General features: G+C 45.5%; 3 protein-coding genes across 5 annotated transcripts; 2 read left to right on the top strand and 1 right to left on the bottom strand.

Annotated features, from left to right (window-relative positions):
- Positions 1-21,294: 21,294 nt before the first annotated feature.
- Positions 21,295-23,818, bottom strand: LOC141133835 (E3 ubiquitin-protein ligase TRIM11-like). The gene has a single exon (XM_073623406.1). It carries the CDS (start codon positions 23,767-23,769, stop codon positions 22,201-22,203), a length of 1,569 nt encoding a protein of 522 aa, XP_073479507.1. The 5' UTR covers positions 23,770-23,818; the 3' UTR covers positions 21,295-22,200.
- Positions 23,819-76,981: 53,163 nt separating this feature from the next.
- TMEM95 (transmembrane protein 95) lies at positions 76,982-102,682 on the top strand. The gene is made up of 5 exons (XM_073623405.1): positions 76,982-77,057; positions 78,192-78,212; positions 80,054-80,134; positions 80,604-80,691; positions 102,508-102,682. Exons 2-5 carry the CDS (start codon positions 78,194-78,196, stop codon positions 102,563-102,565), a joined length of 246 nt encoding a protein of 81 aa, XP_073479506.1. The 5' UTR covers positions 76,982-77,057; positions 78,192-78,193; the 3' UTR covers positions 102,566-102,682.
- A 1,694-nt stretch (positions 102,683-104,376) lies between these two features.
- Positions 104,377-135,232, top strand: LOC141133833 (activated CDC42 kinase 1-like). 3 transcript variants are annotated; one of them, XM_073623404.1, is made up of 14 exons: positions 104,377-104,597; positions 119,587-119,757; positions 125,004-125,074; positions 125,228-125,449; positions 125,556-125,708; positions 125,919-126,196; positions 126,342-126,468; positions 126,560-126,706; positions 127,671-127,765; positions 128,388-128,546; positions 128,633-128,724; positions 130,653-131,062; positions 132,222-132,317; positions 133,022-135,232. In XM_073623404.1, the coding sequence occupies exons 2-14, from the start codon at positions 119,595-119,597 to the stop codon at positions 133,142-133,144; spliced, it is 2,136 nt and encodes a 711-aa protein (XP_073479505.1). In that variant the 5' UTR covers positions 104,377-104,597; positions 119,587-119,594; the 3' UTR covers positions 133,145-135,232. The 3 variants fall into 3 exon arrangements, with proteins under 3 accessions (XP_073479505.1, XP_073479503.1, XP_073479502.1); XM_073623402.1 differs by lacking the exon at positions 104,377-104,597 and adding an exon at positions 104,612-104,786; XM_073623401.1 differs by lacking the exon at positions 104,377-104,597 and adding an exon at positions 107,272-107,422.
- Positions 135,233-144,179: the final 8,947 nt, after the last annotated feature.

The following is a 144,179-nucleotide window of genomic DNA, read 5'->3' as shown; positions in this document are numbered from 1 at the left end:
AAAAAAAAAAAAAAAGAGCAAAATATTATCAAGGTTAGTGCAATGATGTGTCCCAAATGTTAAATTATTTGGAGGAAACTGAAACAAATACATATGAAAAAAAAGTCCATCATAGTCATAGATGTACATATGTTTAGAGTCCACTATCTTAAGTATAGGGTTGCTAAATAACGATCATGGTGCAAAAAATCAACAGGCAGTGGTAAACCGGGACTGTTGGACGTATCTGTATTCACAAATATGGTTCTTCCCTTGGAGTGGTGACTTTGGCCCAAAAGAAAACAGGTATATAATGCCCTTACCGGATCAGGTGGACTCACAGGCCCTCGGCGGTGAGTCTAACGAGCTTTGTACCGTCAAACGGTATGGAGCTGTAAAGCTGTGTGTTGTTCCCGGGTAGAATATCCCTAGAAGGCACGCCAGTCGGTTATCCCAGAAGTCATCTGATGGTACGTCCTTGGTAGGAAGCAGCTGGGAGCCGGGGTCACCCGGAGTCTTCAAGTAAAGGAAGCCTGTTTCTCAGTAGCCAGCACCATTTGGGTAGGTGGAACCAGAAAAAAAGAGAAACTTCCACATGGTGTAAATCTTTCACAAACGTGACGACATTTATTTAGATAAAAAAATTCTTTTCAACAGAATACAAAAAAAATTTTTTTGGGCAGTAAAAACTAGGCTCAAAAAATTAATAAAAAAGTCACAAGGATTAAAAGTATGCGCAGTAGGTGATGGTGAGGGTAAAATCCACAGGAACCCGACGCGTTTCGCCTCCAAAGGCTTCTGCTGGGGTATGGAGGCGAAACGCGTCGGGTTCCTGTGGATTTTACCCTCACCATCACCTACTGCGCATACTTTTAATCCTTGTGACTTTTTTATTAATTTTTTGAGCCTAGTTTTTACTGCCCAAAAAAATTTTTTTTGTATTCTGTTGAAAAGAATTTTTTTATCTAAATAAATGTCGTCACGTTTGTGAAAGATTTACACCATGTGGAAGTTTCTCTTTTTTTCTGGTTCCACCTACCCAAATGGTGCTGGCTACTGAGAAACAGGCTTCCTTTACTTGAAGACTCCGGGTGACCCCGGCTCCCAGCTGCTTCCTACCAAGGACGTACCATCAGATGACTTCTGGGATAACCGACTGGCGTGCCTTCTAGGGATATTCTACCCGGGAACAACACACAGCTTTACAGCTCCATACCGTTTGACGGTACAAAGCTCGTTAGACTCACCGCCGAGGGCCTGTGAGTCCACCTGATCCGGTAAGGGCATTATATACCTGTTTTCTTTTGGGCCAAAGTCACCACTCCAAGGGAAGAACCATATTTGTGAATACAGATACGTCCAACAGTCCCGGTTTACCACTGCCTGTTGATTTTTTGCACCATGATCGTTATTTAGCAACCCTATACTTAAGATAGTGGACTCTAAACATATGTACATCTATGACTATGATGGACTTTTTTTCATATGTATTTGTTTCAGTTTCCTCCAAATAATTTAACATTTGGGACACATCATTGCACTAACCTTGATAATATTTTGCTCTTTTTTTTTTTTTTTTGTTGATGTATAATTAGAATCCGGAGCTTTACCTCCAGAGACCAGCCTGATAGATGCTTCCCATTTTTTCACGTTATACAACATTTACTCCTTATATTTGTTATTTAGTACACATACACAGATATATTGTTGTACTTGTTTCTTTTCAGGTTACATCCACTTATGGGGAAGTGTGAGTAGGGAAAGTGATATCTCCCCCTCTCCGAACCCCTCTATTTTTTCCTTATGTTTATGCACCCTAAAGGGTTATTATTACTTTCTATGGAATATCACTTCTAGCGCCACACTATATATTTTTATATTTTCTCACATTTACACAGGTCAAGTTGTTGTGTTGGCTGCTTTTTCTTTTGAGAGTTGGCGCAAATCTTTTTTGTATATAAAAGGAGATCCGCCCGGCCTCATAATCCAGATCTATCCTGACTCTGTTACTGGAGAGATTGGTGGGTAAGGGGATATCTTCCCAGTCATGTATCACAGAATACTGATCACCACCCCAGTACAATCCCCAGGACTTCTTATTCCATCCAATCAATGACTGAAATTCTCCCCTCTCTATACTGGGGTAACACATCCCAACTCTCCAGTTATCAGATCCCCCGACATCCACATCCCAGTAATGTCTCCCTGAGGAGAAACTCTGACTGCTCAACACCTGAAGAGTCCAATCCTGAAATCTCTCTGGTGATTCTGGTTCCTATCTGACCTGGATACAGTTTTCCCATCATCTGATATCTGTAGATTATTACTAGCTGTGTTTCCATCCAGTAATATGTCTGCAGCTCCCTGTATATAGAATACATTTACCTCTGTTATTATATCAGATAAACCTGTGTGTAAGACCCCCGCCACATCCAGACCCCCATCATGGAGGAGTTCCTCATGTCTCTCTCTGTCCTCATTATCTCCATCCTCAGTATCACACAAGTCACCTGTGTCTGATTCCTGTAAGACAGTCAGTGGATCCGTCACGTTACACAGCTCCTCAATGTGACGCAACTTCCTGGACAGCTCCTCCTTCTTTATTTCCAGATCCCGGATGAAGATGGAGATCCGCTCTGCCCTCCCAGAGATGTCCCTCAGGGCTCTCTTCTCCATGTCTTCCAGACGTCTCCTGAGATCTCTAAACAGGACAGTGACTCTCTCGGTATCACCAGCTGCTTCTTCTTCTACTTTCCTCCTGTGTTCCTGCAGACTCTGGACTCTTTCCTCCATCTCCTCTCTCTTTGTCAGAAGTTTCTGCAGAACATTCCTCAGTGTCTCCTTCTTCTTCTCAGAAGCCTCATCCAGTGACTCCATCTCATGTCCTGTGTGTTCTCCCATCACACAAAACTTACAGATACAGGTATCATCCTCAGTGCAGTAATACTCCAGGATCTTCTTATGGACGGAGCATTTCCTGCTCTTCATGGACAAGGTGGGGTCACATAAGATGTGTTCTGGGGACTTTTTGTGGACTCTCAGGTGTTCATCACACAGAGAAACCTCACAGAGCAGACAGGATCTAACAGCAGGTACAGGAGAGTCCCCACAGTAAGTACAGAAGACCCCGGAATCCTCCTGATCTGGCTGAGCAGACAGGAAAGTCTCTGCTATGTTACGTAGTTTCATGTTCTTCTGCAGTGCAGGATGATACGGAGACTCCTCTCTGCATTCAGGACAGGAATATCCTGGAGACCCTTCCTGTGTATCCAGCACACGATCAATACAGACCCGGCAGAAGTTGTCACCACATCTCAGCATTACAGGATCTGTATAAATGTTCAGACAGATGGAACATTCCAGCTCAGCTCTCAGATCAGCAGACGCCATCGCTGACAGCAGAACAAGGAAATTGAATGAAAATTTCTGACACTGGAGAAGAATGCATTGGGAGGGAGGAGGGGTGACATCTTCCTACACATCACAAACAAACAGAAGATTTCCCAGAACACCGATCAGCCAGCCCGCAAAACAACCAGCTTGTCCATCTAACAATTCACATTAAAAGCAGAGGGTTTAGTTGCACACATTTGTAAATCTATGTTGACGTCACAGTGCCCATGCCAAGGCTCCTCTGTGTACTGCGGTCCTAACTCTATAATTTCCAACTCTCCCAAGTTGGGGCATATATAGCAGTGGATAGATTAAGGGCAGGTATGCCTGGAGGGAGCCCCACCCCTCCTTAAAGGCACAGGGACTCACTTGACACCCAGCAAGAGCACAATAGTAGTTGAGGGCATCCAGTGCGTCCCCACATCCAATTCAACCGACAGTACAAAAAAAGTGGGAACCACCCCAACCTATAACTGGTCTTTGCAGTAAGGTGCACATGGAAGGACAACAAAATCCTTTGCTTTTAATGTGAATTATTTGAATTCGGTTGTTTTGCAGGTAAGTGTGCTGATCTGCAGCTTTACCCGTGTTCCCGTGTTCCCGTGCCCTGTATTTGATTCCTGTGTTTGACCCGGCTTATCCTGACCACGCTTGCATTCCACCTGTCCTGAACTCAGCTTGCATTAAGACTTTGTTTATATCTTCTCATTCGCCTGTTTTCCTGTTGCCAACCTCTGCTTGCACCTTGACCATTCTGCCTGCCATTTATTCTTATATCTGATCATTTGTTGCTGACCTGGCTTGTCTGACCCTGCATCCAGTCATCTGTCTGTCCTGCTCTGCATAGTGCCTGGTGACGCTGGTCCATCTTCTGTGTGCCTGCATCTGCTGTTCCTGCTGCCATCCGCTGCTTCAGCCATCCAGTCCAACTCTAGTAATGCACCTGCACCACACCTCTGTGACCAACGGAAGATCTTGCAGGCACTCTTACCTCACCACGCTCTCACAGTCAATGACACAACACCAGTAGCCCTTGAGCCGGGGCATGTACGAGAGATCTCCCTCTACACATCAGGCTCTGTCACAAGGTACGTGACAGCACCTTGCTGCAAAGGCCAGTTATAGGTTGGGATGGTGGCCACTTTTTTGTATCCTCTAAGCTGATCTGTTAATAAACCTTTTGATGTCAGATTAAAACAAGCCCCATGAGACCTCTAGATGACAATGCTGCCCAGGATTCTCTATTTGATGCAGGCTCTCCCTATCCGCTTCCCCCCCTCTTTCTTCAAAAGCATTAACTCCCTTTTTTGAGAGTTTATATGGTCTCATCGGAAACCGTACCTTCATTTTCAGCTTCTTCATCTACCTAAAATTTGGGGACCTTTTAGGGATGGGCCTTCCGGATGTGTGGGCTTATTATAGAGCACCTCAAATCAATAGGCTGGTTGACTGCCAATGTCATGCTGAGGTGAAGCACTGGGTGGCCATGGAGATGGAGGACTCAGGTGGTATGGTGAGGAGCTGGCCATGGATTGCCTCCCCGCTGCCAAAGGTTCTAAGTGATCATTCTACCTTGGGAAGTACTTTGTCAGTGTCTAGGGATGCCTTCCATTGCTCCTCGATTTCCCCGCTGCCTTCCCCCATGGTCCCTATTTTGAGTAATCTGGAATTTGAGCCCAGTTTCCGGAACCACCAGTTTCTCCGCTTGGTGTCGGGCGGCCCTCTTCATCTCTGAGACATCTTGCGGTCGGATGGCAAACTATCATCCACTGAACTTGCCTCCGCTGTATACTCCTCCTTAGGCTTTTGGAGTGGTCTGCAGCTTCAGCACTTTCTCGCTGCTCCCATTCCCCGGGTATCTCTCGTCAGCTAACAGAGGATAGGAGGGAAATTAGTTGCCACAGCCTTTCTACCTTCTATGCTGCCCTGATTCGACCAGCGACAGGTTTTACCCCCTTTTCCATCTCGCGGTGGAAATCCGACCTTGCTATGCAGTTCACTGACTCACAAAAATGGAAAATCCTCCACTTTACCCAGAAATTCTCCATAGCCACTAAGGTCCAAGAGACCAGTTATAAGATCCTAAGGACGTGGTATAGGGTGCCCACGAGCCTACACAGTATTTTTCTGCAGGTACCTGACATGTGTTGGCAGTGCAATGTCGGACGAGGCACAATGTTACACATTTTCTAGGAGTGCCAGAAACTGAAACCATTTTGGCAAGAGTTGGCTAGTGCTATCAATCACTTGACTAATGTCGATCTAGCAAACAACCCTGCGGCATGCTTGCTGCACCTCATGCAACGGCCCATTAAAAAATACAAGACCTCCCTTACCATTCAGCAACTATTAAACGCGGCTAAGGTGTACCCTCTATAACTTGTAGGAGTCCTTTCGAGACACTTGGAGGCCATGGCAATATTATGTTTACACAGATGCCTATTTATGGGTGGTCTTGCAACCTGGCTGATTTTTGCATGGCCTTGTTACGAGGCTTTGGGTGAGAGAATTTTCTGGTTCTTAATGTCTCTCTATGGTTTTTCTCATAACTCATTTTCTTTTGCTTTGGGCTGTGCCCCTGTCTCTTCCTTCTGTGTGTGTCTCCCTTCTCCTTTTCTCGTCATTTCCTTCCCATTCCCCTCCCATCTTCTGTTGTTCCCCCTTTATACATCTTCCCATTCAGCTTTTAAATTTTTTCCCTGCAGTTCCTTTGCTGTTTTTATGTGCAAAATCATGTCTTTTAGACCTTACACCCTTTTAGGGTTATGCTGGTCACTGATGATCTCTCCTGACCCCGGTATTTTTTCACTCTATATCCCACAAGGTTGCATTACTAAGTTGGGGCTCTTATTTATATGTTGTAAATCTTGGAGATGTCTTCCATTGCCCCCTCTCAGTTATAATTTTATACCTTCCCAACTTAGAGCTCGTTGTCTTGGGTATGTTCCGTTTAGTTGAGCTGCCTGTATATCTCTGATGTTGTTTGTTACCAGCATTTCTACGCAATTGTATCTTGCATTGGATCGGTTGGATTGTCCATAAACTCAATGAATAAAATAAGTGCTAAAATAGAAGTAAAAGGTAAAAAAAATAGCAGCTACTGTAGTCAATCACAAATTGACTTGTGGGGTCTTCTATGTGGGATACCACACCCATGCTGCATTTTTAGATGAGTGGGGGTGCCATACAGAATGAATGGCAGCCTCATGTGTTTTCTTACAGCAGCACATTTGGGGAATCACTGCAATTCCGGCACCCAAAACCACCTGCATAGATTTGAACCGAGCCTGAGATTTGTAGCGTGGTTAGAAAATCATTTTGAACAGGCCATAATTTCTGAAAGATTTAGCAGGCATTTAGCACCCATCAAAATATATATACTGTACATATCAGTGTCATTTTTTTGGACTATGAGGTTGAAAAATAGCATACAGGTTTGCACCACTGCCAAAAATCTTTTTAACCACCTCAATACAGGGCACATTCATCTCCTTCCTGCCATTCTTCAGCTTTCAGCGCTGCCATACTTTGAATGACAATTACGAAGTCATGCAACACTGTACCCAAATGAAATTGTGATAATTTTTTTTGCCCACAAATAGAGCTTTCTTTTGGTGGTATTTGATCACCTCTGTGGTTTTTATTTTTTGCGCTATACATAAAAGAAGAGTGACAAGTTAGAAAAAAAACACAATATTTTTTACTTTTTGCTATAATAAATATCCAATTTTTTTTTTTTAAACAAATTTTTTTCTCAGTTTAGGCCGATATGTATTCTACATATTTTTGGTAAAAAGAATCAGAATCGCAATAAGCGTATATTGATTGGTTCACACAAAAGTTATAGCGTCTACAAAATAGGGGATAGATTTATATCATTTTTATTTTTTTTTTTTTGTTACTAGTAATGGCGTCGATCTGCGATTTTTATTGTGATTGCGGCGGACATATCGGACACTTTTGACACATTTTTGGGACCATTCACATTTATACAGCGATCCGTGCTATAAAAATGCATTGATTACTGTATAAATGTGATTGAAAGGTAATGGGTTAACACTAGGGAGTGATCAAGGGGTTAACTGTGTTCCCTAGGGCGTGATTCTAACTGTGGGGGGAGGGGACTCACAAGGGGTGGAGACCGATCAGTGTTCCTCTGTACTGAGAACACACCATCGGTCTCCTCTCCCATGACAGGACGTGGATCTGTGTGTTTACACACACAGATCCACGGTCCTGCTGTGTTACCAGGCAATTGCGGGTGCCTGGCGGACATTGCGGCCGCCGGGCACGCGCATCGGGTCCCCAGTGAGACGGTGGGCATGTGCGATTGCCGTCGGCAGCACGCGCACCCCCTGGGGCGTCGGGAAGGCGAGGTCGTCATATGACGCCCTCCCAGAACGAGAGCCACGCCACCTGGCCTTCATATGACAGCCGTCGGGCGGCAAGCGGTTAAACAGGCAACATTTTCTGACGACTAGAGTAGACCTTTACCATCTGAAATAAAATTGTGTCTTTTTTAGACACTGATGATGGGAATAGCATACAGGTTTGCACCAGAGCTAGAAAATTGTTACCAATACTTACTGTAATTTTCCTTTCCTTTCCTGGCCTGTGCTCACATCAGCACACTTGTGTTAACTCCTCTCTCCATCTCTCAGGATCACCTTTTCCTAGCCAGATAAAATGAGGTCCTCCCCTCTTTGTTCTATAATTGTATGGAACCATGAACCAGGCAGAGACAGAAAATGCAGTAAAAACCACACCTTTAATGTAATGGTAAAAATAGTACAGACCAGGAACGTAATCAAAAAACAGAAACCAGGGTCGGGAAACCAAAATTGGAAATCAGGTGAGCCGGAAATCAGCATAGTCGGAAGTCAAAAATCAGGCACACAGCAGAGACACTCAGGCTATGTTGACCAAGACAAAGACAACAAAGGCATGAACAAGGCAGTTTAAATAGCCACAAGGGGCTGGCTGTAGGCTGGAATAATGAGGCAGGTAATGATAACCAGGTGAGTCACTGAGGAAACAATGAGTGGTTAGTAATTAACTGACAGGTGAGCAGCCTGAGCACTGAGAAGAGAGCTGCTAAAAGCCAAGTCCTGACAGTACCTCCTCCTCAATGACCTCTCTCCCTTGGAGGGGCACCAGGTTTGAGGGGAAAATGTCTATGGAAAGCAGAGAGGGGGGAAGGAGCATGTATGTCTGAGAATGAGAGAATAAGAGAGTGTTGGGAGAAGATTTGGCTAAAACTCCCCTAAAGTTGGATTCAGTTGTAACCCGCTCGATGGTCACCATGTTGGCCTCATGGTTTTGGTGAACACGTCATTTATTAACACGTGGTGGAGCACATTTAATTGAAGATTTGGGCACATTGCAGAGTTTCTGAGTAGCATGGTGATTGGCAACATTTCATCACTGATATGGACTTTTTATAGCTACATATGTTATGCTTTTTAATTGCTTTATTTAATTAATTAAATTGTGAATTGTTCACAGTAAGATTGGGAGTTTTCTCCTTCTTGGCAAAAAGGGGGTGGTGCCAATTTAAAGGGTCAATTGCTTAATTACTGTAACCCACTAACCATCGCTCTCAGGCTGCTGGCACCTAGATTGTGGTCCCACAAGCTGAAAAATCTTTGTGCAGGGTTCAGTTAAGAGTGGCATTGGTATGCAAGTGAGATGAGATCGGTCAGTCCTTTGTCACAAGTTGGTGAGAAGGACTTTCGTCATACCCCCCCAACCCCTTCTAGCAGAAATCCTTCTCCTCCCAACGTAAATCCTTTCTCCACTTCTAGCACAAATCCTCTCCCTGGGAGTGGCCGGAGCGAGACGTACACCAGGAGGAAAAGTTAGAGGGCGCGGAGAACACCACATTGTCACTGCCTTATTCCATTTGCTTTTAATCTTTTGTTACAATGTAAGAGTCCATTGTAGACACTCAATAAATATTCCTTTACTGTTTTAATATACTACCAGTGGAGCCCCCTTTTTTTTCTCCTTTTTCTTCCCCCTACCACTGCGGTAGCAATACCAGAGCCTTTTAGGAACTTCGGCAAAGGATTTTTAAGGAGAAATTTATAACCAACATTTTGTTGTTTTTTTTTTTTTTTGTTTGTTTTTTGTGTGCTCACCAGGGTGTTGGTATATCTGTATGTCCATGCTAAACATCTGACAATACTACACTATGGCCAGTCTTTTGTGTTGTCTTTTTTCCTGTATCCATTGAGGGAACTACATCTTGAAACTGGACGGTGCAGATTGGTTTTCATCCCAAAGGCCCTGGCTGGGTTTAATGCCATCCGTTCAATTTTATTGATGTTCTGGTAAGGGTAATTTTAGCTCATAATCCTTGGACTGGTACCTACATTAAATTGAATTATTCTGGTGATTTGGTGACTGATCCTATCTCAAGAAATACCTGGACTTTCTTTTGTTCATTAGTTTTTTTATTTTTGTTTTTTTTAAAGATTTTTCAATATATAATTTTTGTGTGTGGCAGTGAAAACCTCCACCGTATCAACCGTATACAATATTTTTTACTTAGCGCGGTTTATTTTTCTTCTATGTTTATTTAATGTTGTCGCACTGTTTACTGCTGCTTATATTTTTATATGTTGTCCTAGCGCGGAATTTTTTACTATATAATTTATAACCAGTCTCACTGACTACATTCAACAGTGGCAACACCTACAAACCCGAACTCACAGATGCAATTATTAATCAGCTTTAAGGTGAGAGTTCTGGGAGACTACATCTAGCAAATTGTATGGAGTTTTATATGGGCAACATCACTGTATTTTATTATTAAGAAGCCACCTATTGGATCAACTTTACACTCCACATCTGTGACTTTTTAGCAAAGTCCAGCCTACCATGTGGACCTAGCTTTTTCATCTATCTTGTTTTGGACTATTAACCCTTGATTGCACTTTTTCACTGTTATTGGTGCATTATTTATCACTATTATTTTGGTATTATTCATTAGACACTATATGCTATTTGTGATTATTTATTTAGCCCTACCAGTCATGAGTTTATGAGATATTTTTATTTATTTCAACTTGTTACATTATTTCTATGCACTTATTGCACTTTAGTATTCCTGCTATGATTGTTTTCACAACACTATACCTAGAGGAGCTCGCCTCAGGTAATTAGGCTATTGCGCAAAATCATTTTTCTTTTTAGTTTTCTTTTTGTGTTGCCGTGAACACTTTAGATTTTGCTGCAATATCCTATTTATTTGCTACACATTATTGATAGCGCGAAGGACACCTATCACCTCTTTCTCCAATGGTTTTTTTCTTCGGCTGTTTTGCAGGAGCCGAAGCCCTGAACACAAGCCCTCAGCCAAACATATACCTAAGGGTCTCATATAAATTTTGCGGGGGACCCCATGCCATTTTTTTTTTAAATTTTTGGCATGGGGTTCCCCTTCAAATCCATCCCAGACCCAAAGGGCCTGGTATGGATTGGGGGGACCCCCACGGCATTTGTTTCTAGTTCAGGCAAATTCAACAAAGTTTTTGTCATTGGAAGCCCACTGACAGTTAATGACTCATAAGTAGGGATTAGCCCGATGTTCGAGTCGAACGTAAGATTGACTCGAACATTGGGTGTTCGCCGAACAGCGAACATTATCGGGCGTTCACAGCAAATTTGAGCACCGCAAAATGCCTCATAATGCACTGCATTGATGTATGATAATTAGCCAGAGCATGAACCTGACCTGTATGCTTTGCCCAATCACAGCGTGCTCTGCTCAGAGAGACATAATTGGCCATTCATGGCTCAGGGGGACTAAGTCCATGCCCCACACTATATAAGGCTGCTTACATAGCGGCCCTGGGTAGTGTTGTTGGAGTGGACAGATATTCAGTGTAGATGCTATATTCAGTCAGTGCAGGCAGTGTAGTATATATACCATAGTGTATTGAAGTGGTTAAGGGGAACCTTGCGCCCAAATTTTTTAAAAAATGGAGTGGGGGTCCCCCCCCCAAAATTCGTACCAGGCCCTTCATGTCTGGTATTGATTTTAAGGGGAACCCTGTGCCAAAATGTAAAAAATAAATGGTGTGGGGTGCCCCCAAATCCATACCAGACCCTTATCTAAGCAAGCCGCCATGGCAGGCCAGGAAAGGATGGATGAGCGAGCGCCCCCCCTCCTGAACCATACCAGGCCGCTTGGCCTCAACATGGGGAGGGTGCTTTGGGGTCCTCCCGAAGCACCTTGTCCCCATGTTGATGGGGACAAGGGCCTCATCCCCACAACCCTTGCCCGGTGGTTGTGGGGGTCTGCGGGCGGCGGGGCTTATCAGAAACTGGAATCCCCCTTTAACAAGGGGGCCCCCAGATCCCAGCCCCCCCTATGTGAATGAGTATTGGGTACATTGTACCCCTACCCATTCACCATAAGAGCCCTTTCACACTGAGGCGGTTTGCAGGCACTTTTGGGCTAAAAATAGCGCCCACAAACCGACCTGAAAGTGCCGCTGCTGTGTCTCCAGTGTGAAAGCCCCGAGGGCTTTCACACTGGAGTGGTGCGCTAGCAGGACAGTAAAAAGAAGTCCTGCTTGCAGCATCTTTGGAACGGTGAAGGAGCGGTGTGTATACCGTTCCTTCACCGCTCCTGCCCATTGAAATCAATGGAGCACCGTGGCTATACCACCGGCAAAGCGCCTCGGCCACTAGCGGGGGGTAAAACCCTTTCTCGGCCACTAGCGGGGGGTAAAACGGCCCCGCTAGCGGCCGAATACCGACGGTAAAGCGCCACTAACAATAGCGGCGTTTTACCGCCGACGCCGCCCCCGCCCCAGTGTGAGAGGGGCCTAAAAGTGTCAAAAAAGAAAAAAACAACAGGAGACAGTTTTTGACAATTCCTTTATTAAGAAAAAAAGTGTCCGGCGATGTAAATCCATCTTCAATCACGGCGCCGACGGACACGAAAAATATAAAAAAAAAAGCTCCGTCTCGAGACAGCAGTCACCGGGAGGCCTCCCCTCGAGGCGGAGCTTTTTTTTTTTCTATTTTCCGGGTCCGTCGGGTGCCGTGATTGAAGATGGATGGACATCCCGGGACACTTTATTTTTTTTTAAATAAAGGAATTGTCAAAAACTGTCTCCTGTCATTTTTGACACTTTTTTGGTGAATGGGTAGGGGTACAACGTAACCCGATACACATTCACATGGGGGGGTGAACTGGGGGCCCCCTTGTTAAAGGAGAATTTAGATTCCGATAAGCCCTCTGCCCGCAGACCCCCACAACCACCGATCAAGCGTTGTGGGGATGAGGCCCTTGTCCCAATCAACATGGGGACAATGTGCTTAGGGGGACCCCAAAGCACCCTCCCCATGTTGAGGGCAAGCAGCCTAGTATGGTTCAGGAGGGAGGAGTGCTCGCTCGTCCCCCCCTTTCCTGGCCTGCCAAGGCTGCTTGCTTGGTTAATGGTCTGATATGGACTTTGGGGGGACCCCCACGCCAATTTGTTTTTAAATTTTGGTGTGGGGTTGCCCTTAAAAGCCATACCAGACCTGAAGGGCCTGGTATCCCCACGCCATTTAAAAAAAAAAAATTGGTGCAGAACTCCCCTTAATATCCATACCAGACCCGAAGGACCTGGTCTTGACTGGGGGGGGGGGGCACACGCCGTTTTCTTCAATGGTTTTTTATGAATATTGCCGGGGGCAGGCAATGCATTACAGCCGCGAGCAATTTTTTATGACATTTTTTCCTTTAGAAATGTAATTTTGCTGTGGTACTGTTATAAACATCGCAAAGATACGCTACTTTACAGGTAAGGGTCCCCCCAGTCACGATATTTAAAGGAATAATTAATTTTTATTGTTTCATTCTAAGCATTATTAAAATCACTGCTCCCGAAAAAAATAGAAGTTTTTAAAACTTTTTTTGCATTGATACATGTCCTCTGGGGCAGTACTTGCATATAAGCCTTTAAAATGAGCACTTTTGATTTTTCATGTTCATGTCCCATAGACTTTAACGGTGTTCGCGTGTTTGCACTAATTTCTGGTGTGGTTCATCTCGCCCCACATTGCTTCATCGGGACTGTCAAAAATGTCACTATTCTGGGACCAAGTGGTTAATTTCACTTTTGGAATGACATCTGTACATATTGCCAAGACCCCTATGCTTTGCTTCTTTGGTTATGTGGATAAACTCGACTCCACTCCAGCACCTGACCAACATATCATCTCTAAGTGGTCTCTACCATGTCCGCTTACAGCCCGTAAAGTGATACTTACATTTTGGACAACACCCACTCCTCCACCGCATACAATGATCAAATGGGATTGAAAACCACTTGCTAACCAGTCATGTACCTGGTACATCGCTGGACTTCAAGTGATTATACCGGGATGATATGCAGCTGCAGGCATCGTCACAGTATTGTTTTTTAGATCCGACAGTTGTCTCTCTTGTAAAACCTAACTAGGTGCTGGATTGGTTTTACAAGCAGTGGGAGGAGACTAACTCCCCCCCCCCCCCCACGGCTTTCTCTGGCTTTGCCGTCCCACCCTTTTTTTGTATTGTAGTGTTGTGCATTGTGACTTACTATGGCATTGTGAAGTATGTGTGTGCCTTTATTGTTCTTTTATTATTACTTAGTTATTGTTTTATTATAACCTATGAAAATTCATATACAATTATTGGCTCATTCACACGGGTTCTCTGGCACACACATTGTGAATGAGAGGTTTGTGCAGCTGGGGCCACCTGGTTCTCTATGGGGATGAAGCGCTGTATGAACACAGCCTCCGGTCCTAATTTGACAGGTGTGGGTGAGTGGCCCATGAATGTACACTATGTACGGGGTCATAGATGTGCATCCACACACCTGTCAAATTAGGACCTGCGGCTGTGTTCATACAGTTGCTGCATCCCCATACAGTAACATAGCTGCGAATGGACCCTCTAACCTCACACATAGCTGTGAATGGGTTCTCTATCCTCCACACATAGCTGTGAATGGGTTCTCTATCCTCACACATAGCTGTGAATGGGTTCTCTATCCTCACACATAGCTGCGAATGGACCCTCTAACCTCACACATAGCTGTGAATGGGTTCTCTATCCTCCACACATAGCTGTGAATGGGTTCTCTATCCTCACACATAGCTGTGAATGGGTTCTCTATCCTCACACATAGCTGTGAATGGGTTCTCTATCCTCACACATAGCTGTGAATGGGTTCTCTATCCTCACACATAGCTGTGAATGGGTTCTCTATCCTCACACATAGCTGTGAATGGGTTCTCTATCCTCACACATAGCTGTGAATGGGTTCTCTATCCTCCACACATAACTGTGAATGGGTTCTCTATCCTCACACATAGCTGTGAATGGGTTCTCTATCCTCACACATAGCTGTGAATGGGTTCTCTATCCTCCACACATAGCTGTGAATGGGTTCTCTATCCTCACACATAGCTGTGAATGGGTTCTCTATCCTCACACATAGCTGTGAATGGGTTCTCTAAATTTACATATAGCTGTGAATGGGCCCTCTGACCTCACACATAGCTGTGAATAGGTCCTCTCAATTCACATATTATTAATATTATTATTTTTATTTTTATTTTTATTTTATTCTATTTTTTATTTTTTTATTTTTTTATTTTTTCTATTTTTTTTTTTCTATTTTTTTCTATTTTTTATGTATTTTTTATGTATTTTTATTTTTATTTTTATTTCAATTTCCCAGTTTAGTTTAATCTATATTGTTTATTTCCATATTTAGTATTTTTATACAATTTTTTTGGAAGTAGCAAGGATTTGCTGTTCCATATTACACATTGTGTGGCAATTAGCCACGGAATAAAAATGTGCATAAGATGTTCATAATGCCAAAGCATCTAAGGGCCAATAAGGGCCATTAACTTACTAATATGTGAAAGCCTCTCCAGCAGATACAGATGGGTTAGTTTAAAATCATTTATATAATTTTAGCATATTAATGGGCAAATCGGAATAAGAACGAATAATGGTGGAGTGGGGGAAACGGCGTGTACACTGGACAACCATGAAATGGGCTAATTGCCCATAGTTAAAATGGCGCCAAGAGGGAGGAAGTCCCAATAGAATAGAACTAAGGGAATACCCACACCCAAGATGGCGGCAGAGTCATTTCCGCCCGTGCTCAACATAAATAGAACGAGAACCAATCAAACGGCAGCTTCCTGATGACGCACATTGGAATGCGAAACGCGTAGAGGCTGCTGGGAGATTTTTGTACCCACGTGACCGGGAACGAGCATGGTTGGTGAGGACGCGAACGGACACAAGGGGGGAACGCAAGCGGCACACGGAGGCAGCACAGCACACACTAGGCGAACCGGGCTGTAGCGCCCACCCGTCCCTAACTGCTGGAAAAGCTCTGTGCCGGCTTAATGGCACTTGGAAATGTGAGTGCATAGTTTTTCTGTGTTTTATAAAATAAAGGTTTTAAACGTTATTGTGCGATGATTGTCTTCATCCATTTTTATGAGGAACACTAAGGTCCTAGTATAGCTATTGGAGAAGTTCCCTTTGAGTGGAGTGGTTATCCCTATGAATGAACCAAAGGTGCAGTTTTAAAGAAATATCTGGTGAGTGGCCAATCTCACAGGTGGTGGTGAAGCACTAAGTCACTTTAAATTGATTAAACACAAGAGCACGCCGATCACGGCAAACTAACGGAAGATTTGCAAGCATATATGAAGGGACTTTATTATCATGTGATACATGTCACCGGATTTTTATATGATTTATATAATTTGCATATGGTTGTTGCTTAATGTGATGTATTTATATAGGTGGATGGTGAATAAGATTATGTCTAACAAATAGGATACACATAGATAGGAAAGAGAGTACAAATGAGAGCAGCGCATCCACACACATAGCACTTTTAATTTTTTTCTCTCGAGAATTTTTTGGATGCAGCAGCTACAGATATCACTTTTATATTGATTGATAGAACAGGTTTTGCGCCAGTGACACACACATTTAAATTCACATATAGCTGTAAATGGGCCCTCTGACCTCACATATAGCTGTGAATGGATCCTCTAACCAGTGCTGTCTTTTGGCCTAGGCCGACAAGGCCCAGGCCTAGGGCGGCAGGAAAGCTTCCCCCCCCCCCCACAAGAAAAGCTCCCCCGACCTGTACTACCGAGTTTCGGCTCCCGCGGCCTCCCCCCGTGACTGCCTCCCCCCTCCCGTCTTTATGTAGTGCAGCACTAATATGGGCAGCAGTCGTGTGGGCGTGCTTGTCCGAGGGGGGTGGAGTGACTAGCGTCCCCATAAGCGGCCGGTGACTGGCTGCTTTCCATCTGACTGGCGGAGGCGGAGCCTAATGCTCCGCCTACCCTCCTCTGTGCGGCTTTCGCTTCCTGGCTGTATCTTCTCCTCGACCCGGGTGTGTCTGTGATGATAGGAGCCGGAGGAGGAGTAGAGAGAGAGGAGCATGAGGGGAACCCCAGGCAGCGGCCAGGACAGCAGGTGAATCTAATTTCTATTGCTATGCTATAGCAGAAATGAGCAGTGCTGAACTTTTTAGCAGCTACCTATAGACTGGATGGTTGATTCTCACTCACTTGATACGTTTAATCCTCATTATTTCCACTATTTCCTAAAGCATTTTGTTCACATCTATTTCACCAAATTTATATTACTATTGTAATGTGCATGTGCCAAGCAGCCAATCACTTAGTGCTCAATCTGTAAATATACAGATCATGATATTGCAAAGTGCTCCATGCTACAAACTCATTAAACCGTCCACATTCCGTGAAAGTTCATGTACTGCAAACTTTGCAGTGCATGAACTTTCACGGAATGTGGACGGTTTAATGAGTTTGCATTGATTTCAGCATGTGCAAAGTGCCCCATGCATGCTGAAATCAATGCAAACTCATTAAAGAGGAGTTCCGCACAAACCCCCCCCGTGATAAAATTAAAAGGTCTCTTTCACAAAGGTGGTCCTCCCGATGGACTCAGCTTTGCTCAGCGGGTGATCGCTCTGTTGATCCCCGCTGAGCAGGCAGATGACAGGTCCGTCTCCGCTCACTGTGCAGGGACAGACCTGTCAGAGCCCCGCTGTCCTGTATGGGGAGATCCGATGAAAACGGATCTGCCTCTCCATTTTCATCCGATCCGCCAGACGGATGGAAAATCAGGTCTCCATCCATCTGGATTTTGCAGACAGGATCGGATCAGGTAGCAGCGGGTGTCAGCAGACATGTCACCGCTCCATAGGAGTGAATAAAGCGTCCGATCAGGTCCGCCTGAAAAAGTGACAGACTGACCTGATCAGACAGCCTATGTGAAAGGGCCCAAAGTCAGCAGCTACAAATACTGTAGCTGCTGACTTTCAATATTAGGACACTTACCTATCCAGGGTTCCCGCGATGTCGACACCCCAGCCAATTTGTGGATTGGCTCTCGAGCCCTGCTGCCACCATTATGTCCCATTCCTTAATGCACATGTGCGAAGCGCGCTGCGCTTTCCGAATGTTGTGGCGGAGGAGGGGGTGTGGTTTACAGATTTTAAGGTGGGTCTTAAACAGGAAGGGGTGTGGCCTTGACAGGGAGGGGTGGGTCATATTTGAATTAGGGGGTGCACGAGTTCAGTCAGGCGTAGGGCAGCACAAAACCTAAATACACAACTGCCTCTAACCTCACACATAGCTGTGAATGGGCCCTCTAACCTCACACATAGCTTTGAAGGGACCCTCTAATCTTACACATAGCTGTGAATGGATCCTCTAACCTCACACATGGCTGTGAATGGGTCCTCTAACCTCACTCATAGCTGTGAATGGGTCCTCTAACATCACACATGGCTGTGAATGGATCCTCTAACCTCACACGTAGCTGTGAATGGGTCCTCTAACCTCACACATAGCTGTGAATGGATCCTCTAACCTCACACATGGCTGCGAAGGGGTCCTCTAACCTCACACATAGCTGTGAATGAGTCCTCTATCCTCACACATAGCTGTGAATGGGCCCCTCTAACCTCACATGTAGCTTTAAATGGATCCTCTAACCTCACACATAGCTGTGAATGGGTCCTCTAACATCACACATGGCTGTGAATGGATCCTCTAACCTCACACGTAGCTGTGAATGGGTCCTCTAACCTCACACATAGCTGTGAATGGGTCCTCTAACCTCACTCATGGCTGTGAATGGGTCCTCTAACCTCACACATAGCTGTGAATGGGTCCTCTAACCTCACTCATGGCTGTGAATGGGTCCTCTAACCTCACACATAGCTGTGAATGGATCCTCTAACCTCACTCATGGCTGTGAATGGGTCCTCTAACCTCACACATAGCTGTGAATGGATCCTCTAACCTCACTCATGGCTGTGAATGGGTCCTCTAACCTCACTCATGGCTGTGAATGGATCCTCTAACCTCACTCATGGCTGTGAATGGGTCCTCTAACCTCACTCATGGCTGTGAATGGATCCTCTAACCTCACTCATGGCAGTGAATGGGTCCTCTAACCTCACACATAGATGTTAATGGTTCCTCTAACCTCACACATAGCTGTGAATGGATCCTCTAACCTCACACATAGCTGTGAATGGGCTCTCTAACCTCACACAGCTGTGAATGGGCCTGTAGTTACATAATTGGTAAGGTTAAATAAACCTGAATAACCTCTGTGTGTGTTTATGTCAATAGTACATTGTATATCCCTGTATGTTGCAATTGTTAAGATGCCCATCTAATAGTTTTTTTGAAACTATCAACACTCCCTGCTGACACCCCTGCTTGTGGAAGTGAATTCCACGTTCTTACCGCCCCATACCTGAGGTCCTCGAATCCCTTTATTATCTTTGTTGTCCTTCTGTAGACTCTCTCCTGTTCCAGTACATCTTTCCTGAGGACTGGAGCCCAGAACTGGACGGCATACTCCAGGTGCGGCCCGACCAGAGTCTTGTAGAGTGGGAGAATTATTGTTTTATCTCTGGAGTGAATCCCCTTTTTAATGCATGCCAATATTCTGTTGGCTTTGCTTACAGCAACCTGACATTGCATGCCGTTGCTGAGCCTGTCATTTACTCGCACCCCCAGATCTTTCTCCCTTCCAGGATTCCCCCAGAGGTTCTACCCCTAGTAAGTAACTTGCTTTCATGTTTTTAGCACCCAAATGCATTACTTTACATTTTTCAACATTAAATCTCATTTGCCATGTAGTGGCCCAACCTATTGTTTTATTGAGTTCTTCTTGTAAGGTTTCCACATCCAGCGCAGTAGTTATTGCCCTGCTTAGCTTTGTATCATCAGCAAACACTGAGATTGAACTATTTTTACCAACTGCTATATTTTTTATGAATAGATTAAACAGAATTGGTTCCAGGACAGATCCTTGGGGGACCCCACTTACCATACCAGACCATTCTGAGTGCTCACTATTTATCACCACCCTTTGGACATGCCCCATGTAGCCAGTTTTCTATTCAGGTACATACCCTATGGTCCATGCCGACAGACCTCAGTTTGTAAATGTTTATGGGGGACTGTCACAAATGCCTTTACAAAATCCAGACACACCACATCCACAGGCCTTCCTTCATCTAGATGTCAGCTTACCTCCTCATAGAATGTTAACAGATTGATCTGGCAAGGACAATCCTTCATAAATCCATGCTGATTACTGCTAATGATACCGTTTTCATCAGAAAATTCTTGGGTATAATCCCTTATCATCCCTCCAATAGTTTACATACTATCGATGTTAGACTGACTGGCCTGTAGTTTCCAGGGATATATCTCTTGTGCCCTTTTTTAAATATTGATACCATACCACGTTGGCTTTTTCCAATCAGCCTGTACTATTCCAGTCAGTAAACTGTCCATAAAAATTAGGAACAAAGGTCTAGCTATCACCTGACTGAGTTTTTTAAGGATCCCCGGGTGTAAGACATCTGGTCCCGGAGACTTGTTTGTGTCAAGTTTTTCAAGTCTATTTCTGATACTGGCTTCTGTTAGCCATGAGGGCACGTTCTGTAATGTGTTATTAACATTACGGTCTTGGTTACTATATCCCCCCGTTTCCTTTGTGAAAACTGAGAAGAAGAATTAATTTAAAACCTTTGACTTCTCTTTATCTTTTGTAACCAAATTCTCTTCATCATTCTTTATGGGGCCAATATGCTGTGGCCTCACTTTCTTACTGTTAATATATTTAAAACATTTCTTGGGATTTTTTTTAACTCTCCTCCTCTATGTGGCTTTTGTGGTCTATTTTAGCTGCCCTGACTGCGCTCTTATACTTCTTATTGCACTCCTTGTAATGTTCGAATGCTGACAATGACCCCTTAGCCTTAAATTTTTTGAAGGCCATTTTTTTCCTTTTTATATGAATTTTTACATTAGAGTTTAGCCCCCCAGGTTTAATATTAGCTCTTTTATATTTATTTCCCCTTGGAATACACTGGCCAATACCTTTATTTAATATGCTCTTAAAGCACTCCCATTTTTCCTTCCTTTGTTTCTAGGATTTTATCCCATTTAATATCATCTAGTAAAAAGCGCAGTTTAGGGTAGTTGGCTCTTTTGAAATCTGGTTTACTTGTACTCGTGCTTCTTTTTCCTGTGATTTATACTGAATGTAATTACTCTGTGATCGCTGTTTCCTAAGTTGCTCCGTATTTCCACATCCAAGATCAGATCCGTGTTATGTAATCAGTAGCTCTAGTAATGGATTATCTCCTGTTGGTGCATTCACAAACTGACCCATGGAATTGTCCTGCAAGACATTTAAGAAATGATCAGCCTTAGATGATTGAGCGGTTCCTTCTGCCCAGTCTATATCTGGATGATTTATACCCAGATAGAGAATCTTCTGCCAAACAATGCATCCAAAAACAAAAATCCCAGGCACTGATTTGCAGATATATTTCTGGAGTTTTACTGATTTTTATTTTATATCAAAAGAAAGATTTAATGAAGACGTGTATTTCCAGGACTGAAAACTGCCGACATTGATAGAAACAGGCAAATGAGGAATAAAATACCTGTCACCGATTTATTATTACCATGAAGGTGAACTGGCTCTGTAATATAATTTATAATGTGAGAATCTACATAAAATATGATTAAAATCAGAAACATTTCCAGGGATAAACCTCCAAATCCTGGGACTGTCCCTGGAATCAAGACACGCCTATCAGTTATCATCGTAAATCACATTTATTATATTTATAGGTCCCCTGTCATGAGAGAATCATGGTGGCCGCCATTGCTATCATTACTCTCCTTGTGAGAATGCTAGTTCCCTGGCTGTCATGTTGATGCTTTGCCTTCAATACTGTCCCACTCTCTGACCCGGAATAAGTATAGAGATAAGAAATTCTGACACTTTTCTGGTTCTTATTCCCAGCATGCTTGTTCTGGGGCAAAGACTTAAAGTGGTAATAAACCCCAAATGAAAATAATATATATTGGACCTTAACAATCCTTAGATGTGGTGGCTGCATTAAGTTCCCCCTGGTGATCCTGCCAGTAATCCTGCCATCATATCTGTCATTTTTAAAAAAGAACAAAGTTACAGGGGGACTCCGAAAAATAAAGATTGCTGTGTTCATGTCAGTGACAGGTGCCATCATATCTGTCATTTTATATTTTGTCTTTACTACCACTCTATAAGTTCTTACATTACACACAGCCAGACAACTAGCATTTTCAGAAGGAGGCCCTCATACTTTTCCCAGGAGTCACCACTTCCTCCAGTCATTGGCTGATCAGGGGACCAATCCCACCAACCGTCACTGTGATGTCACCAGACTCTTGGCAGAGTTCTCACATCTCCTGCCTCCCCCCACATATCTTTATACAACTACCCCCTACCCATAACCCAGCATGGAGGGGCTCAGTGAAGGTAGTGGTGAAGGTGTGGAGATGTCGGATTGGGTCACACAGATCATAAAAGGAGATCCGCCCAGCCTCATAATCCAGATCTATCCTGACTCTGTTACTGGAGAGATTGGTGGGTAAGAGGATCTTTTTACTGCCATGTATCACTGAATACTGATTACCATCCCAATACAATCCCCAGGACTTCTTATTCCATCCAATCTCTGATTGGAATCCTCTCCTGTCTATACTGGGGTAACACATCCCGACTATCCAGCTCTCTGACCCCCCGACATCCACATCCCAGTAATGTCTCCCTGAGGAGAATCTCTGACTGCTCAACACCTGAGAACACTGAAATCTCTCTGATGTTTTGGGGTAATTCTGGTCTATATGTGACCTAGATACAGTTTTCCTGTCATCTGATATCTTTAGATATTTATTAGCTGTGTTTCCATCCAGTAATATGTCTGCAGCTCCCTGTATATAGAAGTATACATTTACCTCTGTTATTATATCAGATAAACCTGTGTGTAAGACCCTCGCCACACCCAGACCCCCTCCATCATGGAGGAGTTTCTCATGTCTCTCTCTGTCCTCATTATCCCCATCCTCAGTATCACACAAGTCACCTGTGTCTGATTCCTGTAAGACAGTCAGTGGATCCGTCACGTTACACAGCTCCTCAATGTGACGCATCTTCCTGGACAGCTCCTCCTTCTTTATTTCCAGATCCCGGATGGAGATGGAGATCCGCTCTGCCCTCCCAGAGATGTCCCTTAGGGCTCTCTTCTCCAGGTCTTCCAGACGTCTCCTGAGATCTCTAAACAGGGCAGTGACTCTCTCGGTGTCACCAGCTGCTTCTTCTTCTACTTTCCTCCTGTGTTCCTGAAGACTCTGGACTCTTTCCTCTGTTTCCTCTCTCTTTGTTAGAAGTTTCTGCAGAACATTCCTCAGTGTCTTCTTCTTCTTCTCAAAAGCCTTATCAAACATCTCCACCTGGTGTCCCCGATGTTCTCCAGCCAAACTGCAGGAAACGCAGATACAAATCTCGTCTTCAGTGCAGAAATACTTCAAAACTTCCTTGTGGATGGAGCACTTCCTGCTCTCCATGGACAAGGTGGGGTCACATAAGATGTGTTCTGGGGACTTTTTGTGGACTCTCAAGTGTTTATTACACAGAGAAACCTCACAGTGCAGACAAGATCTAACAGCAGGTACAGGAGAGTCCACACAGTGAGTACAGAAGACCCCGGACTCCTCCCGATCTGGATGAGCAGACAGGAAAGTCTCTGCTATGTTACGTAGTTTCATGTTCTTCTGCAGTTCAGGCCGATCCAGAAACTTCTCTCTGCATTCAGGACAGGAATATCCTGGAGACCCCTCCTGTGTATCCAGCACACGATCAATACAGACCCGGCAGAAGTTGTGACCACATTTCAACATTACAGGATCGGTATAAATGTTCAGACAGACGGAACATTCCAGGTCATCTCTCAGATCAGCAGACGCCATCGCTGACAGGGGAGGAGAAATGAAACCGAAAGTCCCTGACACCGGAGAGGAATGTGGATGGGGGAGGGGTCATATCCTCCTACACATCAAAAACAAACAGAAGATTTCCCAACACACTGATCAGCCAGCCTGCAAAACATTGAGATTGACCATTTAACAATTCACAAGAAAAGCAGAAGGTTTAGTTGCACACGTTTGCAAATCTATGTAAAAGCCGCAGTGCCTCACCAAGGCTCCGCTGTATACTGCGGTCCTAACTCTATAATTTCCAGACTCTCCCAAGTTGGGGCACATATAGCAGTGAATAGATTAGGGGCAGGTATGCCTGGAGGGAGTCCCACCCCTCCTTAAAGGCACAGGGATGCACTTGACGCCCAGCAAAAGCACAATGGTAGTTGAGGGCATTCAGTGCGTCCCTGCACCCAATTCAACCAACTGTACAAAGAAACTGGCAACCACCCCAACCTATAACTGGTCTTTGCAGTAAGGTACACATGGAAGGGCAACACAATCTTTTGCTTTTAATGTGAATTATTGGAATTTGGTTGTTTTGCAGGCTGGCTGGTAAGTGTGCTGGGAAATGTTCTGTTTGTTTGTGTTGTGCATCTCCCTTCTATGTGCACCTGTCAGGAACCTGCTGGCCATAACACAGCCAAGGTTCCAAGGCAAAGGCAGATACACATGCGCGGCCCTGCAAGTGCCTTATTATGCGCACGTTCACAAATATTTGCTCACATATGCGAACGCCTATGCACATGCACGCACATGTTAGCCATTAATGGTGGTGTCAAATGGGCTATATAAGGGCAGCAGCTGGACTAGTGCATTACTGTCTAAACGGCAGCTTTACCCATGTTTCTGTGCCCTGTATTTTTATTCCCGTGTTTGACCCGGCTTATCCTGACCATGCTTGCATTCTACCTGTCCTGATCTCGGCTTGCCTTAAGACTTTGTTTATATCTTCTCATCTGCCTGTTTTTCTGTTGCCAACCTCTGCCTGCACCTTGACTATTCTATGCCTGCCGTTTATGCCTTTGTAGCACCCTCTACTTAGGTAGCTGCTAGAAGTAAGTGTAGGTAAATTTAAGCAGGCCTAGCTGGAAGCTAGGCCTGTTTGTTTTGGTTGTGTGGGCTGGGAGTGGCTCAGAGTAGGCAGCTGGTGACCCACAGACAGCATCACTAGACTTCTTTCTAGAATGTGCCAGTGGTTTCTAGAAAGAGAGGCTGGAGGGGAGGTGGAGCTGTCTGGGGTGTTCTAAGGAACCCTGACCAATCGCCAATTTGGACTGGCAGGGGGCAGGCCTCCTTAAATACCCAGGGTCAGCCCAGCTGGGGAGGCATTGATGGGTGGAAGAACTTGAGATGGAGCACTAGGTTTTTGGGGCCTTTGAGGGCGCTCCCCAGTCTGGAGGGGTGACCTTGGGCCTGGGGGTTGGGTGCAGGAAGGAGTCCTTCTAAAAAACAAAAGAAGGATCTGGACAGGAGCCACAGAGTGGAACCAGAGAGGACAACAGGAGCTAGTGTTGCCAGGCAAGTCTTCAGGAGGAAACCACTGGTCGTAGCCAGGAGGGCTGGTGAGTGACAGGCACAGTCTGGAGGACAGGGGAGGCACGCCTTAGAGGACTTGGAGTGTGCAGTCTGGGATGGGTGCAGAGCCAACAGTAAGGACTGTGATGTCACGGGCAGTGGAATCAGGCAGCTGCAACCAGGATGGCTGGCAGGGCCTGAGGAGGACAGACTGGGAGCAGTAGTCTCCCATATGGTAGCTAGCACAAGACACTTCCTATTTTTGCTACATTATAGGGGCTGTGGTCCTTGTCTGCAAAGGGCATTTTTTTGCTAAGGCCTGAGTCAGTGTTGGGCCTAAACATGTGCTAGCTGTGCCTGGAGTAAAGTGTTGTGCTGGAGGAAGTGAGGGTGTAATAGTCTTCAAGCAAGTGTTGTGCTGGAGGAGACTGGAGCTATAAAGTGTATATAGCAATTCTAATTGATCGCAAATCAATCTACCAATTTATCTCTGGGCATCCCATATACCCCCTTTACTCATCCAAGTTCAAATCCCCTCAATAAATCAACAAAAACAAGCACATGGACTATTCCTTGTCTCAAGAGTGACTGAGGAGTGGATGTCGGGCTGGGCATGGTGATAGGTGGAACACAACATTCAGCAGCCTTCAAGGGGGTACCGCTACATTTGGGGGCTTGTTCCGAGACCACCTGATCACATGTAACCTGCCAGCCATTGCCCCTAGCAACCGAGGTTGAACGAGACGGGGAACTGTGTTTGTTCCACCACCATTGAGGAATTGAACCCTGGGAAGGACTTGTGTGTTTGCCTGCTTTTCAGTTCTAAAATAGATAGTGCCGTTGCCCATAGCAACCAGCGGGAGCAGTTACTGATTGTTGCTACCTGCTTAACTAGCTGCCCCAACCAGTGCTGGGGTGGATACTTACACCAATCTTGCAATTCAGTGACTTTTCAACATGTGCTGTCACCCGTGGCAACCACGGCAGTAAACGCAATAATAATCCCCAGCATTGGTGTCAGTGGACACAATAATAACCTCCAGCATTGGTGTCAGTGGACACAATAATAACCCCCAGCATTGGTGTCTCCTAAGGAGGAGCTTCACCTCAGAGATCACCCCAGAATCTCCTCCATTCGAAACAAGGCGGTCAAGTTTCCTCTGCAAATGCTGGTAGGTGATATATTTATCTTGCTGCTTCTTTCTTCCTATGGTCTTGAAAAGCCCAACAGTCCGCTGTTTTAGAAGCTCCCACCATTCTGACTTACTGTTGCAAAAGTCTAGGATAGTTACCTGTGCTTGAAAAAAATCCTCAAAGGATTGTCTTACTCTCTCGTCTTCCAGGAGGGCCATATTCAATCTCCAGATACCCCCCCCCCCCTAGGTGGCATATCTGAGGCATTCAGAGTCACAGATAGAATACAGTGATTGGAAAACTCCACTGCCCGACACAAATGTGCCTAAAAAAGCAGAGTCTCCCTTAAAAAAAACAAACTATCTATCCTACTCTAATACCTCGCTGAAAAGTGAACCCCGTGCTGTCTGCGCAGCGCTTAATGTGCACATCTACCAGACCTGCTTCCCTAACTATCGCATTGAGAAAAAGGCTGTCATAGCCCAGATTATCTCTGAAACCTCTCCTGTCTTTAGACCTAGTAATGGTGTTGAAATCACCTACAAAGATAACCTGTTGGGCCGTAAAAAGAAAAGGCTTAATCTTTGTAAAGAGGCATTTCCTGTCCCATTTCATCTGGGGACCATAGATGTTAATCAGGCACAGGTCCTGCCCCCTCACAGAGACGTCCAAGACCATGAATTTCCCAATCTCTACCTCAATCACCCGCTGGCACGTTACCATACCAGCAAAAAGGACCGCAACCCCGCTGTAAGGCTCGACCGTAAGAGACCAAAATGAGGGACCACGTCTCCACTCCTTCTTTGTCAGATGTATATCAGCCAGACTACTCAGATGGGTCTCTTGGCAGCATCAAAATCGCTGAGCAAAAATAAGGCCATATGACGAGCACTTACTGATCTAAAGTAGAGATGAGCTTGATGTTCGGGTCAAACATAAGTTTGACTCAAACATTGGGTGTTCGCCCATTCGCAGAACAGCGAACATTATGGGGCGTTCGCGACAAATTTGAGTGCCGGGGAACGCCCCATAATGCACTGCGAGATCGCTGTGCATTGCTGTATGATGATACCCTGATACACCTGACTTGCATGCTTTGGCCAATCACAGCGCCCTCTGCTAAGAGAGCCATAATTGGCCAAAGGCAGGGTGCCGTTGGCCAATCATGGCTCAGGGGGACTTAGTCCACGCCCCACACTATATAAGGCAGCTTACACGGCGGCCCTGTGTTGTGTTGTTGGCGTGAACAGAGAGATAGCTTGAGTTAGATTAAGTGGGCAGGTTATTCAGATAGTGGCAGTGTATTTGATTATATATATATATATATATATATATAGTCAGTTAAATAAATAAATATATATATATATATATACTCTGCATTTAACATAGACTCTGTCTTCACCAGAGGATGGAGGATGGTGAAGACAGACCTGTGTCTGCCCTGTGGGAGACTGCAGCCTATGTAAAGGGGATTCTTTGCCCAGGGACTGGGAAAGGCTGGCCAGCCTTGAAAGTCGGAGAGACTGAGGAAGCCAAATGGGAAATATCCCGGTACCTTGGAGTTGCATATATATTTTTCCATGGTGTGACTGATCCCTCTGTGTGGCTTGGTGGACTATTGCTTTCCAACCATTTCTCCTGGATAAAGGCCCCGACCGGGCTAAGGTCGCAAGCTTCTTTTGGCTTGCCTTGCGGTAAGCGCGCATTTTTATTGGTGTTATCACAGTGGTGCGGTGGAGGAACCATTCACCTATTTAGTGCATCTAATACCACTATGAAGATCGGGATCTGGGCCTAAGGCTTCTTCACATATATGCATATGGACTATTCTTTATTCATTTAATGCTGTTTTCCATTTTTTAGTTTTATTTGCAAGTTTCACGGTTATACATTATTTATATGTTCAAATCACATATTTATGATCAGAAATTTTTTTTGTGTTACTAGCACTGCTACTACTTTATGGCAGAGTGGCCCGACGGAAGCCTCTCCTCAGTGCAAGACACATGAAAGCCCACATGAAGTTTGCTAAAAAACACCCGAAGGACTCCAAGATGGTGAGAAATAAGATTATCTGGTCCGATGAGACCAAGATAGAACTTTTTGGCCTTAATTCTAAGCGGTATGTGTGGAGAAAACCAGGCACTGCTCATCACCTATCCAATACAGTCCCAACAGTGAAGCATGGTGGTGGCAGCATCATGCTGTGGGGGTGTTTTTCAGCTGCAGGGACAGGGCGACTGGTTGCAATCGAAGGAAAGATGAATGCAGCCACGTACAGGGATATCCTGGCCGAAAACCTTCTCCAGAGTGCTCAGGACCTCAGACTGGGCCAAAGGTTTACCTTCCAACAAGACAATGACCCTAAGCACACAGCTACAATAACGAAGGAGTGGCTCCTGGAGGCGAGCATGGGAGGAGGTGACAAGGGAGCTAGAGAGCAAGAGGTCTTGGGAGGACCGAAGAGAGCGGTTTGGTTGGTATTTTGGGACTAGGTCAGTGATGGATGGCTTTGTAAATTATTGTTAGTACTTTGAAAGTTATTCGTTGGGTGAGTGGAAGCCAGTGGAGGGATTGGCAGAGAGGGGTGGAGGACACTGAATGGTTGGTAAGGTGGATGAGTCTTGCAGTGGCATTCATTATGGACTGAAGGGGGGGATAGTCTATGTAAAGGTAATCCAATGAGGAGTGAGTTGCAGTAATCGAGGCGAGAGATGACCAGGGAGTGAATTAGAAGCTTAGTGGTGTCATTAGATAAAAAGGGGTGTATTCTGGAAATGTTGCGGAGGCTAAGGCGGCATGATTTGGACAGGGATTGTATGTGGGCCTGAAAGGACAGTTCAGAGTCTAAGGTTACCCCTAGCACCCTGCCATGTGGGGACGAACTGATAGACGTGCCATTGATCTTGATAGAGAAGTCAGGGGAAGGGGCACGTGGGCAAGGAAATATTAAGAGCTCCGTTTTAGATAGATTCAGTTTGAGGAAGTGGTTTGACATCCAGGCTGTTATGTCTGTTAGGAAACCAGTGATGCGTGAGGAGATTGATGGGGTGAGCTGAGGGGCAGAGAGATAGATTTGGGTGTCATCAGCATATAAATGGTAGTGGAAGCCATGGGAGGCTATCAGCTGACCCAGGGAGGACGTGTAGATCGAGAATAGTAGAGGTCCAAGGACAGAACCTTGGGGGACCCCAACGGTAAGACGAGTTGGAGAGGAGGAAGTGGAGTTGTATGTGACACTGAAGGTGCGATGAGATAGGTAAGATTCGAACCAACGGATAGTGCAGCCATGGAGACCAAGCAAATTGAGTTTTTTGAGGAGGAGGGGGTGGTCAACTAAATCAAAAGCAGCGGAAAGGTCCAAGAGTAAGAGTACAGAATATTGACCGTTGGTTTTGGCTATCAGTATGTCGTTTGTGAGTTATATATATATATATATATATATATATATATATATATATATATATACTCTGCATCCAGTGTAGCCTATATCTACAGTGCATTTGGTGGTGTACTGTTTCTAATACACTTCAGGCAGGGTAGACAGTATCTAATACAGAGTGTACAGTGTCTACTACACTTCTGGTGGTATACACAGTACACAATATAGTGCAGCCGTAGTACAGTTTCTACTACTTTTCTGGTGGTGTACACAGAATCTAATACAGTGTAGTGCGGTGTTGCAAAACAAAATATACAACATGTCCAGAAGGCCACCAAGGAGAAGCAGATGCTCACAGGCCACTAAAAGAGTGCAAGCAGCCTCTGTGTCTTCAGTCAACAGTGCTGGTCGTGGACATGATGCATCCTCTGCAGGTGGCCGTGGGGCACGCTTGTCCTTTTTTTCTTCTGCTGGCCATGTTATTGAGCCAGAACATGCAGAAGAGTTGGTGGAGTGGATAACAAAGCCGTCCTCATCCTCCTCATCCTCTGTCACCCAGGCTCAGAGTAGTTTGCCTTCCAACGCAGCTGCCAAAGCAGCCTATTCCACTGGCACCTTGTCCACAGCCACTCCTTCCGTAGCCCCACCATCATGCATGGAGGAGTCCCCAGAATTATTCAACCACAGTGTCAGGTACATGCTGCAGGAGGATGCGCAGCGATTTGAAGGCTCCGATGTTGGTTCCCAGGTTGAGGAAGGGAGTAACGTGAGCCTAGAGAGAGGGGGTGACCAAGAAAGACAAGAAACTGGCAGTTATGTTCCCCCAGGTGCAGCATAATGCCAAGATTGCTCCAATGACGAGAAGGGAGGGGATGATGAGGTCACGGACTGTACTTGGGTGCCTGAGAGAAGAGAGGAGGAGGAGGCACATCTCCAACAAGGCAGGATGTCCTCTAGGGGGCATCTTAAGGGCAGCCACCCAATTGCATCACACCGCAGAGCTTCGCAGGTGCAGGGCACTGCTGACTCCCTGCTGACTTTTAAAAGTTCTTTGGTGTGGGCCTTTTTTGACATGTGTGCAGCAGATCGCACCGTTGCTGTTTGCAACCTATGTCTGAAGCGGATCAAGCGTGGCCAGAACAGCAGCCGCTTGGGCACCACATGCTTGACCAGACATATGACAACCTGCCATGCAGTGCTTTTGCAACAGAACTTGAAAGACCCACATCAAAGAAAAAGGTGGACTTATCTATGCTCCTCATCTGGGATCTCCAACCCCACTATACCACCAGTCCTCTCAAAAATCTGCACTGAGAGGAATGAAGGTATAGAAATAGGTGTCCCAAGTACTTGCAGCCAATCTGCTATCAGTACATCTCCATCTGATTTTAGCAGATTTCCCTACCCCAGTTTCTGAACCATAAAAAGAGCATGCGTTTGGTGCATGCGTGCTCCTTCATCTGATGAAGGAGCACGCATGCTTTGAAAGCATGCACGTTACAGCATCCTCTGAGACCAGGGACCTTCTGAGTGATGTCTTCCTCCTGCGCCCTGTATGTTCAAGCCCGGGACACCGGAAACCACTGGCGCCGCTGAACAAGACACAACAGCGCTGCCTGGATGTTCGTTTTGGATCCCTGCCGTCCATTTGATATTTACAAAGATGTGCCTGCTTTTATCTTACTCTGAGTGAGTGCATTACTATTTAATTAAACGTGTTATAATTACTGCGGCACTTAGATTGGCGTTGCTTGTCTTTCTTGTACTGATCAAGGATGGATGCACTGTCCTGTCACAATTTGAGGAGGCCACAAGGATGGTGAGCAGTGACAATGCATGCATCAGTGACACTGTCCCTCTAGTCTTCCTGTTGGAGCAAACGCTTCGTGGAATAATGTATACATATGTTCATGTGCACTCTGTCAGCGCAAATAGAGAGAAATGGGCGATTAATCTACTCTCTATAGTGGGGAGTCCATGCATGAAAGTTCAAATGCAGCAAGAGGTGTGTAGATGGTCACAGATGGGCTGACTCTGAATGGCTGCCAGCTCATAACAAGGTAGAAGGGGCTCTGTAGGCAGTAGAAAACAAAGAAGAGAGCAGCGCCATCTAAGTGCAGCGTGATAAAAACATTTTAATATAGGACAGACGATTTTAAACTCACAAGATTGTAGAGATTACAGCGCTTGTGAAATGGTATAGGAAGTTCATCCACTCCTGGGGGAAGGCGGTTGGCTCGCAGGTGGAGAGGCAGCTGATGTTCCCGGCTGTGCTGGTGGCTCCCAATGCTTTCTGGTTCTCAGATTCGGTTCAGGGGTGGCTGGACACGTCACTTCCGGATGGTGAGAGAGTGAGGAGGAGCGCGCGTTCGGAGCATGCGTGCTTCTTCATGAGGCAATCTTAATTGCCTCACCATCCGGAAGTGATGTGTCCAGCTGCCCCTGAGCTGAATCTGAGAACCAGGAAGCGTTGGGAGCCACCAGCGCAGCCGGGAACATCAGCTGCCTCTCCACCTGCGAGCCGACCGCCTTACCCCAAAAGTGGATGAACCTCCTATACCATTTCACATGCGCTGTAATCTCTACAATCTTGTGAGTTTAAAATAGTCTGTCCTATATTAAAATGTTTTTATCACGCTGCACTTAGATGGCGCTGCTCTCTTCTTATATTTTTTTGTGGAATAATTGACAGGGCACTTGAGGCAGAACAGCGGGAGGAAGAGAAGGACTTCCTTACCTCTCAAGTCCTCCTTTATGCAGATAGCAATCCTGCAGGCCCCCCAAACACAAAGGAAGAAGAGGAGGAGGATTGTGTCAGCATGAATGTAGAGGATAACACTCAGCAGCAGTCTTCAAGGGATGGTTTTCAGTCCCCAGAAACCCAAGGAGTTGTACGTGGCTGGGAGGAGGTAGTTACGGATCATGTGATCCTTAGTGACCCAGAGGACTCTGAATCAAATGCCTCTGCAAACCTACGCTGCATGGCCTCCCTGATTCTGCAAAGCCTGCGAAAGGACCCTCGGATTTGTGGTATCAAGGAGAGGGATCATTACTGGCTGGCAACCCATCTTGATCCACGTTACAAGAGTAAGGTTGCAGAACTCATCCTGCCTTCGCAGAGGGAGCAGAGGATGAAACATCTTCAGGAGGCCTTGAAAAAAGGTTTGTGCAATGCATTTCCAGACCCTGGGAGGTTACAATTTCCTGGTGCTGGGCAACGTGTTGCTAAGGATTCGTTTAGTCAGAGGAAGAGCGGTGGAGAATTTTGCCGGCTGACCGATGCCTTTAAACAATTTTTCAGTCGTCAGCGCCAAGGTCTGATCGGTTCAAGCAACCATTGCCAGTGTCTGCATTACATGGTGCAGAGCATCCACAGGGTTTCTGGGTCTTGGGGATAGTCCACTGGCCAGAACTTGCTCGATATGCAATTGAGCTACTGGCCTGTCCTGCATCCAGCGTGCTTTCTGAATGCACATTGAGTGCTGCTGGAGGGTTTGTAACGGATCATAGAGTGCGCCAGTCCACAGAATCTGTTGTTAGGCTCACATTCTTGAAGACTGCCTATGCTGACTATCCTATTCCTCCTCAATCTTGATGATGCTAGCTTCCAACAATATTTTTGGTTTAGGGCACCACTACCCAAGGCCCAATTTTTCTGCCCCTGTTTAACGGGCATGTAATTACAATTATTGATATAATATTTCACAGCAGGGCCCGTTCCTGCGCACCAACAAGCGTAACTGTGAGGGCTTACAGTTTTGTGGCACCACCACCACCAAAGGCCCAATTTTTCTGCCCCTGTTCAACAGGGACATGTAATTACAATTCTTGATATAATATTTCACAGCAGGGCCCGTTCCTGTGCCCACCAAGAGTAACTGTGAGTGTTCTGGTACCACCTACACCTGAGGCCAAATTTTCTGCAGAGTATATAGGGCAGGCCGTATAGTATATATACTGCTGTTCAGAGTATATAGGGCCTGGGGGACTCCCACGCCATTTTTTTTTTAAATTTGGGTGCGGGGTTCCCCTTTATATTAATACCATACCCAAAGGGCCTGGTAATGGACTGGGGGGGGGATCCATGCCCTTTTTTTTTTAATGATTTTCATCTATATTGCCAGGACCCGACAATACATTACTGCTGCGAGCAGTTTTTAATAAAACATTTTCCTTTAGAAATTTCATTTTGCTGTGGTATTTTTCTAAAGACGGGAAAAATGCACTACTTTACAAGCATACTAGCATACTAAGGACACCCCCCAGGCACGATATTTAACCACTTCAGCCCCGGAAGGATTTACCCCCTTCCTGACCAGAGCACTTTTTACAATTTGGCACTGCGTCGCTTTAACTGCTAATTGCGCGGTCATGCAATGCTGTACCCAAACAAAATTTGCGTCCTTTTCTTCCCACAAAGAGAGCTTTCTTTTGATGGTATTTGATCACCTCTGCGGTTTTTATTTTCTACTTTTTGTTAAATAAACTCAATAAACTCAATTTTAGTCATACATTTAGGCCAAAATGTATTCGGCTACATGTATTTGGTAAAAAAAAATGTCAATAAGCGTATATTTATTGGTTTGCGCAAAAGTTATATACAAACTAGAGTACATTTTCTGGAATTTACACAGATTTTAGTTTATGACTGCCTATGTCATTTCTTGAGGTGCTAAAATGGCAGGGCAGTACAAAACCCCCCCAAATGACCCCATTTTGGAAAGTAGACACCCCAAGGAAATTGCTGAGAGGCATGTTGAGCCCATTGAATATTAATTTTTTTTGTCCCAAGTGATTGAATAATGACTAAAAAATTACAAAAAGTTGTCACTAAATGATATATTGCTCACACAGGCCATGAGCATATGTGGAATTACACCCCAAAATATATTCAGCTGCTTCTCCTGAGTACGGGGATACCACATGTGTGGGACTTTTTGGGAGTCTAGCCGCGTACGGGACCCCGAAAACCAATCACCGCCTTCAGGATTTCTAAGGGAGTAAATTTTTTAATTTACTCCTCACTACCTATCACAGTTTTGAAGGCCATAAAATGCCCAGATGGCACAACCCCCCCCCCAAATGACCCCATTTTGGAAAGTAGACACCCCAAGCTATTTGCTGAGAGGCATGTTGAGTCCATGGAATATTTTATATTTTGCCACAAGTTGCAGGAAAATGTCAAACTTTTTTTTTTTGCACAAAGTTGTCACTAAATGATATATTGCTCACACAGGCCATGGGCATATGTGGAATTGCACCCCAAAATACATTTAGCTGCTTCTCCTGAGTACGGGGATACCACATGTGTGGGACTTTTTGGGAACCTAGCCGCATACGGGGCCCCGAAAACCAATCACCGCCTTCAGGATTTCTAAGGGTGTAAATTTTTGATTTCACTCTTCACTGCCTATCACAGTTTCGGAGACCATGGAATGCCCAGGTGGCACAACCCCCCCCCCCCCAAATGACCCAATTTTGGAAAGTAGACACCCCAAACTATTTGCTGAGAGGCATGGTGAGTATTTTGCAGCTCTCATTTGTTTTTAAAAAAATGAAGAAAAACAAGAAAAAACATTTTTTTTTTCTTTTTTTCAATTTTCAAAACTTTGTGACAAAAAGTGAGGTCTGCAAAATGCTCACTATACCTCTCAGCAAATAGCTTGGGGTGTCTACTTTCCAAAATGGGGTCATTTGGGGGGTGGGGGTTGTGCCACCTGGGCATTCCATGGCCTCCAAAACTGTGATAGGCAGTGAAGAGTGAAATCAAAAATTTAACGTAAAAACGTATTTTCCAAAGGTAAAACCTTAGGACTTAAGGTAACTGTACCTTTTTTTTCTTTCTTTTGCCTCTCCTTTTATTCTCCAACCACTCCATATCATCCTTGGACAAACCGGAAACAACAGCCTCCCCACTCCTATCCTCCCCTTCACACCCCCCCCCCCCCCACTCTCCCTTCCCTTATCTACCACCAGGCCAGTCTCTTCACCAACTTCCCCACTCCTCTGCACCCCACGATCCTCAATAGAAACCCTGCAGCATCGAGGGAGGGGGACTGGCACTGCACTTGCACTAAATAAAATGGTCACCTTACAGGCCTGGTCACAAGTTGTGGTTGCTTGCTTAAAAAATTATCCCCCGTGTAACTTTTTTGGTGCTTCAAAGTGTCTCGGAAGCCTCCATAGAAGTCCATGACAACGCTTGCTTGAAGCACCTGCAGATTCTGAAGGGCTTTTATTCAGCGTTAGCTTGGTTTTGTTTTGGAGATATGGTAGGTATGAGATATCCCAGGATGCACCGGGAAACCAACAAGCCTACCTTTCCATTCAGATTTAAAGCTAATAGAGCCACCGATGGACTTTTAATTTCAAAACCTGTGTACTAGTGAAGAATATAATACAATATTTCCATATATGATATAAAAGGCTCTTCTGTGTATTCTGTCTCCCTTTTCATTGGATAACAGATTCTGCTTTCAGAAACAACATAATATAAATTTCAAACTCATATATTATATTGGGAAAGGTTTGTGAAAGGTTTGTGGACACCTGAACATAATATCTAGATGAGCTTCTTAGACATCCCATTCCAAATCATAGGCATGTTGCCACTAACTCCCTCCCCCCTGCTTAGTGGCCATAATAACCTCCATTCTTCTGGAAAGGCTTTGCATTAGATTTCAGAGTGTTTCTGATATTATACGACGACAGCCAGCTCTCAGAAAGATGTCATCAGTGGTCACTTCCGGTTCATGTGTGCATATTCTGGGAGTGTCTGGTGCAGACGTCACATCTGGTGGTGGAGCATTAGAGAGGTGCATATAGCAGATGGCACATATGGTGAACAACATGGGAACGCTATATCAGAAGGTGAGTGGAGACCGGGAGAGAGGACTGAGTGGCAGAGGATCAGCTGAACTGGGGGACCAGAGCAGGAGAAACTAGCAATGTCACATGTGGTGCGCAGTGTGGGAGAAACATAGTGGGAGGTGAGTGGGGACCAGAGAGAAAGGAAGAATGGCACACCAGAAATCAGCAGAGCTGGGGGTTACTACTGAGTGGGGGATCAGCAGAGCTGGGGGTTACTACTGAGTGGGGGATCAGCAGAGCTGGGGGTTACTACTGAGTGGGGGATCAGCAGAGGTGGAGGTTACTACTGAACAGGGGATCAGCAGAGCTGGAGGTTACTACTGAGTGGAGGATCAGCAGAGCTGGAGGTAGGTTTCTATTGAACAGCAGTTTTGCAGAGCTGGGGTTACCACTGATCAGGGGATCAGCAGAGCTGTGGGTTACTATGGAGTGGGGAATCAGCAGAGCTGTGGGTAACCACTGAGCTGGGGATCAGCAGAGCTGGGAGTACTAATAAGCAGGTGATCAGCAGAGCTGGAGGTAAGTTACTATTAAACAGGGGTTTAGCATAACTGGGGGTTACCACTGAGCAGGGGATCAGCAGAGCTGTGGGTTATTACTGAGTGGGGGATCAGCAGAGTTGAGGGTTACCACTGATCAGGGGATCAGCAGAGTTGTGGGTTACCACTGAGTGGGGGATCAGCAGAGTTGTGGGTTACCACTGAGTGGGGGATCAGCAGAGTTGGGTGGTTACCACTGAGCAGGGGATCAGCAGAGCTGGGAGTTATCACTGAGTGGAGGATCAGCAGAGATGGAGGTAGGTTTCTATTGAACGGCGGTTTAGCAGAGCTGGGGGTTACCACTGAGCAGGGGATCAGCATAGCTGGGGGGTACTAATGAACAGGGGATCAGCAGAGCTGGGGGTTACTACTGAACAGCGGATCAGCATTGCTGGGGGTTACTACTGAACAGGGGATCAGCAGATCTGGGGGTTACTACTGAACAGGGGATCAGCAGATCTGGGGGTTACTGCTGAACAGGGGATCAGCAGAGCTGGGGGTTACTACTGAACAGGGGATTAGCAAAACTGGGGGTTACTACTGAACAGAGGATCAGCAGAACTGGGGGTTACTACTGAACAGGGGTTCAGCAGAGCTGGGGGTTACCACTGAGCAGGGGATCAGCAGAGCTGGGGGTTACCACTGAGCAGGGGATCAGCAGAGCTGGGAGTACTAATGAGCAGGTGATCTGCTAAGTGGGGGTACTACTGAGCCAGGGTTCTACTGAGCCCCTTTAAAACAAACAGAAAATGAACACACACAAGGCATTTGCCAAGCTTCATTAAAGCTTTGAAAAAGCATCACAGAAGGAACAAAAACATAAAAAAATGCATGTAGAAGCGGTAGGAACTTTAATGTGTGTTGAAGTTGAAGCAAAGTGTAAATAAGTCCTAACCACGGGGCTCAATGTGGGGGGTTGGAGGTATAGAGATCTATGTGGTGCACTTCAGAAAAATGCCCACAAGGTGGCAGTACATGTAAAGTACACTGAGTGGTGGTGTGCTGATTACAAAAGTCTGTTATTACGGCGTAAAAAATATATAAGGAAAATGACTGCGCTACTAAAACAAAATAACTGTGAATAACATAGTAAAAGCTGCCAGCACCAAACAATAAGACTAATTATATACAAAGATTTTATGAAGGGAAGTGCAGACTACATACACTATCTGTAAATAGAGTGAGTGACAAATAAACACACACAATAATCAGTTGTGCTAAAAAAATAATCTAGTGCTAGTACATGGAACATCAAGTGATTAGGTACCAATCAAGTTTAGAAAAAGAAGAAATGTGTATATAAACAATAAGTCAGTGGATAACTTGCCACTTGAATGCACATTATCACAATACAGAGTCCATCAAGCGTTGAATGTCATAATAAGCTCTTCCACATGCGTGCCAGATGAATCATCAAAAGTTGTGATGTTCCCGTGCTTTTCAAACACCCAGGACTCTTCTTCCACCACCGGGGGAGAGGGGTAGGTACTCTTACCATAGGGCATGGACAGACACGCCAGCGGCGGTGGGTCAATCAGGCATGTAAGGACACCCAAGTCCCAGATCACGACCTCCGATGGTGGAAAGATGCAGGCACACCAACTCGGGAATGGGAGAGACAAAGCGTATCACTGGCAGGGAGGCAACCACAATCTCCTGTCCTGGTGTGGTGTCTTTAAAGATTATTCTCCAACAGTGGGTAATGGATAATCATAGAAAACTAAAAGGAAGGCTTCCACATGGTGTAGATCAAAAATAACGTATGGATTTATTGATTTAAAAAAAAATACAGACATCATTTAAGATGTATGCTTTAAAAATGTGTTCACAAAGACATTCATAAATTTTGGCGCAATGTGCATGGTTTAGCAGACAGAGACCAGACGCGTTTTGTCCTATTGGACTTCTACTGGGGCTAGTAGAAGTTCCATAGGACGAAACGCATCGGGTCTTTGTCTGCTAAACCATGCACATTGCGCCAAATTGTATGAATGTCTTTGTGAACACATTTTTAAAGCATACATCTTAAATGATGTCTGTATTTTTTTTTAATCAATAAATCCATCCTTTTTTTTTATCTACACCATGTGGAAGTCTTCCTTTTTGTTATTACGGCACACTTCTGACCAATAAAAATATAAAATATAAGTGCAGCGCAATCACAAATGTAATCCTAATCCCATACCTAGAATAGCGAGTGTAGGACACACAGTGTGACAGTCCCACATATCAGGATTCCACCGTAGTGAAACAAACAATGTGACAGTCCTTAAAGAACATCCAATGTGTTCGGTGCCCACCACCTCCTCATAAAGTGCCTGCTCACCTCCAAGGTGTGACCCCTGCCCACTGAGTGGGAGGAGCCGTTACCCATGACATCACTATTTATCTTAGTATCAGTGCGGTGAGCAGAATACATACTTGTGTGACACATATTTATGTGAGTGTTTTTATTCCCTTGATCCAATTTTTAATACATTTTGTAGCAGAGAGCACTATGGTTTCTCCATTTCTTAGATCTCAATCAAATGTATGTTATACAAAAAAATGAAATAGAGAAACCATAGTGCTCTCTGCTACACATGTATTAAAAATTGGATCAAGGGGCGTGGCCAGGCAGCGCATGTAGAAGGACACACTTCTCCTCAGCTCCGCCGAAAATCCTGGTAATCATCCTCCAGATCACTCATCCAACCCGCTGACACCTCCGATCGGAACCGCAGCTATCCGGGCCACAGCAGACCCAACCACCCGACCGATCAGCAGCAGAAAAACATGCCAAAACGGGAAAAGAACGGTGGCGGCCAGCCCGCAGCACAGGCCCAAGATGGCGCTCTGCCACAGCGATCTCAAAAGGAAAAATATAAGGAAGCAGCCCAGAAACTCCTGTTTGGTAATAAATCATCAAAAGAAATACCATCACCCACATCTGACCTCAGTGAGGAAGAAGCAAACCAGCTGGAGATGGATAACACTATGCCACTGGAGGATGGCGCTGGATCCCCATCTGACTGGGCCACAGTGAGTACAGTATCACATCCCTATCAAGGCACTCAGACACCAAGTACCCCCCTGGATGGCCCTGAACCCACTCTCAGAGATATCCTCTCCGCAGTGACTATATGCAACAGATCTATCTCAACCCTGACTGATGAAGTGAAGGGTGTTAAAGCTGAAATATCCTATGTGAGACAGGACATGCAAAAGCTGAGAGAGCGCACAGCTGCAGTGGAGAGTAGGGTCAGTGTTATTGAAGATGACTTAGTACCCATGCAGAGAGATTTAAAGTATAACTGCCATCTTGCTGATCAGCATGCTGCGAGTTTAGATGATTTGGAAAATCGCATGCGCCGCAACAATGTCCGCGCCTTAGGATTCCCAGAAAGGATAGAGGGTAAAGACCCTGTCGCTTTCATCGAACAATGGCTCCTCACTACATTTGGTAAAGAAGCATTCTCTCCGCTATTTGCGGTGGAGAGAGCGCATAGAGTGCCATCTCGCCCACTACCCCCTGGCAATCACCCGCGTGCTTTTCTGTTTAAGCTTTTAAACTACAAGGACAGAGATGTCATCCTTGCTAAAGCCAGAACCATGGGCAGTAAGTTATCCATTGAAAACTCCAAAATCTCCCTGTTTCCGGACTTTTCAGCTGAACTCCAGAAGCAGCGAGCAAAGTTTATGGATGTCAAACGAAGATTAAGGGACCTTAACTTGCCATATGCGATGCTATATCCTGCCCGCCTTAGGGTAGTCGCACTCGGAGAAACCCGCTTCTTTGAACGCCCGGACATGGCGGCCCAATGGCTAGATCGTGAGGATAGGGCCCTTAAAGCTGCCAGACCACAAAGAGATGTCCCTGCTTAAGAGATAAGTCCTGGATATGCAATGACCTGGCAAGACCAGGTCTATTTTTGTTGGGATAAACCCCTGGGCCATGAAGAGGCCTTAAGATTCAAAATAATTGTTGTCTATGGAGGACAGTTTTTACTCTCACATCCGATGTTCAGGCGGCCGAGGAGAACTGTTTGTTTGTATCACCCTCCTCCCCACAGGATTTTCTTTTCCCCCTTCTTTTTCTATTTTTTATCCTTTTGCTCCCTTTTCTGTCCGCATTTTTGCCTGCAAATAATGAAGCAATACATGCCTACCGTAACTGTGAAACCCCTATGGAAACTAACCTACTGGTTGTCTAGGAGTTTTCAAGGCTTTTACCCCCCCCACACCTGTTGTGTGGGAAAAGTTAACGCTGCAGCCAAGTGGCTGTGTAAACTGTTGACCTTTAGATTCTTGCCATGCAGAGTAACATGCATTAACCCAATGATTTACTGTCTTCTGTACCTATGTACTAACCTAATAATGTATTTCTCCCTGCCTTGCAACATGATTTCATGTCTACAAATGCCTACATGTTCTCTGAAAGGAGAAAACAAGCATAATTTGGAGAAAAGGGGCCTATCCCCCCTTCCAGATAGCATGTCACGGTATAACCCGGGAGTCTTGTTGAGAATTATGCCGGCCTGGTCAATAATCCTGAAACAAAATGGGGATGACTAAATTGTCCATTGTGACTTGGAATGTCAGAGGACTGGGAAATCCAGTTAAAAGGGGGGCGGTCCTTAGACATCTCAAGTCGCTGAATGCGGGGGTAGTCTGCCTGCAGGAGACCCATTTCTCTGCAGACCCTCCTCCAAGCCTCTGTCCACGACTGTATACTAACCAATTTCATGCAACCCACTCCACTTACTCAAGGGGAGCAAGTATACTGTTCAGAAAAGATATTCAGTTCGACTGCATTAGAAAACGCATTGACCCGGCTGGCAGATATGTCTTTCTTTTATGCTCAATTACAGGCCTCAAATGTATTCTTGCTAGTATCTATATACCCCCACCGTATAACTCAGAGGTTATCCGACACCTAACAGGTTTTATGGCCCAATACCCAGAAGTACCCTTACTGGCAATGGGGGACTACAATAATCTCTTAAATCCTCTCAAAGATAGATTTCCTGTGCCTACCGCTGGCACATCTCAGATGAAAAGTAGTACCCCCTTTGCCAGACTACTTGAAGAAACAGGGCTGATAGATGTCTGGAGATCCAAACACCCAAATGATAAAAAATACTCCTGCCACTCAGCTTCACATGACGGGTTATCCAGAATAGATTTGGGCCTTGGGAATGACAAGATGCTACATTTAATAGTGGAATCTGACTATGCAGACAGGCACATATCTGATCACTCGGCACTTTGTGTAACCATTTCATTACCAAGTAGGTACAAACGGCCAATGTGGAAACTTAATCCCTTTTGGCTCTCGTTGTTTGCCGAGCCAGATCCTATAGCCAGAGCACTTACATTGTTTCTGAGAGATAACATTGGTACGGCTGGGCTGGGGCTGGTTTGGGATACAGCGAAGGCCTTTTTGAGAGGACAACTTATCAAAACAATATCACAGATTAAAACTGACACCAAGGCTTGGGAACTATTGATAAGAAATAGAGTCACCGAGACTGAAAACGATTATATTAACAATCCCACAGGAGACAATAAGAGAGCATGGTTGAGTGCACAGACAATGTCTGGACAACTGGCGTTGCAGCTGGCGGAGAACAAACGTTTTTTTCTCCAACAGTCATATTTTGAGGAGGGGGAGACGACTGGCCATATGCTTGCAGTACTGGCGCGGTCTCAACAGTCGACCTCTCTCATCTCCGCCATATGTGACGCACAGGGTGCTCTGAAATGCTCTACTCCTGATATTCTGAAGGTCTTTGGTGACTTCTATGCTGATCTATATACATCTAAAGTTACGCCCACTGATAGTGCAATAACACACTTCTTAGATAGCTGTGAACTCCCCAGTCTCTCACTAGAGGATAGGGTCATGCTCAATGCCCCTTTAACTGCAGAAGAACTGGATGTTGCCCTATCTCAAACTAAAAACAATAAAGCACCAGGTATAGATGGCCTCCCTGCAGAGATATACAAACGCTATGCAGACCCCATGCTCCCCACACTGCTGAAGGTATACAATGAGGCATTTAAGGAGGGTTCATTGCCAAGCTCAATGAATGAGGCAATCATTATTGTTATATTAAAACCGGGTAAAGATGTGAATTCCCCAGGATCTTACAGACCCATCTCACTGCTCACATCCGATATCAAGTTGCTGGCCCGGATGTTAGCAAACAGATTGGCCAAGGTAATTCATAAAATAGTGCATAGAGACCAATCCGGGTTTATCCCCACGAGATCCACGGCCCAAAATATAAGAAGACTATTCCTGAACTTACAGCTCCCAGTGGACAACACAGGCAATAGAGCAATTTTTTCGCTGGACGCAGCTAAGGCTTTCGACAGTGTCGAGTGGCCTTATCTGTGGAAAACATTACAAAATATGGGATTGGGAGATACCTTTATTCGATGGATACAGCTTTTGTATGCTGCGCCCACGGCCAGAATACGGATTAATGGGGAACTTTCAGAACCCTTTCCTTTGTTTAGAGGCACCAGACAGGGGTGCCCACTGTCGCCCCTGCTGTTTGCCTTGGCCCTGGAACCTCTGGGAGCAAAAATCAGAGGAGACTCTAGAATAGCGGGATTTCAAAGAGGTATGAATAAAGATGTAGTGTCCATGTACGCAGATGATACCCTGCTCTACCTAGGAGACACAAAAGACTCATTAGAAACGGTTATGTCCCTCATCAAGGACTTCGGGGAGTTATCGGGCTTCTCCATTAACTGGGACAAGTCAGTGCTGATGCCGCTTGACCCCCTGAACATTCCATTACCACTGGGTGCAGAGATGATACAACAGGTAGGCTCATTCCGCTATCTAGGGATCCAGGTGACCCCTAACCCAGCCACTTATGTTGAACAGAACCTAACACCCTTATTAACCAAATTCCGCGAAAAAAGCAGGGCCTGGTGTAAACTGCCCCTGTCTGTTGTTGGTAGAATTAACCTTATTAAAATGGTCTGGGCACCACAACTACTTTATATTTTTAACAATTCCCCAGTTTGGATACCAAAAAAATGGTTCGATAAATTAGAGACCCAATTCAGAGAGCTCATATGGAGAAAAAAAATAGCGAGGATAAAATTATCAACGTTACAATACGGCAAAGAGGAGGGAGGACTTGCAGTCCCTCATCCTAGGATGTATTATCTCGCCTCCCAACTACAACAACTAGGAGGATGGGGCCTGCTGGACCCGAAAGACCCGATCCGTAAACTTGTGGTGCTGGAAGACAATAACTATTCAGCACTGACAGGTTTGGAGGCGGGATTCTTACATTTAGACCCGGAAGCTCCTACAGTTAAATTATTAAACTCACTTTGGGCCTATGTCAAAAAACTAATGGGCATCACGGGCTTTCTGTCCAGCACGCCTCTCTGGCGAAATAGACAACTGAAAGAAATACAAAAACTAAAAGACTTCAAGGGTTGGGAGGACGCAGGCATCAAATATATCTCACAGTTATACCAGGGCAACACTCTCAAATCATTTTAACAGATCCACACAGAGTTTGGAATCCCACATAATAATTTTTATAAATACCTCCAATTGCGACATGCCTTACAAACCCAGAATAGAAATGCTAGAATCCAACCGACAGAACATCCGATTATACAAGATGTATTTATGGATGAAGTTAAAAAGGGCATGATATCTAGATGTTATAATACACTTATAGCACGAATACAAGACCCCTCTAGATTACCATCCAGACAGAGGTGGGAGGAAGATATAGGAGCAATAGATGGAGACACCTGGGAGATATGCCTTATGAATGCCCCCTTGGTATCACTTTCTGCATCACAGAAACTTTCACATCTTTACCTTCTACATAGGGCGTACAGAACCCCTCTTCAACTCTATAAGTGGGGAATTAGAGATTCACCCCTGTGCCCAAAATGTGAACGGGATCATGGAAACCTACTCCACATGATCTGGAAATGCCCCAAGCTATTCAGATATTGGAAGGAAGTACTGGACACAATTTCAGAAGTATATATGGTATCTCTTGAGAGAACTCCGGTGGTCTGTATACTGGGGGGAATAGACGAAGAGTTTGCACCTCCACCTACACGTATAGCGCTTCTTCGTCTACTATACATAGCAAAGAAATTAATTGCCCAGTGGTGGATTACCCCGCGAGTTCCCACCAGGGGGCAATGGATAGACAGCGTGAATAGGATCCTAATAAGAGAAAAAATAACCTACCAACGTAGAAAGGCTCCACAAAAATTCCTCTCCATATGGCAGGCGTGGTTGGATGTTCCTGGTTTGGCCCCGCATCAACTAGTTAGGGATAGGTTACTCTTGGGTTGATGTAGACTTGACTACTGTATAGTAACTATGCGCATGCAAGGAAACGTGAAAATTAAAAAAAAAAAAAAAAAAAAAAAAAAAAAATAAAGACAGCCCTTGGGGAATATGAAACAGTATGTATGATGAGGTACTGCATGGCAAGGCTTTACTCTGTTTTGTTTCTATCCCTTTTTTTTCTGTTTTTCCCTTCCTTTTTATTTCCTTACTTTAAAGATGAATATAATATTGAACTAAACATAACGAATCAAGTTAAGGTTGTCGGAATTATAATACAGTAAGAGTTGATTCTGATATTGCTGTTGAATGAACAACAGGTTCACTATTTTTATACTCTAATATGATTGGAAATCATTAAGCGCTCAGCATATAAGGGTACTATTATTATAGCTGGTATTTGCTTAAATCTGTACCTTGTATGGAGTCATACTCCCTGCGAAATATATTGTGTGTTAGACCTATTATAATTAAAAGACATAAGTAAGACAGGTGATGCTCCTGGTAGCATTTCATTGGAACAGTCTACAATAATCTAAGGTAGTTGGTAACTGCTCCTGTGACATGCTTTATGAGAATCCCGAAATTTGTACATGCCATATACGAGTATCTGTATGCTATCTGTATTTGTTTCTTTATGCAAAATAAAAACCTTTCTGACTAAAAAAAAAAAATTGGATCAAGGGACTAAAAAAATTGGATCAAGGGTGGGGGCCTCTGGCATGAAGGGGGCACATTATGGTGGGGGGTAGGGCCTCAGCAGGAGGGCCAATGTTCTAGCAGAACATGAGCGGGGGTGGGGACTTGTGCTCTTGGTGCCATTACTAGACAATTGCAAAGCCTCTTACAAGTGCACTGCCCATCAATGACACCAATGTTGGGGGTTATTATAGCTGTCACTGACACCAATGTTGGGGGTTATTATTGTGATCACTGACACCAATGTTGGGGGTTATTATTGTGTCCACTGACACCAGTGCTAGGGGTTATTATTGTGATCACTGACACCAATGCTGGGGGTTATTATTGTGTCCACTGACACCAATGCTGGAGGTTATTATTGTGATCACTGACACCAATGCTGGGGGTTATTATTGCGTCCACTGACACCAATGCTGGAGGTTATTATTGTGATCACTGACACCAATGCTGGGGGTTATTATTGTGATCACTGACACCAATGCTGGAGGTTATTATTGTATCCACTGACACCAATGCTGGGGGTTATTATTGTGATCACTGACACCAATGCTGGAGGTTATTATTGTATCCACTGACACCAATGCTGGGGGTTATTATTATGTCCACTGACACCAATGCTGGAGGTTATTATTGTGATCACTGACACCAATGCTGGGGTTTATTATTGTGATCACTGACACCAATGTTGGGGGTTATTATTGTGATCACTGACACCAGTGCTAGGGGTTATTATTGTGATCACTGACACCAATGCTGGGGGTTATTATTGTGTCCACTGACACCAGTGCTAGGGGTTATTATTGTGATCACTGACACCAATGCTGGGGGTTATTATTGTGATCACTGACACCAATGCTGGGGGTTATTATTGTGTCCACTGACACCAGTGCTAGGGGTTATTATTGTGATCACTGACACCAGTGCTAGGGGTTATTATTGTGATCACTGACACCAATGCTGGGGGTTATTATTGTGTCCACTGACACCAGTGCTAGGGGTTATTATTGTGATCACTGACACCAATGCTGGGGGTTATTATTGTGATCACTGACACCAATGCTGGGGTTTATTATTGTGATCACTGACACCAATGCTGGAGGTTATTATTGTATCCACTGACACCAATGCTGGGGGTTATTATTGTGATCACTGACACCAATGCTGGAGGTTATTATTGTATCCACTGACACCAATGCTGGGGGTTATTATTATGTCCACTGACACCAATGCTGGAGGTTATTATTGTGATCACTGACACCAATGCTGGAGGTTATTATTGTATCCACTGACACCAATGCTGGGGGTTATTATTGTGATCACTGACACCAATGTTGGGGGCATAGGTGTGCACAGCCTATTGCATTAGGGTGTGCACCTCAAAGCTCAAACCCGTGTGCATTTGTATATACTGTATACTGATGGTGTCAGTAGAGCAGTGGACAGTGTCAGTAGGGCAGTGCATGGTGTCAGTAATTTTTATTTTTATTATTTTATGTTTTTATTATATTTTACATACATTTTTTATTGTTTTTTTTATTTACAATTTTTTTGTGGGAGCACTGCTAGGGGGTTTTGGTGAAATATCAGGGGTTTAAATAGGGGGAATTTGCACCACACAGGGTGATTAGGGTGTGCCCAAGCACACCTGGCACACCCTGTGCGCACGCCTATGGTTGGGGGGGTTATTATTGTGTCCACTGACACCAATGTAGGGGGTTATTATTTCGTCCTCTGAGGTCATTGCACCAGTTCTGGTGGTTATTATTGTTCCCAGTTACACCAATGTTGGGGTTATTATTACATCCAATGACACCAATGTTGGGGGTTATTATGTAATGTCAGATGTGCGTTGGGTATATTCTTCCCCTCAGCGGTAGGACTTTATGAGGGGACATCTTGTGTGTCAGCCATATGTTCTCATTATTATTGATGGGTGTCTCTGCCCCCCCCCCCCCAGTGGAGACGAAGATCCTCTATAACTGTACGGCTGAGGAGGACGAAGTGTCTGAGTGATGAGATCTGCTACCCAGGTGAGAGCCCATGTAATCAGGAGGAAAGTTGGGGGTGGGGGTGGGGGGGACATTAATAAGTAAATGTGTGTTAGAGAACCTGTGGCATCTCTAGTCCAACTTCCGACAAAATAGTTTTGTTTTTTTAATTCTAGTTAGCGTTAGGAAGTGTTGTCCCCTCTGCCGGGTTTTTACTACTCTCTGTGTCCCCGATAGGAAAACTCACCCTACTTCCTGTAGGATCTCACCTACTCTATAGGTAGAGGGTTATTATTACAGCATCTGTGTGTCCTGGCTTTGTACAGCGATACAGAAGATGTTGGTGCTATATAAGCCAGAATTATGATTATATCATGGTGTGTGGGGTAGAAGCTTTGGAAGGAAATGGAAGTGGATCCCGCCATGTTGGGAGTGGGTGTGGCAGAGGTGATGGGCGGCTCCTGTGACCAATGTGTTAGAGCCCCCCATAGAACAGAAGTGTGGTGGAAGACCCCTGACCCCCCTCCCCCTCTCTGTGCAGTGACTCCGCCTCTGTACAAGGCCATGTGGACCGTCGTCTTCTTTGTCATCATCTCCATCGCTCTGAGGATCATCGTATTCACCGTGGAGTAAGTCCTATATCTTTTATTATTATGTAATGAGGCTCCTCCCTCCATGTTACACTGTATATATATTCACCGTTGTGCAAATAATGAGGCTCCACCCCCAACATAAAAAAAAAATAGGATATTTCCTATTTTGGGGGTATTTATAAAAAATAAAAAATCATCATAATACATTCGTTTTGAGTGAATAGGGACAAAAACAAATGTTATTAGGCAATTTTTTTTCCAGGTCAGATTCATTCATATTCATTATTCATTCAGACAAATTAGAGTGAAAAAAGAAAATACCCCTTTATGGCCACTAGATGGAGCTGATGATAATACAAAAATAAATACTTATTTATTATGGCTGGGATCACTTAGTGTGGCTGAGCTCAGGCCTGTGTGGGGCCATGCTGCTGGAAATGGGAAAACCAGAGCCAACCACATCTAGCTGAGAGATACATCTGGCTGAAGGTGACCATGGCACAGTTTACTGTCATGTCCATGATAGTCCCACCACTGTGAGGTATGAGTCATTATCTTAGCAGTCCCATAAGAACTGTCTGGGCGGTCTGCCTGTAGTGGCTTTCTAGCAGACAGGAACCCTTGAAAAAACTCTTTGGGTCCCAGGAAATAATTATTATATCTACAGGTCACTGTGCATTGGTATGGTGATCAGTGTGTAGGCAGGTGCAGTTAGCTAGTCTGCCACTAGGTAGCGGCATTGATTCTGGTTACAGCAGACAGTGTCATCAGGTGCTAGGCCCCTTTTAGTTAGAGCCCTCCTGCTGTGATGTCATGGGTGAGTCAGTGCTCAGTTATAAGCCAGGTTGGGAGGAGCCCTAGTACATTTGTAGCATGGGAGCCGAGCATTCTACACTAGTACAGATGCAACCAGCACATGGAGGCCCCGGACAGGGCAGACGGCCAGGAAGGAGTAGACCTGCAACCAGTCAGAGCTGGCTGTAGATTCTGTGACCCTTTATGAATCTGGGGGACTAAGCTGGATTGCAAAAGGTCTTTTAGGCCAGGTCAAGAGTTCCCTAAGTGAGGTCATTGCCCTGGAGGGAGAGGTGTAGCTATGGAGGAGGTGACTACAGAGAGCCCAGTCCTGTGAGTACTAATGACCCCGGGTGGAAGGAGAGGCTCTTAGAGAGAGATGGCTGCCTAAAGTGCTGCACATGCTTTCATGTGTGCCTGCTGTGGACCATCCAGTAAACGTGATTGACTGTGTGATGTCAAGTGACTCCGGAATGTATGTCCTTGTGATGTGACTGTTATGTCAATCCCTGAGTTCCATCAGTAAAGTGCAGCGATTCCGCTCAAATCTGTGGACATTCCTTCCTTGGGATACAAAGGTCAATGGCAGAGAATGTCATGTGGAGGCCTCTGGCATGAAGGGGGCACAATATGGTGGCGGGTAGGGCCTCAGCAGGAGGGCCAATGTTCTAGCAGAACATGAGCGGGGGTGGGGACTTGTGCTCTTGGTGCCATTACTAGACAATTGCAAAGCCTCTTACAAGTGCACTGCCCATCAATGACACCAATGCTGGGGGTTATTATTGCAGTCAGTGACACCAATGCTGGGGGTTATTATAGCAGTCAATGACACCAATGTGGAGAAATTAATTAAAAATTAATTAATTGGAACCGCGCTGTCTAAAAAAGTGCAAGTACAAAAAATACTGAAATTGCATAGACCAGTGACAACAAACACAACAAAATATAGATGATATGAATATATGTGTCATCCAAATGTATCCAGTTGAGGTGTCCAAGATACCGAATCAATGTTCAGAATTTACCAAAATTCAAAAGATCAAAAAAACACACAATGAAAAAAGTCAAAAACCACACAACGATGTGCAATATAAAGTGTCCAAATGAACAATTTTGTATATAGAAATCTTCCAATACTCGGCAGACAGCAAAGGAATAGATCTTCCACCACCATCACCAGCCACACATCCTACTCACCAGAATCCAATGACCCCCATTACAGGTAGTCATAAGCGCTTTCAGAAGATGCCACTGAAGAATCTCACGGCCACGGCTTCAATGCGAACGATTGGATAACCAGGATTTCGGTGGACCTTTTCAGGTACTTGTGGATGTATTATGGGGAAACTCAATGTGGAAATGATCATATCAAAGCATCGGTGCCATGGGTTAAAAGAAGAAAAAAGCTCCCATAGTGAAGTAGGTCAAAAATGTATTCAAAAATCGAAGTAGAAAACAGGTAAAATCTTCATAGCAGCTAAGCAATAGAACACAACCATGTGTTTGGAGACGCCGTTGGCATTCCAGCTGCGTTTTCAAACGGCGGAAGTGATGTACCACACTCAAGCTACCCTGCGTGTTTCGTCAGCACGCTCTGACATCATCAGGGGTCATGTGAACGGATGCGTTGCTTCCATATATATATATATACAGGTTCGCCAATTAAGGATATCCAATCTGGTTCAATCCCTACACAATATACTACAAAAAAACTCTTTTAACTAACTAAAGTTATAAAAGACATCACAAACTACTTAAATTATCTTGTATTAATTGAATTTGAATTATTTAAAAATGTTTAAAATTAAAATATAATTAAAAATTACAATATAATTAAAAATGACTATGGATACTGCCATCTTGTGGCCAAAAAGCCAAATTAGAGTACCATAAAGAGGAATGGAATTGTGGAGCCATCTTGTGGCAAAAAAGTAGATAGGATTTAAATAGAATGGATTAACCTTTTACAATGTAAACATATGTTTCTAATAATTAGACAAATAGCAATGCAGGTCTATATCAACATTCCCTGTAGGATACATTATAATAAGGATCCTAGTGTAGCTAAATTCTTTGGGGTTGATGAAATAGATGCGTGCAGCGCTTTGTGAATGGAGCGCGCTGTGTTCTGGGACACACACATGTCCCAGAACACAACGCGCCCCATTCCCCAGAAGACAACTCGAGGAGGAGAAGACTGAAGATCACCGCAGTGTAGGAAGTGGCAGATTAGGACGATCTGCCTAGCAACAGCCATTTCTGGTATGTTAAAAATTTATTTATTTTTTTCATTGTTTTTTCTCCAGATTTTTAGGAACATTTTGATGTAATTTTTTTTTTAATGTGGCCCTTCACTTTAATCCATTCCATATAAATCCTATCTACTTTTTTGCCACAAGATGGCTCCACAATTCCATTCCTCTTTCTGGTACTCTAATTTGGCTTTTTGGCCACAAGATGGCAGTATCCATAGTCATTTTTAATTATATTTTAATTTTTAATTATATTTTAATTTTAAACATTTTTAAATAATTCAAATTCAATTAATACAAGATCATTTAAGTAGTTTATGATGTCTTTTATAACCTTAGTTAGTTAAAAGAGTTTTTTGTCATATATTGTGTAGGGATTGAAGCAGAGCTGTTTATATATGGAAGCGATGTATCCGTTCACATGACGTCAGAGCATGCTGACGAAACGTGTAGGGTGGCCTGAGCATGGTACGTCACATCCGCCGTTTGAAAAGCAGCTGGAACGCCCACGGCGTCTCCAAACACATGGTTATGTTCTATTGCTTAGCTGCTATGAAGATTTTACCTGTTTTTTACTTCGATTTCTGAATACATTTTTGACCTACTTCACTATGGGAGCTTTTTTCTTCTTTTAACCCATGTCACCGATGCTTTGATATGATCATTTCCACATCGAGTTTCCCCATAATACATCCACAAGTACCTGAATAGGTCCACTGAAATCCTGGTTATCCAATCGTTCGGATTGAAGCCGTGGCCGTGAGATTCTTCATTGGCATCTTCTGAAAGCGCTTATGACTACCTGTAATGGGGGTCATTGGATTCTGGTGAGTAGGATGTGTGGCTGGTGATGGTGGGAGAAGATCTATTCCTTTGCTGTCTGCCGAGTATTGGAAGATTTCTATATACAAAATTGTTCATTTGGACACTTTATATTGCACATCGTTGTGTGGTTTTTGACTTTTTTCATTGTGTGTTTTTTTGATCTTTTTAATTTTGGTACATTCTGAACATTGATTCGGTATCTTGGACACCTCAACTGGATACATTTGGATGATACATATATTCATATATTTATATCATCTATAATTGTTGTCACTGGTCTATGCAATTTCAGTATTTTTTGCACTTGCACTTTTTTAGAGAGCGCGGTTCCAATTAATTCATTTTTAATTCATTTCTCCACATTGGTGTCATTGACTGCTATAATAACCCCCAGCATTGGTGTCATTGATGGGCAGTGCACTTGTAAGAGGCTTTGCAAATGTCTAGTAATGGCACCAAGAGCACAAGTCCCCACCCCCGCTCATGTTTCATACATATATTCATATCATCTATATTTTGTTGTGTTTGTTGTCACTGGTCTATGCAATTTCAGTATTTTTCGTACTTTTTTAGAGAGCGCGGTTCCAATTAATTGATTTTTAATTAATTTTTTCCACATTTACATTTATTTACAACGAGCTGCTCCTATTGTTATTTACACTTAGTTTTACACAATTTATTTGTCATTTGCGCAGGTTGGTGGTAGTTCCACTCACTTTTACTATCACTGACGCCAATGTTGGGGGTTATTATTGCGTCCACTCACACCAATACTGGGGGTTATTATTGTGTCCACTGACACCAATGCTGGGGGTTATTATTGTGTCCACTGACACCAATGCTGGGGGTTATTATTGTGTCCACTGACACCAATGCTGGGGGTTATTATTGTGTCCACTGACACCAATGCTGGGGGTTATTATTGTGTCCACTGACACCAATGCTGGGGGTTATTATTGCGTCCTCTGAGGTCATTATAGCACTCACTGGCACCAGTTCTGGTGGTTATTATTGTTCCCAGTTACACCAGTGTTGGGGTTATTATTACATCCAATGACACCAATCTTGGGGGTTATTATGTAATGTCAGATGTGCGTTGGGTATAATCTTCCCCTCAGCGGTAGGACTTTATGACGGGTCTTCTTGTGTCTCAGCCACATGTTCTCATTATTATTGATGGGTGTCTCTGCCCCCCCCCCCCCTTGCAGTGGAGACGAAGATCCTCTATAACTGTACGGTGTGCCGGCTGAGGAGGACGAAGTGTCTGAGTGATGAGATCTGCTACCCAGGTGAGAGTCCATGTAATCAGGAGGAAAGTTGGAGGTGGGGGGGGGGCATTAATAAGTACCTGTGTGTTAGAGAACATGTGGCATCTCTAGTCCAACTTCTGACAAAATATTTTAGTTTTTTTAATTCTAGTTAGCATTAGGAAGTGTTGTCCCCTCTGCCGGGTTTTTACTGCGCTCTGTGTTCCCGATAGGAAAACTCACCCTACTTCCTGTAGGATCTCACCTGCGTTATAGGTAGAAGGTTATTATTACAGCACCTGTGTGTCCTGGCTTTGTACAACGCTACAGAATATGTCGGCGCTATATAAGCCAGAATTATTATTATATCATGGTGTGTGGGGTAGAAGCTTTGGAAGGAAATGGAAGTGGATCCCGCCATGTTGGGAGTGGGTGTGACAGAAGTGATGGTGGTTCCTGTGACCAATGTGTTAGAGCCCCCCATAGAACAGAAGAGTGGTGGAAGACCCCTGACCCCCCCCTCCCCCTCTCTATGCAGTGACTCCACCTCTGTACAAGGCCATGTGGACCGTCGTCTTCTGTGTCATCTTCTCCATCGCTCTGGGGATCATCGTATTCACAGTGGAGTAAGTCCTATATCTTTTATTATTATTATATATGTAATGAGGCTCCTTCCTCCATGTTACACTGTATATATAATCATGATTGTACAAATAATGAGGCTCCGCCCCCAATATTATAAATAAAATAGGATATTTCCTATTTTGGGGGGTATTTATAAAACATAAAAATAATAGTAATACATTCGTTCTGAGTGAATGGGGACAAAAATGAATGTTATTAGGCTATTCTTTTTTTTCCAGGTCAGATGTTATTCATCCATACAAATTAGAGTGAAAAAAAGAAAATACCCCTTTATGGCCACTAGATGGAGCTGATGATCATACAAAATAAATACTTATTTATTATGATTGTCAGCTCCATCTAGTGGCCATAATGCAGTATTTTCCCTAACCACTCTGTTTTTAATTAATGAATAACATTTGGCCTGGAGAGACGATGGCCTAATAACATTCGATTGTGCCCCAATTCGCCTAGATCAATTGTAGACATTGTTTCACTGGACTTTTTTTCTTATAAATACACCCCTTGGTATCCTTGTTTTGTACGTATTAAATTTAAGCAAAAATCGCTCCACACAGAATACTTCTTATAGAACTCTTCAGGCCCAGATGGGCATTTATCTTCCAGTGCCCTTTGACTTCTGCAACAGGACAGTTGTAGGACTCTTTATGCCTCTATCACAGCCAGATTTTGTAGGCCAAGACGGGTGGCTACCTTTCACTTTCTTTGGCCTGTGCCATAGACCAGGTTAGGACACTTTAGGTCCAGAGAGGCCACCAGGAGAGAAAAACTCTTTCTTGGGTCTGGCTTCTTCCTCCAGGAAAACTGCACCTCTATGGAGTTTCACCGCAGGCCTGGAAGGGAAGGAACCACTACATCCTCTATAGGCAAAGACTTGGATGGAAGGATCTTCCACCACCACATCTTCTCAAGTCAAAGACTCGGTGAGAAGGACCTTCCACCACTACATCCTCTCAATTCAAAGACTCGGAGGGAAGAGCCTTCCACCACTACATCCTCTCCAGGCAAAACACGGAGGGAAGGAACCTTCTGCCCCTACATCCTCACCAGAGAAAGATTCGGAGGGAAGGATCTTCCACCACTACATCCTCTCAAATCAAAGACTCGGAGGGAAAGAACCTTCCACCTCTACATCCTCTCCAGGCAAACACTCAGAGGGAAGGGCCTTCCTCCACTACATCCTTTCCAGGCAAAGTCTTGGATTGAAGGACCTTCCACCACTACTACCTCTCCAGGAAAAGACTCTGAGGGAAGGATCTTTCACCACTACAGCCTCTCCAAGCAAAGCCTAGGAGGGAAGGATCTTCCACCACTACATCCTCTCCAGGCAAAGAGTCAGAGGGAAGGATCTTCCACCACTACATCCTCTCAAATTAAAGACTCTGAGAAAAGGACCTTCCACCACTACATCCTCTCCGGTCAAAGACTCGGAGGGAAGGAACCTTCCACCACTACATCCTCTCCAGGCAAAGACTCAGATGGAAGGGCCTTTTGCCACTACATCCTTTCCAGGCAAAGTTTTGAATGGAAGGACCTTCCACCACTACATCCTCTCCAGGAAAAGACGGGAGGGAAGGATCTTTCACCACTACAGCCTCTCCAGAAAAAGACTCAGAGGGAAGGACCTTTCACCACTAAAGCCCCTCCAGACAAAGATTCGGAGGGAAGGACCTTCCACCACTGCATCCTCTCCAGGCAAAGCCTGGGAGGATAAGGATACTTCTCAAATCTCTCTAAAAATATTTATCTCTTACCCCATGCCCACATCTCAGGAATTAACCTCTCAATGATTGGCCGAGGTGGAATAAATATTCATAACCCCATAGATTGTATCTTCTCTCTCTATCTACTGAAGGGCACCGAACAGCTGTAGGCACAAGCAATGTCCTTGGACTTAACAATCACAGATAACACAAACAAAGCTGAAAGCACTAAGGCTGCATTCAAACCTGAGCGACACTTGAGCAATCATGCCGCTTTACTGGGTTTTTTTGCACATTTTTGTGGCGCATGTTTGAAGAGGCATCATTCAATTTGAATGGGCCTCCCTCCGCTCCAAAAACACGGCACAGAAGCTCATGTACCAAATTTGGGCACTGAGCCAGGCACGCTTAGCATTGTGTGTTTTGGCTCAATTTTTGTGCATTTTGTCGTGCAACGATTAAGGCAAAATCGCACTGCATTTGGGGTGTCATTAAGAAATAATGGCATCACAAGCGTACCACATATTTTGTTGCGATTCTGCCTGCGATTCCAATAAGCTAAGGTGTGAACGGGGCCTTAATTTAGACTAAAGATACTCCATTTCTAGGTCAGGTCCCTGCACTCATAATGTTCCAGAGAGTCACAATGTACAATTAAGAGTTCAGACACAACTGATTGAACCTCCAATAATAGAAAAAAAAAGTTCTTTCCAAATTCCAGAGCTCTGCCTCATGTCTGAGGATGAACACAATTGTGCAACGTCTGTTGGTGAAGGGTAAGCTCCTCCAAGTAGAGACGATTCCAAAACACACGGAAACATTGTAAACCTTCTTTCCTTAGATGAAAACCTTTCCACATCGTGTTGCACAACCGAGAATTATATCTGTACAAATGAATTAGAAGATCAGAATGTCTTATAGATGGAGATCATCCACATAGAAAAAAATTATCCCGCACTAACACTAACTACTGTAGGTGTTGAAGTCTAACAGCCTGACATCCAACATAGACATGGCTGCCATCATCCTATAGCAGTGATGGTGAACCTTGGCACCCCAGATGTTTTGGAACTACATTTCCTATGATGCTCAACTACACTGCAGAAATATTCCTTCAAATATCGTGCCTGGGGGGTTCTATAGTATGCCTGTAAAGTGGCACATTTGTTACGTGTTTAGAACAATACCACAGCAAAATGGCATTTCTAAATGAAAAAAAGTCATTTAAAACTGATTGCGGCTGTAATGAATTGTCAGGTCTCGGCAATATAGATAAAAATCATTGAAAAAACGGCATGGGTTCCCCCCCTCAATCCATTAACAGGCCCTTTGGCTCTGGTGTGGATATTAAGGGGAACCCCGCACCAAAATAAAAAAAAATTGCATGGGGGTCCCCTCAAAATCCATACCAGGCCCTTCAGGTCTGGTATGGATATTAAGGGGAACCCTGCGGCAATTTTCTTTTTTAAAATGGCATAGGGGTCCCCCCACAATCCATACCAGACCTTTATCCGAGAATGCAACCTGGTAGGCCGCAGGAAAAAGGGGGGGGCGACGAAATAGCGGCATCAGAGAGTGGTGGGGTCATCCATTTACATCACCGGGTGGCCCCGCCTTCAGCTATATAACAGCTGTTAATGCAGAAAGCCTGCAGTCAGCAGGAGCCTCCCATGGAGGCGGAGTTTTTTCAGTTTTTTTTTTCTTGGTCCGTCGGACGTTGTGATCGAAGATGAATGGACATCGCGGGACTTTTTTTTTTTTAATAAAGGACTTGTCCCAAATTGTCTACTGTAATTTTTAAAATTTTTTACACTTTTTTTGGTGAATGAGTAGGGTTACAATGTACCCGATACCCATTCACATAGGGAGGCTGGATCTGGGGGTTCCCTTGTTAAAGGGGGCTTCCAGATTCCAATAAGCCCCTTGCCCGCAGACTCCCACAACCACCGGGCAAGAGCTGTGGGAATGAGGCCCTTGTCTCCATCAACATGGGGACAAGGTGTTTTGGGGGGGACCCCAAAGCATCCTCCCCATGTTGAGGGCATGTGGCCTGGTATGGTTCAGGAGGGGGGGGCGCTCTCTTGTCCCCCTCCTTTTCCTGCGGCCTGCAAGGTTGCGTGCTCAGATTGGGGGCTGGTATGGATTTTGGTGGGGGGCCCTACACCATTTTTTTTTTTTAATTGGCTTGGGGTTCCCCTTAAAATCCATACCAGACCTGGAGGGCCTGGTATGGATTTTGGGGTGGACCCTTAGGCCATTTTTTTTTGGTGCGGGGTTCCCCTTAATATCATACCAGACCTGAAGGGCCTGGTATAGATTTTGGGGGGACCCCCATGCAATTTTTTTTCTTTAATTTTGGTGCGGAGTTCCCCTTATAATCCATACCAGACCCAAAGGGCCTGGTAATGGACTGGGGGGTGCGGGGGGGTTTCAAATATTTTTATGTATATTGCAGGGATCCGACAATACATAACAGCCTGACATTTTTTCCTTTAGAAATTTCATTTTGCTGTGGTATTATTCTAAACACGGGAAAGATGCGCTACTTTACAGGCAGACTAAGGACACCCCCAGGCACGACATTTAAAGGAATATTTCATTTTCATTGTTTCACTTTAAGCATTATTAAAATCACTGCTCCTGAAAAAACGTCAGTTTTTGAAACTTTTTTTTTGCATTGATACATGTCCCCTGGGGCAGGACCCGGGTCCCCAAACACTTTTTATGGCAATAACTTTCATATAAGACTTTAAAATTAGCATTTTTGATTTTTCATGTTCGTGTCCCATAGACTTTAACGGCGTTCCACGGCTGATGGGGTTCAGTAGACCTTTGTCATACCTGATGGGGTTCAGTGGACCTTTGTCATACCTGAGGGGGTTCAGTGGACCTTTGTCATACCTGATGGAGGTCAGTGGACCTTTTTCATACCTGATGGAGCTCAGTGGACCTTTTTCATACCTGATGGTGCTCAGTGGACCTTTGTTACACCTTATGTGGTTCAGTGGAACTTTGTCATACCTGATGGGGTTCAGTGGTCATTTGTCATACCTGATGGAGGTCAGTGGATCTTTGTCAAAGAAGTGCTCTGATGGGTTTGGCAGTTTCATTATTCTCAGCTTTATAGGAATTAAAGACTAAAAAAGGAATTGGACATTTTGGGTGTTTGTTCTGTCAGGAAGGAACCAATGGATACAACATATTTATAAAACCATTTCATTTATTGGATGTTATACCTAAAAATCTTTCTCTAAAAACATTTCCCATGTGTTAATAAGACTTACCTCATTTATCACCCCCCCCCCCGTATTCATACGTGTTACTAATGGAACTGTCAGCCTGTGATAAATACCGTCCTAATAGGTACATGGATAGTTGGTACAAATCCAATGAGGCCGTGATTAAAATGCAATGTTGACAGACTGTAGGGAGTGTTCTCAACGCGTTTCGTAGTAATGCTTCTTCGGAGGTACAGAGGTGCCATTAATCAAAAGAAGGTTATTAGAATATTTGACACCAATATTAATACAGAATACGAGGAAGAAATTAACTGTGCTACCATAATAGAAGAACAATGTTTACTCATAAATAATACATCAACTCCCAGATATTCATGTGGAGGGAATGTCGTAACCGAGGGAGGAATGGAAGACCCAGGGCTGCTTCAGCACAGGAATGGATAACAGACATGCAGGAGACCAGGATCATGGATCAGCAATCTCATGTATCTATATACAAAGAATGAGAATGCAATGCTATGGGGGCATCATGCTCAACATAATACTGCCCCACTTAACCCATTGGGGTATAAGCTAAGTGGTGTGGTTGGGAGCGCCTTCGACACATGTCCCCCGGGCATGCGCAGCACAATCACTCATTGCCAGGGAGACCAGCACCCCTACCTGCACCACACATGAGAGGTGGGGGTGAGCCTCCCCATCCCACTAAGGACCAATCAGCCATGCATAAAGATTCTGCAAACAAACACTAATGCCTTGATAAACCATAGCAATAGCAGCACAACAGACCAATCACATTGTAAACCAATCACAATATAAGTACCAATCCCTAAATACCTGTCGTTTACCTTGGTTGGAGGCCGAGTTGACGAGAGGGCTTCCCTTGTGGCTCTGGACCGAGCACCCCTGAATGTGGTGACAGAGGTACAAGGCTCAAAGAAGCATGGGTTCCGGTAGCTTGATAGCAAGTGACGGCCGCGGTCAGGGAACATAGCCAAGGTGATCCAGTCATACACCAAAAGACAGCATTGGGCTCAGGAGCCAGGCTGGGGCCTGTACCAGGGAAGCAGGCAGAGCAAGGTCCAGTAGCAAGCCGAGGTCAGCACCAGGAGATCAGGCAGAGAATAGTCAGGCAAGCAGAGGTCAGCACCAGGAGATCAAGCAGAGAATAGTCTGAGGCAAGCCGAGGTCAGGACCAGGAGATCGGGCAGAGGATAGTCAGAGGCAAGCAGAGGTAAGCACCAGAAGATCAGGCAGAGAATAGTCAGAGGCAAGCCAAGGTCAGAATCCAGAATCAAGAGTGAGGCTATGAACAAGCCAGGTCAACATGGAAGATCAGTCAGCACAAGTAGGAACACAGGAACATGGATCAGAGGAAAGTGAAGAACATCCAGCAGTTAGCATCCAGCAGGGTCTTCTTTAAATAGGCCGATTGGCACCAATGCATGAAAACGTGCACGCTGGTGCGCTCTGGCTCACAGGAATACGTCTATGTGTCAGTGCATGCTGGACATTAGCCTGAGCTCGTCTGTTTGCTTGTACATGTGCACGAGCATTAGCTGCACGAGAATGAGCATTAGCTGCATAACAATCAGCATTAGCTGTATGAAAATTAGCATTAGCTGAATTAGCTTCCTGACAACACCAAACAGGGATTCCCTGAGTTCATCTGTAGCCCCCTCCTAGATGGGTGCTAGGTTAGGTATATCCGTTTATCTGCTTGTGATTATTTTGGTCTGCTCTCTGTCTCACTGCTTGCAGGATTGGTTGCTTCCTCCTGCCTTCTGGAGGATTCTGGAATGTAGTGGGTTGGGAGAGTCTAATCCAGGGATCCTCAAACTATGGCCCTCCAGCTGTTGCGGAACTACACATCCCATGAGGCATTGTAAAACTCTGACATTCACAGACATGACTAAACATGATGGGAATTGTAGTTCCTAAACAACTGGAGGGCCGTAGTTTGAAGACCCTTGGTCTAATCAGCAGATGAATATTTATGCAGTTCCAGCCAATCCCTGGGGGAGGATGCCTAGATGGTGGTTGGGAAGGAGCATAAATAATAAGGGACCTGAAATAGAGGGGTTTCCTCTTGTCCAGGAGAAGGAGATCCCATCCTAAAGGGCTGCTGCCCCCTGAGCAGTCCAGCTGTGCTTTCTACTGCTCATTGAGGTCCCAACTATGCTAGCTGGGGGGGGGGTCCACTCTATTTAACCCTGCTGGAGCTGACTGAGGGACTCCTTTTGGGATTTGGGAAGGAAATCACAGGAGATTGGTCTGGAAGGTATTGGAAGGAGTCATCCAATTATCCAAGGACATTAGTGAGTGCAGACCGATGTGTGAGATCCCAGTGACTATGTGCTGCTCTTGTCCCTCTTGCATCAGAGTCAGCCTGTATTTAAAGTGGACCTTGTTCATGGTATCCCTGTGTAGCTCAGTCCATTGTTTGCTGCTGCAAGGACTGTGCTCAATCCTAAGAGGAAGATAGATGTCCTCAAGTTACAACTTAACATTGCCATAACATCCCATGATTACCTTGCACCCATCCAAGCTCAAGTTTCTTCGAATAAAGCAAGAGAAAGAATACCCCTAGAGCAATTATTGAGCCGGAGGAATGACTGATGTATCAGGCTGCTAGAGCACCTATTGGAGGAAGAGCCTTGGGAACAAATCAGCAACTCCTTTATGGGGTGACTTTACCACGTCTCTAACTGTACCATCAGCACTTTAACCCTCCTGGACGCCCCAGAGTTTCGGGCATTTTTTGTATTCCTGAAAATGGAAGCACATTAATTGATGACTACCTTAGACCGTTCGCTGTATCACTTCCCTCTTATGTACAGGATACGAGGCACTTACTACAAATCCCAGATTCCCCGTGATGCGTGACTGGTAACCATTGACATGGAGGACCTTTACAGTTCCATCCACCAACATGGAAGAGCAGTGGTTGCTGAATTTCTCAGGAAAATAAAATGATCTGCTCTTCCCTACAATCAATTTGTACTGGAAATGTTGGAGTACATCAATTTCAATGGCTCTCACTTCGCCCAGGTGCAGGAGCTGACAATGGGGACCCCGTGTGCCCACCATGTCCCTTGTCCTTTCCTGTGCTTACATGACCCCACATCCTCCATTCCTCCCTTGGTTATGACGTTCCCTCCACATGAATATCTAGTAGTTGATGCATGATTTCTGAGTATACGTTGTTCTATTATGGTCTATTAGGACACTTAATATGTTCTTTGTATTCTGCATTAATATTGATGTCCAATTTTCTAAGAACCTTCTTCCTATTAATAGCATCTCTGTACCTCCTGAAGCGGCTTTTCTGTGAAACGCGCTGAGATACGCTCCCCACCCTCTGCCAACATGGCAGTTGGATTTGTGCCATCTACGTACTGACTAGGATGATATTCATCACAGGTATTATCCATACAGTCTCCTTCCTTCACCCTCTTGTACGCTCTATAATGAATCCAGGTTGGCTCGTTTACTAAGTTCCTAGAATTCTCTACTGAAATCACTATGTACAGAGGACCTTTGTCATACCTCATTGGGTTCAATGGACCTTTGTCATGCCTGACGCAGTTCAGTGGACCTTTGTCATACCTGATGGGGTTCAGTGAACCTTTGTCATACCTGATGGGGTTCAGTGAACCTTTGTCATACCTGATGGGGTTCAGTGGACTTTTGTCATGCCTGATGCGGTTCAGTGGACCTTTGTCATGCCTAATGGGGATCAGTGGACTTTTGTCATGCCTAATCGGGTTCAGTGGACCTTTGTCATGCCTGATGGCGTTCAGTGGACCTTTGTCATGTCTGATGGGGTTCAGTGGACCTTTGTGATGCCTGATGGGGTTCAGTGAACTTTGGTCATACTGGATGGAGGTCAGTAGACCTTGCTGCTACCTAAAGGAGGTCAGTAGACCTTTGTCAAACCTGATGGAGGTCAGTGGACCTGTGTCACACCTGATGGGGTTCAGAGAACCTTTCATATAGCTGATGGGGTTCAGTGGACCTTTGTCATGCCTGATGGGGTTCAGTGAACTTTGGTCATACTGGATGGAGGTCAGTAGACCTTGGTCCTACCTGATAGAGGTCAGTAGACCTTTGTCGTACCTGATGGAGGTCAGTGGACCTGTGTCACACCTGATGGGGTTCAGAGAACCTTTCATATAGCTGATGGGGTTCAGTGGACCTCTGTCAGGTATGGCAATTTGATTATTTATAGATTCCATGCTATCGTTGTGGGGTGGGTTGAGGTTTTGGTGGGATTATGTATACATATGTATGAGAAAAGAAAGATCTGCCAAGGGGTTCAGCTCAGTTTTTGGACATTTTTAAACGTTGAACATTTTTTGTATTTTGCTCTGACGAGTCGGTGGTGGTGTTCCATACACGGGGTGTTTTCTTAGATACATTCGTACTTCCTCATTCTGTCGCCCAGTTGTACGTTCCTCGATAAATCTGATGTTTGACTAACCTGTTTCCTAAGTTCCTTTACTTGAAATCACAAAGTACAGAAACCGCCCCCTCCTGTGAGCCAATTTTTCACAGCAGTTCCTTTTGATCCGTCTCCGAGAAGTCACATGACCCCGCTCACCTTTCCTGACACCGGTGACAACAATGGGAGGGGGTGACTGGTTAGGGAATTGATCCACCAGGAAGTGTCGTCTCGGTGTGTGGTCCTCAGAGAACCTGTCCGTCCGGTTGGACTTCCCTGGCTGTACTGTACATCCTCAGGGCTCGCCGTGTACCCAGGAAGTGTCAGGGAAGTACAGTATTAGTGCCACACCCGGAGACGCCGCGTTCTGCCAACTCAATCTCGTGTCTCGTGCTCCCAGAAACGTGCCGACCCTCGCCCGCCTACTGTACTATTATCTCATCCCGCACATGACGGGTGTTTTCAGTTGGCAGAGAGGACTCCCCGACGTCCCGAGATCGCAATGTTCCCCCTTCACCCGGTCACATGACCGACAGGAAAAACAACAAAATAACAACTGTGAATACCGAGAATAATGTAATACCAACCGCCAGGACAGGAATAAACCCCCCCCACCCCCCCCTCCAAGACACGAGGTGTCTGATAGGTGGGCACTGCCCATCATCCATAGAACACACACTGTACAATCTGATTGTACAATCACCTTCAGATTTACCGATACCTATGTCTGCCTGGCTGGATATAAAACCAAATGGTTGGGTTTAGGTTGGTCTTCACAATAGCTAAGGTGACCCCACACATTGCAATCTGATTGTACAATTCTGAGGGTCTGCCTGGATAAAAAAATTGAATGGGCTGAGTTTTAGTAAAGAAGATTGTGTATTGGTTGTACAATTAGATTGTAGGATGTGCAGACATTTTCACATACAACCGTTTTCAGAGCCCAGAAGGCTCCCGAGAACCTGGGGATGGCTGGTAGGTTCATAGATAAATCTGCCAATAGATTGTGGGGGGATTAGGAAATTATTGGGGGGCAATCAGATTGTAAAGTGTATGGCTTGCCCAAGGAGAGACAATCAGATTGTGAGGCGTGTGTGTCGCATTTTAACATAGATTGTATAGAGATTGTACAATCAAATTGTCAGGTGTATGGCCATCTTAAAGGAGCGAGAGAGAGAGAGAGAGAGCACAATGATGTTATCGGTGTTAATTGTATAGCGATTGCATGATCACATTGTCAGATCTGTGACCACATAGGTAGTTTGTATTGGGATTGTACAAGCAGATTGCTAGGTTTATGACTTTCTAAGTATAGATTGTATAGAGATTGCAGGATCTGATTGTCAGGTATATGGCCATATGAAAAGCAGTTGTATAGATATTAAACAGGATTGCCAGGTGTATACCTTACCTAAACATAGATTGTATAGCGATTGTACAATCAGATTATAAAATGTGTGGCTATCACGAAGAAGATTGTATAGAGATTGCATAATCAGATTGTCAGGTGTATGAACATGTGGAAATAAATTGTATAGAGATTGTACAATCACATTGTTAGGTGTATGGCCATCCTAATGAAGAGCGTATCCAGATTCTACAATTCACTTGTGCATGGCTGTTGAAAAGGAAACTGCATAGAGATTGTACAACCAGAATATCGTGTGTGTGTGTGAGAGGACCACCTTCGAAGAGTTTGAGTCAAGATTGGAAGGTGTGTGACTAAATATAGATTGTATAGAGATTTTTCAATCAGATTGCAAGGTGTTTACCGATCTAAACATAGATTGTATAGAGATTGTACAATCAGCTCATCAAATGTGTGGCCACCCTGAAAGTGATTGTATAGAAATCACGTAATCAGATTTTCAGGTGTAAGCCCATATGAAAATAAATTGTGTAGAGATTGTACAATCACAGTGTCCTGTCTATGGCCATCTTATAGGAGAAAGTATAGAGATTGTACAATACAATTGTCAGGCATATCCAGCGATTTTATTTTTTTTATTTTTTTTTATTTTTATTATCAAAAATTCAGAGAACAGAACATAAAAGGGGGCGGAGCTGTACCAGGTAATCGGGAGAACCTTGAAAATTCAGGAATCTTTCCAATCGGGACTCGTGACGCTTGGCCCGCGCGTTCCGTCCATGGACTACTCACTGGCACAGAGAAACCGGAAGTGATGCCGCGGCTCTGAGGGAAAGCACCACCCATGTCTTGCAGCGGTGCCAATCAAAAAAGAAAAGACGCCAACATGAATGAAGTGTTCAGGCGCCACAATGCAGCAAAAAAAAATGGGCAAATGAAGCGTCTCGCCTCCAATCACATGATTGTATAGACGTTGCGCTTCCCATAGTGCACTGCGTCCGGCGCCCGAACACAGCGCTCTTAATCACCTTAAGGACCGAGCCTATTTTTCAGACTTGGTGTTAAAATCTTTTTTTTTTTTTTGCTAGAAAATTACTTAGAACCCCCAAACATTATATATACATTTTTTTCTAACACCCTAGAGAATAAAATGGCGTTGCAATACTTTCTGTCACACCCTATTTGCGCACTTTTTTTTGTGGAAAAAATACAATTTTTGACTTAAAAAATAAGACAACAGTAAAGTTAGCCCAATTTTTTTTTCTATATTGTGAAATATAATGTTACGCCGAGTAAATTGATACCCAACATGTCACGCTTCAAAAATTGTGCCCGATCGTGGAATGGCAACAAACTTTTGACCCTTAAAAATCTCCATAGGCGATGTTTAAAAAATTCTAAAGGTTGCATGTTTTGAGTTACAGAGAAGGTCTAGGGCTAGAACTATTGCTCTTGCTCTGCCGATCGTGGCGATACCTCACATGTGTGGTTTGACCACCGTTTTCATATGCGGGCGCTACTCACGTATGCGTTCGCTTCTGCACGCGAGCTCGGCGTGATGGGGCGCTTTAAAAAAATGTTTTTTTATTTCTTATTTATTTTACTTTTTGTTTTTTATTTTTACACTGTTCTTTTAAAAATAAAAATGGTGTCACTTTTATTCCTATTACAAGGAATGTAAACATCTCTTGTAATAGAAAAAAGCATGACAGGTCCTCTTAAATATGAGATCTGGGGGGGTCAAAAATACCTCACATCTCATATTTACACTAAAATGCAATAAAAAAAAAACATTAAAAAATATCTTTTTTTTTTGCAATAGAAAAAAAAAATTCCCCTTTAAAACTGGAGGGCGGAAGTGACTTTTGACATCGCTTCCGCCCTCCAATGTTATGGAGCCGAGCGGGGGGTCATCTTCCCCCCACTCAGCTTCATGGCTGTTAGGGAAGAGGACCTGATTGTCCTACCAACAGCTCCGGTAAGCGGCGGAGACAACCGCAGCGCAGCGGGAGGGCTGGCCCCTCTCCTGCCCCCCGATTAAAAGTGATCTTTCAGCGAATCCACCACTGAGACCACTTTTATCTGAAAGAGGACCGTCCGCTCTAGAAGAGGATACCTGGTTTATGGCTGCTATCTGCTGACATAACCCCGGTATTCCACTTCAAACAGCCGACGTACAACTGTGGTGGGTGGTCCTTAAAAAGACCTTTTTTTTGTGACTAGCTTTGAGGGGGGGACGGCGGCCGTGCACCCCCTATGGATGGGCCGCCACTGATTCAGACGTTCTGATGGACTTTTCATCATACCTACCAGAAAATTTAACAGGAAAGAGACTTTGGCCGGAACCATCTCGGCCTGGATAGTAAAAACGATTCCTCCGGCATATAGAGTGGCCGGGAAGGATCCCCCCCCCACACCCCCGGAGGTGGTTCAAGCTCACCCAACCAGGGCGATGTCTTCTTCTTGGGCGGCTCGGGCAGGATTGTCTCTGGAGAACGTCTCACCCAACCAGGGCGATGTCTTCTTCTTGGGCGGCTCGGACAGGATTGTCTCTGGAGAACGTCTCACCCAACCAGGACGATGTCTTCTTCTTGGGCGGCTCGGGCAGGATTGTCTCTGGAGAACGTCTCACCCAACCAGGGCGATGTCTTCTTCTTGGGAAGCTCGGGCAGGATTGTCTCTGGAGAACGTCTCACCCAACCAGGGCGATGTCTTCTTCTTGGGCGGCTTGGGCAGGATTGTCTCTGGAGAACGTCTCACCCAACCAGGGCGATGTCTTCTTCTTGGGCGGCTCGGACAGGATTGTCTCTGGAGAACGTCTCACCCAACCAGGGTGATGTCTTCTTCTTGGGCGGCTCGGGCAGGATTGTCTCTGGAGAACGTCTCACCCAACCAGGGCGATGTCTTCTTCTTGGGCGGCTCGGACAGGATTGTCTCTGGAGAACGTCTCACCCAACCAGGGTGATGTCTTCTTCTTGGGCGGCTCGGGCAGGATTGTCTCTGGAGAACGTCTCACCCAACCAGGGCGATGTCTTCTTCTTGGGCAGCTCGGACAGGATTGTCTCTGGAGAACGTCTGCAGAGCGGCCAGCTGGTCATCCCATCATACGTTCCTGAAACACTACAGGGTGGATCCAGCATCTCTTAGTAGAGTTTGGGTGGAAAACCATCCAAGCTTCTATGTCTATTATCAAATAAAGACTAAGTTTGTAGCATTAAACCCTCCCTCTCGAAAGCTCATTATGTATCATATGTATGCTGTCATGTCTGGCGTCAGGAAAATGGAAAATTGTGTCAAATACTTCCCGTAATTTTCCTTTCCTGATGCCAAGAAAGAGGGAGGGGGCAGCATACGCCCCCTCCCTCTGATCTTTGTGCTTTATATGGAGAATGGGGGAGGGTAGCTCTCAGTCAGACTTTTATAGCGCTAAACAGGACCTGTGGGCGGATATAGGGGTGGAGCTATGTCATATGTATGCTGCCATGTATTGCCGTCAGAAAAAAAATCTAAGTATTTGATACAATTTTCCATTATTACGACGCACTTCTGACCAATGAAAATATAAAATATAAGTGCAGAGCAATCAGAAATGAAAATAAACATCCCAATCCCATCGCTAGAATAGTGAGTGTAGGACACACAGTGTTCCTATGGTGGAATCCTGATATGTGGAACGGTCACACTGTGTGTACTACACTCGCTATTCTAGCGATGGGATTGGGATGTTTATTTACATTTCTGATTGCTCTGCACTTATATTTTATATTTTTGTTTTGGAAGGTGAGTGGACACAGTTTTAGGGTGTCAGCAGCAGTCCTTACTGTGGTCATTTGTAAATGATTGTATTGTTAATAATTTGTATATATATTTGAGTAGTTCTTTGCGCTGATTATATTTCACATATATTTGTTGTGCACTTCTGATAAATGACCACAAGGTGGCAGTACATGTAGTGTACACTGAGTGGAGGTGTGTGGATTACATGTTATTATGGGGCACTTCTGATAAATGACCACAAGGTGGCAGTACATGTAGAGTACACTGAGTGGAGGTGTGTGGATTACATGTTATTATGGGGCACTTCTGATAAATGACCACAAGGTGGCAGTACATGTAGAGTACACTGAGTGGAGGTGTGTGGATTATGTGTTATTATGGAGCACTTCATATAAATGACCACAAGGTGGCAGTACATGTAGAGTACACTGAGTGGAGGTGTGTGGATTATGTGTTATTATGGAGCACTTCATATAAATGACCACAAGGTGGCAGTACATGTAGAGTACACTGAGTGGAGGTGTGTGGATTATGTTATTATGGGGCACTTCATATAAATGACCACAAGGTGGCAGTACATGTAATGTACACTGAGTGGAGATGTGTGGATCATGTGTTATTATGGGGCACTGCTGATAAATGACCACAAGGTGGCAGTACATGTAGAGTACACTGAGTGGAGGTGTGTGGATTATGTTATTTTGGGGCACTTCTGATAAATGACCACAAGGTGGCAGTACATGTAGAGTACACTGAGTGGAGGTGTGTGGATTATGTTATTATGGAGCACTTCATATAAATGACCACAAGGTGGCAGTACATGTAATGTACACTGAGTGGAGGTGTGTGGATCATGTGTTATTATGGGGCACTGCTGATAAATGACCACAAGGTGGCAGTACATGTAATGTACACTGAGTGGAGGTGTGTGGATTATGTGTTATTATGGGGCACTTCTGATAAATGACCACAAGGTGGCAGTAGCGCTCTCTCTCTATTTGGAGATACAATGTAACAATCTTCAATATAGAGATCATTATATGTGACATTTATATCTGATCTGTGGGGGGGAGGGGTTATTATCTGTATTTCTGGAGGGGGAGGGGTTATTATCTGTATTTCTGGAGGGGGAGGGGTTATTATCTGTATTTCTGTAGGGGGAGGGGTTATTATTTGTATTTCTGGAGGGGGAGGGGTTATTATCTCTGATGCCCCATTCAGGCAGAGGTCACCCCTCTCAGTGATGTGAATGAGCCCCTCCCCCCTCCATGTAATGGAGAATGATCTGGTTGGCTCACATTGGAGAGGGAGGGATCAGTCACATGACTCCGGTGTCAGTTGGTGTCGGTTATGTCAGTTGGCTCCTCCCACCGGAGACGTCGGATCTCCTCCCACATCTCTGATATCTGTGCGGTAACTATGGGGGCTCCTGAGGATGGGGGATGGTAATACTCCATACAATCTCCTATGTCCCCCCCATACACTGGGAGATTGTACAATCAGATTGTATGGGGGAGGGGGGAGGGAGATATTGGGGGGTTCAGGCCATGGAGGGCGGAGCACAGTGTAAGAGAACATGGGTGGGCTCCTCCCAGTCCCTCCCCCCCCATGGATCCCCACCAATATATTATTCAGTCACATCTGTCCCCAGGAGCTTACACTCTAATCTCCTCCCAGCTTGTCTATGGAGAGGGGACACTCCCCCTCCCCCCCCCCCCGGTTCAGGGAGGACATGCAGACTCCAGGTAGGTGGTGCTGTGGGTGGGATTTGAACCAGCGCCCCCCCCCTCCGACCGGTGCTGTCTGGGGGAGGGGCTCACCTCTCAGCCACTGTGCTGCCTGATATATCCCCCGCTGTGCCCTCATCTGCTTTTCTCTCCGGAAGGACGGCACCATCTCTGTTCAGGCATCACCCAGGGTCACCATCTACTTCCTGGACTGAGATAGCGGCTCAGAGATGACACAGATCAGACCCTTGCTGCTCCCTCTACAAAGTTACAATGTACAGTCTGATCACTGGGGGAGGGGAGACTGAGGAAATAACTCCTCCTCCTCCTACAATGTTACAATGTACAGTCTGATCACTGGGGGAGGGGAGACTGAGGAAATGACTCCTCCCCCTTCTACAAAGTTACAATGTACAGTCTGATCACTGGGGGGGGGGGACTAAGGAAATAACTCCTCCTCCTCCTACAATGTTACAATGTACAGTCTGATCACTGGGGGAGGGGAGACTGAGGAAATAACTCCTCCTCCTCCTACAATGTTACAATGTACAGTCTGATCACTGGGGGAGGGGAGACTGAGGAATTGACTCCTCCTCCTCCTACAAAGTTACAATGTACAGTCTGATCACTGGGGGAGGGGAGACTGAGGAAATGACTCCTCCTACAAAGTTACAATGTACAGTCTGATAACTGGGGAGGGGAGACTGAGGAAATGACTCCTCCTCCTACAAAGTTACAATGTACAGTCTGATAACTGGGGGAGGGGAGACTGAGGAAATGACTCCTCCTCCTCCTACAAAGTTACAATGTACAGTCTGATAACTGGGGGAGGGGAGACTGAGGAAATGACTCCTCCTCCTACAAAGTTACAATGTACAGTCTGATAACTGGGGGAGGGGAGACTGAGGAAATGACTCCTCCTCCTCCTACAAAGTTACAATGTACAGTCTGATCACTGGGGGGGGGGGGGACTGAGGAAATTACTCCTCCTCCTCCTACAATGTTACAATGTACAGTCTGATCACTGGGGGAGGGGAGAATGAAGAAATGACTCCTCCTCCTCCTACAATGTTACAATGTACAGTCTGATCACTGTGGAGGGGAGACTGAGGTAATGACTCCTCCTCCTACAAAGTTACAATGTACAGTCTGATCACTGGGGGAGGGGAGACTGAGGACATGACCCCTCCTCCTTCTACAAAGTTACAATGTACAGTCTGATCACTGGGGAGGGGTGACTGAGGAAATGGCTCCTTCTGCCTGCAGCAAACTGATGACATCATCTCAGCCTAGGCACAGTCACTGAATGGAGGTGAAGGTTGGTGTTCTAATGATAAAAGGTGGATCTTCTCTAAATGTTGATCTTGGTGATGGTGGGGATTGATTTATTGGGACTTGTAATGTTACTGACAGGTCCTCTTTCAGGAAGTTCTGTGACCCGAGGGTTCCCAGTGGTGACTCTTTTCTTTCCATGAGAAATCTCTGAATTCTCTGAAGTCGCCAACATGGGTCCATGTGATGTTTGCTCCTCTGTACCCCCCACCGATGGAGTGAGAGAATAGTGATGTCACATAGGACACGGCTTCCTGAGAGCTTCCTGAGATAACATCTCTGATTGGTGTACCCAGGTAGGACGCCCAACCGAAGACCCAACCATTACCACCACGTGTAGTCCCTGGGAACAGGATGTGGCTTTTCAGATTCCTCCTCCTCCTTCTGCTGCCCCCGGCATCCTCAGGCTGTGTTTTCTGCACTCAACCTGAGAAGAACCTGACAGGACGTTTTAAAAAGCTGTGTGCGGAGTACCAGAGAGCCACCAACAGTACCCACTGTACCCGATATCCCGGACCCCAAAAGCTTCAACCACTTCGGGTTAGGTGAGAACAGACCTCCTACTACCAACCTGATTGTCTGATCATTCTCCACCACTGTCCTATGACCTGTCTACTTCTTCTGGATACATTCCTCATCCCCCACCTCTATATCCTCCATCACTCTTCTCTACCCATAACCTCACCTACTTCTTCTGGATACATTCCTCATCCCCACCTCTATATCCTCCACTGCTATTCTCCTACCATAACCTCACCTACTTCTTCTGAATTTAATCTTCATCCCCCACCTCTATATCTTCCACCTCTGTTCTCTCCCTATAACCTCACCTACTTCTTCTGGATCCAATCTTCATCCCCACCTCTATATCTTTCACCTCTGCTCTCTCCCCATAACTACATCTACTTCTTCTGGATCCAATCCCCATTTCCCACCTCTATATCCTCCACCTCTGCTCTCTCCCCATAACTACATCTACTTCTTCTGGATCCAATCCCCATTTCCCACCTCTATATCCTCCACCTCTGCTCTCTCCCCATAACCCGTCTACTTCTTCTGGACCCAATCCTCATCCCCTACCTCTTTATCTTCCACCTCTGTTCTCTCCCCATAACTACATCTACTTCTTCTGGATCCAATGCCCATTTCCCACCTCTATATCCTCCACTTCTGTTTTCTCCCTATAACCCGTCTAATTCTTCTGGACCCAATCCTCATCCCCTACCTCTTTATCCTCCACCTCTGCTCTCTCCCCATAACCCGTCTACTTCTTCTGGACCCAATCCTCATCTCCCATATCTATATCCTCCACCACCATTTTACTCCCATAACCCCATCTACTTCTTCTGGACCCAATCCTCATCCCCTACCTCTTTATCCTCCACCTCTGTTCTCTCCCCATAACTACATCTACTTCTTCTGGATCCAATCCCCATTTCCCACCTCTATATCCTCCACCTCTGCTGTCTCCCCATAACCCGTCTACTTCTTCTGGACCCAATCCTCATCCCCTACCTCTTTATCCTCCACCTCTGCTCTCTCCCCATAACCCCATCTACTTCTTCTGGACCCAATCCTCATCCCCTACCTCTTTATCCTCCACCTCTGTTCTCTCCCCATAACCACATCTACTTCTTCTGGATCCAATCCCCATTTTCCCACCTCTATATCCTCCACCTCTGTTCTCTCCCCACATAACCCCACCTACTTCTTCTGGATCCAATCCCCATTTCCCACCTCTATATCCTCCACACCTGTTCTTTCCCCATAACCCGTCTAATTCGTCTGGATCCAATCCTCATCTCCCATATCTATATTCTCCACCACCATTCTACTCCCATAACCCCATCTACTTCTTCTGGACCCAATCCTCATCCCCTACCTCTTTATCCTCCACCTCTGTTCTCTCCCCATAACCTCACCTACTTCTTCTGGATCCAATCCTCATTCCCCACCTCTATATCCTCCACTGCTCTTCTCCCCACATAACCCCACCTACTTCTTCTGGATCCAATCCCCATTTCCCACCTCTATATCCTCCACCCCTGTTCTCTCCCTATAACCCGTTTAATTCTTCTGGATCCAATCCTCATCTCCCATATCTATATCCTCCACCACCATTCTACTCCCATAACCCCATCTACTTCTTCTGGACGCAATTCTCATCCCCTACCTCTTTATCCTCCACCTCTGTTCTCTCCCCATAACCTCACCTACTTCTTCTGGATCCAATCCTCATTCCCCACCTCTATATCCTCCACTGCTCTTCTCCCCACATAACCCCACCTACTTCTTCTGGATCCAATCCCCATTTCCCACCTCTATATCCTCCACTGCTCTTCTCCCCACATAACCCCACCTACTTTGTCTGGATCCAATCTTCATCCCCCACCTTTATATCCTCACCTCTGCTCTATCCCCATAACCCCATCTACTTCTTCTGGATCCATTCCTCATCTCCGACCTCTATATCCTACACCTCTGTTCTCTCCCCATAACCTCAACTACTTCTTCTGGATCCAATCCTCATCTCCCACATCTATATCCTCCACCACCATTCTACTCCTATAACCCCATCTACTTCTTATGGATCCAATCTTAATCTCCCACCACTATATCCCCCACCTCTGTTCTCTCCGCACAACTTCACCTACTTCTTCTGGATCCAATCCTCATCCCCCACCTCTATATCCTCCACCTCTGTTCTTTGCCTATAACCCCACCTACTTCTTCTGGGTCTAATATCTCTCACCTCTGTGTACTCAACTGCTATTTTCCCTCCATAACCCCCTCTACTTCTTCTGGATCTAATCATCACCTCCCACCTCTGTCCTCAGCCTCTATTCCCTAACCATGACCCCTTCTACTTTTTGGGTCATCTTTGTATCTCTTACCTGTGTCCTCCACCACTCTTCTCTCCCTATAATCCCACCCACTTCTTCTGGATATAATCTTTATCTTCCATCTCTTGGTCCTCCACCGCTATTCTCTCATTGTATACAGTAATTCTGGATCCAATCTTCACCTTTCCCCACTATGTTCTTCACCGCTCTTCTTTTCCCATAACTCCATCTACTTCTTCTGGATCTAATCCTAACCTCTCGCCTCTATGTCCTCCACTGCTCTTCTCTTCCCATACACTCCAAGCTCTATATCCTGAACTGCTATTCCCTCTCTGTAACCCCATCTACTTCTCTTGGAGATAATCTTCATCTCTCGTATCTATGCCCCCTACTGCTGTTCTCTATCCATGACCCCATCTACTTCTTCTTCATCTCTCATAACTCTTTCATCCACAGCTGTTCTCTCTCCATAATCCCATACACTTCTGGATCTAATCTTCACCTCTCACCTCTGTCCTCCACCACTTTTCTCTTCCCATAACCCCATCTACTTCTTCTGTGTCCATTCATCATCTCCCACCTCTGTGTCCTCAACCACTATTCTCTCTATATATCATCATCTACTTCTTCTGGCTGTAATCATCATCTCCCACCTCTATACCCTCCACTGCTAATCCCTCTCTTCTGGATCGAATCTTCATCTCTCACTTCTATGCCCTCCGCCGCTCTTCTCTTTCCATAACCCCATCTACTTCTTCTGTGCCCATTCATCATCTCCCACCTCTGTGTCCCTCAACCACTATTCTCTCTATATATCATCATCTACTTCTTCTGGCTGTAATCATCATCTCCGACCTCTATACCCTCCACTGCTAATCCCTCTCTTCTGGATCTAATCTTCATCTCTCACTTCTATGTCCTCCGCCGCTCTTCTCTTTCCATAACCCCATCTACTTCTTCTGTGTCCATTCATCATCTCCTACCTCTGTGTCCTCAACCACTATTCTCTCTATATATCATCATCTACTTCTTCTGGCTGTAATCATCATCTCCCACCTCTATACCCTCCACTGCTAATCCCTCTCTTCTGGATCTAATCTTCATCTCCCACTTCTATGTCCTCCGCCGCTCTTCTCTTTCCATAACCTCTATCTACTTCTGGTTTCAGTCTTCACCTCCCACCAAGATCTAACTTTAAACTCTTTGTCCTTAACCTCTGTTCTCTCTCCATAGCCCAACTACTTCTTCTGAATCTAATATCTCCCACTTCTGTGTCATCCACCACTGTTTTTCCCCAAAACCCCATGCACGTCTTCTGGGTATATAACCATCCTTTTTCCTTTGGTTCTTGTGTTCACTGCTTCCTCTAAATGTTCTGTATACTTCATACCACATTACTGTCCTCTTCGTCTTTTATCTTCATCTGACATCCCCTCTTCAGGTTCTTCCCCTCATTTCTTAACATCATCCATCCCAGCTCCTTCCTCAGGCCTGTCCTTCATTTGTCATCACTGTTCTCTACATTATCTTCCTCCATCCTCTTAGCCTAACCCTCATGTATCATCACTGTCCTCTGCATCATCGTCCACCATCTTCTTATCATGTACCATCACTGTCTTTTCTATCATCTTCCTCCATCTTCTTAGTTTAACCATTATGTACCATCACTTTCCTCTCCATCATCTTCCTTCATCCTCATAGTCTACCCATCATGTACCATTACTGTTTCCGCTCTCTCATTCTTCTTCTTCTGGATCTACATTCCACGTCCTCCTGTCTTTCAGATGAAGATGATGTGTTCACTATCACAGAGAAGACTCATCGGGTTTTCAGGATACTGGGTAAATACAAAGATATTTAATATTACCATAATGAAAATAATTGTTCTGACATCCATCTACTGGATTATTACCTTCTGATTCATGATCCACTCTCTCCTTCCCAGAAATCTCCCAGGATCGACTTAAAATCGCTGCCTACTGGGATTGGCTCCATGAAGTGAAGCTGGTGGAATATGCACACAGTGGTATGGAGTCTATAAGTGATGGATTCATGTATGTTATTTTAGAATGGCAAGACGGTTATTTCACCAAATTTTAGGGTGACTCCACCTAGAGAGGAGCATTGGACTGGGCTGAGGTGGCTGAGCCAGGTATATTACACGTATCTCTATCTCTTTTCCTGGTCCCAGCCATCAGAACTTTTCATCTAGATGGAAACCCATGAATGTTGTCTTGGCATAGATCTCATTCATTGTAATAAGGGTATTCATATGTCGGGATGTATTAATACTTCTGTTGGAACCCCTAAGCACACCATAGGTCCTGCTAAGAAGTCCTGGGAGGGAAGGACCTCTGGACTCACAACCTCTCTGGGCTAAGCCTAGGAAGGAAGGATCTTTTGACTCACATCATCTGCAGGCATCTGGGGGGAACCTCTGGACTCACATCTTCTGTAGGAAAAGCCTGGGAATGAGGGACTTTTGTACTCACATCGTCTCCAGGCAAATTTAGGGGGGGGGGGGTCCTCTGGACTTACATTGTCTCCAGGCAAAGCCTGGGAGGCAAGGACCCTTCTGGAGATACATCCTCCCTAAGCAGCAGTCTGAGGTGAAGGACCCTTTTAGAAGGTCTCTTTGAATCTTTATCTCCTTCCCCAGCTCACATCACTGGCATGAACCCCTCAATGATTGGCCAAGGTATAATAAACATTCCTAACCCATACATTGTATCTTTTATCTATATATACTAAGGAGCACTCCCCAGAAGCAGGCAGAAGCAATCAATGTCCTTGGGCATAGGAGACCTCTAACAAACCCAGATAAGAAAAACAAAGCTCCAGCTGGCAACAGCCTAGCTACAAACGTTAGGTTTGAATAAGCATACTGCAGTGTAAGACGAGGCAGGTCTCAAAATATATAGATCGTTTGTACAATATATAGGTATATACTTCCTCACTATAGGTTCCACCTGCAGCCTTCCCTGTATTACCCAGAGTGCTGCCTGTGTTTCTTATATTTAAATGCAGAAAAGGTCTTGCTCCCCCCCCCCCCCCCCCCCCCCGGGGTACAGGAATGGGTAGGGGGAGATTATAATGGGTTGGGGACAGAATGTGATGTTTGATTTGCCCTCACAATGTCTTCTCTTTCTTCTCATTTCAGTGATGTGCCCCCCGCTGTGCAGTGAGTACCCCCCTTTTCCTCCATATTTGTGATATTTAGTGACTCCTGTGTATTAGGGTTATTCAGGGCTGTTTTCCCGGAAGGGCATGACAGGCATTTACCCCGATCCCTCAAATATAAGAGGCCAGCTAGCTGACTTGGCTAATGGTTGGATGAAGCTGAGAAGGGAATGGCCTCCTTCATAGGCAATCAAATATAACCCTTCACCTCAGTTCTGGATTATTATGGAGCTCTTAGGGGACGGCAAGAGAAAGAAACATGGCGGAAAGTTTTATTAGTAAACTTGCATGATTTGTTTGAGGGTTCCTTATGTAAAAAAAAAAAAAAACTCCAACACAGCATTATGTGTGAATATAATGTCGTTCTGTTGGTGGAGGACTTTAAGATGCCACCAACCTTTAGGTTTACATGGCTGCCGAATTTGGGTTTGTATGGCTGGAATCATTGAAAGTAACCCAGCTCAACCCTGTGTGGGGCCATGCTGCTGGAAATGGGGAAAACCAGAGCCAACCACATCTGGCTGAAGGTGACCATGGCACAGTTTACCGTCAGCTGTCATGTCCATGGCAGTCTCACCACTGTGGCATATAATTCATTATCTTAGCAGTCCCATAAGAACTGTCTGTGCAGACTGACTTTAGTGGCTTTCTAGCAGACGGGAACCCTTGAAATAACTATTTAGGTCCCAGGAAATAATTATTATATCTACAGCTCACTGTACATTAGTATGGTAGTCAGTGTGTAGGCAAGTGCAGTTAGCTAGTCTGCCACTAGGTGCCTCTGTGCCAGAAAAGTCTCTGGTTACAGCAGACAGTGTCATCAGGTGCTAGGCCCCTTTTAGTTAGAGCCTTCCTGCTGTGATGTCATGGGTAAGTCAGTGCACAGTTATAAGCCAGGTTGGGAGGAGCCCTAGTACATTTGGGGCATGGGAGCCGAGCACCCTACACCAGCACGAATGTAACCAGCACATGGAGGCCCCAGATAGGGCAGGAGGACAGGGAGGAGTAGACCTGCAACCAGGAAGAGCTGGCTGTAGACTTTCTGACCCTTGAGAAGGTGGGGGGGCTAGGGTGGTATTCAAAAGGCCTTTTAGGCCAGGCCAAGAGTTCCCTGAGTGAGGTAATTCCCCTAAAGGGTTCCAGGGAGATGTACCTATGGAGGAGGTGACTACAGAGAGCCCAGTCCTGTGAGTACTAATGACCCCGGGTGGAAGGAGAGGCTCTTAGAAAGAGATGGATACTTAAAGTGTGCTTTCACATGTGACTATTGCGGACCGTCCACTAAATGTGATTGACTGTGTGATGTCAAGTGACTCCGGAATGTATGTCGATGTGATGTGACTGTTATGCCATTCCCTGAGTTCCATCAGTAAAGTGCAGCGATTCCGCTCAAATAAGTGGACATTCCTTCCTTGGAATATAAAGGTCAACGGCCGGGAATGTCATGTGGAGGCCTCTGGCATGGAGGGGGACACAATATGGCGGAGGGTTCGGCCTCAGCAGGAAGGCCAATGTTCTAGCAGGACAGGAGTGGGGGTGGGGACTTGGTGCCATTACTAGACAATTGCAAAGCCTCTCTTACAAGTGCACTGACACCAATGCTGGGGGTTATTATCGCATCCTCTGACTCCAATGTTGGGGGTTATTATTGTGATCAGACACCAATGTTGGAGGTTATTATTGTGATCAGACACCAATGCTGGGGGTTATTATTGTGGTAACTGACACCAATGTTGGGGGTTATTATGTAATATTAGATGTACGCTGGATATAACCTTCTCCCCAGCGGTAGGTAGGACTTGATCCTTATTATTGATGGGTCTCTCTATCCCCCCCTTGCAGTGGAGACGAAGATCCTCTATAACTGTACGGTGTGCCGGCTGAGGAGGACGAAGTGTCTGAGTGATGAGATCTGCTACCCAGGTGAGAGTCCATGTAATCAGGAGGAAAGTTGGGGGTGGGGGTGGGGACAATAAGTACCTTTGTGTTAGAGAACCTTTGGCATCTCCAGCCCAACTTCCGCAAAAATAGTTTTTTTGTTTTTTGGAATTCTAGTTTGCATTAGGAAGGGTTGACCCCCTCTGCCGGGTTTTTACTGCTCTCTGTGTCCCCGATAGGAAAACATCACCCTACTTCCTGTAGGATCTAATACTACTAAAAGAGTAATATTATTACAGCACCTGTGTATCCTGGCTTTATACAGCGCTACAGAAGATGTTGGTGCTATATAAGCCAGAATTCATATTATATCATGGGGTAGAAGCTTTGGAAGGAAATGGAAGTTATTTGGGAGTGGGTGTGGCACAATGTTATCATTGTGTTAGAGCCCCCCTCCCCCATAGGACAGAATTGTGGTGGAAGACCCCTGACCCCTCCTCCCCTCTCTATGCAGCGGCTCTGGGTTTGTACAAGGCCATGTGGACCATTATCTTCTGCTCCATCATCTCCATCGCTCTGGGGATCATCGCATGCACCGTGGAGTAAGTCCTATATCTCTTATTATTATATATGTAATGATGCTCCTCCCTTCATGTTACACTGTATATATAATCACCATTATGAAAATAAAGAGGCTCCACCCCCAACCTTATAAATCAAATAGGATACTTTTGGGGGTATTTATTTTTTAAACAAATTTGCAGAGTAATTCATCCTGCATGTACATTCTGAGCAGGTGGGGCAAAAACTAATGTTATTAGGCCATTTTTTTTTCTCCAGGTCAGATGTTATTCATTCATACAAATTAGAATAAAAAAAAAATACCCCTTTATGGCCACTAGATGGAGCTGATGATCATACAAAATAAATACTTATTTATTATGACTGTCAGCTCCATCTAGTGGCCATAATGCCACATTTTTCCTAACCACTCTGCTTTTAATGAATGATTAACATGTGCCTGGGAAAGAAGATAGTCTAATAACATTCGATTGTGCCCCCATTCACCCACAACAATTGTACAAATAGTTTCACTGGTCTTTTTTCTTATAAATTCTGTACACCCCTTGGTATCTTCGTTTTAAATTTAAATGAAAACCGATCCTCACAGGAAACATCTTGGAGAACTCTTTAGGCCCAGACTGGGGACTGTCTTCCAGTGCCTTTTGACTTCTGCCACGGGTCAGTTGTAGGACTCCTTATGCCTCTGTATGACCATGTAGATATTGTAGACCAAGACGCGTGGCTACCTTTCACTTTCTTCAGCCTCTGCTATAGACCAGATTAAGACACTTTAGGACCAAATGGAAAGCTAGGAGAGCAAAACTCTTTCTTGGGTTTGGCTTCTTCCTCTAGGAAAAGGTCCTAGGCTCAGGGGGAAAATACTGCACCTCTATGGAGCTAGACCCTCAGCCTGGGAGGGAAGGAACCTTCCACCACTACATCCCCTCTAGGCAAAGCCTAGGCAGGAGGGAACCTTCCACCACTACATCTTCCCCAGGCAAAGACTTGGAGGGAAGGACCTTCCACCGCTACACCCTCTTCAGGCAAAGACTTGGATGGAAGGACCTTTCACCACTACATCCTCTCTAGGCAAAGACTTAGATGGAAGGAACTTCCACCACTACATCCTGTCAAGGCAAAGACTTGGAAGGAAGGACTTTCCACCACTACATCCTCTCCAAGGAAAGACTCAAATGGAAGAACTTTCCACCACTACATACACTCCAAACAAAGACTGGGATGGAAGGACCTTCTACCACTACACCCTCTCTAGCCAAAGACTCGGAGGGAAGGAACCTTCCACCACTACATCTTCTGCAGGCAAAAACTCGGAGGGAAGGACATTCCTCCACTACATCTTCTCCAGGCAAAGCCTAGGAGGGAATGACCTTTCCATCACTACATCTTTTTCAGGCAAAGACTTGGAGGGAGAGAACCTTCTACCACTACACTCTCTCCATGGCAAAACCTGGGAGGGAGGGCACCTTCTTCCACCACTACACCCTTCCCAGGCAAAGACTTGGAGGAAAGGACCTTTCACCACTATATCCTCTCCAGGCAGACTTGGAGAGAAAAATTCTTCCACTGCTACACCCTCTTAAGGCAGAGATTGGGTGGAAGGACCTTTCACCACTACATCCTATCTAGACAAAGACTTAAATGGAAGGACCTTTCACCATTCTCTCAAAATATTTACCTCCTTCACAAGGCCCACATCTCTGGCATTAACATCTCAGTGATTGGCTGGGGCAGAATGAATATTCATAGCCCCATAGATTGTATCTTCTCACTCTATCTACCGGAGATCAGTGAACAGCAATAGGCACAAGCAATGTCCTTGGACTTAGGCAGTGGTGTCGGGAGGGGGAGGGGGGGGGGCTGACCCAGGCTATAGCCCGGAGTGGGCCCCCAAAAAGCCCTGGGTCTCCTATTCAGTGGCGGCTCATCCATTCTCCCGATTGGCCGAAAGGATAAGAGTTTCAATAGGCTGCCAAGGAGGAGGGAGAAGATGGAAGCTGCCCTGATGCGAGGAGAGCAGCGGAAGGAGAAGCCGCCACCAGTCGCCACTATAGATGGGGTAAATGCTCCGGTGCTCCTGATGACCTGACCGGCCGGCTGACCAACCAGACCGGGGGGGGGGGGTTGCGGTGTACTGTCTTCCGCCTTCCCCCACCCAAACCTGAATACCATATTTATCGGTGTATAACACACACTTTTTTCCCCTGAAAATAGAGTGCAAACAACGCATGCATGTTATTGCACCAATATTTTTTCTTTACCAACGGGGGGTGGGGCGGGGATTGATCAATCCGCCCCGGGTGCCACACATGGGGGGTGTCAGGCCAGCCGCCCCTCCTTTCCTGGCCCTGAGACAGCCCTGCCAGCGTACTCTAAAGTTAAGAAAAAATCACTGCCAGCCCCTTCACATAGATCCTTTCTACATTGTGTCAGTGTCTTAGAAAAACAGTGCCGGTCAATACCTTTATTAGCTTCGCTCTTTCCGGCCGCTCTTTTCCTCCTCTGAGTGTAGTTTTAGATTGGAGGAGGAGAGCGGTCATGTGACCAGCCATGAAAACATCAGACGAGAGCGGTCACGTGATCAGCCATAAAACATCAGAGGAGAGCGGTCATGTGACTGGCCATGAAACATCAGAGGAGAGCGGTCATGTGACCGGCCATGAAACATCAGAGGAGAGCGGTCATGTGACCGGCCATGAAAAAACTTTAGAGGAGAGCGGTCATGTGACCGGCCATGAAACACCAGAGGAGAGCAATCATGTGACCGGCCATGAAACATCAGAGGAGAGCGGTCACGTGACCGGTTATAAAACATCAGAGGAGAGCGGTCACGTGACAGGCCATGAAACATCAGAGGAGAGTGGTCACATGGCTGGCTACAAAACAGTAGAGGAGAGCGGTCACGTGACCGGTCATGAAACAACAGAGGAGAGCGGTCATGTGACTGGCCATGAAACATCAGAGGAGAGCGGTTGCGTGACTGGCCACAAAACATCAGAGTAGAGCGGTCACGTGACTGGCCACAAAAGAGCAGAGGAGAGTGGTCACGTGACCGGTCATGAAACAACAGAGGAGAGCGGTCATGTGACCGGCCATGAAACATCAGAGGAGAGCGGTCATGTGCCTGGCCATGAAACATCAGAGGAGAGCGGTCATGTGCCTGGCCATGAAAAAACGGCCAGGCATTTAGAGGCATAGGTTTACAATGACACTGACACAATGTAGGAAGGATCTATGAAAAGGGGTTGGGAGTGATTTTTTTTTCTTTACTTTAGAGTACGCTGGCAGGGCTGTCCCAGGAGACTGGGGGTTCAGGGGGCTGTGCAATGTAAAGGGGGCTGTATGATGAAAGAGGCTGTGTACTGTGCAGGAGGAAGGGGGCTATGTAACGTAAAGGGGGGCTGTGCAATGTAAAGGGGGGGTTGTATAATGAAAGAGGCTGTGTACTGTGCAGGAGGGAGGGGGCTGTGTAATGTAAAGGGGGGCTGTATAATGAAAGGTGCTGTGTACTGTATAGAGAGGGGGCTGTGTAATGTAAAGGGGGGCTGTATAATGAAAGGTGCTGTGTACTGTATAGAGAGGGGGCTGTGTAATGTAAAGGGGGGCTGTATAATGATGCATAATGTGCAGGGGGTCTGTGTAATGTAAAGAGGTCTATGTAATGTAAAGGGGTCTATGTAATGTAAAGGGGTCTATGTAATGTAAAGGGGTCTATGTAATGTGCAGGGGGGCTGTTTAATATGCATTAATATTACGTTATTTACCTTATAAGTGGTATAAATATTAATTTAAAAAAAGTTTTGCACTACCCTTATTTTGGTTCAAAGTTTGTTATTTAAAATGTAAGTTTTTTTTTTCCTGAAACTTCCCTCCTAAAATTAGGGTGCGGGTTATACGCTGATAAATACAGTAATTTATTGGGGGGGGGGGTTACACCGGCTTTAGCGTGGCCTCCATCCAGTTCCCATTCCGCCTTCCAGGTCTGTTTTTAAAGCCACCAGAGCTAAATTTAAACTAGAGATACTCCAGTTCTAGGTCAGGTCCCTACACTCATAATGTTCTAGAGAGTCACCAGATACTCCTAATCCTCCAGAATGTACAGTGATAGTTCAGTGGTAATGATATAATACTACAGAATGTACAATGAAGAGTTCAGACTGACTGAACCTCCAATCATTAGAACAAAAGTTATTTTCAAATTCCAGAGCTCTGCCTCACGTCTGAGGATGAACACAATTGTGCAACGTCTGTTGGTGAAGGGTAAGCTCCTCCAAGTAGAGACGATTCCGAAACACACGGAAACATTGTAAACTTTCTTTCCGTAGAACAAAATCTTTCCACATCGCATTGCACAACCCAGAATTATTTATACACTAATTAACTGGAAGATCAGAATGTCTTATACATGGAGATCATCCATATAGAAAAAAATGATCACACATCATGAAATCATTGAGAAAACTAACAGGGTGTTGAAGTCTAATAGACCAACATCCAACATGGCTGCCATCCTCCTATAGTGTTATCTTCATCTATCAGGAGGATCCTTCCACTTATAAAACATTCATTATTATATCCTTATTAATAGAAGAAGACCAATCCGCATATCGTAGATCAATTTTATCTGTGATACACATTGTGGGACCATGCGGATATCGATGACACTGAGATTTATTACTGAGTATCATTGTTCAGAATCTGCCTTGGTTGGTTGGAAGTTTTTATTACACTATAGCAGAGATTTATAGAATGCCTGAAGTGATTTCATGGGGAGTTTATGGCCACATGATGGAATGTCAACTTCATTATTCAGCACAAATTAGCCGTTCTCCGGACAGATTCCAATTCAATCAGCAGTGCAGATCTGGCAAAGTTCAGTGGACCTCTGACATAGTTGATGGGGTTCAGTGGACCTTTGTCATACCTGATGGGGTGCAGTGGACCTTTTTTAATACCTATATATATAAACCCAAACTAGAGTCAAAGCTGCGCTCAGATCTAAAGAAACAAAAAACAAATGTGGAAGAAAAAAGCTGCCAGCACCTAAAAGTCCAGTATCTGACTCCTAAAGTATGGTATACAAGCAAAGTGCAGCGCTATAAGTATATATGTGACATAAAAAAATATATGGTCCCACCAAGTGACATAACATCAATCAGTAGATATAAATAAGATCAATCAATAGTAAACAAGGAACTTAGATTACAGATGCATGTGGAAAAAGTATATGAGAAAGAGTCCAAAAAAACATAACCGTTAAGATGATATTGAGTCCACAAAAAATAAAAATAAAAAACACCCATCCAAGAGAGATGTGATATGGAGTTTAGTAGATAATCCACCAAGGAGTGTGTGAGTAGAGTCTGCTTACCGGACGGCGATGACTGCTATTACGGCAGTCTCGCCCAGCATAGGGATTATGGTCTCCCAAAATCACAGGTGCAGAGCGGGACCAGTAGCTTTAGCAAACGATCATAACCGGAAATAGAAAGCAAAACACATCCATAGCGCAATAACGTATGATAAAAGGTTTTAATAGAATAAAGGAATTGCACTTACAATTTGGTAGAAAAAATGTAGCATGAGAGATATTTAGACACAGCAGCGGTGTCTCCGTGTACCGCGATTCACTTCCTGTACTGCAAAGCCCGTCCGAGAACGTGATGACGTCACCGTCGTAGGCTCCTCCCTACGCGTTTCATCACGATGGCCGGCCAATCCCCAGACGACGTCCTATCGTGATGAAACGCGTAGGGAGGAGCCTACGACGGTGACGTCATCACGTTATTGCGCTATGGATGTGTTTTGCTTTCTATTTCCGGTTATGATCGTTTGCTAAAGCTACTGGTCCCGCTCTGCACCTGTGGTTTTGGGAGACCATAATCCCTATGCTGGGCGAGACTGCCGTAATAGCAGTCATCGCCGTCCGGTAAGCAGACTCTACTCACACACTCCTTGGTGGATTATCTACTAAACTCCATATCACATCTCTCTTGGATGGGTGTTTTTTATTTTTATTTTTTGTGGACTCAATATCATCTTAACGGTTATGGTTTTTTGGACTCTTTCTCATATACTTTTTCCACATGCATCTGTAATCTAAGTTCCTTGTTTACTATTGATTGATCTTATTTATATCTACTGATTGATGTTATGTCACTTGGTGGGACCATATATTTTTTTATGTCACATATATACTTATAGCGCTGCACTTTGCTTTTTTAATACCTGATGGGGTTCAGTGAACCTTTGATATACGTGATGAGGTTCAGAGGATCTGTATCATACCTGATCGGGTACCGTGAAACTTTGTCATTCCTGATGGAGTTCAGTGGACCTTTGTCATATTTGATGGGGTTCAGTGGACCTTTGTTATACCTGATGGGGTTCAGTGGACATTTGTCATATTTGATGGGGTTCAGAGGATCTGTGTCATACCTGATGGGGTTCAGTGAAACTTTGTTATACCTGATGGGGCTCAGTGGACCTTTGTTATACCTGATGGGGTTTAGTGGACCTTTGTCATACATGATGGGGTTCAGTGAAACGTTGCCATGCCTGATGGGGCTCAGTGGACCTTTGTTATACCTGATGGGGTTCAGTGGACCTTTGTTATACCTGATGGGGTTCAGTGGACCTTTGTCATACCTGATGGGGTTCAGTGAAACTTTGTCATGCCTGATGGGGCTCAGTGGACCTTTGTTATACCTGATGGGGTTCAGTAGACCTTTGTCATACCTGATGGTGTTCAGTGGACCTTTGTCATACCTGATGTGAGTCAGTGAATCTTTGTCATACCTGATGGAGTTCAGTGAACCTTTGTCATACCTGATGGTGTCCATTGAACCTTTGTCATACCTGATAGCAGTCAGAGGACCTTTGTCATACCTGACGGGGTTTAGTGGACCTTTATCATAGCAGTGCTCTGTTGGGTTTGGCAGTTTCATTATTCTCAGCTTCATAGAAATTAAAGAATGAAAAAGGGAATGGGACATTTTAGGTGTTTGTTCTCTCAGGAAGGAACCAATGGATACAGCATATTTAATAAAATAATTTGAATTTATTGGATGTTACACTTAAAAATCTGTCTCTCAAACATTTCCCATGTGTTAATAAGACTTCTACATGAGGAAAAGCATATCAGGATAAACACCTCAATTATCACCCCCCCCCACATTTATACGTGTTACTACAGGGACTGTCAGCTTAAGATAAATATTGTCCTAATAGGTACATGGATAGATGGTACAAATCCAACAAGGTCATGATTAAAATGCAATGTTGGCAGAGGGTGAGGAGCGTATCTCTACGCGTTTCGCAGAAAAGCTTCTTTGGAGGTACAAAGGTGCCATTAATCAACAGAAGGTTATTGGAATATTTAACACTGATATTAATACAGAATACGAGGAATGCATTAAGTGTCCTACCATGGTAGAAGAACAACGTATACTCATAAATAATACATCAACTCCCAGATATTCATGTGGAGAGAATGTCGTAACCGAGGGAGGAATGGAGAATCTGGGGCTGCGTCAGCACAGGAATGGATAAGGGACATGCAGGAGATCAGGATCATGGATCAGCAATCCCATACATTTATATACAAAGATTGAGAATGCAGTGCTATAGGGGCATCATTCTCAACATAGTACTGCCTCACCATCGGGGGGCCAAAAGAGGAAAAGTGGGGAGGGGGCACACCATAGATGAGATGTTATACTGCACCCAGAATGCATCAATGAGTGCACCCAAATCTCCAGAGAACCAGGATCATGGAGCAGCAAAGTACACATCTGTATACAGAGAATGAAGGTAATATAATTCCATGGAGCACAATGCTTAACATTGTAAGACCTCACTAAGCCCATTGAGACCCAAAAGAAATGGAGAGGGAGGGCATACCATGAGTAAGATGTTGCACTGCACCCATGCATCCATGTGTGCACCCAGAGTTCTGGAATGTTAGTAGTAATCAATAATATGTATACTAATAATTTGACCAAAAACTTCCCCCATTACCCAGCATGGAGAACATATTACCTGGATCGAGGCAGCAGCAAACTCGTATCTCCTCCCTGGGCTACACCAGAGTATAAGGCCTCAGCTAGTATAAACTAAGTACGGTCGTCCATCTCTCATCTCCGCCTTCACATCAAACACCGGTATCCGCTACTTTGAGGAGGCGTGGTTGGGCGTGCCTTCATCACACGTCTCCCAGGCATGCGCAGCACAATCGCTCATTGCCAGGGAGGCCAGCAGCCCTACCTGCACCACACATGAGAGGTGGGGGTGAGCCTCCCCATCCCACCAAGGACCGATCAGCCATGCATAAAGATACAGTAAGCAAAGACTAATGCCTGGATAAACCATAGCAATAGCAGCACAACAAACCAATCACATTGCAAACAGGGCTGTCTTTAAAATTTATTGGACCCTGGGCAAACATTTTCTTGGGCCCCCCCAAATGCAATTTATTTTTTACCCCAACATCCCAAAAACACACATACACAGACACACAGAAAAAACCATTAATACTATAAATAGAACTGGCAGTGTACAGAGGTCAGTAGGGCAGTGTACAGAGGTCATTAGTATGTAGGGCAGTGTGCAGAGGTCAGTAGGATGTAGGGCAGTGTACAGAGGTCAGTAGGATGTAGGGCAGTGTACAGAGGTCAGTAGTATGTAGAGCAGTGTACAGAGGTCAGTAGTATATAGGGCAGTGTATAGAGGTCAGTAGTATGTAGGGCAGTGTACAGAGGTCAGTAGGATGTAGGGCGGTGTACAGAGGTCAGTAGTATGTAGAGCAGTGTACAGAGGTCAGTAGTATGTAGAGCAGTGTACAGAGGTCAGTAGTATGTAGGGCAGTGTACAGAGGTCAGTAGTATGTAGGGCGGTGTACAGAGGTCAGTAGTATGTAGGGCAGTTTACAGAGGTCAGTAGTATGTAATAGAATACAATATGGGGGTTGGGAGGGCACACACCAGGGGAGGTTCAGTAGGGCACATGCCAGGGTTGGAAGGGCACACACCAGAGGGATCAGGAGGGCACACACCAGGGGGATTGGAGGGCACACACCAGGAGAGGGTAGGGGGGTACACTAGGGGGGCTGGGAGGGCATACACAAGGGGGGTCGGAAGAGGCACACACACCAGGGGAGGGCACACACTTGAGAGCTTGGGAGGGTACACACCTGAGGGGTCGGGAGGGCACACACCAGGGGGGTTGGGAGGGTACAGTATGGGGACTGGGAGGGCACACACCAGGGGGGTCAGAATGAGCAAATACCAGGGGAGGCCACATGCCAGGGAGCTCAGGAGGGTACAGTATGAGGGTAGGCAGGGCACACACCAGGGGGTCAGGAGGGTACAGTATGGGGGCTGGGAAGGCACACACCAGGGGGGTCAGGAGGGTACAGTATGGGGGCTAGGATGGCACACACCAGGTGGATTGGGAGGGTACAGTATGGGGGTTGGCAGGGCACATACCAGGGGGGTTGGGAAGGCACAGTACGGGGGTCAGGAGGGCACATGCCAGGGGGGATGGGAGGGCACACACCAGAGGCATTGGGGGGCACACACCAAGGGAGGGTCGGGAGGGTAATGTAGGGGGTCTGGGAGGGCACATGCCAGGGGGGATAGTAAGGTACAGTATGGGGGCTGGGAGGGTACACACCAGGGGGGTCAGAATAGGTAAATACCAGGGGAGGCCACATGCCAGGGAGCTCAGTAGGGTACAGTATGGGGGTCGGAAGGGCACACACCAGGGGGTCAGGAGGGTACAGTATGGGGGCTGGGAAGGCACACACCAGGGGGGGTCGGGGGGTACAGTATGGGGGCTGGGAGGGCACACACCAGGTGGGTTTGGAGGGTACAGTATGGGGGGTTGGGAGGGCACACACCAGGGGGTCAGGAGGGTACAGTATGGGGGCTGGGAAGGCACACACCAGAGGGGATCGAGGGGGTGCAATATGGGGGCTGGGAGGGCACACACCAGGTGGGTTTGGAGGGTACAGTATGGGGGGTTGGGAGGGCACACATCAGGGGGGTTGGGAGGGCGCAGTACGGGGGTCATGAGGGCACATGTCACGGGGGGTTGGGAGGACACACACCAGAGGGATCAGGGGGCACACACCAGGGAAGTGTAGGGAGGGTACAGTAGGGGGTCTGGGAGGGCACACACCAGGGGGGTTGGGAAGGTACAGTATGGGGGCTGGGAGGGTACACATCAGGGGGGTAGGAAGGTGCACACACCATGGGAGGTCACGTACCAGGGGGCTTGGGAGGGCACACACCTGGGGGGGTTGGGAGGGCACACACCAGCGGGGGTTGGGAGGGTACAGTATGGGGGCTGGAAGGGCACACATCAGGGGGGGTCAGAAGGGGCAAATACCAGGGGAGGTCACATGCCAGGGGGCTCAGGAGGGTACAGTATGAGGGTCAGGAGGGCACACACCAGGGGGGGCGCAGGGCACACACCAGGGGGGTCAGAATGGGCAAATACCAGGGGAGGTCACATGCCAGGGGGCTCAGGAGGGTACAGTATGGGGGCTAGGAAGGCACACACCAGGGGGGTTGGGAGGGCTCACACCAGGGGGGTCAGAATGGGCAAATACCAGGGAAGGACACATGCCAGGGGGCTCAGGAGGGTACAGTATGGGGGTCAGCAGGGCACACACCAGGGGTCGGGAGGGTACAGTATGGGGGCTGGGAGTGCACACACCAGGGGGGTCAGGGAGCACACACCAGAGGGGGCAGTGACAATGCATTAATAAGCAACATTTCTCCTAGTGCTACATGAAAAAGGAGATGCCGTCTTCTCATTTGTCAGCTAACAGCACCTCTATGCTAAACTGCAGTAATTTAGCATAGAGGTGCTTGCACACAAATCCACAATGTACTACTAGATGATTTCACCTCCCTGCACATTCAGGCTCCCTCTGCTCAGCTACTGTCACGACTTCCTTTTCTCAGCGGTCAGGCACAACCCCATCCCACCCACTTAAGCAGTGGAAGCCTGGAGGCTCCACTTCGGGATGGTCCTTAGTCCTGTAGGAGAGCATCTGGGGAACTGAGAATGGTTGTAAACTGTCCCGACTGCAGCTCTGATTCCTGGGATGCAGACATGGAGAAGAGCACCGCGGGACAGGCAGCTTGAATCTGTGACAGTTGAAAAGTATGGGCAGCGTAGGCTCAAGGGGCAGCTGCTTTGGGCCCCCCCAACAATGACTGGGTCCAGGGCAGCTGCCTCATTTGCCCTGCATTAAAGACGGTCTTGATTGTAAACCAATCACAATCTAAGAACTAATTTCTAAACACCTGTCACATACCTTGGTTGGAGGCCGAGTTGATGAGAGGGCTTCCCTTGTGGCTCTGATCCGAGCACCCCTGAATGTGGGGACAGAGGTACAAGACTCAAAAAAGCACAGGTGCTGGTATATTGATAGCAGGTGACTGGCACAGTTAGGGACGTAGCCAAGGTGAGCAGGGGTCATACACTGACAGCAGCATGCTCAGGAGCCAGACTGGGGTCAGTACCAGGGAAGTAGGCAGAGCTAGGTCCAGTAGCAAGCTGAGGTCAGCATCAGGAGATCAGGCAGAGAATAGTCAAAGACAAGCCGAGGTCAGCACCAGGAGATCAGGCAGAAAGAGTATGGCACAACTGCAAACGTACCAAGACTTGGCCGTCCACCTAAACTGACAGGCCGGGGAAGGAGAGCATTCATCAGAGAAGCAGCCAAGAGGCCCATGGTAACTCTGGAGGAGCTGCAGAGATCCACAGCGCAGGTGGGTGAATCTGTCCACAGGACAACTATTAGTCGTGTTCTCCACAAATCTGCCCTTTATGGAAGAGTGACAAGAAGAAAGCCAGGACTTCTTATGGCTTTCTTTCAGCAATGGCTTTCTTCTTGTCACTCTTCCATAAAGGCCAGATTTGTGGAGAACATGACTAATAGTTGTCCACAAGACAACTATTAGTCATGCTCTCCACAAATCTGGCCTTTATGGAAGAGTGACAAGAAGAAACTATTAGTCGTGCTCTCCACAAATCTGGCCTTTATGGAAGAGTGACAAGAAGAAAGCCATTGCTGAAAGAAAGCCATAAGAAGTCCTGTTTGCAGTTTGTGAGAAGCCATGTGGGGGACACAGCAAACATGTGGAAGAAGATGCTCTGGTCAGATGAGACCAAAATTTTACTTTTTGGCCTAAAAGGAAAATGCTATGTGTGGTGGAAAACTAACACTGCACATCACCCTGAACACACCATCCCCACTGTGAAACATGGTGGTGGCAGCATCATGTTGTGGGGATGCTTTTCTTCAGCAGGGACAGGGAAGCTGGTCAGAGTTGATGGGAAGAAGGATGGAGCTAAACACAGGGAAATCTTAGAAGAAAACCTGTTAGAATCTGAAAAAGACTTGAGACTGGGGTGGAGGTTCACCTTCCAGCAGGACAACGACCCTAAACATACAGCCAAAGCTACAATGGAATGGTTTTTTAGATCAAGGCATATTCATGTGTTAGAATGCCTAGTCACAGTCCAGACCTCAATCCATTTGAGAATCTGTGGCAAGACATGAAAATTGCTGTTCACAGACGCTCTCCATACAATCTGACAGAGCTTGAGATATTTTGCAAAGAAGAATGGGCAAAAATGTCCCTCTCTAGATGTGCAAAGCTGGTAGAGACATCCCCAAAAAGACTTGCAGCTGTAATTTCAGCAAAGGTGGTTCTACAAAGTATTGACTCCGGGGGGGGCATTGTACAAATGCACGCCACACTTTTCAGATTTTTTATTTGTAAATTTTAAAAACCAGTTATCATTTTCCTTCCACTTTACAATTATGTGCCAATTTGTGTTGGTCTATCACAAAAAACTCCAATAAAATACTGTTACATTTTTTGTTGTAACATTTCAAAATGTGGAAAATTTCAAGCCGTATGAATACTTTTTCAAGACACTGTACTACAAATCCTAGATTCACCATGATGCTTGGCTGGTAACCATTGACATGGAGGCCCTTTACAGCTCCATCCACCCACACGGGAGAGGAGTGGTTGCTGAATTTCTCGGGGAAATAAGATGATCTGCTTGGCCCTACCACAGATTTGTATTGGAAATGTTGGAGTACATTCGATCTAGAAATGTATTCAATTTCGGTGGCTGCCACCTCTTCCAGGTGCAGGGGCCAGCAATGGGGACCCCGTGTGCCCCATCATACTCCATGTCCCTTGTCCTTTCCTCTGCTGACATGGCCCTGCGTCCTCCATTCCTCCTTTGGTTATGACGTTCCCTCCACATGAATATCTAGTAGTTGATGCATGATTTCTAAATATACGTTGTTCTATTATGGTCTATTAGGACACTTAATGTGTTCCTCATATGCTGCATTAATATTGTTGTCCGATTTTCTAAAAACCTTCTTCCTATTAATAGCACCTCTGTACCTCCTGAAACGGCTTTTCTGCGAAATGCATAGAGATACGCTCCCCACCCTCTGCCAACATCACATTTTAATCACGACCTTGTTGGATTTGTGCCATCTATGTACTGACTAGGACGATATTTATCACAGGTTGTCAGTCCTTGTAGGAGGATGTATGGATACTCTCCTTCCCAAGAGTACAGACACCTAAAACCACTCCTTTTTTTTTTTCAAGTTATTTTCTATATGCAAATGAGGGGATGTGGTGCTCTATATATATTCACCACCATCACTCACTACACAATATTCTCACCTACGTATTTACAATAAAGATTCCACAATATCATTTTGAGGTGTGTGGGGTGGGTGGAGGTTCTGGTGGGATTGTTTATAATGTGATGTTTTATGTATGGGGGATAGGGATGAGCCCGATGTTTGAGTCGAATGTAAGTTTGACTCAAACATCGGGTGTTCATCTGTTCGCCGAACAGCGAACATTATGTGGTGTTCGCGGCAAATTCGAAAGCCGCGGAACACTGTTAAAGTCTATGGGACACTAACATGAAAAAAACAAAAGTGCTCATTTTAAAGGCTTATATGCAAGTTATTGTCATAAAAAGTGTTTGGGGACTCGGGTTCTGCCCCAGGGGACATGGATCAATGCAAAAAAAAGTTCTAAAAACGGACGTTTTTTCGGGAGCAGTGATTTTAATAATGCTTAAAGTGAAACAATAAAAGTGTAATATTCCTTTAAATTTCGTGCTTGGGGGGTGTCTATAGTATGCCTGTAAAGTGGCGCATTTTTCCCGTGTTTAGAACAGTCCCTGTACAAAATGAAATTTTTAAAGGAAAAATTGTCATTTAAAAGTACTCGCGGCTATGAATTGTCGGGTCTCAGCAATACAGATAACTCACTGAAAAAAAAGGGCATTGGTTCCCCCCAGTCCATTACCAGGCCCTTTGGGTCTGGTATGAATATTAAGGGGAACCAAAAACCAAAAATTAAAAAAAAATTGCGTGGGGGTCCCCCCAAAATCCATACCAGGCCCTTCAGGTCTGGTATGGATATTAAGGGGAACCCTGCCCCAAATTTAAAATAAAAATGGCGTAAGGGTCCCCCCAAAATTCATACCAGACCCTTATCCGAGCACGCAACCTGGCAGGCCGTAGGAAAAGAGGGGGGGGACAAGAGAGCGCCCTCTCCCTCCTGAACCATACCAGGCCACATGCCCTCAACATGGGGAGGGTGCTTTGGAGTCATCCCCAAAGCACCTTGTTCCCATGTTGATGGGGAACAAGGGCCTCATCCCCACAACCCTTGCCCGGTGGTTGTGGGGGTCTGTGGGTGGGAGGGCTTATCGGAATCTGGAAGCCCCCTTTAACAAGGGGGGACCCGCAGATCCTGCCCCCCATGTGAATTGGTAACATGACGTCAGAGGAAGGCGGGGTCGCCGGTTTACGTCACTGAGTGGCCCTGCCCTCAGCTATATAACAGCTGTCACCAAGAAGAATTGTCACTCGGCGGGAGCCTCCCATGGAGGCGGAGCTGTTACGGCTTTTTTTTTTTTTCGAATCGTGGGGCGGCGTGAGATGGATCTATATCGCGGGACATTTTTATTTTTTTATCTTTTAATAAAGGACTTGTTCCAAAGCGTCTCCTGTCTTTTTTACAATTTTTTGACACTTTTTTTGTGAAATGGTAGGGGTACAATGTACCTGTTACCAATTCACATAGGGGGGGCGGGATCTGCGGGTCCCCCCTTGTTAAAGGGGGCTTCCAGATTCTAATAAGCCCCCCGCCCGCAGACCCCCACAACCACCGGGCAAGTGTTGTGGAGATGAGGCCCTTGTCCCCATCAACATGGGGACAAGGTGCTTTGGGGGGCTACTCCAAAGCACCCTCCCAATGTTGAGGGCATGTGGCCTGGTACGGTTCAGGAGGGGGGGGGCGCTCTCTTGTCCTCCCCTCTTTTCCTGCAGCCTGCCAGGTTGTGTGCTCGGATAAGGGTCTGGTATGGATTTTGGGGGGGGGCCCTACATCCTTATTGTTTTTGCGCAAGGTTGGTTTTGGGGGGGACCCCTACGCCATTTGTTTTTTAAATTTGGTGCAGGGTTCCCCTTAATATCCAGATCTGAAGGTCTGGTATGGATTTTGGGGGGAACCCACACAATTTTATTTTTTCATTTTTGGTTCGGGGCTCCCCTTAATATTCATGCCAGACCCAAAGGGCCTGGTAATGGACTGGGGGGGGGGAACCCATGCTGTTTTTTTCAATGAGTTCTATCTATATTGCCAAGACCCGACAACACATTACAGCCGCGATCAGTTTTAAATGACTTTTTTTTCCTTTGAAATGTCATTTTGCTCTCGGACTGTTCTAAACACGGGAAACAAGCGCCCCTTTACAGGCATACTATAGACACCCCCCAGGCACGATATTTAAAGGAATATTTCACTTTTATTGTTTCACTTTAAGCATTACTAAAATCACTGCTCCCGAAAAAACGGCCATATTTAAAACTTTTTTTTGCATTGATACATGTCCCCTGGGGCAGGACCTGGGTCCCCAAACACTTTTTATGGCAATAACTTGCATATAAGCCTTTAAAATGAACACTTTTTATTTTTCATGTTTGTGTCCCATAGACTTTAACTGTGTTCGTCCGAATTTTTTGCCTGTTCTCATGTTCTGCATGTTCGGGGGGTGTTTCGGCTCATCCTTAATGGGGGGAAAAAGATCTGACAAGAGGTACAGCTCTGGTTTTTGGACATTTGTTGAATACGGTATTTTGTATTTTGCTCTGACTGGTCCATGGTGGTGTTCCATATACAGGCTTATTTTTTTTCCCTTAGATATATAGATTTGGACTCCTTCCTTTACACTGTTGTTCTTCACGCTATAAAAAATCCAGTCTTTGTTGGCTCGTTTCCTAAGTTCCTTTAATTCTCTACTGAAATCACTATTTACAGAGGACCTTTGTCATATCTGATGGGTTTCAGTGGATCTCGGTAATTCCTGATAGGGTTCAGTGGACCTTTGTCATACCTGAAGGGGTTCAATGGACCTTTGTCATGCCTGATGGAATTCAGGGGACATTTGTTATACCTGATGGGGTTCAGTGGACCTTTGTCATACCAAATGGCGTTCAGTGGACCTTTGTTACGGCTAATGGGGTTCAGTGGACATTTTTCATGCCTGATGGGGTTCAGTGGACCTTTGTCATACCTGATGGGGTTCAATGGACCTTTTTCATTCCTTAAGGGGTTCAGTGGACCTTTGTCATTCCTGACGGGGTTCAGTGTGCCTTTGTTGCAGCTGATGGGGTTCAGTGGACCTTTGTCATACCTGATGGAGGTCAGTGGACCTTTGTCATACCTGATGGAGGTCAGTGGACCTTTGTCATACCTAATGGAGGTCAGTGGACCTTTGTCATACCTGATGGAGGTCAGTGGACCTTTGTCATACCTAATGGGGTTCAGTGGACCTTTGTCATACCTGATGGGGGTCAGTGGAATTTTTCATACCTGATGGAGGTCAGTGGACCTTTGTCATACCTGATGGAGGTCAGTGGACCTTTGTCATACCTGATGGAGGTCAGTGGACCTTTATCATACCTGATGGAGTTTGGTGGACCTTTGTCAAACTTGATGGGGTTCAATGGACCTTTGTCACACCTGATGGAGGTCAGTGGACCTTTGTCATACCTGATGGAGGTCAGTGGACCTTTATCATACCTGATGGAGTTTGGTGGACCTTTGTCATACTTGATGGGGTTAAATGGACCTTTGTCATACCTTATGGAGGTCAGTGGATCTTTTTCATACCTGATGGAGATCAGTGGACCTTTGTCATACCTGATGGGGTTCAGTGGACCTTTGTCATACCTGATGGGGTTCAGTGGACCTTTGTCATACCTTATGGAGGTCACTGGACCTTTGTCATACCTGATGGAGGTCAGTGGACTTTTGTCATACCTGGTGGAGGTCAGTGGACCTTTGTCATACCTGATGGAGATCAGTGAACCTTTGTCATACCTGATGGAGATCAGTGAACCTTTGTCATACCTGATGGAGATCAGTGAACCTTTGTCATACCTGATGGGGTTCACTGGACCTTTGTCATACCTTATGGAGGTCACTGGACCTTTGTCATACCTGATGGAGGTCAGTGGACTTTTGTCATACCTGATGGAGGTCAGTGTACCTTTGTCATACCTGATGGAGGTCAGTGGACTTTTGTCATACCTGATGGAGGTCAGTGGACTTTGGTAATACCTGATGGAGGTCAGTGGACCTTTGTCATACCTGATGGAGGTCAGTGGACTTTTGACATACCTGATGGAGGTCAGTGGACCTTTGTTATACCTGATGGAGTTCAGTGGACCTTTGTCTTACCTGATGGAGGTCAGTGGACTTTTGTCATACCTGATGGAGTTCAGTGGACCTCTGTCCGGTATGGCAGTCTGATTACTCTAAGCTATATATTTAGAGATTCCTTTCTATCGGGGTGGGTTGTGGTTTTGGTGGGATTGTTTACACGATGAAGTTCTATGTATGAGAAAAGAAAAGATCTGCCAAGGGGTACAGCTCTGTTTTTGGACATTTTTAAACGTTGAACATTTTGTATTTTGCTCTGACGAGTCGGTGGTGGTGTTCCATACACGGGGTGTTTTCTTAGATACATTCGTACTTCCTCATTCCGTCGCCCAGTTGTATGTTCCTCGATAAATCCGATGTTTGACTAACCTGTTTCCTAAGTTCCTTCACTTGAAATCACAAAGTACAGAAACCGCCCCCTCCTGTGAGCCAACTTTTCACAGCAGATCCTTTTGATCCGTCTCCGAGAAGTCACATGACCCCGCTCACCTTTCCTGACACCGGTGACAACAATGGGAGGGGGTGACTGGTTAGGGAATTGATCCACCAGGAAGTGTCGTCTCGGTGTGTGGTCCTCAGAGAACCTGTCCGTCCGGTTGGACTTCCCTGGCTGTACTGTACATCCTCAGGGCTCGCCGTGTACCCAGGAAGTGTCAGGGAAGTACAGTATTAGTGCCACACCCGGAGACGCCGCGTTCTGCCAACTCAATCTCGTGTCTCGTGCTCCCAGAAACGTGCTGACCCTCGCCCGCCTACTGTACTATTATCTCATCCCGCACATGATGGGTGTTTTCAGTTGGCAGAGAGGACTCCCCGACGTCCCGAGATCGCAATGTTCCCCCTTCACCCGATCACATGACCGACAGGAAAAACAACAAAATAACAACCGTGCATACCGAGAATAATGTAATACCAACCGCCAGGACAGGAATAACCCCCCCCCCCCCACCCCCCCCTCCAAGACACGAGGTGTCTGATAAGTGGGCACTGTCCATCATCCATAGAACACACACTGTACAATCTGATTGTACAATCACCTTCAGATTTACTAATACCTATGTCTGCCTAGCTGGATATAAAACCCGAATGGTTGGGTTTAGGTTGGTCTTCACAATAGCTAAGGTGACCCCACACATTGCAATCTGATTGTACAATTCTGAGGGTCTGCCTGGATACAACTGAGCTGATGGACTGAGCTTTAGTAAAGAAGATTGTGCCATGGTTGTACAATCAGATTGTAAGATGTGTGGCCATTTTCACATACAACCGCTTCCAGAACCCAGAAGGCTCCCGAGAACCTGATGACGGCAGCTGGGATTGTAGATAAATCTACCAATAGATTGTAGGGGGGGGCTGAGATTAAAGTGAATGGGCCCAAAGAGGCTTTATAAAGATTGTACAATTCGATTGTCAGGTGTGTGTAGCCATCCTAAAGTAGATTGTATAGAGATCGTACAATCAGATTGTCACGTGTATGGCCATCTAAAGGGGAGAGAGATTTTACAATCGTGTTATCAGGTCTAAAGGGAGTTGTATAGACATTGCAAATCGAATTGTCAGATCTGTGACCATCTAAAGTAGATTGTATAAAGATTGTACAATCAGGTGAATAACTACCTATGTATAGATTGTATAGCAATTGTACAATCAGATTGTCAGGTGTATGGTGATTATGAAAAGCAGATGTACAGAGATTGTACAATCAGATTGCCAGGTGTAGGAACATATGGAAATAAATTGTATAGAGATTGTACAATTATATTGTCAGGTGTATGATCATCTTTAAAAAGGAGTGAATTTAAATTTTACAATCAGATTGTCAGGTGCATGGCTGTCGAAAAGAAGATTTCATAGAGACAATCAGGTTATCACGTGTGTGTGACCCCCCAACCTCCCTTCAAAGAGATTGTATCAAGATTGCATAATCAGATTGCAAGGTGTATGACTATCTAAGTATAGATTGTATAGAGATTGTACAATCAGATTGTCAGGTGTATGGCGGTAGGAAAAGTGATTGTACAATCAGATTGTCAGGTGTATTCAGCGATTTTATTGAAAATTCAGAGAAGAGAACATAGAAGGGGGCGGAGCTGTACCAGGGGATCGGGAGAACCTCGAAATTCAGGGATCTGGCCAATCAGGACTCGTGATTTGTACGATTCTCTGCAGGTCAGACAGATCTTCAGGAGAATCCCGATTCTCCGGGTGAGGGAGGCCATTCGCTCGGCACCATCTACAGACAACCAAAGTGGAAATTAGGGAATGTCTGATTATTATTATTTTATTATGTCTTTCCCATCGGGAGGGGGAATGTTGCAGTGATATCAAACGTGACCTTTTAGGAGGATCCCCGACTACAACGTCTGATCCCACGAGGGACTCCTAGACAATGGAGGAGATGAAGTTGTGGTCCTGAGGGGAAGATATTTCCCTGCGCACACCTCACTTCCTGCACTGAGATCAGGGAACAGCGGGGGGGGGGGGGCACTCTGTGAGGACCTGTCATAGGACAATGGGGGGGGGACTGCCTGAGCCAAGGATCGGATGACACGATGAGAGATTAGATTGTACTGACAATGTAACAACAATTGCTTCCTCTACTCATACTGACAATGTAACATTTATCTTTATTATTATTATTATTATTATATGGATATCATAGAAGGATACATTGTTATATACAGTAGAATGTAAATGACTATCCATATTATAGTTTTTATTATTGGTAGTAGTAGTATTATCATAGGATACATTGTTATCATATGGACTGTTCAAGATTATCAATAATATCATTTTTATTATTATTTATCATACAAGTATACATTGTTTTCATATAGACTGTACAGAGCTATCATTATTATTATTATCATTGAAGAATATTTTTTTATTTTTTTTATAGAATGTATAAGACTAATCTATATTATAGTAGTAGTAGTTATTATTATTATTATTATTATTATTATTATTATTATTATAATAGAAGGATACATTGTTATGTAAACAACTTAAAAGGATACATTGTTTTCATATAGACTGTACAGGGCTATTATATTATTATTATTATTATTATCATCATCATCAAAGGATATTTTTTTTTATAGAATGTATAGGACTCTCTGTTATAGTTATTATTTTATTATTATTATTATTATTATTATTATTATTATTATTATTATAATAGAAGGATACTTTGTTATGTAAACAACTTAGAAGGATATATTGTTTTCATATAGACTGTACAGGGCTATTATAATATTATTATTATTATTATTATTATTATTATTATCATAGAAGGATTTTTTTTTATATAGAATGTATAGGACTGTCTATATTATAATAATAATTATTATTATCATCATTATTATTATCATAGAAGGATATTTTTGTATATAGAATGTATAGAACTATCTATATTATATTTATTATTATTATCATCATTATTATTATTATCATAGAAGGATATATTTTTTTTTATATAGAATGTATAGAACTATCTATATTATAGTAATAATAATAATAATAATATTAATAATAAATATAATATAGATCGTTCTATACATTCTATAAAAAAAATGATCTTATGATGATTAATAATAATAATATAATAGCCCTGTACAGTCTATATGAAAACAATGTATCCTTCTAAGTTGTTTACATAACAATGTATCCTTCTATTATGCTATTAATAATAATAATAATATAGATAGCCCTGTATAGTCTATATGAAAACAGACTGTACAGGGCTATCTATATTATTATTATCATAGAAGGATACATTTTTTTATAGAATGTATAGAACTATCTATATTATAGTAGTTATTATTATTATTATTATTATTATTATTATTATTATTATTATTATTATTATCATAGAAGGATACATTGTTTTGATATAGACTGTACAGGGCTCTCTATATTATTATTATAGAAGGATACATTGCTATGTAAACATTATAGAAGGATACATTGTATGGTGATGACTGTAGAGGACAATCTAATATATTCCATTCTTCTTCTTCTTCTTCTTCTTCTCAGGTATTGGAGAAATGTGATGAGATTGGAGGGAGAAGCTGAGAATAAGAAGACAAAATAAGACAAAATAAAGTCGGAGTCTCCATTGTAAATAAAGTGATTAGCCATGTAGAGGAGATCTTTCTGGTATTGGGGGGTCTCATGGAGGGTCCCGGCACCATGGAGAGGGTTTAACAGTACAGGTGGAGGATTGCAGTAACCCATAGCAACCATCCAGGTGTCCTGCAATTGGAGTTCTTGCACTGGGAGTCTGATGAGATGAGAGGTGGGGGAAGGGGGGTCTCTGCGGTGTCACATTTCTGGGAGGGGACAGCCAGGTACACTCAGGTGACCCAACTGGACAAACATAGAGAGAGGAGATTACACAGAGGAGTCTGGGGGGAGGGGAGAGTCTGAAAGGACAAGAGACTGCAAGTCCAGCTCTACACAACAGACTGCACTCATCTCCAGAGACTGCAGGGAGAAGATCATAAGAGACTGCAAGGGCAGGATCATAAGAGACTGCAAGGACAGGATCATAAGAGACTGCAAGGACAGGATCATAAGAGACTACACACATCTCCAGAGACTGCAAGGACAGGATCATAAGAGACTGCAAGGACAGGATCATAAGAGACTGCAAGGACAGGATCATAAAAGACTGCAAGGACAGGATCATAAGAGACTACACACATCTCCAGAGACTGCAAGGACAGGATTATAAGAGACTACAAGGACAGGATCATAAGAGACTGCAAGGACAAGATAATAAGAGACTACAAGGACAGGATCATAAGAGACTGCACACATCTCCAGAGACTGCAAGGACAGGATCATAAGAGACTGCAAGGACAGGATCATAAGAGACTGCAAGGACAGGATCATAAGAGACTACACACATCTCCAGAGACTGCAAGGACAGGATTATAAGAGACTACAAGGACAGGATCATAAGAGACTGCACACATCTCCAGAGACTTCAAGGACAGGATCATAAGAGACTACAAGGACAGGATCATAAGAGACTGCACACATCTCCAGAGACTGAAAGGACAGGATCATAAGAGACTACACACATCTCCAGAGACTGCAAGGACAGGATCATAAAAGACTACAAGGACAGGATCATAAAAGACTACAAGGACAGGATCATAAGAGACTGCAAGGACAGGATCATAAGAGACTGCAAGGACAGGATCATAAGAGACTGCAAGGACAGGATCATAAGAGACTACACACATCTCCAGAGACTGCAAGGACAGGATCATAAGAGACTACAAGGACAGGATCATAAGAGACTGCACACATCTCCAGAGACTGCAAGGACAGGATAATAAGAGACTACAAGGACAGGATCATAAGAGACTGCACACATCTCCAGAGACTGCAAGGACAGGATCATAAGAGACTACACACATCTCCAGAGACTGCAAGGACAGGATTATAAGAGACTACAAGGACAGGATCATAAGAGACTGCAAGGACAAGATAATAAGAGACTACAAGGACAGGATCATAAGAGACTACACACATCTCCAGAGACTGCAAGGACAGGATCATAAGAGACTACAAGGACAGGATCATAAGAGACTGCACACATCTCCAGAGACTGCAAGGACAGGATAATAAGAGACTACAAGGACAGGATCATAAGAGACTGCACACATCTCCAGAGACTGCAAGGACAGGATCATAAGAGACTACAAGGACAGGATCATAAGAGACTGCAAGGACAGGATCATAAGAGACTACAAGGACAGGATCATAAGAGACTGCACACATCTCCAGAGATTGCAAGGACAGGATCATAAGAAACTGCAAGGACAGGATAATAAGAGACTACAAGTACAGGATCATAAGAGACTGCACACATCTCCAGAGACTACAAGGAGAAGATCATAAGAGACTGCAAGGAGAAGATCATAAGAGACTGCTCTTGTCAGTAGAGAGCTCGGGGACGGGATCAGAGAGACGGCTGAGGAATAGAAGCGGAGAGGTCCCGCCCCATAGAGCGCTCATTCCACCCATCTACAGGGGAGACCGCATGGAGAAAGTGGGGGGAGGAGGGATCACATCATCACAATAACCGCTGGAGACATCCCAGTATAAATCAGGTGAGTCAGTGAGATTGGCACCCATTACTAGGAGAAGTGCCAACATTGTACCTACAATCCCAGAGAGAGCTGTGCACTGCCAGACCCACATCCAGAGAGTGTGGAGGTCTCCTGAGGGGGTCTCACCGGCAGTCACCATGGTTTGGATTAAGAGCGCCGCCATCCTCCTCCTCTCGGGTCGTCTCTCAGGTGAGTGTCTGAGATAATGAGCCCCCAATGTCCCCCCCAACCCTCCACACACCATACAATCTCCTCACTGCAAGAGATTTCCCTCTACCTGCATCTGGTATGTGCCCCCCAACTGCCACTGCCTGCATCTGGTATGTGCCCCCCCCCAATGCCACTACCTGCATCTGGTATGTGCCCCCCAACTGTCACTACCTGCATCAGGTGTGTGCCCCCCAACTGTCACTACCTGCATCAGGTGTGTGCCCCCCCAATGCCACTACCTGCATCTGGTATGTGCCCCCCCCCCCCCCAACTGCCACTACCTGCATCTGGTATGTGCCCCCCAACTGTCACTACCTGTCTGCTCAGTGTCAGTTAGTGATAAATTGTATCATTATCCTTTATGCAGTGAATACTTTGTTGCTCTCCTGGGATAGTACTGTACATCGTATATACAGTGCCTTGAAAAAGTATTCATACCCCTTGAAATTTCCCACATTTTTGCCATGTTACAACCAAAAACCTAAATATATTTTATTGGGATTTTATGTGATAGATCAACACAAAGTGGCTCATAATTGTGAAGTGGAAGGAAAATGATAAATGATACAAATAAATATGTGAAAAGTGTGGGGTACATTTGTATGGCGCCCCCCGGAGTCAATACTTTGTAGAACATCCTTTCCCTTGCCTTACAGCTGCAAGTCTTTTTGGGGATCTCTACCAGCTTTGCACATCTAGAGAGGACATTATTTGCCCATTCTTCTTTGTAAAATAGCTCAAGCTCTGTCAGATTGGATGGAGAACGTCTGTGAACAGCAATTTTCAAGTCTTGCCACAGATTCTCAATGTGATTTAGGTCTGAACTGTGACTGGGCCATTCTAACACATGAATATGCTTTGATCTAAACCATTCCATTGTAGCTCTGGCTGTATGTTTCGGGTCGTTGTCCTGCTGGAAGGTGAACCTCCGCCCCAGTCTCAAGTCTTTTGCAGACTCTAACAGGTTTTCTTCTAAGATTGTCCTGTATTTGTCTCCATCCATCTTCCCATCAACTCTGACCAGCTTCCCTGTCCCTGCTGAAGAAAAGCATCCCCACCACATGATGCTGCCACCACCATGTTTCACAGTGGGGATGGTGTGTTCAGGGTGATGTGCAGTGTTAGTTTTCCCCACACATAGCGTTTTACTTTTAGGCCAAATAGTTCAATTTTGGTCTCATCTGACCAGATCATCTTCTTCCACATGTTTGCTGTGTCCCCCACATGGCTTCTCACAAACTACAAACAGGACTTCTTATGACTTTCTTTCTCCAATGTCTTTCTTCTTGTCACTCTTCCATAAAGGTCAGATTTGTGGAGAACACGACTAATAGTTGTCCTGTGGACAGATTCTCCCACCTGAGCTGTGGATCTCTGCAGCTCCTCCAGAGTTACCATGGACCTCTTGGCTCTTCTCTGATGAATGTTCTCCTTGCCCGGCCGGTCAGTTTAGGTGGACAGCCATGTCTTGGTAGGTTTGCAGTTGTGCCATACTCTTTCCATTTTGCGATGATGGATTGAACAGAGCTCCATGAGATGTTCAAAGCTTGGGATGTTTTTTTTATAACCTAACCCTGCTTTATACTTCTCCACAACTTTATCCCTGACCTGTCCGGTGTGTTCCTTGGCCTTCATGATGTTGTTTGTTCACTAAGGTTCTCTAACAAACCTCTGAGGGCTTCACAAAACAGCTGTATTTATACTGAGATTAGATTACACACAGGTGGACTCTATTTACTAATTAGGTGACTTCTGAAGGCAATTGGTTCCACTAGATTTTAGTTAGGGGTAGCAGAGTAAAGGGGGCTGAATATAAATGTCCCCCCCACACACACACTTTTCACATATTTATTTGCATCATTTATCATTTTCCTTCCACTTCACAATTATGTGCCACTTTGTGTTGGTCTATCACATAAAATCCCAATAAAATACATTTATGTTTTTGGTTGTAACATGAGAAAAAGTGGAAAATTTCAAGGGGTATGAATACTTTTTCAAGGCACTGTATCAGTATGTAGTATTATACATTGTATCTATCTATGTGTCAGTATTATACATTGTATCTATGTATCGGTATGTAGTATTATACATTGTATCTCTGTGTGTATCGGTATGTAGTATTATACATTGTATCTATGTATCGGTATGTAGTATTATACATTGTATCTATAGTTGTGTATCGGTATGTAGTATTATACATTGTATCTATAGTTGTGTATCGGTATGTAGTATTATACATTGTATCTATAGTTGTGTATCGGTATGTAGTATTATACATTGTATCTATAGTTGTGTATCGGTATGTAGTATTATACATTGTATCTATAGTTGTGTATCGGTATGTAGTATTATACATTGTATCTATAGTTGTGTATCGGTATGTAGTATTATACATTGTATCCCTGTCAGTATGCAGTACAATGACTGTCAGTATGATAGTTGGACGAATGCCAGGCTGTGATTGGTGAGGAGGCGGGTCACATGACGGCGGCAGAGCAGGGAATCAGGGTGTTCCCGGGGAGAGAGGTGACAGAGCCGTCGAGTCACTTCAGGTACAACCATGAGATCCGCCACCGCCGAGAGGGGGGCCGAGGAGGAGAGCAGACGGCCAGGTAGGAAGGTGGAGGGGGGGGATTGGGGGAGGGGGTCTGGTTGGTTGGTAGGTTTACTAGAGGGAAATTTTCAGCACATTCCCCACTATCCTTCCTCTAGTTATGGAAGTTGAAGTTCTGATTGGACATTCCTGGGAGGTTATATAAATCTACAAAACGTGAATCGCATTGATCGATCTGTCTGAATTGGGTGTCACTGTTGTCTGATGGAGTCTTGGGAGGCCTTTATCCTGGGGTGCACCCCTCCCCCCCCAGGTGATTGTATGGGGGGGGTCAGTTGTTGGTGGAGTACATTGGATAAGGAGTGATAATTGTATGGTGATGAGGAATGTTTGTGGTGATTGGATTATTCCTCCCCCTGCAGGGGGCGGCCTCACCTCATTGTGAAGATAATGAATAGGAGTCTCACTCCCCCGCCTGAATTGTGTATATCACTTCCTATTTACACACTGCGGGGCCCCTTCACAGGTATCTGCATGCTGTGCGTGACCGACTGAGCGTTCCTGTTTATCCTATGCGGGGGGGGGGACCAATATCAAACTGATTGGCTTGAACTTTCCAAATGTATTGATCACTATTACCCCAATAAATCAGTGGGGGCCCCATAGACATCAGATCACTATTACCCCCGATGAGCCAGTGGGGCCCCAAAGACATCAGATCACTATTACCCCAATAAATCAGTGGGGCCCCAAAGACATCAGATCACTATTACCCCAATAAATCAGTGGGGGCCCCATAGACATCAGATCACTATTACCCCAATAAATCAGTGGGGGCCCCATAGACATCAGATCACTATTACCCCCGATGAGCCAGTGGGGCCCCAAAGACATCAGATCACTATTACCCCAATAAATCAGTGGGGCCCCATAGACATCAGATCACTATTACCCCAATAAATCAGTGGGGCCCCATAGACATCAGATCACTATTACCCCAATAAATCAATGGGGCCCCATAGACATCAGATCACTATTACCCCAATAAATCAGTGGGGCCCCATAGACATCAGATCACTATTACCCCAATAAATCAGTGAGGCCCCATAGACATCAGATCACTATTACCCCAATAAATCAGTGGGGCCCCATAGACATCAGATCACTATTACCCCAATAAATCAGTGGTGCCCCATAGACATCAGATCACTATTACCCCAATAAATCAGTGGGGCCCCATAGACATCAGATCACTATTACCCCAATAAATCAGTGGTGCCCCATAGACATCAGATCACTATTACCCCCGATGAGCCAGTGGGGCCCCAAAGACATCAGATCACTATTACCCCAGATGAGCCAGTGGGGCCCCACAGACATCAGATCACTATTACCCCAATAAATCAGTGGGGCCCCAAAGACATCAGATCACTATTACCCCCGATGAGCCAGTGGGGCCCCAAAGACGTCAGATCACTAATGGGGGTGGGGGGTTAGGGGCGCCTGCACTGGTTCCCTGTGCTCAATACTCCACCTATGACACCATCCCCTGAGTCCCCCCCACAACCCAATGTATTCTTCTGTTTTGTGTGGGTCTGGGGGTGGGTCTCCTGACCCCTGCTCTCAGTGCATTATTCCTGACCCCTGCTCTCAGTGCATTATTCCTGACCCCTGCTCACAGTGCGTTACTCCTGACCCCTGCTCTTAGTGCATTATTCCTGACCCCTGCTTTCAGTGCATGACTTACTCCTGACCCCTGCTCTCAGTGCATTATTCCTGACCCCTGCTCTCAGTGCATTATTCCTGACCCCTGCTCACAGTGCGTTACTCCTGACCCCTGCTCACAGTGCGTTACCCCTGACCCCTGCTTTCAGTGCATGACTTACTCCTGGCCCCTGCTTTCAGTGCATGACTTACTCCTGACCCCTGCTTTCAGTGCATGACTTACTCCTGACCCCTGCTTTCAGTGCATTACTTACTCCTGACCCCTGCTCTTAGTGCATTATTCCTTACCCCATCTTTCAGTGCATGACTTACTCCTGACCCCTGCTCTCAGTGCATTATTCCTGACCTCTGCTCACAGTGCGTTACTCCTGACCCCTGCTCACAGTGCGTTACTCCTGACCCCTGCTCACAGTGCGTTACTCCTGACCCCTGCTCACAGTGCGTTACCCCTGACCCCTGCTTTCAGTGCATGACTTACTCCTGACCCCTGCTCACAGTGCGTTACCCCTGACCCCTGCTTTCAGTGCATGACTTACTCCTGACCCCTGCTTTCAGTGCATGACTTACTCCTGACCCCTGCTTTCAGTGCATGACTTACTCCTGAACCCTGCTTTCAGTGCATTACTTACTCCTGACCCCTGCTCTTAGTGCATTATTCCTCACCCCATCTTTCAGTGCATGACTTACTCCTGACCCCTGCTCTCAGTGCATTATTCCTGACCCTTGCTCACAGTGCGTTACTCCTGACCCCTGCTCACAGTGCGTTACTCCTGACCCCTGCTCACAGTGCGTTACCCCTGACCCCTGCTTTCAGTGCCTGACTTACTCCTGACCCCTGCTTTCAGTGCCTGACTTACTCCTGACCCCTGCTTTCAGTGCATTACTTACTCCTGACCCCTGCTCTTAGTGCATTATTCCTTACCCCATCTTTCAGTGCATGACTTACTCCTGACCCCTGCTCTCAGTGCATTATTCCTGACCTCTGCTCACAGTGCGTTACTCCTGACCCCTGCTCACAGTGCGTTACTCCTGACCCCTGCTCACAGTGCGTTACCCCTGACCCCTGCTCACAGTGCGTTACCCCTGACCCCTGCTTTCAGTGCATGACTTACTCCTGACCCCTGCTTTCATTGCATGACTTACTCTTGATTCCGGCTCTCTGTGCATTACTCCTGACCCCTGTTCTCAGTGCGTTACTTCTGACCCCTGTTCTCAGTGCGTTACTCCTGACCCCTGCTTTCAGTGCATGACTTACTCTTGACCCCTGCTTTCATTGCATGACTTACTCTTGACCCCTGCTTTCATTGCATGACTTACTCTTGATCCCTGCTCTCTGTGCGTTACTCCTGACCCCTACTCTTGGTGCATTACTTATTTCTTACCCCCTGTTCTTAGTGCATTACTTACTCCTGACCCCTGCTCTCAGTGCGTTACTCCTGACCCCTGCTCTCAGTGCGTTACTCCTGACCCCTGCTTTCAGTGCATTACTTACTCCTGACCCTTGCTCTTGGTGCATTACTTATTTCTTACCCCTGTTCTTAGTGCATGACTTACTCCTGACCCCTGTACTCTGTTACTTCCTCCCGACCCCTGCTCTCTGTGCGTTACTTCCTCCCGACCCCTGCTCTCTGTGCGTTACTTCCTCCTGACCCCTGCTCTCTGTGCGTTACTTCCTCCCGACCCCTGCTCTCTGTGCGTTACTTCCTCCCGACCCCTGCTCTCTGTCCCGACCCCTGCTCTCTGTGCGTTACTTCCTCCCGACCCCTGCTCTCTGTGCGTTACTTCCTCCCGACCCCTGCTCTCTGTGCGTTACTTCCTCCCGGCCCCTGCTCTCTGTGCGTTACTTCCTCCCGACCCCTGCTCTCTGTGCGTTACTTCCTCCTGGCCCCTGCTCTCTGTGCGTTACTTCCTCCCGGCCCCTGCGTTCTGTGCGTTACTTCCTCCTGACCCTGCTCTCTGTGCGTTACTTCCTCCTGACCCTGCTCTCTGTGCGTTACTTCCTCCCGACCCCTGCTCTCTTTGCGTTACTTCCTCCCGACCCCTGGTCTCTGTGCGTTACTTCCTCCCGACCCCTGGTCTCTGTGCGTTACTTCCTCCCGACCCCTGGTCTCTGTGCGTTACTTCCTCCCGACCCTGGTCTCTGTGCGTTACTTCCTCCCGACCCCTGGTCTCTGTGCGTTACTTACTCCTGACCCCTGGGACATCTTTCAAAACAATTATTAAAACTCAACGCAGTCTCACAAGTGTGTGTGCAGATTGTTTGTCTATAGTTTGGTATGAACAGCTCTTACATAAGAATATCCGGCCCACCAATCCATCATCCTCCCAGTCACTCCGCCTCTCCATCCCTCAGCACCCCCTCCCCCGTGGTCCATGATGGGGGGGGTCACTACACACGTGTGCAGTCACACACAGGACACAAAACACGGAGATCCCGGGGCAGCACAGAACACACGTGTGGCCCATCTGGGCGCAGTTCCAATCACACCCTCCACACGTGAAGACATGCGAGGGGTGCGGCCGCGGTAATCGAGGGCTGTGCAGACTCTCACCACATATTTATACTCTTCCTGCCACCGGGGAATCTTACATAACTCTCCCTCTAATTATTGTTATTATCATTCGATGTCTGCTCTCATCTCTCTACACCTCTGGAATGTTCAACACCGGCCCCCGTATTCTAGATGTGGCCCCATTAGGGGTTCATAAATGTAATATATCACAACACCGACCCCCGTATTCTAGATGTGGCCCTACCCGTGACCCTGAATTCTAGATGTGGCCTTATCGGTGGTTCATACATATAATCTATCACAACACCGGCCCCTGTATTCTAGATGTGGCCCTACCCATGACCCTGAATTCTAGATGTGGCCCCATTAGGGGTTCATACATACAATACATCACAACACTGGCCCCCGTATTCTAGATGTGGCCCTACCCGTGACCCCGAATTCTAGATCTGGCCTTATTGGGGGTTCATATATAGAATATATCACAACACCGGCCCCCGTATTCTAGATGTGGACTAACCGTGACCCCAAATTCTAGATGTGGTCTTATCGGGGGTTCATACATATAACATATCACAACACCGGCCCCCGTATTCTAGATGTGGCCCTATCGGGAAGTTCATACCTATATCACAACACCGGTTGCCGCTTGGCTTTGAGCGGGGCTGCCCATGGTTTATTGGTATCCCCGAATCCGGCTCCATCTTGGTTTTGCCTGGCCATAGTCTGGTTTTTGTATAGATTGTATTTCTCTTCTAACCCCCCGGCCTTATGCTTTTCAACATTTCTTTTCATCCGCCATGATTATCTGGAGCACAGGCCAATTCGTCATCGCTGCAAGTGAAAAGAGGAGAAACCGGAATGTCCTCATTGTGTCTGTTGAGCCGTCAAACCTTTCCTTTAAGGTCATCATCTGGGTTGGTCACATGAGCGGTATGGTGGCCACTGTTTTCTATGGGGAACATGATTCCTGATTGAATGCTCAGCAATTTCTAGGACCATTGTGGTGGAATTCCATTGTTCAGTCCTAAATAACAATCCGACCGCGGGCCTCCCCCTGAATTTAGTGCCTGGCTTGGTGAAATGTTCAGTATGGGGGTCGTTCAGTTTTCTATTGAGGAACAAGAATCCTGATTAAACACCCAGCCAATCTGGGACCAAGCCAGGCACAAGATTTAGGGGGGAGACCGTGACTGGTGTGTTAACGAGGACTGAGCTATGGAATTTCACCACATTGGTTCTAGAAAATTGCTGGGAGTTCAGTCAGGATTCCCAACTGAACTTCCAGCAGTTTTCCAGAACCAATGCGGTGGAATTCCATCATTCAGTGTCCTCATTACCAAACTGACTGTGGCCCTCCCCCTAAATCTAGTTCCTGGCTTGGTCACATGACCAGTGGGGGGGGAGATTCTGCTTTCTATTGGGAAACACAATTCCTGATTGAACACCCAGCAATCTCCACCAATATGGTAGAATTCCATCCCTCATTCCTTGTCTGTCCAATCATTAGGTGTCGGGGCGATGGAGGTTTTTTTAGGAAGGAGATGAGACTTTCCCCCTTCATAACTTTTTATGTAGCTCCATCTTTCTAGAATTAGAATACTACCAACTGTCTATGTCCATCCAGTGTCCGTAACAAAAAAAAGTCCCTGTGGATTAAGACAGGGGTTTTCAAACTATGACCCTCTAGTTGTTCAGGAACTACAATTCCCATCATGCCTAGTCATGTCTGTGAAAGTCAGTTTTACAATGCCTCATGGGATGAGTTGTTCCGCAACAGCCGGAGGGCCGTAGTTTCAAGATTCTGGATTAGGATGACGCACATACACTGATCCCACTTTGATATTCCGACCAGACCCCTATCCAGTATTTGAGGACACCTTCTCCCTTCTTGCACCAGCCAACATGCCCTCACCATTGGGAGGGATTCTTCCAGGAGGTTTGCAAAGCCCCAATAGAAAAGTCCATTGAAGGCGTTGTAAACCCTTGTGTTTTTTCACCTTAATGCATCCTATGCATTAAGGTGAAAAAACACCTGGCAGTGTACAGCCCCCAGCCCCCCGTTTTACTTACCTAAGCCCTGTATTTCCCTCGACGGAGATGCGCTGTCCCTCTCTGCACGGGGTCCCAGCTCTTGGTTGGATAGATTGATAGCAGAGCAGCCATTGGATCCCGCTGCTGTCAATCAAATCCAATGACGCGGGCACCAGGGGGGGTCGAGTCCTACATTCGGGGTCTATGGACGCTGAATGCTGGACTTGGGAGCGCGCCCACATGGTAACCCCCCTCTGGGAGAGCGCTTCTCCTAGGGGATTATCTGATGTGGGGAGGAGCCGCGAGAGCCACCGGGGGACCCCAGAAGTCGAGGATCGCGGCCACACTGTGCAAAACGAACTGCACAGTGGAGGTAAGTATGACATGTTTGTTATTTAAAAAAAAAAAAAATTGAAGCTTTACAATCACTTTAAATCTATTAATCTGATGTTCACCGATGTTTTCCAGCTAAATGACAATGTAAACAATTGGCCAGAGATCCCAGGAGATGCCACAGACCAAGTATTTGGCCCATGTGTTTCCTAGGATCCCCGATGCTGTGTTTACAGTACAGCAGAGCCGGAGGCTGAACGGGTGACTATCCGAAAATGGCTGCAATAGTTCGGTAGTTCCATGAATAGGTTGGGCTTGCCAGGTTCAACCTGAACCCCGATCTCCATCCCTAACCTCCTCACCTAACTAGACCCTGGATTGCTTTTACAAGCAGCGGATGGGGACGTCCCCCCCTTTGCCGCTTTCCGTGGCTTTCTCAGCCTCTCCCATCCCAACGGGAGACCCGAGTGACCAGTCGGCACGTCCACCAGCTGGTCGGAGAGCTGAACAAAGCCTGGATCGCATTTGATCGGCTGTTCATGATAGTAACCCGGAAGTAACGTCCTAAAATCACTTCCAATTTAGCCGAATGTCAACGCCACCATTTTTAAAAAATCAAAAGTGTTAAACACCGATCTTGGTGTTTCGAATGCTTTTAAGGGCAGAGGAGGGATTTGGGGTCTTATAGACACCAGATCTCTCCATAAAGAGGACCTGTCACTGCGTATTACTGTAACAAGGATGTTTACATTCCTTGTGCATAGACAAGTGTAACGCTTATAGATTTAAAAACTTATATAGAGTTATAAGAGTGAAAAAAAGTCTATGTCGATCGACAATAAATACAAAATACAAAATATGACAAATTAACAAATAAAGTCTCTGATGTTCTTCAGGTGTTTTTTAGACTGAAAGAGGCTGATGTTAGTCCAAAAAAGTATATAATTCCTTATTCACCACGTGGGTAACGCATGCAAAGATGTGATGGACCCTCCACATAGAGAAAAAGTGAAGGCTTACCAGAAGGATTGAACTCATAAGAACGTACGTTCAATGAGTCAATCTAGCTTGTAGCCCCAACAGGCAATCAAAAGGAAGGACCTCACGATTAGATGGCGACAAAACTCCAAAACATATCCAGACTCCTGACGGAACTTTAGAATGGATGGCAGACCTTCCCATAGATCATCTTCATAATGTCTTCCAAAGCAATAAATATTGACAGCAATAAAAGTAATACATTTTTTTTTTATGTAAATTTTTTATTTTTTTTTTAACATTTATAATAACTAAAAAAAAATTCAGGTGCCCCCGTCTCTGTTCGCGCGCAAAGGCGAAAGCGCGCATCAGTCCCACACGCAGGCAAACAGCGATCACCCCACAAGTGAGATATCCCCATGAATGACAGATCATGGGCAGTAAATCTAGCTCCAGACCTCCCCTGTAAAGCTAAAGTGATAACCTGTAAAGGCTTTTAAAGTGCCACCTATAAATAGTAAATATTACGTCGCTTGTGCACGGGCGTGCGCAATTTTAAAGCGTGACATGTTTGGTATCTATTTACTCGGCTTAACCTCATCTTTTATATTTTACAAAAACATTGGGTTATATACTGTGGTTTTTTTGCACTAAAATTCAAAAAAGTGTATTTTTTTCCCCCAAAAAAATGCGTTTAAAAAAACGCTACACATGATGTGTGATGTAAAAAAAAAGCAATAACCATCAATTTATTCTCCAGGGCCTCTGCTTTAATAAAATATATAATGTTTGGGGGTTTGAAGTAATTTTCTAGCAAGAAACACTGATTGTTACTTGTGAACAAAAAAAGTGAAAAAATGTCCCGTTCTGGATGTGGATGTGGATGTATGTAGCAGGGTGAACCTCCAGATGAAGACACCAACGGAAATAAAAACTTGACAGAGGATGTGACCCCTCACCACTCCATCTTAAGACGTGGACTTTAAATTAGCTGTTGTTGTGATGGCAAAGGCCACCTGCCACCGGCAGATCCCAGGTCTCCATGGAATTTGACGATGGCGCACTGACCTGTATGCACATCCCACAATGCAATGCTGCAACCAGAGAGACTAGCAGAGTGGCACCCAACGCAGTGCGTTGTGGGATCTGTTTTAGACCTACACTCGACTTTTTGGAAAAGCTCCAGATCTACAGAGAAGCTCTTCCAGGACAGCTCTGGGGCCCCATTGACGTTCACCGGCAGGGTCAACTGGGCAGGTGATGTCATCATTTGCCAAAAGGAAGTCAGGACAGTTTCCTTTTAATGTTGAGAATCTGCAGTTTACTTTTTCTTACTATAAATTGTAAAAGTTTGCACGTTTTTAAACTCCTTTTTTTATATGATTTTTAGCTACTAAAATAGAAATCTTAAACATTTCACGCGGGTCACCCATACTCAGTTTGCAAGGCTTTTTGATATGAGAAGGTCCAATGTTTCCTTCATGCTGAATGTAAGCAAATGACCAGTCCAATCTGATCTCTTCCATCCAATTCTTCCGAAAGACCCAGAATTCCCTGGGGCACACATTCTGAGCTCAGGCCCATCCCATCCCCATGTTTTCAACCAATCGTCTCCTTTGTCAGGCACCTGGCCATGCCCCCATCAGTCAAGGCTCTCTTTCCCTGGGGGGGTGGTCAAGAGGCCTTCATTAGTTGCTGTCTGGAAGTGGTAGAAAAGAGGCCATAGCCTAAGACAGTGATAGCAAACCTTGGCACCCCAGATGTTTTGGAACTACATTTCCCATGATGTTCAACTACGCTGCAGAGTGCATGAGCATCATGGGAAATGTAGTTCCAAAACATCTGGGGTGCCAAGGTTCTCCATCACTGGCCTAAGATAACCCAAAATAAGTTTTAAAAATGTAGTTATTATTCTGAAAGTAATGACCACATTAGCTTCCCGGATGATCCTCTGTTATTTTTAGATCTCCAGCACAATCTAAGCTGTGCCCAGCCTAAAATCCGCCCAGGCAGACAGGATAATGACAGGCGGATTTATTGTCAATATCTTGTTTATGAAGAGTGGAGGGCGAGGCCGGCACCCCCAAGGCGTGAGGAGACGCTGAACTGACTCATCTCTGTCTAATTGATGTTAATTAATGCAATCCCATTATTATAATAAGGCTCCTCCCACTCTGCCCTCCACTAACAATCTATTTGTAGATCTACGTCAGTCCCTCTGCCAGCCCTGGATATCCCAGACTTCTGGGGTTCTGGAGATTCACCCCTGGTCTATGGAAGTCTTTCTTCAGGCCATGCATGTTACAATCCCATTACTATAATAAGGCTCCTCCCATACTGCCCTCCATGCAAGCCTATTATTTCTAGATCTATCTCGATGGCCCCACCACCGACCCTGGGCCTCTTAAACGTCTTTTTTTTGGAGGTTCATCCCTGGTCTATGGAAATGTCTCCTCCAGCAATCGTACAGTTTGCAATCTCAGTATTATAAAAACACCCCTTCCACACTGCCCTCTATACACAATCAATTTGTAGATCTACCTTGGCCCCACCACTGGTCTTTGGCTTCCTGAATGGCTGGATGCTGGAGGTTCACCCCTGGTCTATGGAAGTGTCTCCTCCTTCAGTAATACACATTATGATCCCATTATTATAATAGGGCTCCTCCCACTCTGCCCTCCACTAACAATCTATTTGTAGATGTGGCTCGGCCTCACCACTGGCCCTGGATCTCCTACACTTTTGGGCTTCTGGCAGTTCACCCCTGGTCTATGAAAGTGCCTCCTCAGGCCATACACATTACAATCCTATTATTCCAATAAGGCTCCTCCCACTCTGCAATCCATACACAATCTTTTTACAGATCTACCTCGGCCCCACCACCAGCCCTCAACCTCCCAATCTTTAGGTGTTTTGGAGGTTCATCCCTGGTCTATGGAAGGGTCTGCTCCTCCAGTAATATGCATTATGATCCTATTATTGTATTAAGGCTCCTCGCACACTTCCCTCCATACACAATCTATTTATTAATTTATCTCGGCACCCACCACCGGCCCTGGACCTCCCAAACGTCTGGGTTATGGAGGTTCACCCCTGGTCTATGGAAGTGTCTTCTTCTCCAGTAATACATATTATGATCCCGTTATTATAATAAGGCTCCTCCCACCCTGCCCTCCATGCACAATCTATTTATAGATCTACCTCTGCCTGACCACCGGCCATGGGCTTCCCACACTTCTGGGTTCTGACGGTTCACCCTGGTCTATAGAAATGTCTCCTCCTCCAGTAATACACATTGCAATCTCATTATTACAATAAGGCTCCTCCCACCCTGCCCTTCATACACAATCTATTTATAAATCTACCTCTGCCCCACCACAAGCCCTGGGCTTCCCAAACTTCTGGGGTTCTAGAGGTTCACTACTCCTCTAAGGAAGTGTCTCCTTCGCTGGTAATACACATTACAATCTCATTGTACAGTGGGTTGACCAAACCTTGGCAGTGGCCTGAACAAAGCTTGTACAATCACATAACAATAACATGTGGTCTGATGACCCAATCTAGACTCTGCAATTGTGCCTGATTTTAGAGAAAGGTGACCAGTCTGTACATCTTCACAAATATATGGTGCAAATGTCCTCCAGATAACTTCTGTCTGGCCAATCTCAGAGGAATAGTAGATAGGTTGAAATTGTCCCCTTCATTGACGTAACCAGGAAATGTCTCTGTGTTTTATGAGGAATGTTATCTATTTGGTGGTCCTGAGAATGGTGATGGGAGAATGTTATCTGCTTGGTGGTCTCAGGAATAGTGATGGGGAATGTTTTCTGCTTGGTGGTCTCAGGAATACTGATGGGGAATATTATCTGCTTGATGGTCTTTGGAATGGTCTGCTTGGTGGTCTCAGGAATAGTGATGGGGAATGTTATCTGCTTGGTGGTCTCAGGAATACTGATGGGGAATATTATCTGCTTGATGGTCTTTGGAATGGTCTGCTTGGTGGTCTCAGGAATAGTGATGGGGGAATGTTATCTGTTTGGTGGTCTCGGAAATGGTGATGAGGGAATATTATCTGCTTGGTGGTCCTAGAAATAGTGATGGGGGAATTTTATCTGTTTGGCAGTCTTAGATATAGTGATGGGGAATATTATTGGTGGTCTCAGAAATGTCAATGGGGGAATATTATCTGCTTGCTGGTCCTGGGAATGGTGATGGGGGAATGTTATCTGTTTGGCCGGTGCCAGGAATGCTGACAGGGTAAAATTATCTCACTGCCCATCCTAGGAACATTATCTCACTGCTGGTCCTGGCAATGTTATGTGTTCTCCAGGTAATCTCTCTGGAAGTCTCACTTTGCGTTCTCTAACATGATGAGTGTTTTTGTTTTCTCTGTGAAGTCTTCCTCATTCCTCCCGTGTTGGAACATGTCGTCCATAGACATTCCACACGTGAGCATGTACATGAGGTACCGTACAGAGAGAGGGCGTGGCCTACTGTGTGTTGTGTGTGTATACAGCGTGTCGGATGTATTGACTGTACACATGTGTCTATAGAAGACTCAGCACTCACACATGAGAGCTCAGAACTCTGCACTGCCGTAGACCTGAACTGACGTCTCTCTGTATGTCTCTGGTGTCAGGTGTGGAGATGGTGACCGAAGAGGGGAGCGACTGGCTCACCCAACTCTTACGGGAGGTCCAACTTGAACAGTTCTACAAGAGGATCCGCGATGAGCTCAATGTCACCCGACCGGGACACTTCGACTTTGTCAAACCTTTCGACCTGGACAATATCGGGATGGGGAGACCAGGTGAGAGAGGAGCAGCCTTACCATAAATATACTGTGTATACTCGGAGATCTGACATACAGTACTGTCACTGGCTTGTCATATGTGGAGTACTGTCACTGGGGGGGGGGGGTCATATGTGGAGTACTGTCACTGGGGGGGGGGGGTCATATGTGGAGTACTGTCACTGGAGGGGGTCATATGTGTAGTACTGTCACTGGGGGGTCATATGTGGAGTACTGTCACTGGAGGGGGTCATATGTGGAGTACTGTCACTGGGGGGGGTCATATGTGGAGTACTGTCACTGGAGGGGGTCATATGTGTAGTACTGTCACTGGGGGGTCATATGTGGAGTACTGTCACTGGAGGGGGTCATATGTGTAGTACTGTCACTGGGGGGTCATATGTGGAGTACTGTCACTGGAGGGGGTCATATGTGTAGTACTGTCACTGGGGGGTCATATGTGGAGTACTGTCACTGGAGGGGGTCATATGTGGAGTACTGTCACTGGGGGGGGTCATATGTGGAGTACTGTCACTGGAGGGGGTCATATGTGTAGTACTGTCACTGGGGGGTCATATGTGGAGTACTGTCACTGGAGGGGGTCATATGTGTAGTACTGTCACTGGGGGGTCATATGTGGAGTACTGTCACTGGAGGGGGTCATATGTGTAGTACTGTCACTGGGGGGTCATATGTGTAGTACTGTCACTGGGGGGGTTATATGTGGAGTACTGTCACTGGCTTGTCATATGTGGAGTACTGTCACTGGGGGGGGGGTCATATGTGGAGTACTGTCACTGGGGGGTCATATGTGGAGTACTGTCACTGGGGGGGGGTTATATGTTGAGTACTGTCACTGGGGGGGGGGTTATATGTGGAGTACTGTCACTGGCTTGTCATATGTGGAGTACTGTCACTGGGGGGGGAGTCATATGTGGAGTACTATCACTGGAGGGGGTCATATGTGGAGTACTGTCACTGGAGGGGGTCATATGTGGAGTACTGTCACTGGAGGGGGTCATATGTGGAGTACTCTCACTGGGGGGTCATATGTGGAGTACTGTCACTGGCTTGTCATATGTGGAGTACTGTCACTGGGGGGGGTCATATGTGGAGTACTCTCACTGGGGGGTCATATGTTGAGTACTGTCACTGGGGGGGGGGGGGGTCATATGTGGAGTACTCTCACTGGGGGGTCATATGTTGAGTACTGTCACTGGGGGGGTCATATGTGGAGTACTGTCACTGACTGGCCATATGTGGAGTACTGTCACTGGCCAGCCATATGTGTAGTACTGTCATTGGAGGGTCATATATGTAGTACTGTCACTGGAGGGTCATATGTGTAGTCCTGTCACTAGCCGGCCATATGTGGGGTACCATCACTAGCCGGCCATATGTGGGGTACCATCACTAGCCGGCCATATGTGGAGTACTGTTACTGGCCAGATATATGTGAAGCATTATCCGGTCATAAGTAGAGTACTGTCACTGGAGGGTGATATGTGAAGTACTGTCACTTGCCGGTCATATGTAGAGTATTGACACAGCAGGGTCATATGTAGAATACTGTCACTGGAGGGTCATATGTAGAGTACTGTCACTGGAGGGTCATATGTAGAGTACTGTCACTGTTCCATCATACAGTATCTCACAAAAGTGAGTACACCCCTCACATTTTTGTAAATATTTTATTCTATCTTTTCATGTGACAACACTGAAGAAATGACACTTTGCTACAATGTAAAGTAGTGAGTGTACAGCTTGTATAACAGTGTAAATTTGCTGTCCCCTCAAAATAACTCAACACACAGCCATTAATGTCTAAACCGCTGGCAACAAAATTGAGTACACCCCTAAGTAAAAATGTCCAAATTGGGCCCAAATGGCAATATTTTGTGTGGCCACCATTATCTTCCAGTGCTGCCTTAACCCTCTTGGGCATGGAGTTCACCAGAGCTTCACAGGTTGCCACTGGAGTCCTCTTCTACTCCTCCATGACAACATCACAGAGCTGGTGGATGTTAGAGACCTTGTGCTCCTCCACCTTCCGTTTGAGGATGTCCCACAGATGCTTAATAGGGTTTAGGTCTGGAGACATGCTTGGCCAGTCCATCACCTTTACCCTCAGCTTCTTTAGCAAGGCAGTGGTCATCTTTGAGGTGTGTTTGGGGTCATTATCATGTTGGAATACTGCCCTGCTGCCCAGTCTCTGAAGGGAGGGGATCATGCTCTGCTTCAGTATGTCACTGACAGGCTGACCCCCCATCCCTTCAACCTCTGCAGCAATGCTGGCAGCACTCATACGTCTATTTCCCAAAGACAACCTCTGGATATGACGCTGAGCACGTGCGCTCAACTGCTTTGGTCGACCATGGAGAGGCCTGTTCTGAGTGGAACCTGTCCTGTTATACCGCTGTATGGTCCTGGCCACTGTGCTGCAGCTTAGTTTCAGGGTCTTGGCAATCTTCCTATAGCCTAGGCCATCCTTATGTAGAGCAACATATCTTTCTTCAGATTCTCAGAGTGTTCTTTGCCATGAGGTGCCATGTTGAGCTTCCAGTGACCAGTATGAGAGAGTGAGAGCGATAACACCAAATTTAACACATCTGCTGCCCATTCACACCTGAGCCCTTGTAACACTAACGAGTCACATGACACCGGGCAGGGAAAATGGCTAATTGGGCCCAATTTGGACATTTAGACTTAGGGGTGTACTCACTTTTGTTGCCAGTGGTTTAGACATTAATGGCTGTGTGTTGAGTTATTTTGAGGGGACAGCAAATTTACACTGTTATACAAGCTGTACACTCACTACTTTACTGGCTGGTCATATGTAGAGTATTGTCACTAGGCGGTTATTGACTGGTTATATGTAGTGTACTGTCATTGGCCGGCCATATGTAGTGTACTGTCTTTGGCCGGCCATATGCAGAGTATTGTCACTGGCCGGCCATATGTAGAGTATTGTCACTGGCCGGCCATATGTAGAGTATTGTCACTGGCCGGCCATATGTAGAGTATTGTCACTGGCCGGCCATATGTAGAGTATTGTCACTGGCCGGCCATATGTAGAGTATTGTCACTGGCCGGCCATAAGAAGAATATTGTCACTAGCCGGCCATAAGAAGAGTATTGTCATTGGCCAGCCATATGTAGAGTATTGTCATTGGCCAGCTATATGTAGAGTATTGTCCTTGGCCAGCCATATTTAGAGTATTGTCATTGGCCAGCCATATGTAGAGTATTGTCATTGGCCAGCCATTGACTGGTTATATGTAGTGTACTGTCACTGTCCGGCCATATGTCGAGTATTGTCACTGGCTGGCCATATGTCGAGTATTGTCACTGTCCGGCCATATGTCGAGTATTGTCACTGGCTGGCCATATGTAGAGTATTGTCACTAGGCGGTCATTGACTGGTTATATGTAGTGTACTGTCATTGGCCGGCCATATGTAGTGTACTGTCATTGGCCGGCCATATGTAGAGTATTGTCACTGGCCGGCCATATGTAGAGTATTGTCACTGGCCGGCCATATGTCGAGTATTGTCACTGGCTGGCCATATGTCGAGTATTGTCACTGGCTGGCCATATGTCGAGTATTGTCACTGGCCGGCCATATGAAGAGTATTGTCAACAGCCGGCCATATGAAGAGTATTGTCAACAGCCGGCCATATGTAGAGTATTGTCATTGGCCAGCCATATGTAGAGTATTGTCATTGGCCAGCCATATGTAGAGTATTGTCACTAGCCGGCCATATGAAGAGTGTTGTCATATGAAGAGTATTGTCACTAGCCAGGCCATATGAAGAGTATTGTCATATGTAGAGTATTGTCACTAGCCGGCCATATGAAGAGTATTGTCATATGAAGAGTATTGTCACTAGCCAGGCCATATGAAGAGTATTGTCACTAGCCTGGCCATATGTAGAGTATTGTCATTGGCCAGCCATATGAAGAGTATTGTCGCTGGCCGGCCATTGACTGGTTATATGTCAAGTATTGTCACTGGCCGGCCATATGTAGAGTATTGTCACTGGCCGGCCATATGTAGAGTATTGTCACTGGCCGGCCATATGTAGAACACTTTGTAAGGTCAGGCTCCATGCAGCCGGTTGTATGAAGTATGGCATCCCTGGCATCTCCTTGGAGGTGAATAATTTGCTGTGACACCCCTACTCTTCCTCCCCGTCCCCCCCCATTGTTATCTCTGACATGTGTGTCCCAGGCAGCTGAGTTCACGGTGTCCCCATGCTGCACCCTGCGCTCCTTCTCTGATGATTAATAACAATAATAGTTTCTCCGGAGACATGGAAGGGGGTTGGACCATGATTGGGAAAGTTATCTTCATACTGTACATTACATAATGTCCCCCCCCCATGCGTGTTTATGTTATTCTACCAGTTGTCACAGAACGTTCTCACGTGTACCAGGTGACTCAGGTGTGTCACATGACCCGGTTCCTCCAGGAATGAGGTCACCGCTTAGCATTTAATGAGGTGTGAGATATCGATGGATTGGATGTGTCATCCTACAACCCGGACACACACAGGTCCCAAAAGGAACCCATCTCCCTTCTCTTTACTTCAATCTCCTCCGCTGCCCTTCCCCAGATTTATAACACAAGAGACTGTAATGGAGACAAAGTGTCAGAAGATGGTGAGAAGTAAACAGCTGGAGGGGAAAAAAAAGCAAAATTAAAAGAATTAAAATGTCATCTTTTGATGAAAAAATTCAAAAAATTTTGCAACAAGATATGTAACCCTCCCGATCATTCCTCCCTTCCCTTCCCCATTGACTTCTTTGGGATTTGCCACTACATTCGGGTTCTCTGAATTTCAAACAAGATTTGCCTACTCCTGTCCCCCCACTAGATTAGCCTTTAACTTTGGGTTTGCCAATTTTCAAACAAAATTTACCAAACCCTTGGTGGATGGAACCCAGGCAGAGTCACCATCCGGAATGCAAATTGCACTTGGCTTTCAGTTTGAGTAGGTCCTGCAGCGGCCATGGCTTATGCTTAGTGCTTACAGGTCAGAAGCTGGTCTGTATCTGTAATAAAGTATTGTTGGTGGTTTTGCAATGAGGATATATTGGCAGTTGTAGCTTAGATCTCCTCATATCCCACAATACAGTGCTACTACCTCTACCCAGGTCAAGGAGTTACAAGATCTCCAAATTACCAGTTCACTTTAAATGAATGTGGAGGAGCTGCAGTGCCTCATGCCTTACGCCTGACTTGCCGTGTTATGTTTTTCAGCTCAGAGAAGACTCTTAGAAGCTTTAAAGCGAAGGAAGCCACCCATCCGCCCCAAAACATGGATGTACAAGGTGAGCGCTTTGTGGGAGCGGCAAGGACACATACTACTAAGCTCACCATTGTGGGAGGGGCAGAGACACAAACTACTGTTGGGAAATCCTTTAAAGAAGTCATAAGACATCCAGAACCTGCTCTAATTATTGTCTTCTTTTTCTCCTCTTTAGATGTTTGCAAACAGAGGCTCTGAAAGCCCCGAATCACCCTCAGATATGGACAACTCCTCACCCCCCACCTTTTCCATGTCGCCCTCCTCCCATCGTGGGGAAAGTGACTACTCCTTGAAGTGTCTGATCAATGACCGAGACCTGCACCTGATGGAGCGTCTGGGGGATGGTTGCTTTGGGGTGGTCCGTAGAGGAGAGTGGAGGATTCCCGGTGGAAGGACAGTGAGTATCCTCTTCCTATATCTCTTCCAGTTCCCTGAGCTCTCGGTCCTCCTATCATGTCCTGTTACTCTGCAGTGGTCTTATTCACCGGCTTTGTCTTTTTCAGGTGAATGTTGCTGTGAAAACCCTCCGTACAGATGCCAGCTCTGACCCTGAAATTCTTCAGGACTTCCTGCAAGAAGTGAATTCCATGTATGCCCTGGATCACAAACATCTCATCCGACTCTATGGGGTAGTTCTGACCCAGCCAATGAAAATGGTGAGTGGTTGGTTCTCTTTAATGGGGTCATTTTATCCACACCAGGTTAATGCAAGAGGGGACTCTAAGTCTGCCCCCCCCCCTCCGTCAGGGTGACACACAACAGCAGGGTGACACTTGGTTTGTCCCCTCCCTCCAGCAAGGGAAATGGGGATGTGATGTATGTAGCTGGATAATTACCCTCTTGTGTCTTTCCTTCTTCCATCTCAGGTCACAGAGTTGGCACCTCTCGGATCTCTACATGATGCTCTGCGTTCTCGCTATGGAGCATATCCTCTGCAGCTCTTGTGGTCGTACTCCGTCCAGATCGCCTCTGGGATGAGCTACCTTGAAAACCAGAAGTTCATCCACAGGGATCTGGCAACACGGAATGTCCTGCTCATGAGTGAAGAAATGGTAAAGATCGGTGATTTTGGCCTGACAAGAGCGCTGAGGGCGAACGATGAACAATACATCATGTCTGCTCACCGTAGGATACCCTTTGCATGGTGAGGAAGGGAGTGAGAACATAGTAGGGTAGTAGTGGATCAATCCTATGGTGGGAGGTTAAGGATGCTCATCAGAACTAATGTTGGGTAATCTCTGTGAATCTCAAATCACTAATTTGCCCACTATTTGCCTTCTTTGTGACAGGTGTTCACCAGAAAGTTTGAAGATTGGTACCTTCTCACACTCATCAGATGTCTGGATGTTTGGAGTCACCATGTGGGAAATGTTCACCTATGGACAGGAGCCCTGGTTGGGCCTTGCTGGGAGACAGGTAACTTGGTGCTCTCATAGAGTTTCAGTTTCAACATTTATCCGTAAGTCTCACAGAACCAAACTTTATAGATCTGTGTTCATGTCTCCAGATTTTAATGAAGATTGACCGAGAAGGAGAACGATTGGAACATCCAGATGATTGTCCTCTCGCTTTGTACAACATCATGATGAAGTGTTGGGCACACAAACCTGAACAGAGGCCTAATTTCACCACTCTCATCAGCCTTCTCCAAGATGTAAGTGAAATATATATCCAGTATCACCCTTGCTCTACCCTACGTGTTCCATACAGTATATGAACAAATGATGCCACTCAGGTGGGTTCAAGTAAAGGGTCTTGTTAATACAACATCATGCAAAGACATTGTAGACAATTGTGCCCTTTGAAACCTCTGGTAATAGTCTGAAGACCCTTTTCTGTTCCATCGTGACTGTGCTCCCCCCATGTACAAAGCCAGCTCCATAAAGATATGGTTTAACCAGTGTGGAGGAACCCAAGTGTCCTGCACAGAGCCCTGACCTCAACCCTACTGAGCACCTTTGGAATGGATGAGAAGGCCAGTTGTGAGCCAGGCCTACTCATCCAACATCTGTACCTGATGCCCTCAGAAATGGAATCAGATTTCCATAGACACCCTCCAAAATCTTGTGGAAAGCCTTCCCAGTGGAGTGGAGGCTGTTATTGATCCAATGGGGGCAACTCCATATTAATGACTATGGTTTTAGTATAGGATATCCAACACTAATTGTGATCCAGGATTTCTTATCTGACAACAGTACCTGACCTCACAAATGGGCTCAAATCCCCATAGACACCCTCCAAAATCTTGTTGAAAGTCTTTCCAGAAGAGCTGTTGGAAAAGCTGTTGGAGGAAACTCCATATTCACCCTCAGGGTTTTGGAATGGGATGTCCAACAAGATCATACAGGTGTTATGGTCAGGTGTCCAAAATGTTTGGCCATATAGTGCATCTCCATCCCTGTCCCTTCCAAAGAATTCCAGAAATCCGTCCCTAATAAAGTCCTCTTTTTAGATATCTAAATAATCCAATCATGCTTATAGCTCAATTTATTGGCAAAATTCTCATACAGCCATGTCTATGGTTCTAAGGCTCAATACTTCCTATTCCTCCACCAAGCCCATTTCTTATTTGACCACTGTTCTTAGTTCATTATCTTATGGTCAACTTATCTCTTCAGGTGAAACCACAAGAGGTTCGTGTTCTGCAAGAAGTGAACAATCCCTCTTGGCTGCCACTGAATGCTGGGGACGTTGTCACCGTCATTGATGTTGGGTAAGGCATTAAACTAATTCCCATGGACCTTCATCATCCATTGTTTATCTATCCATTGTTTATTTCATTACTGGTCATTCATTGGTCTAGAAATCATGACCTGTCTTCTGTTATTTATTTTATCATTCATAACTGGCCATTCAGCCATTATTCATCATGTGTTGTGATTCATCTGATTAGAAGGATGCAGGCCAATCATTCCCAGCTTCCCTTTCCCTAGCCACATTTTTCAGCTCTTCCTGAAAGTTTATGCCCATTGCCAGGCGAGCCTGCAGATAAAATCCCCCCCCCCCTCAGAATTGTTTAGACTTGTCCTGGAGCCCCCTGCCTGTTTGTAGGCCTGGCGGTGGGAGAATCCCAGAGGCGCTGTAATTTAAATGGGACAAAGGGGTTGATTTACTAAAAATGGAGAGTGCAAAATCTGGTGCAGCTCTGCAAGGAAACCAATCAGATTCCGGATTTTTTTGTCAAAGCTTAATTGAACAAGCTGAATTTAGAAGCTGATTGGCTACCATGCACAGCTGATCCTGATTTTGCACTCTCCAGTTTTAGTAAATCAACCCTAAAGTGATTCACCTGCTTGGTAATCATGAATCACATGGCTCTGATTTGCTTCTTCCAGGTCAGACTCTCAGCCCTGGAGAGGACAGAATCAGCGGACTGTTAGGATTGGACCATTCCCCTCTGCCGTCATCTCTCCGGAGGACTTGGCACGCTCCCGAAACTCTATCAGCTTGTCGAGCAATCTTGGGAAGATCTCTCATGTGGATGCAGAAAATAAGTAAGTGCCTCAATGCCTCTGGATCAAGAAGACAATAATACATATCTCCTCCCACCATATACTCATGAACTTTTTGTTTCTTTCAGCAAAAGAATCCGAGCAAAAGAAGGTCAACGGAGAGCAGGAGGGGGTGCTGCTAATCGCATCAAAGCTGAGGACATGATGCTTCGTATGCAACGTAGGTGTCTCCTGGAAGCAACCATTACCCTCATTCTTTCACTTCCCTTTTCATCGTCACCCTTCCTTCCATCCTTTGTTTTCTTCATTCCTTTTTTCCTCTACTTGTCTTCATAGTTACATAAGTTGTTGGGTCAATAATAGACACATGTCTATTGAATGATCATATCCATCCTCACCTAACTGTCATCCTCTCCATCCATCCTCTCCTTACTGTCATCCTCTCCATCTTGTCATCCTCCACATCCATCTTCTCCTTGCTGTCATCCTCTCCATCCTTCTACTTGCTGTCATCCTCTCCATCCCTCTTCTCCTTGCTCTCATCCTCTCCATCCTTCTCCTTGCTCTCATCCTCTCCATCCTTCTTCTCCTTGCTCTCATCCTCTCCATCCTTCTTCTCCTTGCTCTCATCCTCTCCATCCTTCTTCTCCTTCTTCTCCTTGATCTCATCCTCTCCATCCTTCTTCTCCTTCTTCTCCTTGAACTCATCCTCTCCATCCTTCTTCTCCTTCTTCTCCTTGCTCTCATCCTCTCCATCCTTCTTCTCCTTCTTCTCCTTGATCTCATCCTCTCCATCCTTCTTCTCCTTCTTCTCCTGGATCTCATCCTCTCCATCCTTCTTCTCCTTGCTCTCATCCTCTCCATCCTTCTTCTCCTTACTGTCATCCTCTCCATCCTTCTTCTCCTTGCTCTCATCCTCTCCATCCTTCTTCTCCTTGCTCTCATCCTCTCCATCCTTCTTCTCCTTGCTCTCATCCTCTCCATCCTTCTTCTCCTTGCTCTCATCCTCTCCATCCTTCTTCTCCTTGCTCTCATCCTCTCCATCCTTCTTCTCCTTGCTCTCAACCTCTCCATCCTTCTTCTCCTTGCTCTCATCCTCTCCATCCTTCTTCTACTTGCTGTCATCCTCTCCATCCTTCTTCTCCTTGCTGTCATCCTCTCCATCCTTCTTCTCCTTGCTCTCATCCTCTCCATCCTTCTTCTCCTTGCTCTCATCCTCTCCATCCATCTTCTCCTTGCTCTCATCCTCTCCATCCATCTTCTCCTTACTGTCATCCTCTCCATTAAGAATGAGCTCAGGCGTATTCCCAACTCCACATGCCCACGCCCGCCAGGAAGCTGACACTCCGCATCTCTAATCAGAGGTAGTGAGACATTTCCCAATCCACGGCTGCACAGATCTAGAAATGTCTCACTACCTGTGATTAGCGCTGTGGTGTGTCAGCTTCCTGGCAGGGGCGGGCACGTGGAGTTACGAACACACCTGAGCTCATCCTTACTCTCCATCTGGTCATCCTCTCCATCCATCTTCTCCTTTACTTTCATCTTCTCCATCCTTCCTCTCCTTACTGTCATGTTCTCCATCCTTCCTCTCCTTGCTGTCATCCTCCCCCTAATGTCATCCTCTCCACCCAACTTCTCCTTACTGTCACCCTCTCCATCCATCCTCTCCCTAATGTCATCCTCTGCTTATTGTCATCCTCTCCATCCTTCCTCTCCCTCCATCCTTTCCCTTATGTCATCCTCTGCTTATTGTCATTCTCTCCTTCCTTCCTTTCTCTCCATCCTCAACCCTTTGTCATCCTCTCCATCCTTCTCCTTGCTGTCATCCTCTCCCTCTATCCTGTCCCTAATGTCATCCTTTCCACCCCTCCTCTCTTTACTGTCATCATCTCCATCCTCTTCTTCTCCTTATTGTCATCCTCTCCATCCTTCCTCACCCTACTGTCATCTTCTCCATCCTTCCTCTCTTTAATGTCATCCTTCCCATCCACCCTCTCCCTAATGTCATCCTCTCCATCCATCCTCTCCTTACTGTCATCCTCTCCATTCTTCCCCTCTATTCTATAACTTTGTAGCTCTTATTGTCCCCAATTTTCTCATTCTCTCCATTTCTCTCCTCTCACCTGCTCTGACTTCTACCCACAGGTCTGTCTAGAAGTTTGGAGTCCCTATCTGACTTTGACTTGATGAACAGCAAGCCACAAAGCCACCACACACCCAAGCAACGTGGGCGGGATCTGGAGAGCATAGCATCACCACCTCGTGATCCATCCCCAAGAAGAATGAGCGACCTTCCACCGCGGCGTATGCTGGCCAACACCCGACCCCTACCTCCTCCCAAACCAAAAATGTCATCTCCTAAGGATCGGTTTCTTGGCCCCCCTACAGTGGATCACTCCATGCAACAGATGATTCGCAAAAATGATAAATTCCCATCTTCTTCGGTCCCAGTTCCAGGAGAGACGAACCCGGTCCCTCGTCTGCCGGCAGAAAGTAAACCAGCGGGGTACAGAGCCATCAATGCAGATGCTGAACTTCAAAAGAAGATTAAAGAGGTGAGGAGACTGAGAGATCTGTGTGTTGGTGTAAAACTTAGTGTAGACTGATGATGGTCCCAATTCATCTGTCATCCTGTACCATGGACTTCCCCCTTCATCACTCAGGGGGAGGCACTGGCTGGTATTTGCAAAGGCTCCTTGTATACTTTTGGCTTAGAGACCCAAGACCATTATGTTTGGCTGGAGGAGAGCTGGAGTGGGATGTACTGCTTATGGTAGCTTAAAGATGGACATTGTGGTTTAAGATCTTCTAATTTGCCTCCTCCCCAAGGCTCAGTCCTTTGTCACTTGGGCGGTGGGGGGCAGGGGGTATTTTTTTGCCGTACAATAGAAACCTAACTGGATCTATTTGTAACGACCCATCTTATGATCAATGATAAAAATGTCTTTCAGGATTTGCTCCTAAATCTAGTACAGGGCTGGGACAAGGGGTGGCCAGGAGGGACAGCTTTCCTCGGCGCAATGGTTTACTGCAGGGATGGAGGGACTTCCTTATATTACAAGGCTGACAGGATTAGTGACAGCGGCAGTGATTTGGACAAGTGAGAGACTGCTGGGAGTAGGGTCGCCAAAAGTAGTAGGCCAAAAGTAGTTTGGCATCTTGGCCCAAGGCACTGGATGACCTTGTCCCAGCACTGATCTAGTATTTATATATGTATATCCGAAAGCTGCCATTAGAGGTCAGGAAGGAGGTTTGTGGCCTGATGATGCAGATTGAACTTTATTTATGATGGACTTTAACTTCTACTGGATTGGCTGGGGTCCAACGGAGTGTAGGCTTTCACTTTGAAGTTGAACTTGATACACCAGGCCCAGAGACAAGTCAAATGCAGCTTTCTTCTAGTTGCCTTCAGAGAAATAAGGGACTCAATTGAAATTCTTCTGAGATGCTTGAGAAGCTTTTCTTTGTTGGGAATAATCGCAGCTACAACAAAGCAGAACTGGTTGTTCAACATTACCGATTACACAATACAAAGTTCCATTTGTTAACAGCCGTGAATGCAAACATCTTGTAGACTTTTGGTGAATTCAGGTCTACAACACTCCATAAGGTCTAAATCAGAGTTCAAACATCCACGTTAAATTTCCATCAAACCTACTTCACACCCCCTGAACGTAGGTGTATATTTACCTAATCTTGTTTTCTGCTGTGCAGGTGGAGGAGTGCGTACATGGAGTGACGACAGAAGAGAGCCGCGAGGCTCTGCGCAACTATGGAGGGGACGTAGCGCGGGCCGTGCAGTCTTTAAAGGTGAGCATGTTTGAAATGCCCCCCACACTGCTTACATCAGAGTTCTTTTTAGTTTTAGGGCTCATTCAAAAGTTCAGGTTTTCAGTTTTTAGTAAAAGAATATGAAACTGTACAGAGAACCACTTCAAAAAGGAATGGAGTGAACTGCAACCCTGCCTTGTCATTATGTTTAAGTTGAAGTTTAATATGATTGTATTGGACTGTGTCCACTGGGATTAGAAAAGGTCCCAACATCAGTGGAAGGAATAGTGCCCCATCTTTGCTGTCAGTGGGAGGAATAGTTCCCCATCATTGGTGTCATTGGTTGCAACTATGCCCCTTCATGAGTGTCAGTGGGCAGGAATTATGCCCCATTGTTGGTATCAGTGGATGAAATACTGCCCCAAGGGCCAGATCTTAGCAAGCAAAGGGACGCAGCTTGGAGACCACTGGTCTAGTAGATGCTGGGTGTCCTCCTGCCAGAAAATGAGGCGGGCTAAATCTGACTTGCTGCAGCTTCTAATGCATATTGTGGGAAACTCAGTGTGCAGTGATATCAGAGTAAGCAATGTCTGTACAGAAGAGGTGCCCGTACAACTGTAAGGAAGCTCTAATGCAAGGTGTCCCAGTCACCAAGAGGGTTCCCCGAGTTTAATTTAGTACTGGAATTGGATTTACACCTTTTGAGTTGTGTTCTTATGTTGCGCATTATTTCCTCTCCCCAGGTGGAACAGCTCTACAACATCTGCCGCTTAAGCAAGGATGAATGCCAGCGCATCCTGGATAAATGCAAGTGGAACCTGGAGTCCGCTTCCCGCTACGTCCTACGGCGCCCGCACCCTCACTGATGGGACATTTGACATCTCCTGATTGAAGGTTTTTCCTGCTCAGAGAACAATTTTAAATGTGTTGTCTACACAGAAAGACACGAGGCTGCTGAGGAGTGCCTGGATTGTCTAGATGATTGTTCTGTTTACTGGAGTTCCATATTGGTGAATAATTATGGACAAGGGCAGAAATATAATCTTCTGTCGAAGGTCATGTAGCAATAGCCCAGGATTTTGGGGGTGCTGGTCGCCTTTCCTTTTGAATTCTGGACTTCTGATGTCCTCTGCTCAAAAGCTACAATTTTAGAACTCTCTTCAAATCTTTATGATGCCATCTGGTCTGGCTTGTAACCATGATGGATTTTCATTGACTCTTCAGTTTTGTGAAATAGTATGAAGGCTTTCCAAGACTAATGGGGAGCAGGTGTTTTGGATAATACCCAATGTAGACCTGACATCTTCTACCATGGACAAAGGATGGTACCCAATGTAGACCTGACATCTTCTAACATGGAAAATGGATTGTACCCAATGTTTACCTGATGTAATCTACCATGGAAGATACCCAACATAACCCTCATATAATCTACTATGAGCAATGGATTGTACCCAATATGGACCTGATATCTCTTCCATAGACAAGGGATGGTAACCAACACAGACCTGATATCATCTACCATGGACAATGCATGGTACCTAACATGGGCCTGACTGTATCTACTATGGGCAAAGGATTATACCCAACATGGGCCCAGCATCATCTACTATGGATGATGGTGCCACATTTCTCAGCAATAATCTTACTCTAGGACACTGGTTGTCAACTTGTGAAGTAAAGGGGGCCTCAACTGCAGCCTCTGATATCCACAAAAGGCAGCGCATTATATTAAGTATATGTAATGTTGCAGTAGACTGTCAGAGACTGAAGACTTACAGTTCTAGAGGGAACAGCCCGAAACGGCAGACATGTTACACATGTGGTTGAAGACATTTTGCAGAAGACAGTCAGAGAGTGGGGACATGTTACTTGAGAATGCTAGAGATCAATGTCATTACAGCTCCTTTACAAAACCAAGTCTCCCACCACTGACTGCCCAAGGGTTTCATGGCAAGCATCAAAGTTGGGAACCAGAGCCCTAATAGTAAGGGCTCATTGATAATTAGAGAAGGATTTTCCAGTGTTAATTACTTTAGCGCCTAAAGATCAAATGGTCATTGTCAGGCTGGAGCAGGTGTAACGCTCTCCAACATTTTGTGGTCGGCAACTTGGTTCCCGTTAGAAGAGACTGTTACAGAGTGAGGTTACGGAGGGTGGTCCACATGTGAGAGGAACCTATACATATGTAGATAGTCTGTGCTTACAGTGTTCTGATTTTTTTTTTCTTCAGGGATTATATCACACACTATATGGCCAAAAGTTTTTGGACACCTGACCATCACACCTTGGTGGACATCCTATTCTAAAACCATGAGGTCGGGGCTCTGTGGGGACAACTTATATTCCTCTACATCAAACTGGTCAATCCATGTCTTTATGGAGCTTCTCCTTTTTGGGGTCTTCCCCAAGCTGTTACCACAAGGTTGGAATAGCACAATTGTCTACAATGTCTTTGAATGATGGAGTATTAACGGGACCCTTCAGGGGAGATGCCTCAACTCCATCATTGGGGGGTCCTCATGCTTTTGGCCATATAGGTAGAGGTGTTACCATAAACTGTATTTTTTACGTGCAATCATGGAGTTAAGTATTTAAAAAACATTTAAAAAGATAGATGAGGTACCTGTTTTTAAAACTACTGTGTGGGAGAAGTACAACTCCCAGCATGCACTGTGTGTATCTCCAGGATTTTCTACTGATGACTGATAATGTCAGGTTGAGAAGCTCCATCCTCCAGCACGCAGTACGGAGGAATGTCACCATTCTAGTCTTTCCATAGCAGAGTTCTCACGCCTGACTTGTTTGTACATAGCTGTATTTAACCCTGTATATATCAACCCGTGGGCCGAACAAGCCTTGGTTTACATGTATGCAGAGATTTATTGTATTTATACTGTACATTATAGAGATTTACACCGTTACTTCGGGTAAATAAAATTTTTATTCTACTACATTTGTCTTTGGTTTATTGGGGTGAGGTGTAGATAATCGTTAGTGGTACTTAAGCCAAAACTTTCTTGGTGGTTTTGGGTTGAACGAGGAAGAGGGAAAGCCTCTGTAGGGTTTCTTTTTTTTTAATGTTGTCTGTGCCCTTTCTGGGTAGATTTACTAATCGTTTCCTGTACCAGTGACCATTTGGGAAGTGAAAGGAAATCTACCTAATGAGGCCACTGACAGTAATGAAATACAAGGTTTTTGCTGGGAAGGGCCGGATCCTCTGTCTGTTTTCTGTCTGTATCTCCAAACCACCATAGGGAAGCTGGACTCCTTCCCAACAACTTCCTCCTGGCTCTCTCCAGTGAGCTTCTCCAACTCGATTCCTGGACTTGAACTTGCAAATACCCCCCCCCCCCCCCAGCTAAGCCTAGCTTTGACCTCTGTCTTTCTAAAAGCTTCCTCCCAGATTTCTGCCCCAGGGGTCTCCTCCTGCAGGACTGGACCCAGGAACACTGCACTCTGCACTTCTTTTTTTTTTGACCATGGACAAAACACCAAATTTAGCACCACATCCCTGAGATAAAGAAGTATTGAAGTATTTATGAGATTTTTAAGGTGCATATATTAGTAAATGGATCCAAAGAAATACATTTAAAAGAAAAAAACTTCATTTTAACATTGGTAAAAAATGTTTAAATAAATTTTACAGCCGCGACATGTAGTACAGTCATTATGGATACAGCAAGAATGATGTGGTTCCCAACATGTTTCGCCCTTAACCTGGGCTTCCTCAAGGGATGTTTCCAGAAACAAAAGCCTTCGAATAGAATACTTATTTATGGGTTCTCTCACCACCATCTGGGCTGGCTGGGGTCCCATAAATATTCAGGCAGCATGCCCTGTTTTCTCTTCCACTATGATTCTAGAATCCTCTAGAAGATAGGAGGAACTAACAGAGCAGTGGCCTCTAACATTAAAAAAGTCCTGAAAGCAGCATCTTTGCAGCGCTGTAGGAGCGGTGTATAAGCAGCGGTACTTTGCCGGCGCTTTTAACCCTTTTTTCGGCCGGTAGCGGGGGTTAAAAGCTCCCCGCTAGCGGCCGAAAAGCGCCGCTAAAAATAGTGGAGCTTTACCACCAATGCCCCCCCCCCCCGCCTCAGTGTGAAAGTGCCCTAATATTGACCCCACAACCTAATATCAACCCCTAAACCTAATATTGACCCCTAACCCTCATATGAAACCCTAATCCTAACCCCTAACACTAATATTGACCCCTAATCCTAACCCCTAGCCCTAATAATGACCCCTAATCCTAACCCCTAGCCCTAATATTGACCCCTAATCCTAACCCCTAGCCCTAATAATGACCCCTAATCCTAATATTGACCCCCAATCCTAATATTGACCCCACAACCTAATATAAACCCCTAAACCTAATATTGACCCCTAACCCTCATATGAATCAGTAATCCTAACACCTAACACTAACATTGACCTCTAATCATAACCCCTATTTCTAATATTAACCCCTAACCCTAATATTGACCCCTAATCCTAATATTAACCCCTAACCCTAATATTGACCCCTAATCCTAATATTAACCCTTAATCCTAACATTGACCCCTAATGCTAATATTACCCCCTAGCCCTAATATTGACCCCTAATATTAACCCCTAATCCTAATATTAACCCCTAACACTAATATTAACCCCTAATCCTAACCCCTAGCCCTAATTTTGACCCCTAATCCTAATATTAACCCCCATATTATCCCCTAACCACCAATACTAAACCCTAATATTAACCCCTAATCCTAATATTGACCCCCTAACCTTAACCCCCAATTTTATCCCCTAAGCACTAACATTGACCCCTAATATTAACCCCTAATCCTAACCCAAATATTGACCCCTAATCCTAATATTGAACCCCTAACCCTAATATTAACCCACAATATTATCTCCTAACCACTAACATTGACCCCCTAGCCCTAATGCTAGCCTCTAACCCAACAAAATAAATACATAAAATGTAAGTAAATAAATAATAAATAAAATAAATTAATTAACCATAACCTTTTACCCTTAGCCCCTTAAAGTAAAAAAAAGCCTTAATGTAATTGGCGGGGACACTCCGGCATAAGGCAAGGTCCTTTGAAGTCTATAGAAGAACGCTGGCTGGGTGTTAAGCATCAATAGAAGGTGAATCACTCCTCTCTGTAGGGAATGTTGTGTAATGTATGATACAGACAGGAAACTGCCGTGATTCGCCGATGAGTTATGAGTAATGAAAGGAGTATTTAGAAGAGAAAAATAAGAGGACTTGTGTTGTTTGTATGAGAAAGTATTAGTGGTTTCGGATGTTGTGATCAGGGGTGAGATGGGTTTGGTCTGAACTTGGTCCAAAGCTGGTACGGTCCAAACCCAACTCAGCAGAGCCCATAGGAAGCTGTCACATGATAGTATCCCTGCCGGCCCAATCAGCTTAGGTCAATGTCATTGGCCCCATATGGCCGTATCCTAGGAAGAGTCTCCACCCCTTTGCCTCCATGTATCTGCTGGGTGGGGGGGGGGGGGGGGGATTGCTTCTCACAGGTTCTGCCCAACTGTGTCCAGGCTGAATTGAGCTCATCCCTAGTTGTGAGCTTTGTTGTATTTTGGAACATTTATTACAGAAGCCCCATAATGCTCACTTCCACAAGGGAAGGTGGTGGAGCTATCTTTTTACAAAGGGTTAGGTTGTTTTAGTGTACCACGTTTGCTGATGGCGTTCAGTGAGTATAAATTATTATTGATCTTTATCTGACCGGCAGCTACATTATGAATGTCCTCAGTAGGCCAATAAGATCCCAGGCATATCTGATTGGAAGCTACATTATGAATGTCCTCAGTAGGCCAATAAGATCCCAGGCTTATCTGACCGGCAGCTACATTATGAATGTCCTCAGTAGGCCAATAAGATCCCAGGCTTATCTGACCGGCAGCTACATTACGAATGTCCTAAGTAGGCCAATAAGATCCCAGGCATATCTGATTGGGAGCTACATTACGAATGTCCTCAGTAGGCCAATAAGATCCCAGGCTTATCTGACCAGCAGCTACATTACGAATATCCTTAGTAGGCCAATAAGATCCCAGGCTTATCTGACCGGCAGCTACATTATGAATGTCCCAAGTAGGCCAATAAGATCCCAGGCTCACATCCAATCTCAGGAGGTGTAGGAAGGATGGGCACCAGTTAGTGAGCTGAAAACCAGAACTGGTTTATTGGAAATTCTTTATAAATTGAATGTAAGTTTCCAGCAGAAAAGGACTAGGCTGGAGACGGTAGCAGACATTTGTCCCCCTAAGCCAGTACTAGTAAGATTTTCTTTGGATTGGTGGCCCTGAGTGGAAGATGGAACTGAGTCTCTATTTACACACCTTGTTCAACATTGGGTAAAGGCTCCATTAATTCCTTTTCATGTAGGCCACTGGGCTCCTGGACATGCTTCCATAATGCTTCCACTGCTCTACTGACACTGTCCACTGCTCTACTGACACCATCCTCTTTTAAGGTTGGCTAAGTTTATATTGTTACAGTGACATTTGTTTTATTATATTTTTCCTTACTATTCAGTTAGGCCTTGCTCGTTAATTTCTTAACAAAAAAAAAAGGGTCTCTGAACCCCCGGAGATCTTTGATCTCTTTCATGATGTTCAGGTGAATCTCCTCCTCTCAAAGTTTGCCTACCCCACCATAGAGTTTCTCATAGTCTGTTGTGTGCTGCCACCTAGTGTCCTTATTTGGAAACTAGGCAGCTCTCGTTACTGTGTTTATTTATTTCACCTACTTATATAGCAATAACAATGTATTCAGATCTTTACAGAGTCCCCAATGGGGCTCCTAAAAAAAATTGCAAACAAAATTAAAAATATTATTGTAAAAAATAATAAAATTATAGAAATTAAAAAATAAAATACTAAATATAAAAACACTATCGATACCATCCACTGCACTTCTGACACCAACCTCTGCTCTACTGACACCGTCCACTGCTCTACTGACACCGTCCACTGCTCTACTGACACCGTCCTCTGCTCTACTGACACCGTCCTCTGCCCTACTGACACCGTTCACTGCCCTACTGACACCGTCCTCTGCCCTACTGACACCGTCCACTGCTCTACTGACACCGTCCTCTGCCCTACTGACACCGTCCTCTGCCCTACTGACACCGTCCTCTGCCCTACTGACACCGTCCACTGCTCTACTGACACCGTCCTCTGCCCTACTGACACCGTCCACTGCTCTACTGACACCGTCCACTGCTCTACTGACACCGTCCACTGCTCTACTGACACCGTCCTCTGCCCTACTGACACCATCCACTGCCCTACTGACACCGTCCACTGCTCTACTGACACCGTCCACTGCTCTACTGACACCATCCACTGCTCTACTGACACCGTCCTCTGCTCTACTGACACCGTCCACTGCCCTACTGACACGGTCCACTGCTCTACTGACACCATCCACTGCCCTACTGACATCATCCACTGCCCTACTGACACCGTCCACTGCTCTACTGACACCATCCACTGCTCTACTGACACCGTCCACTGCTCTACTGACACCATCCACTGCCCTACTGACACCGTCCACTGCTCTACTGACACCGTCCACTGCTCTACTGACACCATCCTCAGCCCTACTGACACCATCCTCTGCTCTACTTACACCGTCCACTGCCCTACTGACACCGTCCACTACCCTACTGACACAGTCCACTGCTCTACTGACACCATCCACTGCCCTACTGACACCGTCCACTGCCCTACTGACACTGTCCACTGCCCTACTGACACCGTCCACTGCTCTACTGACACCGTCCACTGCTCTACTGACACCGTCCTCTGCTCTACTGACACCGTCCACTGCTCTACTGACACCATCCACTGCTCTACTGACACCATCCTCTGCTCTACTGACACCGTCCACTGCTCTACTGACACCGTCCACTGCTCTACTGACACCGTCCACTGCTCTACTGACACCGTCCTCTGCTCTACTGACACCGTCCACTGCCCTACTGACACTATCCACTGCCCTACTGACACCGTCCTCTGCCCTACTGACACCGTCCACTGCTCTACTGACACCGTCCACTGCTCTACTGTCACCGTCCTCTGCTCTACTGACACCGTCCACTGCCCTACTGACACCGTCCACTGCCCTACTGACACCGTCCACTGCTCTACTGACACCATCCTCTGCTCTACTGACACCGTCCACTGCTCTACTGACACCGTCCTCTGCCCTACTGACACCGTCCACTGCTCTACTGACACCATCAACTGCTCTACTGACACCGTCCACTGCCCTACTGACACCGTCCACTGCTCTACAGACACCGTCCACTGCTCTACAGACACCGTCCACTGCTCTACTGACACCGTCCACTGCTCTACTGACACCGTCCACTGCTCTACTGACACCATCCACTGCTCTACTGACACCGTCCTCTGCTCTACTGACACCGTCCACTGCTCTACTGACACCGTCCACTGCTCTACTGACACCGTCCACTGCTCTACTGACACCGTCCACTGCTCTACTGACACCATCCACTGCTCTACTGACACCATCCTCTGCTCTACTGACACCGTCCACTGCTCTACTGACACCGTCCACTGCTCTACTGACACCGTCCACTGCTCTACTGACACCATCCACTGCTCTACTGACACCGTCCTCTGCTCTACTGACACCGTCCACTGCTCTACTGACACCGTCCTCTGCCCTACTGACACCTTCCTCTGCCCTACTGACACCATCCACTGCTCTACTGACACCGTCCTCTGCTCTACTGACACCTTCCTCTGCCCTACTGACACCGTCCACTGCCCTACTGACTGGTCTACTGACACCGTCCACTGCCCTACTGACACCCCCGGAGATCTTTGATCTCTTTCATGATGTTCAGGTGGATCTCCTCTTCTCAAAGTTTGCCTACCCCACCATAGAGTTTCTCATAGTCTGTTGTGTGCTGCCACCTAGTGTCCTTATTTGGAAACTGCTCCTAGGCAGCTCTCGTTAATGTGTTTAGTTATTTCACCTACTTATATAGCAATAACAATGTATTCAAAGCTTTACACATATATTGTACATTCACATCAGTCCCTGTCCTCGCAAGCTTTCAATCTAAGGTCCCTAACTCACATTCATACATACTGGGGCCAACACACTTATATTATGTAAACAATGATATTGTGTAAGTGATAAAAAATCTCACATAAAAATGGATCTGTGCTAAAATAAGCTTCTTCCACCATGCAAACAATATACTTACAGTGCTTTGAAAAAGTATTCACACCCCTAAAATTTTCCACATTTTATCATGTTACAACCAGAAACGTAAATGTATTTTATTGGGATTTTATGTGATAGACCAACACAAAGTGGCACATAATTGTGAAGTGGAAGAAAAATGATAAATGGTACAAATAAACATATGAAAAATGTGTGTGTGTGTGTGTGTGTGGGGGGGGGGGGGGGGGCATTTGTACTCAGCCCCCTTTACTCTGATACCCCTAACTAAAATCTAGTGGAACCAATTGCCTTCAGAAGTCACCTAATTAGTAAATAGAGTCCACCTGTGTGTCATTTAATCTCAGTATAAATACAGCTGTTCTGTGAAGCCCTCAGAGGTTTGTTAGAGAACTTTAGTGAACAAACATGATCATGAAGACCAAGGAACACACCAGACAGGTCAGGGATAAAGTTGTGGAGAAGTATAAAGCAGGGTTAGGTTATAAAAAAATATCCCAAGCTTTGAACATCTCACGGAGCTCTGTTCAATCCATCATCGGAAAATGGAAAGAGTATGGCACAACTGCAAACCTACCAAGACATGGCCGTCCACCTAAACTGACCGGCCGGGCAAGGAGAGCATTCATCAGAGAAGAGCCAAGAGGTCCATGGTAACTCTGGAGGAGCTGCAGAGATCCACAGCTCAGGTGGGAGAATCTGTCTTGGCGGGTTTTGATTTTCTTCTGTCTATGAGGAAACATGGAGCAAGGTAGCTGGAAAACTGGGCTCAACAATACCCACCTGCAGAGTCAAACCCTCCAAAAAAAGAGCTACTGGAACCACTTAACATTGGGTCTAGGGATCTGGTGAGTTTTAACAAGGGGGAATGCTTTGTACACAAGCAAATATCACATCTGCGTGGATTGTGAAGAGCACGTTTGACATCAGTGGTTTTTATACATGGACTTTGGCCACTTATGAAAAACTTTTTTAAAGTACCCCTTGAAGCAAAAAAAAAAATATAGCATAGAGTTACCATGACTGGAGGGGGGGTACAGTGTAATCAAGGATAGAGAGGGTTCAGGAAGGAAATGTTCAGGAAGTTAAATGGTGTTTAGTCAGATACTGGGATTGGTGGGTTTTTCAGTGGGGAGGAAGGGCTGCAAGGGGTGTCTTGTGGGAGGTCCGGTAAGTTTTCGACATCCGGAGAGGACACATGGAGGACGAACGTTCCCGCCCCACCTGCCCCTGCACTAGACCAGTTGTTCTTTAAGTGGTCAGGTTGGCCTGGCGGTTGAGGTCTTTGGAGGCGTTCTTAAAATGTGCTGTGCTTACCATATTAGTGACCCCCATCTAAGGTATGGAGTCCCCTGTGGAATGGCACTTAATGGTGGGTTAACTGGTAAGTTACACTGAGAGGTATCTGCAGAAATTTGAGGTTGTCCCCGCTCCGGTGCGGGGACAACCTCCGTACGCAGATACAAAAGTGGACACTTGATACTTGGTGCCTCCAAAGATCAGCAACCTTCTGTTTATTGTTATGTTTATTTTTATGTTTATTTGTATTATCACTTTGGTTCCTGTTTTAACCACTTCCTGCCCGCCATATAGCAGAATGAGGGCCACAAAGTGGTTACATTATCCTTATTGGGAGTCATATGATGTCCAGTAGGATAAACTGCTCGTGCATGCTCACACGGGCAGGCAGCACGGTGATCGGTGGTGTGGTGTGTCGCTCTGACACACCGCATCTCCAGCCCCAGTAAACAGCCTATGACAGAGGCTCTTTACCATGTGATTAGCTATGTCCAATCACAGCTGATCGCATGGTAACCAGGAAGTGTCGGTAATTGGCTTTTCCTCGTGGTGACAAGGCACAAGTAGAGGAGAGCCGATCAGGGGGGTCTGTGCTGATGATCATCAGCGCATTGATTATCAGTGCACACCCATCAGGGATGCCCACTTGAGCCCACCAGAGATGTCGATCAGCACCAAACAGTGCCCATTAGGGGTGCCAATCTGTGCCCATCAGTGATGCCTGTTAGTGCCTCCTCATCAGTGCCATCTATGAGTGTCCATCAGTACCGCCTATCAGTGTGGCCTATCAGTGCCACCTATGAGTGCCTATCAGTGCTGCTTAAGGTGGTTGTAAACCCTTTTTGCTGACTTTTATCTATAGGTAAGCCTAGAATAAGGCTTACCTATAGGTAGTGGAAATATCTCCTAAACGTGCGCCGTTTAGGAAATATTTTACTTGTAGTGCGCCAATGTCATCATCGGTGCATGCGCTGTGAAGAAACGGACCACTGTGATGCTTCTTCCCCAGCGTGTGCCGTGACTGATGGCTCACGCACATGCGGCCAGTTACAGAGCCGGAGTCCGCGGCCCCGGAAGGAAGAGGGGCGAAGATGGACACAACCTGCACAGGGGACAGCGCAGGCTTTGTTTGCAGGTAAGTGTCATATAATGGGCTAGTATGCGATGCATACTAGTCCATTATGCTTTTAATTTGCAGGCCTTGCAGGTAGCAAAAGAGGAAGTAAACCCCATCAGGGTTTACTTCCTCTTTAACAGTGCCGCCTATCAGTGCCTATCAGTGCTGCCTATCAGTGCCCATTAGTGCTGCATATCAGTGCCCATTAGTGCTGCCCATCAGTGCTGCCCATCA

The sequence above is a fragment of the Aquarana catesbeiana genome, linkage group LG03 (assembly GCF_042186555.1).
Source record: "Aquarana catesbeiana isolate 2022-GZ linkage group LG03, ASM4218655v1, whole genome shotgun sequence".
Classification (NCBI taxonomy): domain Eukaryota; kingdom Metazoa; phylum Chordata; class Amphibia; order Anura; family Ranidae; genus Aquarana; species Aquarana catesbeiana.
Note: the sequence above shows the minus strand (reverse complement) of the source record. Positions and strands in the feature narration are given on the sequence as shown.

Excerpts from the sequence above, each read along its gene's own strand:
- LOC141133835 (XM_073623406.1), bottom strand. The coding sequence starts at position 23,769 with ATGGCGTCTGCTGATCTGAGAGATGACCTGGAATGTTCCGTCTGTCTG.
- TMEM95 (XM_073623405.1), top strand. Across the intron at positions 80,135-80,603 it reads TGATGAGATCTGCTACCCAG|CGGCTCTGGGTTTGTACAAG; the intron begins GTGAGAGTCCAT and ends CTCTCTATGCAG. Across the intron at positions 80,692-102,507 it reads ATCATCGCATGCACCGTGGA|GTATTGGAGAAATGTGATGA; the intron begins GTAAGTCCTATA and ends TCTTCTTCTCAG.
- LOC141133833 (XM_073623402.1), top strand. The coding sequence starts at position 104,735 with ATGGTTTGGATTAAGAGCGCCGCCATCCTCCTCCTCTCGGGTCGTCTC. Across the intron at positions 128,547-128,632 it reads CATGTGGATGCAGAAAATAA|CAAAAGAATCCGAGCAAAAG; the intron begins GTAAGTGCCTCA and ends TGTTTCTTTCAG. Across the intron at positions 132,318-133,021 it reads GGGCCGTGCAGTCTTTAAAG|GTGGAACAGCTCTACAACAT; the intron begins GTGAGCATGTTT and ends TCCTCTCCCCAG.